Source organism: Nothobranchius furzeri, chromosome 6 (genome assembly GCF_043380555.1).
Source record: "Nothobranchius furzeri strain GRZ-AD chromosome 6, NfurGRZ-RIMD1, whole genome shotgun sequence".
Classification (NCBI taxonomy): Eukaryota; Metazoa; Chordata; class Actinopteri; order Cyprinodontiformes; family Nothobranchiidae; genus Nothobranchius; species Nothobranchius furzeri.
Genome location: NC_091746.1, coordinates 63,642,162 through 63,786,340, shown reverse-complemented (window position 1 = coordinate 63,786,340; position 144,179 = coordinate 63,642,162). Strand labels below are relative to the sequence as shown.

Here is a 144,179-nt window from a genome sequence, read left to right as displayed (position 1 = left end):
TTCATTTTTCGAAGCCTCATGTATGAGAATGTGTTGTAAAGATCAGCACCAGATTCTAGATGACGAGGGAAGAAGAGTCATACACAGAAAACTGATAAATACATTTCACATAATTTCAGGTGGCGCTGGCCTTGGAAGGAGGAGCACTTCAGGTCCTGGTGGACCTAGCATTGGAAGAGCGACGCGATTGGCAAGCTATCACGGCTGCACTGAACAGACGCTTTGGGAAGCAAGCCTCAGGAGAGCAAAGCCGAGAACAACTGAGCGGCAGACGATGCGGCCACGGAGAAAGCTTGGGAGCTGCAACTGTTTGCTCGGCAGGGCTATCCTGATTTCCTGGCTGCCGCCAGAGAGGAGTTAAGCCTGCACGCATTCCTAGGAGGGCTAACACCGGAACCATTACATCAACACGTCAGATTGTCCTTCCCCATCACCTTGTCTGAAGCGCTTAGGAGAGCTGAACAAGTGGAGGTGATGCCTGTTGGACATGTGTGGGCAATCGCCGCTGGCGAGAGCAGCTGAACAAGAGGAGGCGCTGGAGGAGAGGAGAGAAGAGAAGTCAACCAGGCCCGACGGAGCAGACCCCGAGACAGAGACCAGCCACCGGCCTCTGCTAACGCTGTGAGAAACCGGGACATCAAGCCAGAGACTGCCCAGCCCCAAGTCCTCGGCCCAGGTCCAGACCGCGGAGGCCACAAGCTGCGGGAAACGCCAGCGGGGTGGGACAGTAAGAGGACTCCCACCTCGCGCAACGTCATCCCTTGGAGTTAACCGCTGCGGGCCTCTTCATGGGCTATATGTGGATTGTGTTGTCGGAGGACAACAATGCCGAGCCTTGGTGGATACGGGGTCCTCTATCTGTCTGGTTTGGAAGGGATTCCTGCCAGAGACTGAGGGTTCCCTCCCGGTAGGCTGGAGTCCCACCAAAACTGCATTGCTGACCGTGACTGGTAAAAAGACCACAATGACGGGAAAGGGACTGTTATCGGTGGTTGTCGGAACTCATCGAGCTGAGCAGGGGTTCTAGATCGCTGCCATTCGAGATGATTGCATCATCAGGCTGGATTTCTTAAAGCGCTGGGGCACATGTGTTGATGTCTGAGGACCCTCATGAGAAGCGACGAGGAGCCAGAGTCGCCCAGTCGCTCGAAGACGACTGCGAAAGCCTGGAGGTTGGACAGAAGCCGGTTCCTGCTACTGTGGCCCCGTCACCTCAGGCCATGCTTGCTATGGAGGCGTTGGAACAACACAGTGGGGAACACCTCAGCTCGGAGCAACGAGAGCAGTTGGGCCAATTACTGCGAGAGTTTGGAGACATCTTTGCTGCTCGAGAAGAGGATTGCACCCGGACCAGCTTGGTCCAACACTGCATCAACACAGGAGACGCCGCTCCTTTACGGCTCCGCCCTCATCGCCTGCCATTAGCCAAACGCCGAGCAGCAGAAGAATTAATCAGACATGGCAGCTAGCGGGGTCATTGAGCCATCAGAGAGCCCCTGGACTGCGCCCGTTGTCATGGTGAAGAAGAAGGGGGGTGGATGGGGACCCTGTGTGGATTACCGGAGGCTTACTGCTTTGACTCGCAAAGACTCATACCCCCTGCCCTGCATTGACGACGCATTAGATCATGTAGCTGGATCGTGCTGGTTCAGCTCCTTGGATCTACGCAGTGGATATTGGCAGGTGGAGCTGGCACCGGAGGCTAAACCCAAAACGGCGTTCACGATTGGACAGGGACTGTGGCAGTTTTGAGTGATGCCGTTTGGGTTATGCAATGGCCCAGCTACTTTTGAAAGACTGATGGAACAAGTTCTGCAGGAGATTCCTCGCAGCCGCTGTGTGGTTTATCTGGATAATTTGCTCCTGCATGCTAAAGACATTGAGCATGCTGTTCACAACCTGATTGAGGATTTTGTCACCATTCACCAGGCTGGGCTGCGATTAAATCCTGCTAAGTGCACGCTGCTCACTCGCCAGATGCATTTTCTCGGCCATGTCGTCATGGAGTAGAAATAAATAAATAAAATGTAGAGCACAAAAAGTCTCAATGCCCCCCCCCCCCCCTCCCCCCCCCCAATGGTCAGCGAATTGTCCACTCCCAACCCCATGACCCCGTCTCACTCTTTGAAATGTTCAAAAGTTGGCAGCCAGACCTGGCAACCCTTCGGGCTTGCAGATTGTAAACCGTAACTAAGTCCATCTTTAGCTTTTCTGAAGAGAAAATCGGCCCAGCGTAACTTTCCACCCAACATGATTGAGACTTTAGATTGTTTTGTGATTATTTCACTGTAGAACTTGTACATAATGTGCCTTTAAATCCACATGTTTGTTTATTTTCACAACACGTCGTCGTTTCTAACAATGAGTGAAGTTGAAACTAAACATATACGCTTGTGTTGAACCAAGTCTATCGTGTTTAGCTATGAATTTCCTGGCCCCCACAGAGCTTTCTCACTCCATCTCATCAAACCACGACATGTTTCCACAGTGGCATGCTGTTTGTTTCCATTTGCAGATGCTTTAGTGGGTTGAATGATTCAGGCAAGCCAAATACTGCCTCTTCAGTGAATAAAGAAGGTAACTAGAAAATAATAGTTCTTAAAAAAATAACCTAGACTGAATCTCAAAAACAGTCCTATAAACATGAAGATGTGATCGGAATAAAAAAAGAGCAGGATGCAACAGAGTAAGTAATTAGATTATTAATAGAGCAACTCTAACATGTGTATTAAACAGTGTTTACTACAGAAACAACACATTAGTGCTAATCTTCTCACTGATGCAGTGCTTTTTTTCTTTCATTCAGTTACTTCCGGCCACATGTCACGTATGAATCCTCTGACAGCTTTGAACATGAAAAACTCACAGAACTGAAACCAACCGGCTGTGAGCAGTGAGACAATGAACACGGTGCTTTTTAGAGCTATGAGAGAAAACATGAAGAAGATTTTTGTTTTTGTCTTGATTTCTGGACTCTTCATACAAGGGACACTTCAGAAATCAGGTAATGTATGTTTACCACTGTGGCTCTTACTGTTTTTAGTTAATTTTATTTTAATATAAAACTAATAGTATTTTGAGGCATCCTTAGAGGGACAAATTACCTTTACATATGAAGACCTGCATGAAACATGTGTAGAATATGTACGTACCCACAGAGCTGCACCCATGCAAAATAAAATCAGAGCAATATCATGTTATTACTTGATTATTCTATTATTCCAACAATATTTTCAGGTTATTGTAATTGTAAAATAATATTATGTTATACAAATAATATAATATTGTACAAACATGATGTTTGTGTGTGTGTGTGTGTGTGTGTGTGTATATATATATATATATATATATATATATATAATGTGGAGTTATGTAGGCCTACTTAACCAAAAAAGGTAAAATAACTGAAAACATGTTTTATTTACTCTTTTCTTCAAAATACTGATTACTCTTGGCATTCTGTTGATGAGCTTCAAGACGTAGTCACCTGAAATGGTTTTCCGACAGTCTTGAAGGAGTTCCCAGAGGTGTTTAGCACTTGTCGGCCCCTTTGGTCATGGTCATGAAAATAAAGAAAACACATTGAATGAGAATGTGTGTCCAAACTTTTGGCCTGTACTGTAAATAAATATATATTGTAAGAATGTGAAAATTATGTTGTTAGAACAATAAAATTATCACGTTTTAAACAATCTCTGGCAGCCAAAACTCAAGTCAACACAGAAGTGACAAGAATTGAAGTTCCCGCCTCATCCACTAGGGGCTGGCACCAGAAGGAGCAAGTTCGCACTGATACTCATGTTAAAATACTAACTTCACTGCAGAAGTAAACATGTTTACAGCCTTGTTCAAAAACATCTTAGGTTTAAAGTTGCAATGGCAATTCTGCAAAACAAGCTAGTTTTTAAACACAAACACACTCACGGAAATCTCACCCTCACGCCGCTTAATTTTCCCTGGCCACATCCACCAGAGACCAGAACCTGCGTTGCCCCAGTGAATGATGTGATGTGATGTTTATTTGACATGGACACAGTAATTACATTGGACGAACCAGATGCATTGTTTAGTGTGTTAGCACACGTGCTAATTTGCAACACTTGTCCATAGAACCTTTCTAAAAAGTAGAGTACATTTAAATAAAATACAAAGAAATCAACAATAAATCAAACAGAAAACAGATAAAAATTTCAAACAATTTTCAATAAAAAAGAATCAAAAGAATCAAAAAAGGCTATTTGAGCAGCAATGTAAGAGTTTAAAACTATTCATGTAGACATTGTTGTTTAGACTTTAACCATTTTTTGAGTTCTTTGTTAGAAACTTTTCTGTCCGTTTCTAGTTTTAGGTCAGTAGGTAGCAAGGGCGTAGGTACGAGTTTAATATTGGGGGGGACACATTTTGGAAATCTAACAAATCTGTTGTAGGTCAATACATACCGTAGGTCAACTTCACTGAAAAAAATACATTAAATGATTATTTCTGATTCTAACGCGTCACTGAGTGTTTCATGCAGGCTGAACATGAACATAGTCTCCTACAGCTATCTCCTGCATTAGCTTCTGATGGAAAATCTGATAGACGGTGAAACTCTAGGATTAGAAAAGTCTGACAGATGTGACTCAGGGCGTAAGGCAAAGCCCAGAAAGACAAGAAAATAACTTTTATAGCCCAGTTCACTAACATTCTGTTTTTTTTTTTGATCGGGGACCCATGAGCCAGCCAGAAGGGGAGGAGACTTAGGCTCCTTTTGACACTGTAGACCACAACGTTCTACTAAACAGGTTAAAGGTCCTGGCTGGGATTTCAGGTTCTGCTCTCGACTGGCTCTTTTCTTATCTCACCAACAGAACATTCACAGTGAAGACAGAAACCTTCTCTTCAGACACTGCCTCTCTAACATGCAGGGTCCCACAAGGTTCAGTTCTAGGGCCTCTACTATTCGCATTCTATATTCTTCCCCTAGCTGGCATCATTCAGTCTTTCCCAGACATCTCCTACCACATCTACGCTGATGATATTCAGCTCTATATGTCCTTTATGCCACACCAGTTGGACAGGCTGGCCACCCTTGTACTCTGCCTGACCCAGATCAGTAACTGGCTTTCCAGCAACTTTCTTGTCCTCAATGCTAACAAGACAGAGACCCTGATCGCTGCACCCCCGGAACTTCAGCCAAAAATCGAGCAAGAAATTGCCTCTTTTTGCCCATCAGCCAAGGCCAACATTAGAAACCTGGGAGTTATTTTTGATCCGGTTTTAGGTTTAGACTCACACGTCAAAACCATCTCCCGCTCTTGTTTCTTTCAACTGAGAAACATTTCAAAAGTCCGTAAACTGGTTTCTACTGCAGATCTGGAAAAAATCTTCCATGCCTTTGTGTCATCACGCTTAGACTACTGTAACGCTCTTTTTACTGGTCTCAGCAAAACCTCCGTCTCACGCCTTCAAGCCATCCAAAATGCAGCAGCCAGACTCCTAACCAAATCCAGCAGACGAGCTCACACCACTCCAGTTTTACAGTCCCTCCACTGGCTCCCGGTAAAATATAGAATACAGTTTAAAGTTTTAGTCCTGACCTATAGAGCTCTTAACAACCAGGCTCCAAGCTACCTATCTGAGCTTTTATCCCCACACACCACCTCTCGGAACCTTAGATCCTGATCTTTATCATGTTATCATGTTGTACAGCGCTTTGTGATTTATATCTGTGAAAGGCGCTCTATAAATAAACTTTTACTTACTTTACTTACTTACTTACTCCCCATTAGCCGGATCCAGGTGATTACCGGCCAACGTGGACGTTTTAATTATAAAAAAGCTGTTTATGTGTCAGTAGTATTTTATTTTTATTTAATAATAGGAATGTAGGATATATTTTAATAATATGAATGTAGGATATATTATCTTATTCCTATGGGTAGAGATGTGTAAACAGATTTAATACAAGACTAAAGCTGTGAATATTCAGTCTGAATTGATCTGACTCATCAGATATTTTAAACTACATCAGCCAACAATGCTGACCAACAATCAGAAAAATCTGTTTGTTTCTGACAGAATGAAAAAAGAAATAATTCACTCACAACAACAGCTGGAACTACATTAATTTTCAGACGGACAAAAGAATCAAACAGTGGCCAAAATTGCAGTCTAAATGCACCAGAAAGCAGAGTTTAACACTTATTTTTCTAATATTTCTAAGGAAGTGTATACAGAATGTAATTTATTCTTAAACCGTACTGCCCAGCCCTACTTGTAATGGGATTACATATATTTAACTGTGTTCACTTATGATTACATTCAAATCTTCCTCTCATCAGTTACCTAAAACCATCTCATTCTTCACTGTAGCACCTACCTGCACCTCAGCAGGTCTGGTGCTCCCTGTCTCAATCTCAGCAGGTCTGGCGCTCCCTGTCTCACCCTCAGCAGGTCTGGCGCTGCCTGTCTCACTCTCAGCAGGTCTGGCTCTCCCTGTCTCACTCTCAGCAGGTCTGGCTCTCCCTGTCTCGCCCTCAACTGGTTCCTGCTGAACTTCATCTGATCTCTAATATAAAAACAGTGGACATGAATAAGGAGTAAAAATACTGTTGGAGGACTAGTGCAACTGTTAGATTGTTAGTAGGTCGATGGACTGTATCAGGGAGGGAGGTAAAGGGTGTCTTCCTGGGGTGTCGGTAAGAACACAGGTTCAGGCTTTATTTCAACTTGACCTCTTTATTCTCACGTGAAAAGTAGTAGCAACAGCAATGCACAGGGGCACGCAGAACAATGATGCAGGGCTGAGCAATGAGTATTCAACTCATTAACATTAACAGGGATATTGGTAGGTGAGTGTGTGGTCTAAAGGAAAGAATAATACAGGAAGAACAGATTAACATAAAATATATTCTGACCCATTTGTTCAAATACAACAACATAGTAGGAGAAAAACCCTCTAAACAGAAAATAATATCAGCAGGTCCAGATTACCTTGGTCTAACAACCCAGTCTACATGGCCACACAAGCTAAAAACCCCCTGGGTAAACTGCCAGGCAGACATGTTACAAGGAGGACATCTAGTGGCCAGTTGAGGGATTTACCAACACTCAAATATTCTGAGATTCTAAACCAAATTACCCACTTTTACAGCTATAAACCACCTCACATCCAACACTGCAACCTACACACATGCATAAAATAGGCAACAGGGACCTACACTCATACAATAAGGCAGTGCAGATTCATGACAGAACTATCAAGCATAACAATGACATAGGAACATTCCAGAACACCACGAGGTAAACAAACTTATTCCTAACACATTATGTAAGCAGGTCCAGTAAACAAAGGATTACTTACTTAGCAGTCATTCACGCACACAAAACTGACTTAACCTGGGAACTAGCTAAGTAAAACTCTCCTCCACTCTGCTATCTAATGTGCTTCTCCACCTGCTCTGCTCGGTGGTCTCCTCTGTACTGTTGCCAGCTCTGCTCTGAGAGAGTAAGAGCTGAGAGCGCAAGTGTGCCACCTTGTGGCCTTTCCAACACAGCCGCCCCCAAATTTGGGATAAATTTGCTCCCTGGAAAGGCCAACGTACAGCAGTGGGTTAGTCTCTAAGTCAATCTTTAATCCGGAACCTCAGGTAGCACGACTAGGCGGGCGATGGGTCTTGTGTAGGTACGGTCTTGGATCTGCACTTCGGCGCTCCTTACTTTACCGTCGGCACCAGGGAAAACCTTGGACACTTTGCCGATTTGCCAGGCAGATCGGGGAAGCTGGGTGTCGACTATCATGACAACGGTACCTGCTTCGATGTTTGGTGCCGAACCCTGCCACTTCCCTCGGGTCTGATGGCCGAGCAGGCAGTATTTTATAAAGGATGACCAGAATCGCTCAGCCAGTACCTGCACATGTCGCCATCGTCTCTTGCTTAAAAGCTCAGATGCGGGGTAAACAACTTGTGGAAGAGAGGTGTCTGGCCGCCCCATCAAGAAACAATTTGGGGTCACCGGGTCAAGATCTGACAGGTCTGATGAAACGTATCCAAGGGGTTTGGAGTTCAAGATGGCTTCTATTTCGACAAGGACAGTGGTCAGAACTTCTTCCGTAACAGTCTCTGCTCCCAGGGAAGCGCGTAGTGCTACCTTAACGGATCGGATCTCCCTTTCCCAGACTCCTCCGAAATGCGGGGCAGCAGGGGGGTTGTAGTTGAAGTGGATTTGCTTTTTAGCTAAAATGTCTTGCAGCTGTGGGTTAAGCTGGTTAAAGCTGGTCTCCAGTTCCTTCTGTCCCCCATGGAAGTTGGTGCCATGGTCCGAATACAGTTCGAGTGGAGTGCCACGGCGGGCAATAAACCTTCTCAAGGCCATAAGGAATGCATCACTGTCAATGGATGTGAGCACCTCCAAATGAACGGCTCTGGTGGTGAGGCACTTGAATATCAAGCCCCATCGTTTCTCAGTACGACGCCCAATCTTGATGGTGAGGGGGCCAAAGCAGTCCATTCATGTGGAGTGAAACGCCGGTTTAAATAACTGCAGTCGGGCTGGAGGCAGGTCTACCATTTTCTGGCTGGCGGGTTTGGCTTTAAGCTTACAGCATTCTAAGCATTGGCGTTGGTGTTTCTTTATGGCCTCACAGCCTCTGAGGATCCACACCTTCCTACGTAGCTCTGCATAGACTCTTTCAGGCCCAGGATGATGCAGTCTGTCATCATAGTCCTTGATCAATAGCTGGAAACTCTGGTGCTTGGGGTCCAAGACAATGGGGTGCACCACCTCTGGACTGAGAGCTCTGCTACGTCGCAGACAACCTCCTACCCGGATAAGCTGACTGGAATCCTCAAACTCTGGGGACAGGCACAGCAGCCTGCTGTTGCACTGAAGGGATTTACCAGTCTGTAAAAGAAGGTAGTCTTCAGGAAAGCTGTCCATCTGAGCCTGCCTAAAGACTTGACGCTCTGCTTCACGGTAGGTCTCAGCAGGGGGTTGACCCGTCTGGTTGGAGTCTTTGTGAATCTGTTCTGCTGTAGCTTCAACTTGCGCTTTCCAGCTGCGATACTCTTTCCTATCCGCCAATGAAGGGGAGATAGTAAGGCCAAAAAAGGCACTCTTCTTTCGTTCATTGTCATCAGGAGGCACAGGTGCACATGGGTTCAAAGGCCATTCACTGCTGGGCTGCAGCAGGAAAGGAGGTCCCTGGAACCAACGGTTTGGTCCAAATAGGTCCTTCAACTTCTGGCCTCGAGTTAGGTCATCTGCAGGATTCTGTTGGGATCCTACATACCGCCATGCCTCCGCCTTGGTGAGTTCCTGAATCTCGGCCACCCGTGTGCCGACAAACACCTTGAAATGGCAGGACTCAGAACGTAACCAGTGGAGAACTGTAGTAGAGTCTGACCAGCATATCACCTCTTGTATGGACAAGGTGAGCTCGTTGCTTAGTAGCTTTGCCAGTTGTGCTCCGGTAAGAGCAGCACACAGCTCCAGTCTGGGTATGGATTGCTGCCTCCGTGGTGCCACACGGGATCTTGCTAGTAAGAATGAAATGTTAACATGTCCATCGGGTCCCACAGAGCAGAGGTAGGCTACAGACCCATATGCTCTCTCTGAGGCATCCGAGAATATGTGTACCTCATGGGTCACTTGGGGGTCATCCATGAATGCAGGGGTGTAGCACCTTGGGATGGTTATTTGTGGCAGGTGTTGAAGGTCTGCTTCCCACTCTTTCCATGCCTGCAGTAGATGATCCGGCAAGGCAGGGTCATCCCAACCCCTGGTCTTGTCCCACAACTGCTGTACTATTACCTTCGCTCAGGTGGTAAAGGGTAGGAGGGCACCTAGCGGGTCGTATTGCGTCGCCAATACGCGATAGATGGTCCTCATGGTAAGGACGCTGTAGGAGACGGGTCTGTGCTTGAAGCCAAGGTGATCAGTGCTGCAGTTCCAACTTAATCCTAGAGTAGACTCCTGCGCTTCTGCTTTGTCCTGTGAAAGCCATAGCTCAAGGTTAGGGGATCTGGCTTCAGGTGGTAGGTAACAGCTTTCCCTACTGGGGGTCACCTCTGCAGGGAGTTTTGCTACAATCCCGCTTTCCAGGAGTTTATGGACTTCGGCCGTGTATGCCATTGCTTTAACAGGGTCTTTGGCCAGGCGTCTTTCGGTACCTCTGAGGAGTGGCATCACTGCTTCTTTGGGAGCTTGGAACTGGGGGAAGCCCTTTCTCCTAAGCAGTGGAGTGGCATAGCGGAGCACCCCACTCACCTCCTGCCTGATGGTCTTTGCCTCTAGGAGGGCAATGGCTTCCTGATCCTCCCTTGACTTGGTCGCCTGCTTCTCGCAACGGTAAGGTAGTTGGTCGAGTTGCCACAGCCTCTCAACGTTCCTCTTCAGCTCCACCTCGGCAGGACTGAGAGAGATGTGGAGACATTGTGGTGATTGCATCTGGGTCTGGAGGTGGCGGGCAGGACCCTGGAGCACCCATCCTAGGCGGGTCTTGATGGCAGCTGGGCCATCTGGTGCTGCCAGCCGGACCGGAGCGGTGGGAGTGATCAGATGGGTATGATCAGCACCAATCAGGAGAAGAGGACGGACATGTTTGAAAGGCTGAATAGGGATATCTCTCAGGTGCTTGATTCTCTGAATGACGGAGGCAGGGTAGGAATGCTCAGCAAGCCCCAGGCTCTGAGCAGTGAAGGCTGAGGTAATCCGGAACCTCTTCTGTGGCTGCTTGGCAGGGGATATCTGAAATGAAACTGAGGAGCCATTAATGGTATTTACATCCTGGTGGATGGTCCTTAAGGCTAGACTTTCTCTAGAGCCTTGGATTCCGAGCTCAGCTGCGGCTGGTGAGAGCAGTATAGTGCGCTCAGACCCGTCATCGAGGATGGCATAAGTGCTGAGGCTTTTACCTTGGTGGTGGATTACTACACCAACAACCTTGAGAAGCACCCTTCCGTCATCTGTGGGTTTGTCCAGGTACAGGGTCTTCGTAATGGAACTCAACAGACAGGAATCCTGGTTTGCAGGTTTAGCAGTGACTTCATGAAGGACCTGCAGATGCTTGCCTTTGCAGAGGTTGCATGCTTTCTTAAGGGTACACTGCGCGGCCTGGTGTGAACGTGCGCAGCGCCAGCAGCAATGGTTAGTACGAATCCAGTCCACCATCTGGTCTTTGTTAAAGGCCTTGAATATAGTACACTGGCTCAGGTAATGTTCATCATTGTTGCAATACGGACAGAAAACCTTAGAGGTCGCTTTCAGCTTTGATGACTGGGGTGTCCTAGATGGTAACGGCTCATGAGATTGTACCTCTGAGGTGTTGTTAGCTCCATGCAACACTGTGGCAGGACGGGTTGCTGATGACTTATTCTCTCGCCATTGGTTTGGATTAGGTATGTGTCGTGTACTTTTGATGCTGGACTGAGGATCTGAGCTTTGGCACCACGCCTCATACTGGAGCCAATCTGCCAGTTCTTGCAGGGTATAAACTGTACCAGCCCGACGTCCTAGCTGCCGGCGAAATGCTGCTCTCATTTCTGCAGGCAGCTTACCCAACAGCCGTTCGACATGTGACCCACACCTTAGCTCGGTCTGACCCTCTCTACCCAAGGTCCGTAGCATTCCCACAAGAGACTGAATCTGGAGAGTGAACCGCTTGAATGCTTCGGCATCACCTCTTCTGATGTCTGGTGAATCCATCACTTTGGCTATTCTTTGGAGGGCTAGGCGATGAGGCTGTCCATACCTCTCATTCAAAGCAGCCATTGTGTCACTGTAGGGGTAGGGTGAGTGGAGGAAAGAATCAGCTACAAGATGAGCCTCTTCTAGCTTTAAATGGTCGACTAGGACCTGATATCTGAATAGCTCGGTAGCATCAGGGGGTAGGAGGTTTTCCAAAGCTATTCGCATGCGGGTGAACTCACTTGGATCTTTACTGCGAAAGTCCGGGATTGTCGGTTGCGGGCCTCCGTAGGTCTTTTCCTGGGCCAATGGAGTAGCTAGCGGGTGTGAGGACTGTGGGTTTTGCCAGGACAGGTGAGGCTGGGAGTAGACAGGTGTAGGTTGTTCATACCAAGACCATTGTGACCAATGTTGAGTAGGCCTACCTGAATGTAGGCTCGGTGGATACAGTGTATTTGTGTAGGGGCTGCTCATCTGATCCCTTGGGCCAGCACTATTGCATGATTGCTGGCCAGCATTGGATGCCTTTGATCTACTGGGTGAGATGGCGGCGACCTGGTCCTTCACTACCTGCAACTCGTGGAGCATCTTGCTAAGCATGTTATAGACCAGATCCTGGATTGGCTGGTCTGATTGTCTGAATGGGTCCCCAGCTTGTATCGGAGTACCTGTCAATCGGCTGTGGGATGGGAGCCTAGGAGCTGGACCGGAAGGTCTGAAAGGTGACCCCGGTGCCATTACTTCTTCCTTCCTCAGAGGCTGAGGCTGCCCCCGCTCTTGACTGAAATCGACTTGTGGTCTTGGCACGTTATCCTCCCATGGTCGGCAGTAGGGTAAAGTGAGCGGGGGTTGACTAGTATGCGGGATATGATCCGTTAAGGCAGCTCCTAACTGAGAGCCTTGTCTGACGGGACCCTGAGGTCGATGAGTGTTGTCGGGATATGAAGGGAATTCATCTAGAACTTCCCACTGGATGCCTGGACTGGAGCATCTCGAGAGGGATGGTCTGGACATCCCCTCTTCCACTTGCTGCTGTTGAACCTCTTCAGTGCCCCATGCATGCTGTGCTGGTTGACTAGGATGCTGAACACCGCCTGAAAGGTCATAGTCTTGGAGGTAGGCGGGTAGCTGGGACTGACGTCGAGGCCTGACAGTCTGAGTCGTAGCTGAGGTTGGCTGCATACTACTGACTTGTCTCCAGGAAATGCACAGGATCCGGCTCGAAGGACCAGTGTTAGATTGTTAGTAGGTAGATGGACTGTATCAGGGAGGGAGGTAAAGGGTGTCTTCCTGGGGTGTCGGTAAGAACACAGGTTCAGGCTTTATTTCAACTTGACCTCTTTATTCTCACGTGAAAAGTAGTAGCAACAGCAATGCACAGGGGCACGCAGAACAATAATGCAGGGCTGAGCAATGAGTATTCAACTCATTAACATTAACAGGGATATTGGTAGGTGAGTGTGTGGTCTAAAGGAAAGAATAATACAGGAAGAACAGATTAACATAAAATATATTCTGCCCCATTTGTTCAAATACAACAACATAGTAGGAGAAAAACCCTCTAAACAGAAAATAATATCAGCAGGTCCAGATTACCTTGGTCTAACAATCCAGTCTACATGGCCACACAAGCTAAAAAAAAAAACCCCTGGGTAAACTGCCAGGCAGACATGTTACAAGGAGGACATCTAGTGGCCAGTTGAGGGATTTACCAACACTCAAATATTCTGAGATTCTAAACCAAATTACCCACTTTTACAGCTATAAACCACCTCACATCCAACACTGCAACCTACACACATGCATAAAATAGGCAACAGGGACCTACACTCATACAATAAGGCAGTGCAGATTCATGACAGAACTATCAAGCATAACAATGACATAGGAACATTCCAGAACACCACGAGGTAAACAAACTTATTCCTAACACATTATGTAAGCAGGTACAGTAAACAAAGGATTACTTACTTAGCAGTCATTCACACACACAAAACTGACTTAACCTGGGAACTAGCTAAGTAAAACTCTCCTCCACTCTTCTGTCTCATGTGCTTCTCCACCTGCTCTGCTCGGTTGTCTCCTCTGTACTGTTGCCAGCTCTGCTCTGAGAGAGTAAGAGCTGAGTGCGCAAGTGTGCCACCTGGTGGCCTTTCCAACAGCAACATTAAAATCATGGTGGTTATAGTATTATTTAGTCGTGCTCACTTGTTATCATGCTCGAATCTTCCTCTCATCATCAACCATCTAAAATCTCACTCTTCATTGTAGCACCTGCACCTCAGCAGGTCTGGTGCTCCCTGTCTCACCCTCAGCAGGTCTGGCGCTGCCTGTCTCACCTTCTTCATCATTTCCTGCTGAGCTTCCTCTGGTCTCTTATATGAAAAAAGTGACATGAATAAGGTTTAAAAATGAAATGTGATGAGAATGTCACAAACAAGAAACAATCACACTTACAAACTCCATTTCTATGTGGAGATTCTACTTTATTTATTTCGTGTCAAATGGTTTTTGTCTGTTACTGTAAAATTCGCCATTTTTTGTTGACTAGTAGTGTTGTTTAATGTTTAATGCTAACTAGCAAGATGTTTACGCTAGTCAGTCATTTTAGCGTTTGACCAGAAATACAATTATACTCTTGGACTAAATTATTATCAACTCACAATTCCTTTCTTTCTTTTTTTGCCCATGAGAGGAACTCGCTGAGCTGCTGCCGTCTGTCTCTAACACCTGTGTCTGCCCCGGCTCTGACTCCTGCTTTACTCAGCCAGCCTGTCTACTCCCTGAGGGGAGGGGTTGTGTCGGAGAGAAGTCCGCGGTGTCTTTCAAAATAAAAGCTCGCGAGTCAAATATTTCAAAATCAATCTTTTTCTTCTCCATGTTATTGGGGGGGGAAAATGCGCGTTTGTCAAATATTGGAGGGGACACGTCCCACCCGTCCCCCCCGGTTCCTACGCCCTTGGTAGGTAGAGAGTTCCAAAGTTTGGCCCCCTTTACAGAAAGAGCAGACTGACCAAAATAATTCTTGAGAGCACTAAAGAGCACACCAGTGACCATTTTCCAGGTCCAAATGCCTTTTGTTGTCTGTGACTTCCAGTGGTGTTTTTCTTTTTGGGACTTTGGTAGTTTGTCCTAAAGTCAAAGTAGCAGCCGGCTGTCTCTCCTTCTCTTATATTACTGAGCGGCGAACCTCTCACGCCAGAGGTGTTCAGTTAAAAATTCACAAGTGCATTATGAGTGGAGGACCTCCGTTGTCCCAAATGGCAACTCTGTTAGGGGTTTATTTATTTTTTGGAAACTCATCTATTTAGAGTTAATTGAAGTTTTAAATTGTGAATAATTAGGGGAGTGTCCTTTTGATTGACATGAGTCTGACGAGCCTTCAGCACTAGAGCTAGCAGCTGGCTCCAGAGAAGGTCTCAGCCTCAGGGTAAAAGTGTTTTGGTCCTACAGTGTGATGTGTGTGGCCTCAGCAAAAAACTACACACTTCACACAAAAACATTTCCCAGTCAGACGGAAAATCGCAAAAACCTTTTGGGATCAAACGGGATTTCAGAGAAAATAAACGGGAAAGATAACCCAACAAGATTAATGTCCATGATTTATGCTCAGTCCCTCTGTCCTTCGAAACAAACCAGAGTGCTCTTAACACGCCACACACATATCGGGAATATCTGATTAAAATCATTGTTTTCAGCCATTTTGGTATTCAGGCACATCCTTAACATGGTTAGAATGGGAGAATCTGGTCAGGAATTGTCTTTCTGTGTAAATCCGACCTTAGTTGCAGCCTAACAATCAGAGGAAAATTCTGTTCCTTCGGTAATTTCATTAGATTAAATGCAATACCGAAAGACTGAGAACCAAAGGTATTTTAATATAAGTGCATTGAATGTTTGATTACAAACTGAATTTCATCTTCTTGTTTTATTGCAGAGAAAACAGAAGGTATACCCAGATCTTTCATATTACAATTACGTGAAAGGAAAACAGATGACCAAAACCTCATCCAAACTCCAGACTCTACTTCCCCTCCAGATGGGTATTCACTAAACAACATCTCCACAGCATATCTCAATGGACCCTTGAGCATGCGGGTCATCCCCATCACTTATCTAATTGTGGTTACTGTTGGGATTCCAGCCAACATCACCGTCCTCTGCTTGCTCATAACTAAAGTCCGAAAAGTTTCCTCTGCCCTTCTCTACAGCAGCCTGGCTGTCACCGACCTTCTCCTTCTCCTCACCCTCCTCTTCAAGGCTTCCTATCATCTCCACGGAAACAACTGGGTACTCGGAGAGGCTGCCTGCCGAGTGGTCACGGCTTGTTTCTATGGTAACCTCTACTGCTCGGCCCTGACTCTGACCTGCATCACTCTGAAGCGCCACCTGGCTGTGGTGCACCCATTTCAGTACATAACTTTCCCAAAGATAACGGGCACCGCGTGGGCTGCCTCCGCTGTGTGGGGTGTATTTGGAGTCGCCATCCTCCCTGAGTTGCTGGTTCAACAAAGCTACTGGCTTCATCGCCTGAACCGCACCAGCTGCCACGATGTGTTGCCTCTTAAGGACAAGTCCCACAACTTCCTGCTTTACTACCATCTGGTTCTTACAGTCCTCTGTATTCTAGTTCCACTGGTGGTCACGGCTGTGTGCTTCATCCGAATCATTAAAGAACTCACCCGGTCAGACTATGACTGGGCGATGTACATCAAGGCCAATTCCCTTGTGTTTGGCATTTTCCTGGTGTGCTTCCTCCCCGCTGGCGTGCTCCACTTCCTGCACCATGTGCAGCTGTCTTTGAATGGAACAGACAGTCTGTACGTGTACTTTAATGTGGCTGTGTGCTTATGTTGTCTCCATGCCTGTCTGGACCCCTTCCTCTTCTTCTTAATGTCTCAGTCTACTGGTACCAAACTTTACTCTGAGTTCCAAAGGAAACACCTTGAGTGCATCAACCTGATGACTCGAACTTTCACTGTGGTTCATATTCAACGAGAAAGAAACCACTGAATTCATTTTAAAGCAGCAGTGGACTTGACCCTTGCTAGGTACGTACTGTGTTAATATAAGCTCCTGCATGGAACGTTTATGGTGGCCTGACCAAAATCAACAAAATCACAAACAAAACACAAAACAGAAATATGATTTTCATGATGAATTTTGACTTCCCAATTAGATTTTTCTAAACTGTAAATTGAGATGTGTGGAATTTATGTTTCCCGTTTATTTTTAGGACAACTCAAATGGAAAATGTTTGTTGTTTTTCAGTTTTTGTTTTCCTAATTTCAGCTGGTACCCTGGGAAAGACCTGTTTTCTGATTTTTGTTTTAGTTCCAACCAAAAATCTGTTAGCTGGACAGTACAGAGTGTGTGAATGTGCCACGCAGAGGAGCGAAACTGCGTTAGAAGTAAAAATGCAGGTGGGTTTCTTGTGATGCAAACAAAGACCACAATCTTGCTGTGGAGGATGTTTGCATGCATGAAAACCACTCTGGAGCTTCATCTCAAAATAAGGATCTGAATTGATGCGCATTACAACTTTCAAAGAGTTTGTCTGATTTTTGAGGTTTTTATCAAGCGCTAAAAGAGCTATTTATTAATCCGTTTTGACTTACGCCCGGGATCGCTCGTATGTTCTACTGCAATTGAAATGAAAGGTAATGATGGGTGTTTCGACCACGCCAGTCACGCACTTTGAGATGTATTAGCTTGTAAAAGTTCGTAATTAGCGTGATGACAAATCAGACGTCAGCAAGCCACACTATCTCCTCTCCCCTAGTGTAGCTGCTACTTACCACATGGCCAGATTTATGGGTTTTTTCCTCCTGAAGGAAGGATTTGAAGTTTGCTGAACTTTCAGCCCTTTTTCCTCAGTTTTCTCCGTGTCTGGTTCAATAACGTAACTTTCGTGAAGCACATTTGTAGTCTTGGACTTATTTTCACACAAAACCTAAAATAACGTTTCCTCCTGTTCAAAAATAAGCGCGTTCTTGGTATCAAAATGGGTCTTTAAAATTCACGGACATCATACATCCATGGCACAAAACAAGCGGAATTAGAAAATAGCGTTTTAGCCCCATTGACTTGCATTAATTTTGTCGTTCTTCCGGGGACCCTTGGTCCAGAGGTAGATGGGTGGGACTAAGGCTCCCTATATTGAAATCCCTCCACTGGTTGCCATGACCTGCTGGCTCCACTTGATATCATTGATCTCTTTGACCCTTACTCCTTCTTTCCACCAGACGCGAAGTGGCGTGTATCATAATAGCGGCATTTTACATGTGAGTTCATTCCCAACCAGGAGTAATTCTGACGCAAAGTGGGAGCCAAAGTGTTACACACAGCTGATCTTGTGAGGTCACAAATCACAGGAGAATTGCAACACCACACGTGGTTTCAGCAGTCCACACACAATAAAAAGCAAGGAGAAAGACAGCTGCATGCACCCAAAAAGATCTGTGGTTTATTTTCTGTTCTGTTAACATCTGCTACGGGGTTTCAACAGGAAACAAGATACATTAACCTGCATGTGACTTTTATTTTGAAGGTCTTTGGATGTTTTAAAATGCTTTTGTGTTTGACTTCCTGTACAGAATGATCTAAAATGCGCTGTTTGACGTGTTTTGGAAGCGTGGCACGTAAAAATTGTCTTGAAATGTAAAGATTGCATTCTGTCGCTTCTGGGCCAAAACGTTACACTTTGCTGCCGGTGGAAAGGAACTTGTGACTGTAACGGTGGCTAATTGTCGTGTAGTACATTTCGCGGCCATTTCGCAATGCTTTCACATCCGGTGGAAAGAAGGGGTTACTTTCCCTCTGAGGCATTGCATTCACAGAGTGCTGATCTTCTATGTATCACCGAAGTTCAACGGAAGAACTTTGGGTGGATGGGCATGCTTTTGTGCTTGGTCTTGCTTTTAACGAGAACTTTTCTGGATTAAACCATTAATAATTGCTAGTTATAATTTTTTTGGCACTTTGTTTTTAAGATCTTAACTTATTGTTGTATATTTTCTGCTGTTTCTCATTTTTATACCTTGTCTCCTGCTGATGTTGTCAGTTCAACATTTTGTTTAAATGAGCTACATAAATAAAGTTATTATTTTTCTTATTAGTATTATTACAAATGTGCTGTATTGTCATCTTGTTAACAGTTTGTCAACGTTTTGTAACATGTGATAAATTCGTATCCATGTTATCGGCCGCCACTCCCTGATGTGTGCAATCTAAATACTGATCACTCATAATAATAATCTTATCTACACATAAGACAAGAAATAAAAGACATTTCAAACCAACTAAAGGGACTTGTTTAAATTCCAGTTAATGTAGCTCACAGGCTCAGAACATCATCATCACACACTGTGCACGCAGTGCCCCACCAATGTTTGTACTGTTTAAGATTACCGTTGTTGTAGGAACATAACCAACTTTATCGATAACTGCAGCACATAAATATCTGTGTGATTTCCTCTTTGGTGATCTCCTAGAACACATGTGTCAGACACAAGACCCGCGAGAGATTCAAGTGTCTTAAAATAAGTCTATGCTTCAAAGCGCACATGGGCTATAAACTACATTTCCCGTAATGCATGGAGATTGTGTTCCCAGTGCAGTGACTCGCCACTAGGTCGCAGTGTGTCCACTTCCGTGTTTAATTAACCCTCCCACTGTCCTAATGGGTGCGACCCCGCGAGGAAAGTTGACCATAGAGCTCAAGTGACTCTCAGAGAGTAGACGCCATGTTGGCAGGCAACAAAGGTAAACAGAATGAACGGGATCGGCTTGGATTTTACTCCGTCAGAGTTCACTTCACACTTTAAAACCGAAGAAATCGTTTTATATAGTCACAAATTGAATAGACTAAATATCTCCGACCCTTACCGTGCCCCTGGGATACTTTTTAAAACGCCAGAAGCTGTCGGAGCGGACCTGGCCAGGGAACGCCTTGGGATTCCCCTGGAGGAGTTGGCCCAAGTGGCTCGGGAGAGGGAAGTCTGGGCCTCTCGGCTTAGGCTACTGACCCCGCGACCCGACTCCGGACAAGCGGATGAAAATGGATGGATGGACAAATAACACAGATTTACATGTAAGTAGTTTAAATAGAGTGCTGTGCTGTTTGAATGTATAAACTGAACGCCAAGAGAAATCATTAGTCTGATTTTTTTCCGTGAATAAAATAAATATGCCAGGCAGGAGCGTCTCAGGATCTGTCTGAGATGTGTCTCGGTGAGACAGATAATAGCAATCCAAAGTGCTTTTTATGTGTGATCTGACAATTGATCAACCATTACTTACAAATTAAATACAGCTTAGCCGGTTAATTGCTGTGATCATAAAACACGTAAACGGCAGCACGCAGAAATCACGAGGCAACGTTTTATGTGATGTTTACTTGTTGCTATGAGTAATAAGACAGAAAAAGCCACACCAAAATAAGTTTATGTTTATTATGTTTATTTATTTGGCAGACGCTTTTATCCAAAGCGACTTACAATTTATAACCTATAGGGCATGTTGTGTTTTAGATTGCTCGTTACTGAAAAGATTATTTTTTATAGTAACGCGGTTATTTTAAACAGTGTTATTCCCATCACTGCTCTGTTGGGTCTACAGCATGCAGCGACTGAGACAGTGAGAACACTGAGGGTCTCCGCCCACCTGGCCAATCATCATCGTGTTTGTAAGTGCGTTATCGACATCTCTCTCTCCCTGCTGCAGCTGAAGTGTGGCGGTCAGAAAGCCTCACACTGTTGCTCAACGTTCGACAAGCACATAGTAGCGCACAACCTTCCGTCCCCAGTAACGGTAACGGCGTTGCAACAGTGGGAAAAGTAATTAATTAGATTATTCCGTTACCTAAAAAAGAACGCTGTTAGTAATGCCGTTATACTTAAACTTATACTTAAACTCCATTTTAGCGACACACTCAAGTCTCTATGACTCTGTGGCTGCTGCAGCTTTTATCCCCCTCCCCGACACAACTGCATGGTCCAGATGCTCTCCATGTCCAGCAGCACAAACCTGTGTGAGCACCTGTTTCTCACTGATGAACTCCTTCCTCAGCTCAGAGCCCAACCCCACAGATGCAGGTCCAGCTGGAACAGGTGAGCGTCACAGGAAATCAGAGTGGAGAAAACTGGGATTGAATTGTTTTGGTTTTATTAACCTTTTCTGCTCCAAAGCATGAAAGTTAATAGGTGAGATATTGCATTTTCATTTAAGAGAATTACTATTTTTATTTATGTTGTTGGCCTGTGAAAATAAATTAAACCTACATTAAAACAGGAAAGATTACAGATAGAAGAATAGAAATAGAAATAAAATAGAAAATCCCTTTTTTGTCCCTCAGTGGGGAAAGCTTGGTGTCACAGGAGCAATAACGTTCATTACATGAGCAACAAAGGAGAGTAAAAAATAAACCAGAAACATAAAATAGAAACACTTAAAAGATTCAAAAGTTAAAAAATAAGAAGAAATGCTGAATATATGCAGATTTTAAGGAATAAAATATTTTTTTTTAATTTGAGATATAAGTATCGAATACCACTGGTGTGTGCTTTATTTAAAATCGACTTGCTCGCGTGTCATTTGGTTATTCCACATTCAGTGTTACTGCAAAAATAAGTTTGTTTCCAAATGAAAAGGTTCAACTGTTCATATCTGCAGATAAAGGAAAATGTGCACATTTGCCGTCACTTTTAAAAAAATATTGAGTTTGGCCTGCGTCCCAGTTTTTCATTTTGGCCCAGTGTGAGTGTGTGTCTGACACCCCTGACACTAGGTGGTTTAGTTCTCCAGAAAACACAGCATTTTCATGAGCCCTAATCTCTATACTTCTGTCTGAGTAAATAATGTTAATACTTTTAACTCTCCTGATTTTAAAGCATCGTCAACACTGCTTATTTCATTTTCCTTCCAGGTCACTTCACCAACAACTTACAATTTTACAAATGCTGGTTGTCTGGCAACTTTCTGTGTGGCACCAGTGTCAAAGACCTCATATCTGAATGATCTCAGCAGCTACAGGCTGGTAGCACTGACCTTACATCTGACATAGACCAGGCTGGTTCTAAACCATCCTCACCCCCTGGAGAAGATTTCATTGGATCCGCAGCAGATCACTCTCCACCCTGGCGATGGTGTGGATGGTGTTATCATTTACATACACTGAACTCTAACCCATGAGGAGATTACTTGAAAGCTCTGTGAGCAATGTTTTTGTATTTCTCCAGTGATTTTAACAACATCCAACTAGGGACAATCTGAAGGTGTCTGCAAAAGACTACCATACAGTGGAATCTAGAATACCTCACAAAACACAGGGTTGTCTCTCTGATAAGCTGATCTGCAGGATGGGGGCTGCAGACTCTTCCATCAAGTCCTTGGGCTGGAACTTACAAAATTTCTGATGACTCTGCCCATAATCTGCCCTTTTTCTGGTGTCAGCAGAACCTTCTCAGTGCAGGAGAAACAAAGGAAGTGCTGAACTAACTGGAATGCAGCCGCAAATCTGGTGCTTTTTTTATAGGAAGGACCAGTAGCAGATCCTACCTGCTGAGGAGACTGAGATCCTTTGGGGGAGAGCTGTTGATTTCTACCTCAGTGTTGCTCTCTCGGTCAGCCACCTCCTTTAGGTGCATTTTTCAAATAGGAAATGTAGGTGGGGTTATACTGTGGTAGCAGGGTGGGAATCTAAGGTGCAATTTTCAATTTTGTTCTTATAGTTCTCTCTTATTTTCTCGAACTTAATTGAATGTTTCTGATTTACTCGCTTGTACTATGATTCCCACCTGTTTCTCATAAAATTTATGATGATGATGATGATGATGTAGGAGTCGGTAAATAGAGTGTATATTACCTCTACTTATGACCAATAAGCTGTGATACTCTATATCAGTGGTTCCCAAACTTATTTAGCCGTGCACCCCCTTCTATGTCCCGACCATGTCGATGCACCCCCCAGCCCCACATCAGGGCATGGCTATATATATATATATATATATATATATATATATATATATATATATATATATATATATATATATATATATATATATATATATATATATATATATATATATCAGACGTCAAGCTAAACAGACGGGGTTAAAAAAAATATGATCGACCTTTTTCCCCATCACTTTCATTTTTTAAATAGCAATTAATAAACATTCGATACCATTACAATTTCCTTTGATTTAATTTTAAATAAATATTTAGAGTGCCCAGGTAGCACATAAACAATGCAATTTAACGGTTTTCTTAAAGTAGGAACGTTTAACCTGTGCGGCCAGAGCGCTCTCCTTCCTTCTGCTCTGCGTAAACCTGAACTGGTCACCTACTTGTGCGTAAACAAATGTCAATAGGGGAAAATATGGAAACGATATAGCCATGAGGTTCACTTTTCCCTCAGACCGACTTATTGCTGTTTCATGGTGTGGCTGAATCTGTGATCCGCTGCCATGCGGACTGGAATAACAAATGCTGCAGTAACATGAGTTGTCAGGTTCGGAGTCACTGGCTGGAGCGGACCCGACTTTAATACGTCATCCCAAAATAGAAGCTAATATCTTAATTTGACCTGGAATGAAAAATGTTAAAATAACCTCTTAAAAGTTTTTATCACAGAGGAGGCAGCGCTCATTTCTGTCTTCAGTCTGACGGCGCGCTGGAGTCTGCGCGGCGTGCACGCTTATTGAATCTGTGTGTGTGTGTGTGTGTGTGTGTGTGTGTGTGTGTGTGTGTGCGTGCGCACGTGCGGCACAGCTCCATGAAGCTTGGTTTATGCTTGATGCATTCACTTTCCGCTTGGTGATGCAGCTCGCGGATGGAACGCGCTTCACAACTTGCAGCGTTTAAGTCACCACGTCTCGCCCAGCCCAGATGTGCTCACTTGTGCACCCGTGAGCCGTGGTTCCGCTGGAACGCGTCTGATCTCTGACAGACGCACTCTGAACTTCAGATCTTCAGCACGCTTTTAATAGGCTGAATGGGAATATTTTCTTGATTTATTTTGTTACATCCACAATGTTCTGTGTGTGAGGTTTACAATGTCAGAACACTGCATGAGACAGGGTGTTAATTACAATCTGCCAGAATGACTCGCCACCTTCAGATTTCTCCAACACCGTTAAAAATGATCAAATACGGAACATATCGGCGTGCGCAGGCCAGAGTGCTGAAGCTCGGCGCATTATTATTATGAAGCTAGGGCACATGTGGAGGACACACGCGCAAAAATATACTTGTTTTCAATTACATTTATTGTGCCCTCTTACTATTTCTTAGGCCCACCCAAAAATGAGTTTCTGGCTACGCTAATGGTGATATATGACAGACTTCTCTGAGCTCCGCAGCCTTACACTTTTCACCTCGCGCACCCCCTAGCGGCAGCTCGCGCACCCCGGGGGTGCGCGCACCACACTTAGGGAATCCCTGCTCTATATAAATACAGAATATCAACCTGCTTGGTCTTTGGATGTTTAATCAGAATATTCTAGGATTCTTTGTTTATTCAGGGATTGTAAACACTTTGTTTTGATTCAAGGAAAGATTCAGGTTTATAAAAGTAAGAATTTATTTTCCAAACAATTAAAACAATATTTACTGTGATGGAGGAGATGTGATGTATGGTGCCTATGTGTGAATACGATGTTATCAGAACTTTCGTATCGAGAAGAGCTGAGTTCTGGGCGTAAAAGGGAAAGAATTTGGTTTGCATTAAGCTATGGAGTTGATTATTATCAAAAAGGCATCAGACGCTATCTGTGTGTCTACTGTACTTCACCCATTTGGAGACTCCCGTTTGGATCCGAGATGTCAAGGAGCCGATGACCCCAATGCACGTGGTTCATAGAAAAACCCTCGATTGGACCAGGTCAGTCCTGAGTTGCCTACGGGGCACACGATAGATGAAATTGGTTGTGTCTTAAAGCAGCTGTTTCTGAGCAGCTGAAGGAGCAAGTTGCTTTGTTCTGAAGGAACATGTTTGTCTGTGTCAGCTTTACAGCAACCTTGACGGCATGTCAAAGATTGCTCTGGGTTAAAGAGACTTCACTATGGGCGGCCCTTTCCGTAGCTTCCTCTGGAACTAAGTCACGGTGATGTGAGCTCTGTTTTTAAAGATCGTCATATTTTGATTTTCAAACGAATCAGAATTGGACATGTAAAGGAGGTTTGTACCAACAAACCTCAGAAAACACACCTTCTTTCAGATTGCGGATGCTCAGCTCTGATCTGGGGTAAAGAAATCTCTATGTGTCATGACGATTCACTTAACTTTAATTTATCTCTAATGAACCTTGTGTGAGTGTAGATGATGATGGCCTTGTCATATCAAACAGTACTGATCCATATATATATAGATCAATGTAATACTTCATTTCACAGATCAATCAAAACATTTCATTTAGTGTTCACATAACATTGGTTCATCAACCATATTTTTATTTAATGATTAATTAAATTATACGTTTTAAATGTTCACATTATATTTAAGAGATCATTCTTTGATCAAGCAACTCATACGAGCTGAGAGTGTTCACTTTATTCAGAGGTATGAGGAGTCCTGTAGAACGATAAGGGAAACTTGAGGCCTTGAGCAAGGAACATGATGTTGGCAATACGTTATCATGTGTTCAGAGCTGCAGAGAGGCTCTAAACTCCAGCTGATGGGATGCAGGATCCAGCAGATTAAAGGCAGCACATGCAGACTCCTGTCTCCATGTGGACCAGATATTGAAGGGTCAAACAGCACTTAAAAACTGACCATTTCTGGACATTGCAATGATGATGATGATGATGATGACTATAGGACATGTACCATGTTTGGAACGTTGGAACATTCATTTCGGTTGTGGAGAATTTAAAGTTACTTTCATTTGTTGAATTAGCACGTTGCCCTCTGGCCAAATGTGGAAGTCCTCTCCAGAGTTAAATTATTTAAAACAATCTCAAAGCAATCTTTCATATTTAATAAACATGTTTCATGGTCATTTGTTTGTTGTACTTTTGTTCTGAGCTTAGACAACAAACTGCTTTGCTTTTGAACATTTGGTTTCCTTCTAACCTCCATTTTGAAAGTAAAGCACCTTTTTAGATATGAAGCACACTATTCTGCACAGAGAACATCACAATAGAGTAATTTTAGGCCCAATCTCAATACTCGCACTTGCGCCCTTCACTTGTGTGTTCCCAGCCAGGGGTGAGAGCGCATAGGGTGTCCTGATTCTCAAGTGCGAAAGTTGACCACACCCCCATTGCACCCTTAATCTGCACTTCACCTAAGTCCGCAGCGATGCGGAACTTGGGCAAGGGTATTACCCACAAGTCATTGCTGCAGGAAAAAAGGCTCAAGTTCCTTTTCTGAAAATATGTATTTTCTAATGAAAATGGTTAATTTTAGGATGATTAGTCGATGCTCTGAATGTTTTAGACAAAGCAGCAATGAAGTTAAATTTATTTCAAATAATTGCTTTGTTGTTTGTTTGAAAGTTGTTAAAAAAGGTTTTTGAAATAAGTTTCACAGCGACCAGCATCCCGGCATGCATAGCGATCGATGACGCAATGCTCCCTGTCTTAATTCGGCAAATATTTGCACACTTGTGTACTACGCACTTGAAGCCTTACAGCACACTTTCTCCAAGTGCACTTTTCTCAAGACCGCAGGGCGCAGTGTGAGTATTGAGATTGGGCCTTAGAGTGGTGGTGCTGCTGCTGTGCAAAGCAAAACCAATCACATGACATCGGTGATCCAACTTTTCTAGAGAATTAATGCAGTTTAGTAAGACACTGAGTTTAGAGTCCTCAGAAAGCTACAACTAATATATAACTGAATGTCATCTGCATAGCACAGCCCAGAGTGTACTCAAGAGGGAGCATCTGAACCAGAAATAAGAAGGGCCCCAGAAAAAAACCTTGGGGATCACCATAACAATGATCATTTACAATGTTTACAATGTTTTAGATGTAAGTATTACATCTAAAACCCTTCCTGTGTTGCAAGCTGCCTTTACAAAGAACATCAATATTTTAAAAACAGAATATATGGAAACACATCTGTCAGCAGCTGGATGCTGAGCTCCAATAATAAACTACCCATGGGAGCAGGTAAAACAATCAAATCATGTTCTTGTTGAAACAGAAGTCATATTTTCTTTTGTCCTAAGTAGTTTAAGTATGAATGTTTTATTTATGTTCATGACACTTATTTTCTTATCACTTACGCCTTCATGTTTTTGTCTTTCAGTCAGCTCACTTCCAGCAATGTGACTTTTCTTGATCCTCCCACAGCACCACATATAAAAAAGTCACACAACTGAAACCAACCTGTGGTGAGCAGTGAGATTAAATAGCAACACGCTGTTTGGTGCTATGAGAGAAAATATGAAGATAATTTTTGTTTTTGTCTTGATTTTTGGACTCTTCAGCCAAGGGACATTTCAGCAATCAGGTATTATGTTTAACACTGTAATGAAAAACAAAGAAACTATTTATGTGTATTTTCATTCGTTTTATGATTAGTATCAAAGTCACAATTTGAGACATCCTTAGAGAGAAACACATGAACGTGTGAAAACATGTTGTGAATATGTAAAAAATTATGTTGCTGCTTTTTTTACGCATTGGAAACATTTTCTGTATATTTGTATGATGATGTTTTTTTCACGTTTGAACATAATTGAGAAAAAGGGATGAAAAATGAAAAGAGCAAATCATCATGTGACACTTGTGATTGGTACTGTGGAAAGGTTTTTGATAGGTGTGCAAAATTATTATTATTTATTTGGTAACACTTTACAATAGAGATCTCTTTATCAATGTCATTTAGTATATTAATAAGCATTAATAAACTACTAAATAATGTATTAACAACTGATAATTGTTAATTTAAGATTAAGTAATGCATATACTAGACCCCCACCCCCACTCCTTTGTCCCACCTTAAGGACACTTAAAAGTTAATGTCAGGAGAGTTAATAAAGAGGTCCTTTAATTATTAATGCTTAATAATGCACAAAGTAAAGTTAATAAATACACCCTTATTGTAAATTGCTACCTTTTACTTTGATCAATTTACAAAATGCACAGTACTGTATTTCCAATTTGAGTTTGAAACAAAAGCAACATGAATCTTATGTAAAATAATCACGGTTTCACGTGTGACATATACGGAGTCCGTCTGGTGACAATGAGGAAAAAAAACTACTCCTGGCCACGAGATACTTAATGCATGGCCACGAGTTAGCGCTGGTGCCTATCTCCAGCTGTGTCTGGGCATGCAGACGGGCCAACTTAAACACACACACACACACACACACACACACACACACACACACACACACACACACATATATATATATATATATATATATATATATATATATATATATATATATATATATATATATATAAGGAACCCCCCCCCCCCAATGGAAAAAACACAATGGACTGAGTTCAGATGAGCCAGACCAGCTAAGATAAGGAAACGCCATCAGGGGAGCCATCTGCCCCGACAGCAGCAGATCCATTCAAGAGCATGAGTGTACAAAGCAGTAATCAGAGCAAAGGGTGTTTTTCTTTGTTTTGTTTTGGTTTTAAAGAAAATAGGATATAAAACATGTTTTCAGCTATTTTACCTATTTTGTTTAAGTACATAACTCCACACGTGTTCATTCATAGTTTGGATGCCTTCAGTGAGAATCTCCCAATGTAAATGGTCATGCAATAAAGAAAACATAATGAGACAGGTGTGACCAAAACTTTTGTATATTGTAACTCATATATATACATACATACATACATACATACATACATACATACATACATACATACATACATACATACATATATATATATATATATATATATATATATATATATATATGTGTGTGTGTGTGTGTGTGTGTGTGTGTGTGTGTGTGTGTGTGTGTGTGTGTATGTATGTTTGTATGTATATTTACATAGCCTTCAATGCCTTCACAAGTTGATCAGTGACATCATCTGTAAATAAAATTGTTTTTCATTCATTGAAGCAACATGTGTGCATTATTACTTGTTTTGGAAGAGAGTTACATTTTATGCTTTAAGTCAAATCTGACGTTGTGAATAAGCTAGGCTAGTTGTGCTTATTTAGCTAATGTGGTTTCTATGAGGCTTGAATTGCACATGCATCTGGATCAACATGATTAATTTTAATGTTTGGCTTAATGAACTGTGAATTGGAATGTTTATTATGTGAAGTGCCTTGAGACGACTCTTGTCGTGATTTGGCGCTATATAAATAAACTTGAATTGAATTGAATTGAATGTTTTATTTTGGGAGTCATTCAACGGAGGAGTTGGAGGAGTACGTGTTTTATGGATATATGACTACTGCTGGATATTGATGCAACTTTTTTATTAATCAAATTTCTGGTTTTTGACTGCAACTTTTAGTTATCTATGTTAAAATCATCCAACTCAAAGTTTCTTGGATTTTTTTAGAAGCAGTGGCAGCTGGTGAAACTTGTCTCGGAGTAGGTAAAACCTGTGATATAGTTTAAAATAAGTCCACCAAAAACATGTAAAAAGGGAAGAGTATGTGCCTTCGGTGGTGAGGTTCATCCTAAATGTGCATTTAGGAGGTTTATGACATGTTATCCAAAAGATATCCCAACTTTTGACACCAAAAGAAAGAAACAAATATCTCACAGGACTCATCGCTGACGTCGTTAGGTCCGTTTTAGGGGGGCTTCAGCCCCCCTAAAATAATCACAAGCCCCCCTATCATTTTGGTTTATTTATTTTTTTTTCAGTTAACTTTTTTTATTTGTTCACATCTACATGCTGAACACAATCATGACACGTGTAATTGGTACATGAGTTTTTTAGTCTGAAACAGAAATAATAATTAATGAATATAGAACTACACCGTCGCACACAGGAAGTATCAAGAAAGAACTTCCTCCACTTCCTTAAGCCCGCAGCTTTGTTGACAAGTCAGGGGGCGGGTCGATACAGAAAAACCTTTATATCGATGAGCAAACCCTGCTCAGCGCTCATGTAAGTCACTTAACATCACATTAGGGTAAGACAGCAACAGCAGCACACCGTTAATATTTCAAGGTTATAGTTCAGACGAGAGAGGAAAATGTTACCGCACCGACATGCTAACGCTAACTCCGCTAGCATGTTTACATGCCGCAAACCATAATGAAAAGCTTTGATGTCAAGTAAAATGGTCGGAAAACTCCCCTGAAGTGACATGATTAACCACCCAGCCAGTTCATTGAGTGACTTAGTGCCACCAACTTGAGAGTACAGTAATGAGTCTGCACAAACAGAACCTGCTCTGCGCTTGTGTGCAGCAGCTGCAGCCCTCTCTGTGGGATCAATTCTGCACATGCAAATCTCTCCCTGCTCTCCTCAACAAGTAGCCTCTCCACCAGTCAATCACAGACAGCTCTGTTTTATCCAATCAAAGCATGTCCAGGAAATACTGCTTTACAGAAAAACACCCATTTAACAGCTTATTAAACAGCTTTCTGCTGCTGGTTAGCTACCAGTCACCATCCACTGCCTGCAAGATACTTTGTTGTAATTCATGTGTCATGATTAGGGTGACCATATTTGACTTCCAGAAAAGACACATTGCCTATTCCTAAAACTGTTAAATTGCACTCTTTTTAGTTAAAAATGACTTTTAATTTCAACATATAAAGTGTTTCTTCTCTGTTTGGTCAGACATAAATGATCCCTTGGTGTGTAAAAGGAAGTGAACAGTGGAAATGTCCCAGGAAAAGAGGAGGGTTAATCAACCTAATTAAATATAATTATATAAAGTCCTCTTTATCTGAAAAAAGTGCAATTTTCCTGCCAGTATTTCCTGGACATGCTTTGATTGCATAATGGAGAGCTGTCTGATTTGCTGACGGAGAGGCTACATTGCTTTGTAAATTGCAAATTGAGCAACAGCAGGGAGATTTGTGCAGGCAGAGACGGAGTTGAGCATGCAGAGAGAGGGCCGCATATGACTGCAGAGCAGGTTGTGCTCTTGCAGATTGATCACTGCACGCTCCAGTTGGTGGCTCAAAAATCACTCCACACTAAAAACCTGAATCAGAATCTGGCCGAATGTGTATATTATTGACAATTTTTCTATATTATATATATCTTTCTATAATATATATATATAATATATTATAGGTACATATATGTATCTATAATATAGTAAACAGCCAGTTTTATATATGTCACATATATTCAAAAGCTACATCAAAACATATATTAAAACCTATATGTTTATATGAATTCTTTCCATGTGGGTTGTCAATTGCTTAATATTTCCTATGTTTACCTATGGTAAAGAAAGGAGATATTGTACTCATCTAACTTTAACATAAATTTTGGCAGCTCGATGTGATGTTATGGAAAATGCCATCATCATGAGCAACCAAACATAGGCTATATTAGGCTAACAGTTGTCTATATTCTGTCCCATTTATCCACCAATGGCTGTTTCAATTATTGTGAGTGAAAACTGAATGGTATAGTAGCATTTGTCTTGGCATTAGAAATTGAAAATGTTTTTCAATGTGTTGGCTAGATGGATATACGAAGATTTTTTTAAGAGAGTGAGTGAGGAACAGGAGAGAGACCAGATGGTTGATGCTGAGGAGATCTGCATGGACAAGGTCAGTGATCTACAGCGAAAACAGGGGCGAGCGCACCGTTATGAGCATTTACCTGAGCACAAAGTTCTCAAGCAAAATTGAACAGTTTTCTATTTAGGAGTGAACAGGTAAGAGACATTGAGAAAAAATAACTATAATTATCATGTGACCTGCAACCTTATGTCAAGTTGTATCTGTATAGTTGACTTTCTGTATTATAAGTTCTACTACTTGCTGGATATTTTTATATATACTGTTATTTTGTCTTGTAATTGTTAATTACATACTCCTTTATTCCATATCATAGCAGTGTTATTCATATATTAAAACTGTCAACTGCACACTCATTTGGCAGAATAAAAGTTTTACAATTATTCATTTGTTCTTCATTGTCATATTTCAGTAACAGTTATAATTAAACAAGTTGTAAGTAAACAAATTAAATAAATGACTACAACATTTCCCCCTGTTAAGTGCAGTAGACTGAAATGAATAGCTTTATTTGGAAATATAACATATCTCATTTTTAATGGACTTACATAAAATCTTTCTTCAACATAGACCCCACTAATGAACTGATTAAGTGTTATTTTTTATGAAAAGAAGAGAGAAAATGCACAAAAGTAGGAAAGGAAAAGAAAGTGATAAAATAATAGGTTTTGTTAAATGTTCTTCAGATAATGAATTAATTGACAAAGTTTTTGCAGGGTGTGACAAAAAACGTTCGAGGTCAAGCTCCTGGGGCTAAGCCCCCCCTATATCTCAATCCTAGTGACGTCCACGGGACTCATCAAATCCCAGTCATTGCCTCTGCCACGAAGTTTTTTTTAACTACCTGGATTTTAATAGATGGTGGTTATTGTGCACAAAGATAGAACCAGAGATAAAAAGTTGCATTATAATTATCATTTCTAATGAACAGAAGAAATAAGTCGTTACATTGTAAGCAATGGCGCTACCTGCTGGTTTGAATTAGTGTTTGAACAAAGTCCCAGAGAGCTGTTCAAATGAAACTCTTTATTCAGCATGAGGACTCCACCTTTACACTGCATTCACTTGAATCTTTTCTTACCAAAATAAATAATATGGCAGATAATTGCTTTTACACACACTTTCACATTCTGTTGGACAGCATCGGTGTTCCAATCTGAGAGGTTTTTATTTTATTCCTGCTACATTTAATTCTCATTAACAACACTTATAAATCAGATGCGACCACCTCTGCTGGGCAACAGTTTAGAGCACATACAGCCATCTCAGCACTAGCATGCCCTTTCACAATGTGGTCCACAACAAGTCCGACAACACACAAGGATGATACATTCACTGTTAACGCAGGATTGGTGGCTGTTCAGCCCCACGGAGGAACAGCAGAGACACAGGAATGGAGAAAAGCACACAACGTGGGACTTCAGTAACAAACATGCAGGGAGAACCAGTTTGATGATCCGGTTTGTTCAGCACAAGCTGCATCGGGGGAACTATAGACAGACAGTAAAGCATCCAATGCAGGATCGTTTATTTATTTATTTATTTATTTTAAATATCTCATAAAAGAAATCGCTGCAGTTATGAGTCTCAAATAATATCAGTTATTAAAAAAACATGTAGTTACCTTTTTAATTCAACAAAAACGTAAATCCCTAATGTGTTTGAAATGAAAATCTGATTGTAGCAGCACGATTTCTAAAAAGAAGAGGTTAGAAAACGTGTGCTGCATTCAGCCACGCTGAGTTTCAGCAACACACCAGAGGTGAAAGCATTTTTCCAGAAGATTTATCACGTCTAAAAGGTGATTTGATATTCTGGTCAGTTCTCACAAAGCTAGACTTACAGCCCGGAAATCCAGACCAACTGTGGCAGCAGCTAAAAGACGCTAATCCCGTTCCACAGGTCTGCCATTAGCCCAAACATTTCTCTGTCTGGCAAATCACAGCACGCTACATTTAGGTGGGCTTAACACTAGCACTGCAACAGAGAAAAACTACAAAGATGGCGCCATCTTGGGAATGGTGCATGTTTGAAACAGTTTTCGCAGCAACCTATGATGATTTAGACTTCAGCTTTCCTTTGAGACGTGCTTAAGCAGTGTAACAGTATGTATGTACTACCGTTACGTATTAAGAATACCAATTATGAGTCACTGTATTCCGTTTGTTAGAATACAGTGACTTTCGTATTACCATTGGAGTACTTGTGTGTTTTCCACTTTCTACCTGAAAGAAGAATGAATAAATTTAGGCTATGTAGTGTAGAATGTCTAGCCCGGTCACGGTCCATGAACAGTCGTGGGGCGGGATCTACGGTTGTCTTTCAAACTGTCTCTGCATGCTATTGGCTAACAAACAACGTACTCACCAATACAGATGTCAGCCAACGAGGACGTTTGCCATATTTTGTCAAAGAAGACACAATTACATCCTTAAGTACCTCCACCTGCTCTTTAGTCAAAGAAAACCCCAAGTCAAACTAGTCCAAAGGTGATTCAGCCTTTTTAAATGAGCCATCGCCATCTTTGTATCAGTGGCATCCCGCTGTGATTGGACCGCTATGGATGTCAGTCAACAGGGCAGTCCGCCTTTACATCGCAAAAGAACTACGTAAAACATAAAAAACATAAAATATTACTTATCGTTTCTAAACAAACACGCTGCGACTGGCCAGGATTCATTTTGAACCCGATGATAAGTTTTGTTTTTACATTTGAGCTTATTTATTTTCTGGTGGTACAAAACGTAAGTTTTAAGTGGATGTGTCGTTGATCGTTCTCATTTGCATAATCATTATTTAAATAGTTTTTTTTTACAAAATTATTAAGAAGAAATCTCCGTGAACAAAGTTGAATGGCATGTCCTGTATTCTTTCATGTACTGCTGCTAACATGTTTCCCAACATCACTGTTGCTAGGCAACACAGAGGAAGGGAGGGAATACATTTGAAGGCTGGAAAGTCCAAATTCACAGCCTCTCAGTTGAGGAATACCCAAAGCTACGTAACCCGGGTAGACTTGGTCTTTACAAGGATGCTACCTAGGCGTTTGGACACATTGTCTCTCTGGAAATTTAAGTTTAAATTAGCTTAAAGTAATGAGCTTGTACTTTGTGTTGGGAGTTATATCATATTAGATAACACAGATGAGCTATTGTTACGACTTGAAGAAAGTTTCTGGTTCAATTCCCTTTAAAGCCAAAACGTTTGCTTCTTCTTTGTCTAGAATCAGGATAAACTTGTACCTCTGGTGTGTGAAAACTTAAAAACTTTACACATTAAATCAAAAGTGTCTGAAACGCGGGCGAGCTGACCCTATACACATGGCTTTTATTTTCTATTTGTCACATGAACAAAATAGTTCTTATATTTCAATCTGTTAGATCACTCACTCACTCACTCACTCACTCACTCACTCACTCACAAGAGATAAGGGACTAAAAAGCAGAAAAGAGCAGCAACGTTTCCAGCAAAGGTTAGGAAGAAGAAAGGGACTTGATGCAGAGAGAGGCACGACTTTTGAAAAAGGCCTTAGAGTTTCCGAGGGAGCAGCAGCGAGGCAGGAGCAGATAAACGAAGACACCGAGACACACCATGAGGAAACAACACGACAGATAAAGAAAAACACTTAAAGGAGCATATTTCAATACCAACAGAAGGTTCCAGTGGTACAAATTCTTCTGCACTGATGAGTTAGCAAGAGAGCAAAGCCCTTCATGGAGACCTCGATTTCACAAGATAGATACAGACACGAGAGAGAAGAGGAAGCATTCAGACAAAAATCCTCAAAATTCTTCACTGTAAAAAGCAGAAAATGTAAACTTTTTTTCTTCTTACATTAGAAATGTAGCTGCTGAAGATGCCAGTTTTCACTAAAATACTTTATTATTACTGTTTATCCCCCCTATGGCCTTGTCCTTCTTGCAAATGGCAGCAAAAGGCTTAAAGATCAACAACCTTCCAAACGGATCACATACTGGAAAAGATGTCAAACCAGTCTGAATTCAGAAAATAGTGGCACGCTAATTTAAGGAGCACTAGATGATTTTTCTGCACTCAATGAGATATGACCACAGTTCTGCAGTGGAGCTTTCAGCCTGCTGTTATGGAGGAGGTGGAGGAGGAGGAGGAGGACGACGACGAGGAAGAGGCGGCACACAGGAAACTGATAAAGAGGCAAGAATGAAGGGAATGCAGCATGCTAAGGGACATGATGCAAGCCCCCCCCCCCCCCCCCCCCCCCCCACACACACCCCAGATCAAAAACAAAAAGAGGTCAAAGTTCATGAGTGAGTGCAAATAAATTAAACCACTATTAGTGTTTCTGATCAATTTTCTGGACTTTTTCATGTAGAATGAAATGATGAATTTATTATTTATAAATTACAATTTTGCGCATCCTAAAGCTCGGACTGTATAGTTTTTTATTGCTAATGGTCACCGCTTAGGTCATCCTCTAGATTATTTACAGCTCGCAGTAGACACAATGACACAACCATCAACAGTGTCCAGAAATTAGAAACTCATCTCCTTCTACCTCAAATAGTGAATTATTGAAATGTTTAGACCAGTAAAGCTGGACTATACAGACCATAGATGATGGAACAACATTAGACAGATCTGATTGTCACTGGGACGTGCATATCAATACACTGAAATATCACAGTACTTTTTTATGATACCGAATTGAAATTTAAAAGCATTCTATCAAATTTTCATTAAGAAATTACTGCAAATATTTACTATACTTCTTATGTGTAGCGCAATAATGCAATTCAACCTCCAACCACTAGCTGGCACCAGTTTTTACTGCTTTCATTCTGACAAAAAGAAATCACACAAAAGGGCTTGTGATCGTGACGTCATCACCGACGCAGTCGCCCCGTTGGAGGCGTGTGAGTCTCTACTTGTTGCTTGTTACTATTGTAAACAGCGTGCTCAGTCTTGTTCTTGCAGCTGAAATGATCGGTTACATTAAACAACTTTAGTAAATCGTTGCTGTGTTGTCGGGTAACACGTGTGATCACAAGCCCTATAACACTAGATGTGTCTTGGATACGTTTGGCCTGAGTTTTTAATTAAATTCAGTCTAAGTAAAATGCAAATATCATCTAGCTTTTAGTATCCCCTGTGATTGTATCTTGCCAAGACACACTCCTTCTCTGCCACATGTGCTTCAATATATGAAAATAAAAACAAAAGGAAGAAAAAAAGAGAAAGGCACAGGAACATCAGATCTGCACTCAGGTATTTAGAGCAGAAAACTACCTAAAGTGTAAAGGACCCCATTAGCTGGTTGTGCTGCCATTTTTTATGCCTCACTAACTAAAAGATGTCCAGCACAGGAAGCACAAGCTGCCATAAAGCCAACATTGATCATTTCATATAGAAATTATGATAGAGGTTAGCTTTAGAGGTGCTGTTCTTCCTTCAGTCAAGCATCGTTGAAAAAACATCTATCCTCATTTATGGACAGAAGACCAAAAGGAGAATAAAATGCTCCCCAAATGTCCTTAACTAGTCAAAAAAATGGACTCAGATTTTCTCTCTTGCCTGGTGAGAGTCTGTTTGACCAAACATGGGGCAAAACCAGAACTTTGTTCCTTCAGAAACTCACAGTAATTGCCACAGACATGCATGCGTAGACGCCCCATGGACTGGCACTGCCTACTGCCGTTCGGCCGCCATTTTAGATGGGTCTCCATTTGACCCCCGTGCATTCATTTCCACTGAGGAAGGGGCTTACCCAACTAAAAAGCACATTTCATCAAGCTTTTTCTCTAAATCAGACGCAATGTATGGCATAATTAAATTATAAATATGATTAAACAAAATGAATAGAAATACATTTAAATATAAAATCCTGTAAAGTATGCTGGAAAAGTCACGAGTAATCCCACGTGATCTGATTTCAGTACGCTGGTTGTTGTAACCGTACGCTGCATGGAAACGGGCAGAGTTGCTCACTCTGCATTGACTTTGGAGAGTGAGTGGACCCATCCAATATGGCGGCGACGCTGTTACGCTCTCCAGCGCCCAGATCACAGCCTAGACCAAGGGTGGGGAACCCTGGTCCATTGAGGGCCGCTATCCAGCATATTTTAGTTTCAACCCTGCTTCAACACACCTGATTTCAATCAGCAGGTGATTAACAGGCTTCTGCAGAGCCTGATGAGCTGCTGAACAGGTAAATCAATCACTGAATCAGAAGTGTTGGAGCAGAGACATGCAGGATACCGGCCCTCGAGGAGCAGGGTTCCCCACGCCTGGCCTAGACTGACATGTTAATAGCAGTAAAATGGAGGCCGGTGGGCCAGAGCTAAGTTACTTACTGCTATGCTAAAGCATGTCAAACTGACTGAAAGGTTGTTGGAAGTTTAAGCCTTTTGCAGCTTTGGTGCAAGCTTTTGAAGACTGCATGAGTGAAGCAGCCTAGAGTCGAACTGAGCTGTTGACTTACAGAGTTTTATCCCCACTGATGATCATTTCTTATGGATTCCTGCAACAGCACCAACAGTTTAGTTAGGAAACGGGCAGCTGAAGCACGTTAACCTGATATTCCTGATGACTCTCCTCCATACATCTACAGCTCAGGTAAACTGCTCTTGTTCTTTACCAGGTGTTTTAGTCCAACCTGAAAGAATACCTACAGCGTGTTTATGGCTATATTTATCAACAATAAAATCATCTATATGACTAAAAGGATAGCTTTTACTGTTTTTGTGGTACTGCAATAATTTATGGTTCATTAATGAGAAGATATTCAGCAGGCTGAGTAAAAACCTAGTAAATAACAGTCTGTCCTAAGCTGGCGTCTACATGAGGACATTGGCACGAGTGTCAGGTAGCCGGAGCCCCACCAGTCCACCGCCAACGAGCACGGCCGATGCCAGCAGAATGGGAATAGCCTTGGTGATGCCAACCAGCGAGCCGAAGATCAGGTTGCCCAGCACTGCTGCCAGCTTACATATGGCATTGCAGAAGCCAAATCCCGTCCCTCTGAACACAAAGACACAAAGAAGACAGTCAGAAATGGACAGAGTGTGTGTCTTATACTTCTAACTGATCAACCCATGGAAAATTTGATTTAGGTTCTTTGCTCTCTTTATTTCACCCAGTCAGGCTTCTGGATTGAATTAGAATCTGATAATTAGGACAGATAATTTCTGGATATGAAGTACGATTTACCGGTCAATCTACGTTCCTCCCCCATCTATGGCCATGAGCGCTGGGTAGTGACTGATTGTGGGTACAAGCGTCCGTAATTACTTTTCTGGGTGTCTGGGCTTTCCCTTAGAGATAGGATGAAAGGCTTTGGGAGGGGCTTGGAGTAGATCCGTTGCTCCTCCACATCGAAAGCGGCCAGCTGAGGTGGCTGGGACATCTGTTTAGGATTCCTCCTGCATGTATCCCTGATGAGATTTTCCAGGCATGTCTACTTGGGATGAGACCTAAAGAAAGGGCCCAGGACACGATGGAGGGACTATGTGTCTCATCAGGCCATGGAACGCCTTGGGATTTCCTCTGAGTTGGCCCAAGTGGCTGGGGAGTGGGAAGTCTGGGCCTCTTTGTTTAGGCTGCTGCCCCCGTGACCTGACTTTGAATACGTTAATGAAAATTGATGGATGGATGGACGAAGTACCACCAGCTGAACTGTTGTCAAACTGTAAAACCAGGGTTTCACCCATGAGTTTGACCAACTAGGCAGCTTTATTCATTTAACCCATTTCACGCACAGTGGTGGTTCCCTGTGTTTTGGAGAACAGAGAATGATGTAAATCTTATTTTGTAAAGACAACAGTACAGAAGACGGTTCCTTTTCCTAATATATATGTTTTCTCTTATAACAGCTTTACTTATTCAGGTACTGGTACTGTATATTCTGCATATCCTGACCAGACCATGATGCCCCATACACTCTGCACCTCAGACAGTACATCTCCCCCACACCAGGAGTTGGCAATCAACTCTTTTTGAGAGCAATGACCTTGAATTCATCCCAGCTGGTTAAAGCTCCAAATCAGTGCCTTTTTAAGAGGATTGGGATTCTGTGGGTCCAACAGGGCCCAACTCAAACCTTGTGGGAGAGGGTGCTTTGGAGGTTTCGTTGAATTGGAGCGGGCATCAAAGAAAAAAAGTGGGCCCCGAATAACTGAAAAAGGGGAGAGTATAGCTGTTTGCTAACAAAATAAGGGTTGAAAATATGAAACGAAAGCACAGAAAGGAAAATTTAACACAAGGAAAACTATAAAATCATTACGAACAGTCAGACTTACTGAATAGTGCATAAATCTTTTGAAAGAGATAGAGTAGACGCAGAGCCGTGCAGAGACCTTTCAAGGGGAGGGTGCTCAAAGGTAAAAAGGGAAATATATGGAGCAAGATTTTTAAACAGATTTATTATCCAACAAGTTTCTGAACGTTCAGATAAAATGAGACCCAGGGGTTCAAACAAAATAATGTAAACTAGGAAAAATATGTCATTTAGTGTCATTAATTGAAGGTATTGCTATTTCATTAATCCATCCATCCATCCATCTTCTGAACCCGCTTGGTCCACGTAGGATCACGGGGGGGCTGGTGCCTATCTCCAGCAGTCAACGGGCAATCAGGCAGGGTATACCCTGGACAGAGAGCCAGTCCATCGCAGGGCAACACAGAGACACACAGGACAAACAACCATGCACACACACAACTAAGGACAATTTAGACAGACCAATCAACCTAACAGTCATGTTTTTGGACGGTGGGAGGAAGCTGGAGTACCTGGAGAGAACTCACGCATGCACAGGGAGAACATGCAAACTCCATGCAGAAAGATTCCAGGCCGGGAAGCGAACCCAGGACCTTCTTTCTACAAGGCAACAGCTCTAACCACTGCGCCACTGCGCAGCCTGCTATTTCATTAATAACTAACTTATTTTTAGGGACCACATTTTATTGCCCCTGATCCATGTCCGAGTTATTAGCTTTTGAGTATTATCCAAAGTCTGTCCGTAAAAGTTGTGAACAAAAGAAATGAGAAAGGAGAACATCCAACCCCAACCAGTGTTCTGCCTCCAAAAGTGAGCATCAGGGTTGATGCTCCTCAACTCTCTCACCTCCGGTCTGTCGGGTACAGCTCGGCCGTGACCACATCCAGTGAGTTCCAGGCTGAGATACTGAGGCCGTTGTAGAGACAGAGCATGAAGATCATCATGGACTCGCTGGTGCCGAACCAAAGGAAGAAGCAGCTGATGCCTGATAGCACCATGGAGCCTCCTGCAGGACAGCATGGGGATAACCGTTTACACATCAGAGGTCACTGCAGATGCAAAGACCAACATCACAAGACTTTGAGACATTTCACAAAAGGACAAGCTACTGATATTCTAGATCAAAAGTCAGAGAATATCCTCTTCTCCAGAGAATGTCCTACCTAACATGCTAAGACGTCCAATCTTGTCCATGAGTAGAGCTGAGATGATGTTACCGGGCAGCACAGCCAGCGTCCCCAGGAAGTTGACAAAGTAGACCCAATAGGCACTGTAGTCATCATCAAAAGTCATCTGACATCCTGTCTTGTTGTGATGGAAGGAGCTGTTGATCACCTTTGAACTTTTCAACTTGTTGTCATCGATATCTGTAACGGGACAGACAAGGACGCTCCGCCTGTTCACAACTTCACGTAAACCTTTTGTGGTTTTTGGTCCAGCTGAAGCTGACACTGAACAACTAATAAAACCTCAAATGAATGAATATAAATAAGGGAATAAAAGTATATGATTAATTGAAAAGAAGGGAATTATTTAACTATGTTTAGTGACAGCAGTTGCTCAAGAGGTAGAGCAGGTTGTCCAGTAATCAGAAGGTTGCAGGTTCAATCCTAGCTCAAACCAGGGAATGCTGTTGTTGTGGCCTTAAGCAAGACACTTAACCCGCCTTGCCCACTGGTGGTGGTCAGAAGGACCGGTGGCGCCTGCCTGTGTCCGGCAGCCTCACCTCTGTCAGTGCGCCCCAGGGCAACTGTGGCTACATTGTAGCTCATCACCACCAGTGTGTGAATGTGTGAGTGAATGATTGTATTGTGAAGATTGTAGAACCTTAAGAAGGTGCTATACAAATACAGGCCATTTACCATGTTTAGAAACAAACAAATAAATAAAGGTTGTAATTATTAATTTTAACATGTATCTTTTTTTTCATATTTATTTATTTATTTATTTACTGTCTGTTCTGGAAGGAAGAGTGTGCCTTACTGGACACACTGCTGGTAATAGAGACTTTATTTCCCACAGGGTTTCACCACCAAGCCCAACATGGCCTCAATGTCTCCACGTTCCAGCGCTTCCCTGGGAGCTACCGGAGAAACTGTTTTTCCACTTGGAGCTCCCATGGGTGCTGATTCAGCACCACTTTCCTCAGATCATTTCACGCCTCTGCTGCTTTTGTTCTGCATCACATTTCAGCTCCCAAAATCAGTCTAGAGTATGGCTGAAATTCACTCATTTAGATGAAGATGATGATGGTGATGATGGTGATGGTGGTGATAATGAAGATAATGATGATGATGGTGATGATGAAGATGATGTTATGATGATGGTGATGATGATGTTGACGGTTATGATGATGATGGTGATGAGGGTGATGATGATGATGGTGGTGATAATGAAGATAATGATGGTGATGGTGATGATGAGGATGATGATGATGGTGATGATGATGATGATGATCATGATGATCATGATGCTGGTGATGATGATGATGATGATGGTGATGATGATGATGATGATGATGATGATGATGATGATGATGAAGATAATGATGGAGATGGTGGTGATAATGAAGATAATCATGATGCTGGTGATGATGAGGATCATGATGCTGGTGATGATGAGGATCATGATGCTGGTGATGATGAGGATCATGATGCTGGTGATGATGAGGATCATGATGGTGATGATGATGATGTTGATGATGATGATGATGATGATGATGATGATGATGATGATGATCATGATGCTGGTGATGATGAGGATCATGATGATGATGATGGTGATGATAATAATGAAGATAATGATGGAGATGGTGGTGATAATGAAGATAATGAGGGTGATGATGATGATGATGATTATGATGATGATGATGATGATGATGATGATGGTGATAATAATGAAGATAATGATGGTGATGATGATGATGATGATCATGATGATGATGATGGTGATGGTGATGATGATCATGATGATGATGGTGATGATGATGTTGATGATGATGATGATCATGATGCTGGTGATGATGATGACGATGATGATGGTGATGATGATCATGATGCTGGTGATGATGATGATGATGATGAAGATAATGATGGAGATGGTGGTGATAATGAAGATAATGATAGTGATGATGATAAGGGTGATGATGATGATGATGATGATGATGATGATGATGAAGTAAAAATATTTCATATTTCTTTCAAATGTGAATATTCTTAAAAATGATCAACATTTTCTTGTTTTGAGTGAACAATCTACCAACAGGGTAAGCAACAGCCGATTGGCTAGAACTCTTAAAACTAGTTCCAGGGGAATCCTAAGGCCAAACTAATTTCAAGAGCTCTAGCCAAACAGCCGTTGCTTACTCTGCTGGCAGATTATTTTTAATCATAATTAAGAATATTCACCGTTTTTAGGTAATGCTATTTTTCTAGAAATGTTTTTTTTTTCTTTTTAGACAAAGACAAAGTGCCTAAAATTGTTTTTTAGAAACATTCTTGGAAGTAATTTTGCAGTGTAGCTATGTTATAACATTGTTAAGAGGCTTTAACGTACACTTCAGCACCTGTTGTGTACTTTTGCAAGCTGCATAGCAGACGATGCATTATTTAACAAGTTTCACATGTTGTGACAGAATCAATTCATGTTTTGAAGTCAAGAATGGTACTCTTATTGTGAAGGGTCTAAAGATTTTCAGCACATCTCAAGAGTTTAAACCAATCAGCCTCTTCTTTCACAAGTTCTAGGGTTTAACCATGAAAACCTGTCATTTAAAAACTGTAATTTCCTTATTTAAGATGAAAATCAGCTTTTAAGTCATGCTCATTTATAAAGTGTTAAGCAAAGGTTTACCACACATCCATTTTCTGTGTGTGAGAACATTTCACACCAACAGACTCACCAGTGTTGTAAAAGAAAGAGTCCACGAAGGTACAGTTTTTGAAAATGGATCCTACTGAGGAGACATCTTCAAAGTAGCAGTTGACAAAAGAAGAGTCGATGAAAGTGACCACCTTGAACTTCATACCAATAAACCTGGAAAGAGATGGGGGGGGGGGGGGGGTTGTAAAGAAGGACAAACCGGTAAAGCAGGATTCATCTGAGACTCGTAATTTACTCTGACACCAGAAATGCTGATGCTGACTTGTTTCCTTTTAAAAGATGTAAGTGTCGGTTCTGTATCACCCAAATGCAGAGTCACTATTTTCACTGAAGTAGAAATAAATTGCTTCTGTGTATTCAGACTGTCACATTTCTGCCTTTTATTCTACCCTACAGGGGAGGTAAATACCTGAAACTTACAGTGAAAGTAAAACAATGGCAAAGACATGGAAAAGATTTAAACTTTAATAACTTTTAAAAATTGTTGTCATTTGTAATATTTGTTCTGTTTTGAGTTCAAACTTGGGATTTATTTATTATTTTTTTCTAAACTGTGCTTATGTTGTTATATTTTCTGAATCGGATGAAACCAACAGCGGTAAAACCAAAGACAATTGGATCATCCTTGCTTCATGTTGTCTTTTGTGGTGGTTGGGGAACCTAAATCATGCCCATCTCCTTCCTGATCATGGGTCCTGCTGTCCAAAACGATGAATGGGAGTCTACGAGCTGCTAAAAGTTAGTTTCTGATGATGTTTGATATGTGTCATGTATTTAACATATGATGCCAGTGAATTTAAAGATCCATTTTGATGCCAAGAAGGCGCCTTTTTTAGAAGGCAACAATTTTTTTTGGTTTTGTGTGAAAACTACTTTTGTCGGGATGTGCTCCTGCAGCATCTTGTGTCTATTGTCTCATCTCTGCTCTGGTATTGTTCCCTCATCACCGTCAGAGATGAGCCCGATGAGGGTGGTGTCGTCCGCAAACTTGATCAGTTTAACAGAGTCATGGCTCGAGGTGCAGCAGTTTGTGTACAGGGAGAAGAGCAGAGGAGAAAGTACACAGCCCTGTGGAGATCCTGTGCTAATTGTCTTAGTGGTGGAAACATTCTTCCCCAGCCGCACGCACTGCCTACGGTCCGTCAGGAAGTCAGTGATCCACCTGCAGGTGGAGTTGGGTACGTTGAGCATGGAGAGCTTGTCCTGGAGCAGAGCAGGGAGGATGGTGTTGAACGCAGAGCTGAAGTCCACAAACAGGATCCTAGCGTAGGTTCCCGGGGATTCCAGGTGCTGCAGGATGAAGTGGAGGGCCAGGTTGATGGCGTCGTCTACAGACCTATTAGCTCTGTATGCGAACTGCAAAGGGTCCAGGAGGGGGGAGGTGAAGGACTTGAGATGAGGGAGGACCAGGCGCTCAAAAGACTTCGTGACTACAGACGTCAGCGCCACAGGCCTGTAATCATTCAGTCCAGTGATACGGGGTTTCTTAGGGACAGGGACAATGGTGGACAGCTTAAAGCAGGCTGGAACATGGCAGGACTCCAAGGAGATGTTAAAGATGTCCGTGAAGATTGGACACAATACCTATGCGCAGTGTCTCAGGGTAGCGGGGGAGACACCGTCCGGGCCCGGGGATTTCCGTGGGTTTTGCTTACGGAAAAGCCTAAGCACATCCTCTTCTGTCGGTGGTCAGCGGGGACTGTACTATTCACAGTGGTGAAGGTGGTGGGGGAGGCATGTGACACCAGAGTGGCTGAAGAAGCCTGTGCAGTAGGGGGTGTGGGGGATGGGCAGCGCTGGACTGACCATAGGGCATAGCGGGCAACTGCCCGCTGGGCCGACCCTTTCATCTTTTATGGGCCGGTGTCTTTTTTTTTTTTTTTTCTGGCCTCTAGTTGTTGCGGACAACTTGCCCGCGCCGCCCCACGCGACGCCTCGTAAAAGTTGGTGGATTGGCCAATTGGTAATAATACACTCTGGGCTGGACCAATAGCCAGAGGTCTGATGCACCCGCCAGTTGTTTGTGAATCTCAGTAAACAGACAGACGAGCTTTACAAAATGGAGAACAAAAAACGGAAAGGAGGAGCGGAGAAAATTCGACTAAAAAAGAAACTGGCCCTTCAGGCTGATGCTGGCACATGTGTTAAAATCTCACAGTTGTTTGGTAGTGAAGGTTCAAGTAAAATCAATTTAGGAAGTGATGGAGCCTCAGCCCAGCGACAGGTTGGAGAAGAAAAGAGGGAGGAGGAGAAACCCGAGCCGGTGTTGTGCCATAAATTGACTCGCTGCCAAAAAATGATTAGCCACCGCGGGATCGCGCACGGTTAGGTAATTGCATTTCTAGACAAAATTCCCCAGGATTTCGCCCTAAAACTCAGCATATCTAGCAATATGGACATTCAGAAAGCAAAGATAACCTCTTCTGGTACTTAAACAGATGTTTATCGCGGATATTAGTGTGGCAGTGTTTGTGGCACCCTGCGCGGAAGCACGAGGACGTGCTTGTGGAAAGAGGGAGGAAGATGTGGCAGTGTGAGCATCCTGTCACAATGTCCCGATTGATCATGCGCCCTGGCTACTGGGCTAAGGAGATGTCTCTTTGGCTGACTGGTTAGCGCGTATGACTCTCACCCGGTAGTCTGGGGATCGAATCCCGCCCGGGCACTCCTTTATGCACCTGCCACATTAGTTTTTCCAGTTCGGAAGTTGTTTTAAGTGTTGCTATTTGTCTTAAACGTTCACAATGAGGATATATTAATCCTTTTTGCAATATTTGCGATTGAAAGATGGTTTGTGCCACAAACTTTGTGGTAAGAACTGGCTTTCTTTATGTTACAGCCTTGATACTAAAAAAATAAATAAACAATGTAAAATGGCACCCTGTATTGAATGTAAACGTTGTATAAATGGAAATAAACAATTCTCCAGCGATTTAATTTTTCCCCCTTCCTTTCTTTAGTCCACTTGACATGGAGCCACAGTTAACTAGTTTGGGGCACATTTTTACTTGAAAAAAAGTATTTAAAATGATCAAGCTTTGGCTTTAATGACACTGTGTAGGTTGCTAGCTATACGTTACGTTGCTCTATTTAAAAGTAACAAGATAAAAGCACTTCAGCACATAAAATTAAGATTGTCACTTGCCAAATAGACTACACCCTCCCGTTTACCTATAAGAAATGCCTCAAAATATCTTTAAATTCTTTATTGATGATTTAATTGTAGACAACTAAAATGGCATTTTACTTGCCAAAAAGTGAATCGCTAAGATTTTCATGGAGGCTAAAATTGACCAAATAAGGGTTTTATGTATTATCTGTTGATGTTACTGTACTCATACTGCCTACTGTATCATCAAAAACACCCCAAAAATGGCAAAAAAAGAAAAAAAAGAAGATAATTTCCCTTGCCAAAAATTGATTACAGTGTCCTGGTCACGTGTAAAGGGTTACATTTACCTAAATATTACCTTATTTATTATCTCTTGATGTTATTAGTGCCATCACAGGATGCTGGGTGTCTTTCACATTCATAAACACCTAAAAAATGGCAACAAATGATCATTTCCCTTGCCAAAAATTGATTACAGTGTCCTGGTCATGTGTAAAGGGTTAAATTGACCTAAATATTACCTTATTTATTATCTCTTGATGTTATTAGTGCCATCACAGGATGCTGGGTGTCTTCCACATTCATAAACACCTAAAAAATGGCAACAAATGATAATTTCCCTTGCCAAAAATTGATCACAGAGTCCTGGTCACCCATAAAGGCTTAAATTGGCATAAATATTACTTCATTTATTATGATGCTGGGTGTGTTCCACAATCATATTCGAATAAACATGAAAATATTCCGTCCGAATATCTGTTTCTTGTTATAAATATAACAGCTAGAAGGATTTACAGTTAAAATAGGAGAAACACGTGACTCCCCAGGAAGGGTCGTAACACCACTTGCCTCATGCACATAAGTGAACAAATCAAAGCAGCATGGAGACACTCCGTCTCCAACCACCTCTCAGGCAGCAGCCTGCACTCCCAAGTTCTACGCGTCACCAGAACATAAACAACCGCAACACAATAAAAGCAGTGTTATACAAAATGGAAGGCCTGTAGTGTTTATTCTCTTACAGTAACAACTTATCAATTTTTTGGAGGAATTTATTTGAGAATTTTTTGGTTTTTATTAATTGTGCAATAGAAAAGTAATCGCTAGATTAATCATCTAAATAGTCATTAGAATAGTCGACTATTCAATAAAATAATCGTCAGAATAATCATTTTAAAAATAATCAGTTACCCCCAACCCTACTTTTTAGAATACCAGGATAGGAAGGATGGTGAAGGTTTACGTTTATTAGATTGATACATAAATACTACCAATAAGAAAGTGTACGTTGGTGTGTGTCAGAAACAGCGTAAGGCTTAATGTCTTTTCCAAAAAAAACATGGGCCGGTCTCCAGTCAAAATGCCCGGGCTGAATTTTTGTCCCAGTCCAGCCCTGGGGATGGGTGTTGCATTTCAAACCTTGCATAAAAGGAGTTAAGTTGTTCAGCCAGTTGTAGATCGTCAGCAGCATGTTGGGCCCTAGGCTTGTAGTTGGTGATTTGCCTGAGCCCTCTCCAGACAGAGGCGGTGTCATTGTCAGAGAACTGCTCCTTTAGACGCATACTGTACCGGGATCTAGCCTTTTTCAACTCTTTTGAGAACTGGTACTTGGCACCCTTGTAGCTTTCTCTGTCCTTGGCTCTGTGGGCTGTTTCTTTCTCCCTCCTCAGCTGTCTCAGTTTGGGTGTGAACCAGGGCTTATCCTTGTTAAAAGTGACCCTGGTTTTTGTTGGAATAATGCTGTCCTCACAGAATTTTATGTATGACGTCACAGTGTCTGTATATTCATCCAAGTTGTCTGTGGCAGATCCAAACATGTTCCAGTCTGTTGTGTCCAGACACATGCGAAGCTCCTCCACAGCCTCGCAGGTCCACTTCTTAGAAGTTCTCACTGCAGGTTTGGAGAGCTTCAGCCTCTGCCTATATGAGGGGATGAGGTGAATCATGGCGTGGTCTGAGAAGCCGAGAGCAGCTCACTGCACGGCCCGATAAGCTCCACTGACTGTGGTGTAGCAGTGGTCCAGCGTGTTCTGCTCTCTTGTCGGGCATTTAACAAACTGTTTGTACTTAGGCAATTCCTGGCTCAGATTTCCCTTGTTAAAGTCACCGAGGATAATAACTAGAGAGTCCGGAAAGGTCTGTTCCACACTTAGGATCTGCTTCGCGAGCGCACGTTGAGCCTCGTGCACGTCCGCACCAGGCGGGATGTAAACAGCGGCCAGAATGAATGAAGCGAACTCACGTGGGGAGTAGAATGGCTTACAGTTTATGAAGAGGAATTCCAGAGCAGGAGAGCAGTACTTGGAAATCACAGTCACATCCGAACACCAGGCATTGTTGATGTAGAAGCAGACACCTTTCCTCCGGATAAGACCCGCTGTCTGTCTGCGCGGAGGAGCTGGAATCCCTCCAAATGGAGCGCGCCGTCCGGGGTCTGCTCGCTGAGCCACGTCTCCATGAAGCATAAGACAGAAGAGGAAGAAAAGTCTCTGTTTCGTCTCATCAGCAACGCCAGTTCATCCATCTTGTTGCTAAGTGAGTGGACATTGGAGAGGAAGATCCCAGGTAAGGGCGTCCGTGAGCCGCGTCTTCGTAGATGCACGAGCACTCCCGCACATTTCCCCCTCCTACGGCGTCTCAATTTCTTGATTAAAAAGTGGACCAAATCCGCCACACCCACTAGAAAAACTGGAAGTAGGTCCGTTGGCGTTGATTTTCTGACGTTTAGAAGCTCTTCACGGGTGTAAGAGCACGCTGACACACAATTTGCAGACAAAAACAAACAAAACACGACGCACGTTAGCACCAGGGCCTTCCTCGGCGCCATCTTGGTTGATTAAGAAGCAAGGTATTGATTTTAAGATATGTTTATACTTATTGTACACCTTTGGTAACTCAACCTATGTTGTGACTCTGTGAAAAAGGCTTTTTGAATGAAATTTACTGACTTACATTTAGCACACCGAAGGTTTTTCAGCTCCTGTCTAAAGCTTTACCACCATTAAACATGTTTCATGTGGTTTTAGCAGCATCAGAGATTTGAATCAGCCAAGAAAAGCTCAAGGCTACAAAAATAACAGAATCAGCATGTTCGGACAGGACTGTGTGTGTGTGTGTGTGTGTGTGTGTGTGTGTGTGTGTGTGTGTGTGTGTGTGTGTGTTGTACCTGTCGTTCATAAAGGCTCCATTCCTGTGAATCTGGTTCTCCAGTGTGAAGTTGAAGGTGAAGTCTTCAATGCGTTCATTGTTGTGAATCTTCACTCTGGAGGCGTACTCATCAGCCTGAAGGTGCTTGATCACATCTGGGAACCACACCGACAGACCATAATACCTGCAAGAACGGCAATCTGTTCATATGGGTAGTCATGTGAGGGGTTGGTCATCATGGAAAAATTGTTTTGTTTCTTAATTATGAAAAAATTCCAAAAATGTATGGATTCATTATGGAAATTAAATAAAAACAAACATAAATAGATCTAAAAATATGACTGGTTCTTTTATTGGTCACATTTGGTAAGTTGGGATCTGGTCACCCTAACGCGCGCACACACACAGAGAGAGAGAGAGAGAGAGAAAGAGAGAGAGAGAGAGAGAGAGAGAGAGAGAGAGAGAGAGAGAGAGAGAGAGAGAGAGAGAGAGAGAGAGAGAGAGAGAGAGAGAGAGAGAGAGAGAGAGAGAGAGAGAGATCTGTGCTACAGACAGAAGTTTACTCAACAGCATCCAGCATGAAAATGAACCGGAGGTGAGCTAAACCTGTTAAAAAATTGGTTTATCGGGTTTGATCTGCCCAGGCACCCTGCTGTCTGCCTGCCCCTCCCTTTCATGCCTGTGATGTTCAATAACCCTAACCCATCACAGCAGAGATAATAACAAAGCAGGTCCCTGAGGTCCAGTGATCAAAGCCTACTGGTTGTGCAGCACCAGGCTAAAGACCAAAGGTGACAGATCATTTGCTGCTGTGGCCCCCAGACTCTGGACCTCTCTCCCCCTGAGCCTGAGATCAGTGGACTCAGTGGTCTCCTTTAAAAAGCAGCTGAAGACTCACTTGTTCAAGCTGGCTTTTGTGTGACCTTCATCACCCCTCTCTCTTTATTCTGCTCTCCCCACCTATCCCACCTTCCTCAGGATCCACTGATTTCCCTCTTTCCTATTCACTCTCTCTTTCTTAACATTTAGTTTTTTAATCACAATAGTCTATTTTTTGCTCAGTTTAAACATATTTTTAATCATTTTCTAAATTCTTTTTTTTATTTTTACATATTGTGTTTGTGAAGCGCCTCATGATTTTTATCTTGAGAGGCGCTATAGAAATGATACTTTCTTCTTCTTCTTCTTCTTCTTCTTCTTCTTCTTCTTCTTCTTCTTCTTCTTCTTCTTCTTCTTCTTCTTCTTCTTCTTCTTCTTCTTCTTCTCCTCCTCCTCCTCCTTCAAAGAGCTTTTAGCACACAGCAGCTTGTTGCTCACCCAAACGACAGCGTGAACCAGACAGCAGCCAGCTTCGTAGTGTTGTCTTTCACTGGGTGGTTGAAACATCTCATGAAGGTCAACCAGATCTATGAGGAGAGGAACACTATTAGTGAACTTGAATCATTAAACTGATGTCATAAATAAACAAAATGAAGAGTAAAGCAGCGTCATACCCCTCTGAGCTCAGCCTTGATCTTGAAGAGGACCTTGAGGACGGGGTTGGCTGATTCGTTCTGCATCTCCACCAGCTCATCCAGCTGTTTGGGGACCTTTATCCTGTTCACCTGCAGGGGGCGACACTGATCTGAGACCTGCTGCTGAAGGGCTGCAGCAGTGGCTGGACGAATGAGACACTCACAGTGAAGACTCTCTCAGGCTCCCCTCGAGCTCGCATGTTGGTGTCGTGGATGTGTTTGAGCACCATCCAGGCCTCATCGTGTTTCCCCGTCTAGGAAACAACAACATACACATTATGATTTTATAGGTACGGCAAGTCATTTTGATATTTAGTCAGCAGAACAGGCATTTCAGATATCCACAAAATGGCCAGGTACTTAATGTTACAGCATTTGAAATACTTTTGGATAATGTTACTTGTTTTCTTTTAGTATTTAAACTGTAAAACTGTAAATGTTTATTTGATTCTGAAACTTCTGCAAACTCACCATAGAAAGCAAATTCCACGGTTTAAATGGTAAAATGGTAAATGGCCTGTATTTGATATAGCGCCTTCTAGAGTCCTGGAACCCCCCAAGGCGCTTTACAACACAATCAGTCATTCACCCATTTACACACATTCACACACACATTCACACGCTGGTGCGGATGAGCTACAATGTAGCCACAGCTGCCCTGGGGCGCACTGACAGAGGCGAGGCCATCGGATAAGAGAAATACTCCGGAAAGAAGCTTTAAGCCAGGTAAGTCCAATGTGTGGCCCGGGGCGTCAACCTGATTCTGCCCATAACTGATTTTCAGTAATAGCAGAGTGCTGTGTCTCCAGTTGATGTTCCATTCAATAAAAATATTTTTTCATATTTAAAATGTTAAAAACGAATCCAAGAGTTGGTCCTTTAAAAATCACCTTTTTTTATTTTATCTTAATTTCTTCATAAACTGGACCACAGTGCCTCACATTTGACTAAATCCAGCAAACAGAAGAAAGAGGGACCCAGATCATTTTTCTTGTAATAGACTAAGATGAAAAAAATATATAAATAAATAAATAATTAAAAAATAGACTAAAATGAAAATTTAACCCCCCCCCCCCCCCAAAAAAAAACAGAAAACCATCTATTAAATCTCATTAAGTCTCACGTCTACAAGGTTTCACAGATTGTTTCTGCAAAAATAAATAAATAAAAGTTGTTTTTATGAATTTATTACATGTTAAATGTTTAATTGAGCAGATCCAGAAAAATATCAAAATAATTTGGTTTTATTTGGAAAAATATCTAATTTTTGTGACCTGTGAGTATTTCCCAGCAGTTTGGACATCCGTCTCAAACACACCGATTCAACGCTGTTCTCGTTCTTTACAAGAACATTTAACAGTAAACAGACTCGATGCTCTTTAAACAAAACGTCAGGTCTGCTGCTCGAATAATCCTCTCAGAGTTTTACCTCCAAGAAGAAACGAGGGCTCTCCGGCATAAAGGTGAGTGCTACGACTGCAGAGACACAAGGCAGCGCACAAACCACCACAAACACTCTCCAGCTGTGGAACTGGTAGGCCGATCCCATGCTGAAACTCCAGCCTGCACACCCAAAGTCCCACAGACAGACACAAAAGGTCAGTGGAAATAATGAGGTGCTCCATCAGGTGATCCGTCCAACCTAATAACATGAAAAACACAAGAAAACTAAATGAAACAGCCATAACTAGTCACTTTTACTCAGGCTAGTGAAAGTCTCTGACAGATAAACATACATTTTCAGCTGAAACTAATTAACCTTTAAGTCCACCTTGTCCTCCGTGTCACTGCACATGATCTTCTCTTATCAGTCTTTTCTCTACATTAATTAACAGCAATAAAACGATCAGAATTTCATCTTTCTTTGCATTTTCTTTGAACAATTGTAAAATGATTGTTTGTGATTAAACTGCTGTTAACGAACATGTGTAGATTTTGTTTACTATTAATAATCCAATCTTTGATTTCCACCTTAATCTTGTGTGTGTGTGTGTGTGTGTGTGTGTGTGTGTGTGTGTGTGCTGCTCTATCTGTCATAAACTCACCAAGATTCATGTCCTGAAACCACAAGAAGAGAGTGCAGCTGCAACACACACACTCGCACACACACGCACACACACATACACACACACACACACACACACACACACACACGACTGCACACACACATATGCAGACACACACATACACACACATGTACACACTCGCACACACACACACATGCAGACATGCACACGCACACACACACACGTATGCAGACACACACACGCATGCACACACACACACACACACATGCACACACACACACGTATGCAGACACACACACACTCATGCACACAAACACACACACACACATGTACACACACACGCAGACATGCACACGCACGCACACACACACGCACACACGTATGCAGACACACACATGTACACACGCACACACACATGCAGACATGCACACGCACACACACGCACACACACACGCACACAAGTATGCAGACACACACACGCATGCACACACACACACATGTAGACACGTATGCAGACACACACACACGCACCCACACACATATACACACATGCAAGCACATGCACACACACACATGCTCATTTCTGCACACACGTGCACACACACGTATGCAGACACACACACACTCACATGCACTCATGTGCGCGCACACACACTGTCCTTGGCCACTGTTTATGTCATGACATGGATTATAAGGTGCGTCTGTTGGACAACAGCAGCTCAGGCTCTTTTCCACACATCACCTGTCAAAGCGGTGGTTTCTCGCTGTCTTCCTGCTCGTTTTCTCTATCAGATCTTCTACACCGTTAAACACACTCACACTTATCTGGCCTCTGTCCACCAGTCAATGCTGGGAGCACTGCGGCGGAACGTATCACCCACACGCCGCTGCGTCTTGAAGAAAAAGTGTGTTAAAAACTGGCGTTGGATCAACTGAACTCAGTTATGAGCCACATTTGTCCAACTTTTCAGGCCCCACAGGACACAAACATTTAGGACATGTAGGTGATGCAGTAGAAAAGTGTCTCTACAGATTTCGTCTGTTTGTTCTCATTTTTTAAGATCAGCAAACAAACGTCATACAAAGATACTCAAAGAAAATACACAGTGTTCTTTTCTTAGGGTGATTTCATTTAGTGAATAAAAACTTTGTTCTGCAGGTTGGTCTAGCCACACTCCCTTAGAGCCTCAGCAGGTCTACCATTGGACAGAACAGTTTTATAAACCTGACTGTTTTCTGAATCAAAACGAAGTGTGTACAATCCTTTAATAAATAAATAATCCTAGAATCTTCTGATTAAAGCACAATAAAAACCAAGCAGGGTGATATTCTATATTTAGATAGAGTACCACAGCCTATTGGTCATAAGTAGAGGTAATATATATACTGAGCTCTTAAAGTAGTCAATTTACCAAACCCTACATACAGTATTGTCAACCAGCCACACTTTATTAGAATTGTCCACTTCGTGTTGGTTCTGATTAATTAACTCTTCAAAGCTATTAATTTCTGTGTCTGGTTGGGAAAAAAAAAAAAATTGGGGCAATCTCGTTATTCACCACATGGGGGAGCTACTCTCCTTGCCACCCAAAGTCTGTCTGTCTATATGAGAGCTTCATTTGAGCTAAACTGCAGGTAATTAACTATTTGTTAATATTTGAAGATAAATACATTTATGTGTGTGAGTTTGTGATGTCTTTTGAGTGATTATGCTACATTTATTTGTGTGGTTTTGTCACTGTTGAAAAGCTTGTGTTACAGGAGTCAGGAAACGCTGATCTCCACTTAGCACTTAGCTACCGCTAACCCAGCCTGATCAACTGGTAATATTAGCATTCTAACGCTGCATGACAGATGTTTTTTTCCTACGAGAATTCCGGACATTAATTCTGTTATCATAACGGAACTACCAGGGACGCCTGAAGCTGGTTAACAAGCCAGAAATAAGCGCTTTATTGCCCGTTAGCTTAGTTGGCCAAGAAAGCTAATCAAAGCCCAATAACGGAAGAGCACAGCAAAGCACATGCTGCAAATTACACGCTATACCGATAAATTAGAGCAAGAACCTGAACGGGATACCGCCAGTCGAAGGGCTGATTGCCATGTGTGAATCAAGCCAAAAGAGACACGCTTCACAAAGTTCTAAGCCTGTTAGCTTAGTAAGCTAAATTAGCAAGGCTGACAACGTCCGCAGACAAGAATCCAGGGGCACGCCAACCGCTCGACACATTGTTTGCCTTTGTCATAACTCGTTTTACTGTACAAAACAAGCTCCCCTCATGTTTTAGTAGTTTTTGACTTTTATTGTGAGAAAGCGGTCTCCACCGGCCGTCCACCATTTCGGACGGCATCACCGGGCATAACGGAGTGACGCACACGAACCCTCCCGCACTGTTGCCTAGCACTGTAACACCATCTTGTGGCACCTTTAGTACATTACAGTCTTTTTGTGTGTTTTTTTTTTTTTTGGGGGGGGGGTACATTACATTTAAATTGTTGACAAAACAACATCATCTGAGGATGAGTTGTCCTTTCCCACAGTGGGGAAAGGAATTATTGATGCTGTTTTAACCTGTATAGGTTCTTCAAACCTTGATGCTTGTGGCTACGACGAGTCTTTCGAGCATCTTACACCAGGTGAACTATTACAGAAGCTGCAGGAGCACACAGCCGCCTTACCCGGTGAGGGTGAGAAAGTCAAAGCAGCAACCCGCACAGAGAACCTGGGGTGGTTTGCTCTTCTTCTAGCTCACCTCTGGGATAAGGAAGTTATATACATAACCCTTTTTATCTCAGCCACAAAACTGTACATTTAGCTAAATAACCATGAGTGTATTTATGATGCTGATGAATGGGTGAAAGAGTTAAAGAAACTTCAGTTCATGTACAGCAAACAATGTTGAATAATTTTACTGTTTTATCAGATTTTCCTACCTTTACAAATCCGTTATTTGTTACATCTGTAGAACATTTGATAACTGGACTGTAGTGAAAACTTAATCAACAAGGGGCTGATAAACAGGAACACTCCTGTTGGTCAAAGTCCAGGAACAATATCTCCTTTTAACCCTGAACATAAAACCAAACTCATCTTCCTCTTTTGTTCTATCCTCCTCTTTCATACTCTCTCCTTTTGTTTTGTCTGCTCCTCCTCTCTGCTGCATCCCTTCACCTTTCGATTATCCCTGACACAGGCCACATAAATCAAGTCTGCTCTCCACCTCACTCCACTCGTCCCTCTCTAATCTTTCTCTCCACTCCCTAGTCTCCGTATCAGATTGATTTCATTTTGCTCTTTTTGGCCTGAACCTGACACACACACACACACACACACACACACACACACACACACACACACACACACACACACACACACACACACACACACACACACACACACACACACACACACACACATATATATATTATATTTATTTATGTTTACTTATTTGGGAGACACTTTTATCCAAAGCGACGTACAATTTATTTAACTTGTAGGGCATGTTGTGATCTGTGGGGGAAACCGGAGTACCCGGAGGAAACCCACGCATGCATGGGGAGAACACGCAACTCCACGCAGAAAGGCCACAGCCGAGTTTAGAACCTGCAACCTTCTTGCTGCAAGGCAACAGTGCTAACAACTGTGCCACCATGCAGCCAATTACACGCTATACTGACAAATTACAAGCCAACCTTTTGTTTCCTATTTCCTCTTAAAAGTCTGTGAAATGAACAGAAAAAATATAGATTAGGATTATTATTTTGGGTACTTTCAGGACCAGAGAATGTTGCTACAACACAAATGTAGTGATGTTTAAAAATAACAAAAGAAAATGATCTGTGTGTCTACTAGGGTGGGAAAACCGGTTCTTGTTGAGAACCCGTTCCCATTGGTTCAAATCCTAGGAATCGTTCGCCACTTTTGCAAATGATTCCCCTCATGAATTCCGGTCTGCGCTAATGACATCACCATGCATGTTGCGGAGCTTACAGAAGCAGGAAACATGGCGTCTAAGCACCACAAACGCTCAAAAGTTTTGGTTATATTTTACAAGAAAGCATGACAACCGGGTAACTTGCAATAACTTCAACGTAGATATTTCATCAAGGGAGGAAGTGTTACGAATATACAAAAGCCTTTGGGAAAAAATGCGCTAAAACTTAAAGTTACTGACCCACTCCGGACTAGTGACTATCAATGCAGCTGCAGCGTCCTCTCCTGTTAAGGTAATACCATACCATACCATACCAAGTTTATTTGTATAGCACATTTAAACACGGCATGAGAGCCGACCAAAGTGCTGAACAAAAACACACAATAAAAACAATCAGAAATAAAAACTAAAACCATTAAAATCGAGTAATCCAACTCGAAAAGAAAAGGAGAAAGAGAATAAGTTAGACTGAATTAAAAGCCAACGAATAAAGGCGAGTTTTTAAATGAGACTTAAAAAGGGAAAGAGAGGAAGAGAGTCTGATCAGGAGGGGCAAGTGGTGCCAGAGCTTCGGTGCACAAACCGAAAAGGCGCGCTCCCCGCGGGATTTACAGCGGGAGCTAGGGACATGTAGGAGGTGCTGGTCGACTGATCGGGGGGATCTTGTAGGGACATGAGGGTGAATGAGCTCAGACAAGTAGCCAGGTGCTAAGTTATTGAGGGATTTAAACACAAAAACCAGGATCTTAAACTCTATCCGGAGATGGATGGGGAGCCAATGGAGATTTGCTTAAACCGGTGTGATGTGTTCTTGCTGCCTGGTGCTAGTCAAGAGTCAAGCTGCTGCGTTCTGCACAAACTGAAGTCGAGCGAGAGTGGCGGAGGAGATACCATATAGCACTGAATTAGAGTAGTCGAGACGGGAAGTAATGAAGGCATGGACAACTGAATGGAGATGACGCCTTTTTAGAATGGGCTTCACTTTAGAGGGACGCCTCAGGTGGTAAAAACAGGTCTTAACTACCTGGTTGGCATGAATGTCCATTTTTAGTTTAGCATACATCACAACCCCTAAGTTTGTGACACGGTTTTTCAACCCACTTGTGATAAAAGGAAGGGTCAGTTGGGGACTTTGAGAAGTCTTAGGGCTGAAAATGATGGCCTCTGTCTTGGCGTCGTTCAGCAAAAGAAAGTTTTCTGACAGCCAGCTTTTCACATCATTGCAGCATTCAACAAGGGGCTGTAAGGAGTCATTAGGCTTCACAGAGGAATATAATTGGCAATCGTCTGCATATAAATGGTAGTCAATGTGGTGTTTTTTAAAAATGTCACCCAGGGGCAAAATATATAAATTAAATAAAAGGGGTCCAAGAATAGAGCCCTGAGGAACACCACAAGTCAAAGCTGCAGTGGGGGAGGCAGCTAGCCTGGCAAGCCAGACTAAATAAATGAATTATTTAGTCTGGCCACGCTCCATTGACGGCTCTCAGTTGTGGGGCGGGTTCTACCGTTGTCTTTCAAATGATCTCCGCATTCCACTGGACAATGAATGTGACATTCTCTTGTTTCACTCTGTTGCATCATCCCACCCACCAGGCATATAGAGTGCCCTGATTGGCCCACAAAGCGGATAAAGCTCTGTGATTTGTTCACTAAGCAGATAGAGCACTATGATTGGCCCACCATTATGGACCAATCACAGCTTTTTGTGTGTTTGAAACCCCTCTAGAGAGCTGTGATTGGCTAGCCAGAGTCCTGGTAGGAGCTGCTGAAGTTCCAATGGAGCATGCCTAGACCAAACTTTGCAAAGCAAGAATTTGGTGTAGTTCACTAGGCTAGGAGGCAGCACTACCCATCATAACATTAAAGCTGCGGTCACAGAAGTAGGACCTAAACCAATCTAAGGCAGTCCCCTGAATGCCGACCAGCTGGTCCAGCCGAGTCAGCAGAATAGCGTGATCAACCATGTGGAAAGCAGCCGATAGATCCAACAAAACCAGCAATACATTAGAACCAGAGTCAAGGGTTAATAAAATGTCATTAAAACACGAAGATGAGCTGACTCAGTGCTATGGAGGGATCGGAAGCCTGACTGGAAGGGATCCATTAAACCATGATCATCAAGATAAGAAATCATTTGGTTAAAAACAGCACGCTCTAGTAGTTTTGATAGAAATGGAAGCTTGGAGATCGGGCAAAAATTACTCATAACAGAGGTGTCAAGGCCAGGCTTCTTCAGAACGGGTTGAACTACTGCATGTTTAAAAATGTAATAACTATCATGTTAGCGTCATTTACCTTACTTACACACCTCCACACTAGCAGACTCCAGGGACAGAGGTCTGACCTGTGGTGAGATTTTTCCCACGCTGCAAAAGCTACAGCAACACTGCACCAAACAAGAAGACGACTCTGCCTTCACAGGGAGCATAAAGGAGAACATTTGGAAAGGCCTTCCCAACCGATACAGGTGCAACTGATTATTTATCTGACAGTTAGAAAGCAGGAGCCGTGCACTGTTGGTTCTTTGCCACCTGTTTAACCCTTTGGAGGCAGGCGTTGCAGATTTGCAACTGTTAAAACCTTCCTACCTGGTTACTCCACACAACTCAGAAGTACCCCTGAAGGACGTAGTTGTTCGTCCTTTTATCAGAACTTATTTACAGCCTGAGAGGGTTAACTACTCTGGAATTGATAAAGAATTGGATCGATAGACACAACTGACAATGTCATTGATATTGATAAGAACGTATCGGTTCCCACACCTAGTGTCTACTTTCTGTTCTTTTTTCTGACGCTGCTCCCGGAGCCTCCACCAAAACCCCCACCTGGTATCTGCTCAACATCTCCCAGAAGACTCCAGGTACCCAGATTATCTCTGCAGGTTAGAGATTATGTTGCCTTTGCTACATGATGTTTTTGTGTTCACACTGAAAAGGTTTCCTGGAGATTTATTCTTGGCTGATGGGACACACACCACTGACCTTCTTTGTCTACGGAAAAGTACATGTTTGGTTATTTATTCATCCATTCATCCATCTATTTTCATCTGCTTATCCGGAGTCGGGCCGCGGGGGCAGTAGCCTAAGTCGAGAGGCCCAAACTTCCCTCTCCCCAGCCACTTGGGCCAGCTCCTCCGGGGGAAGCCCAAGGCGTTCCCTGGCCAGGTGAGAGACATAGTCCCTCCAACGTGTCCTGGGTCTACCTTAAGGCCTCCTCCTGGTTGGACGTGCCCAGAAAACCTCACCAGGGAGGCATCCTAACCAGATGCCCAAACCACCTTAACTGGCTCCTCTCGATGTGGAGGAGCAGGGGGTCTACTCCGAGCCCCTCCCGGATGACCGAGCTTCTCACCCTATCTCTAAGGGAGAGCCCAGCCACTCTTCAGAGAAAACTCATTTCGGCCGCTTGTATCCGCAATCTCGTTCTTTCGGTCACTACCCAAAGCTCATGACCATAGGTGAGGGTAGGAACGTAGATCGACCATTAAATCGAGAGCTTAACTGTTACGGCCGCAGCCGTTTTGAAGCCCAGAGGTGTGCTCCGCGCCGTTCCCTGTGCAGCAGCGCAGCACCACGGACAGCTACGCTCTGGGATGTTGTCCTTACTCCAGCACCATGGAGAGCGCCGGAGCGGCAGGCACAAGCAGCTGGGACTTTTTATCTCATCAGCCGGCCCTTCAAAAGCGGCCAGCTGGAGCTCATCAGGGGAGAGAAATGTTTGGAGTTGCAGAGGCAACGTTTGTTCTCTCCCCGTTGGCAGTTAACAGGTTGTTGTTGGCTTTTTGTAAAGAAAAAGCTTTAGAACCTTTTGTGTTTTGGGATAGTTGCAGTTAAGCGGTAATTTTGGTTTTGGTGTGTCTGCTAGACCATCTTGTGGTTTAAATTACCAGGTGGGGATTATTCCCCTTTTGAAGTCTCAGTTTCCTGAGCTATTTTTGTTGTTTGGGTAACCTAAGTTAATTCAGCATTTGGTTTTGTCTGTTAGACAAACCTTGGTTAATTTAAGGGTGGGATTTTCCCCTTTTGCTGTTTCATTCCCTTTTTAAATAAAGGAGATTAATTTTAAGAGTGGTTGGTCCTCTGGACATTTTTAGTTATTCGTTTAAACTCAGTTTGGTAAGGGTTTTTGGCCCTTCTTTTGGTACTTTCTTTTTGTAATAAAATCCTTGAAAGGAAACTTTGAGTTTGGTCTTGCTTGGACAAGCCTTTTTCTCCCCAACGAGGGTCACTTTTTGTTAGACTGGTCCATCTTATGTTTATTCCCCTCACCTTCCTAGCTGAGCCCATAGAGGGGTGTAACATAAATGGGGGCTCGTCCGGGATTTCACTGATTTATAGCTGTTTTATTACACGGTTATAGCCTGTTTTAGATCAGTTAAGCCCGTGCCAAACGTTTGGACTAGTTTTAACATTTGCTCTTTGTTGGTTTTGTGAAGACACAAAACCCACGCTGTTTTGTGTTGTGTCATTTTGTTTTGTGCTTAAACATGGCTCAGTTTTGTGTGGAGACATTTATGGAGGCTCCATCCCGTGAGGTGCTGGAGCGTTGCCGCAAGGCTGACCTTCTGCAGATAGCTGTCAACCTTGCTCTTGACATCCCAAACCCTGTGCTGAAAAAAGACTTGAAATTGCTCATTGTGGAGCATTTGGAGGACATGGGGATTTTAAAGACTGAGAATGAGTCTGGTGCAAAGACGGAACCAGAAGGATCTCCTGCAGATCCTGATGAATGTGACGATCCTGAAGTCCCTGCTGCTGCGGAGGATCATGAGGGTGAGACGATGGAGACAGGAAAAACTCCTCTAACCGTACGAAAGTCTGTTCCGACCTCCCCAGGTTCGCCGACGGAAGGATCTCGAGACGCACGACTGCAGGTGCGGCTGGCACGTCTGGACATGGAAAGAGAGGAGAGAGCCCAGGCTAAAAGACTCCAGATGGAACTGGAGGTTCGGAGGATGGAGATTGAAGCTGACACAGCTGTGAGAATAAGGAAATTGGAACTGGAAGCCCAGCTTTCCAACCCTGGACTTCATATCACGCCCACCAAAGCTCCGCAACCCGCCACAACCCCGGCCTTTGACATTAGTAAGTGCATTTCCTTAATGCCTACATTTAGAGAGACCGAGGTTGACAGCTATTTTGTAGCTTTTGAAAGAATTGCGGAGACGTTGCAGTGGCCGCGCGGGGTGTGGTCTCTGCTGCTCCAGTGCAAGCTGAGCGGCAGAGCTTTAGAAGTTCTGTCTGCGCTCCCTGTCACAGATAGTCTGGACTATGACCGAGTAAAAACTGTTATACTGCAAGCGTATGAGTTAATCCCTGAAGCTTATCGTCAAAAATTCAGACAAGCTAAGAAAAATGCTGGACAAACACATGTGGAATTTGCACGTGAAATAAGCATGCTGTTTGATAAATGGTGTGCGTCCACAAAAATTAAAACTTTGAGTGACCTCCGAGAGCTTATCCTTTTGGAGGATTTTAAACGTAAGCTGCCTGAGAGACTGGTAACCTACTTAAACGAACAAAAAGTCAGCACTTTATCAGCTGCGTCCCTTTTAGCGGACGAATTCACACTCACTCACAGAGAGATTGTGAGGAGAGATGAGAGAAAAGACGTTCAGCCCGTTTTGATGAAGAAATCCATAAAAATAAGCTCTCAAAACGGAAATCCTGAAACCCGTACCTGTTACTATTGTCACAGAACGGGACACGTTCTTAAGGATTGTTTTATGTTGCAGAAAAAGAACGGGAAGCCCACTGCAGCTCCTAAGGAAGTTGCATTCCTTAAAAAGTCGCCTGTGGTTAACCCCTTGTGCGCCGCCGGGGAGCCTGATGCTTGTTTTGCACCCTTTATTCTTTCGGGGGAGATCTCGTTGACTCCTGGTGATGCAGACAAGCAAAACGTTCGCATTTTGAGAGACACAGGTGCGCCTCAAACGTTAATACTGAGCAGCGCACTCCCATTTTCAGCCAGTAGTTCACGCGGGTACGCTGTTTTGTTACAGGGAATTGAAATGAAATCCCTGCCTGCCCAGGTGCACCGCGTTCACCTGGAATGCCAGCTCGTTAGCGGCTGCTTTGATGTTGCCATTTGTGACCATTTACCGGTAAACGGGGTTGATGTGTTGTTGGGGAATGATGTTGCTGGAGGTAAAGTGCTACCTCTTCTAGAAGTAGTTCCTCAACCTCAAGCCGAACATGTAAATTGTGCTGCTGATTCACATTTTTACCCAGCTTGTGCTGTCACCCGTTCGCAAACGCAGAATAATGCGGACATCCAGTTAAGTGACTCAGTGCTGATGAGACTCCTCAGTGATGACTCCGAACAGACAGCCCATGATGGACTTGGATTTGTTCCGTCATCAGACGCAGAAGAGCAGAGAGAAAAGGCTGATGCTGATCCTCAGCAAGGAGAACCTTTTCCACTTACGGCAGAAACCCTTTCTGCTGCACAGAAGAGTGATATTACTCTGAAACCTTATTTTGAACAGGTGACCACTTCAGATAAAACAGACAAAACTACAACACATTATTTATTAGATAATGATGTGCTGGTGCGTTGTTGGCCTCAGCCCGCGGCTGAGGGCATGGAATGGGGGTTGGTGAAGCAAATAATTGTTCCATCCTCTTACAGAGAACATGTGGTCTCCTTGGCACACGAGAGTGACTGGTCTGGCCATTTGGGTGTCAACAAAACTTATAAACTGTTGTTGCAGCATTTCTTTTGGCCAGGGATGAAGAAAGAGGTGTCTCTCTTCTGTCGGCGTTGTCATGTCTGTCAGATGACAGGAAAGCCGAACCAGCCCATTCCTCCTGCCCCGTTACAGCCCATTCCTGTAGTGAGTACGCCTTTTGACCATGTCATCTTAGACTGTGTGGGACCTTTACCTCCTTCTAGAACAGGAAAACGATTTTTGTTAACCCTTATGTGTTCAGCTACAAGGTTTCCGGAGGCCATACCGCTGAACTCCATCACCACCAGGTCTATAATCAGAGCTCTAACCCATTTCTTCTCCATCTTTGGGTTACCAAAGGTAATACAGACCGACCAAGGGACAAACTTCAAATCTAAACTGTTCAAACAGGTAACAAAAACCTTAGGAATCACACATGTCATGTCATCCGCGTATCATCCTCAGAGTCAGGGCGCTTTGGAAAGATGGCACCAAACTTTAAAGGCAATGCTGACAAAGTATTGCTTAAGTAAAAGCAAAACGTGGGAAGAAGGATTGCCTTTTGTGTTGTTTGCTGCTCGTGAGGCTGTGCAGGATTCTCTTGGTTTTAGTCCTGCCCAGCTTGTGTTTGGACACACTCCTCGTGGTCCCCTGAAAGCTCTAAAAGAGAGATTTCTTTTTTCTGATCCGCCTGACAGAAAAGTGCGGGAGTATGTCCAACTCTTCCAGAAAAGATTAAAGGAAGCAAACTCTATTGCTAAAACTCACTTGGACAAAGCTAAACTGAAGATGAAGGTTCAGTATGATAAGACGGCAACCAGACGTAACTTTGCAGTTGGAGACAAGGTACTGGTTCTAACTCCTTTGTCCAATTCGGCTCTCAGCACCAAATTTGAGGGACCATTTGAGATCCTGAGTAAGCTCGGGGACACAAATTATGTGCTACACACACCTGCCAGGAGACAGAAAAGCAGGGTTTGTCATGTTAACATGTTGAAGCGCTATGAGGATGGTTCCCCTCTGTCTAAACCTGTAACAACTTGTGTTTTAGTACCAGATGCTGCTAACAAACCTATGGTACCACAGGAAGCTGGTGAAGTCGGAGAAGACTTCCCCTCTAGTTGTAGTCCTCGGTTAAATAACTCCGAGGCACTTAAGGAACTGGAAGGACAGATAACACATTTGTCACCTGAAATGGCTGGAGACTTGGTGAAGTTAATTCACTCTAGGAAGAGTCTGTTTGTTGATGTGCCCACTCAGACCACTGTGTTAGCACATCATGTTGAGGTGAGTGAAGCCAAGCCCATTAGACAGCATCCGTACCGTGCTAGTCCCGAGAAAAGACTGATTATGAAAGAAGAAACGGAGTACTTATTGAAAAATGGCTTTGCTATTCCCAGCAGGAGCCCCTGGAGTTCACCCTGTCTGGTGGAGAGGAAACCAGATGGAACCGCTCGGTTTATAACCGATTACAGGAAGTTAAATGCGGTTACCATCTCAGACTCATATCCTCTACCCCGTATAGATGATTGCGTTGACAGTGTGGGACCTTCCAAGTTTGTGACTAAGTTGGACCTGTTAAAGGGATATTGGCAGGTACCTTTAACAGAAGAAGCTTCTCTTATGTCAGCTTTTGTTACCCCAGATGCCTTTTTACAGTACACTGTGTTACCCTTTGGCATGAAAAATGCACCTGCCACCTTCCAAAGGTTAATTAACACTGTTACTTCTGGCCTCTCACATTGTAGTGCTTACCTCGACGATATTGTTGTTTATACAGACACCTGGGAAGAACACCTCAACACTCTCACTCAGTTATTTGATCGTCTGGTGCAGGCCAACCTGACCCTGAACTTGGCCAAATGTGACTTTGTTAAGGCTACCGTCACTTACTTAGGTAAAGAAGTTGGGCAGGGGAAAGTAAAGGTCCTGCATGAAAAGGTGAAGGCTATGATGTCATTTCCTCCTCCCTCTACTCGCCGAGAACTGAGACGGTTCCTGGGCATGGTTGGATACTATAGGGGGTTTTGTCGAAACTTTTCTGCCGTTGTTCTTCCTCTCACAGATCAGCTAAGTCCCAAAAGGAAGTTTGAATGGACTTCGGAGTGCCAGGCCTCTTTTGAGGCTGCCAAGCTGCTGCTGTGCTCTGCTCCTGTCCTGGCTGCACCCGATCTGACCAGGCCGTTCAAGCTGGAAGTTGATGCCAGCGCTATAGCCGCTGGAAGTGTGCTGATCCAGGAAGATTCAGCTGGTATTGATCATCCGGTCTGTTATTTTTCTAAGAAGTTCAACCGACACCAACTGCACTATTCCACCATTGAAAAGGAAACGTTGGCTCTACTCCTTTCATTGCAGCATTTCCACGTTTACGTGGGTTCCAGTTGTTCTCCTACAATAGTGTATACAGACCATAACCCTTTGACTTTCCTCAGTAGGATGTATAACCAGAACCAGCGGCTCATGCGGTGGGCGCTCATCCTACAGGAATATGCCATCGAGGTTCGACACAAGAAGGGGACTAACAACATCATTGCTGATGGGTTGTCCAGAAGTTTTGGTAACCTGTAGCGTCCAATAACCACTACATATCACAGATGCATACAATTTGTTTTAACTCCTCCTTCCAGGGCCCCTTGTAGGCACAAGGGCTTCACCCTCTTTAGGGTGTTGCCGTTTGTTGTTTTCTCTAGGGTTGCGGCAAGAGGCTAGTGTTGTCTGTATCCTGCAGACATCTCGGGAGCACCCCAGGGTGATGGGGGACGGGCTTGCCAATGGGCCACCCCTCGTCGTCGCTGGTTTGTATGTGTACACCCACACATGTGCTTAATCTGCCCGCCTTAACCCGCATGAAGAGCAAGGGTTGAGTTAGAGAAGCTCCCCCATAGGTAGTTAGCGGGATGCCCTGGTTGTGTGTAAATGGAGGATACTGTTGAGTTTTAAATGCATCTTGCGTTTTAAGAAAAAAGATGGTGGTGTCTTAGGTATGGTTTTAGATTCTTTATCTCACCCCCTCCTTTTTTCTTTTAAGGGTGGGGATGTTACGGCCGCAGCCGTTTTGAAGCCCAGAGGTGTGCTCCGCGCCGTTCCCTGTGCAGCAGCGCAGCACCACGGACAGCTACGCTCTGGGATGTTGTCCTTACTCCAGCACCATGGAGAGCGCCGGAGCGGCAGGCACAAGCAGCTGGGACTTTTTATCTCATCAGCCAGCCCTTCAAAAGCGGCCAGCTGGAGCTCATCAGGGGAGAGAAATGTTTGGAGTTGCAGAGGCAACGTTTGTTCTCTCCCCGTTGGCAGTTAACAGGTTGTTGTTGGCTTTTTGTAAAGAAAAAGCTTTAGAACCTTTTGTGTTTTGGGATAGTTGCAGTTAAGCGGTAATTTTGGTTTTGGTGTGTCTGCTAGACCATCTTGTGGTTTAAATTACCAGGTGGGGATTATTCCCCTTTTGAAGTCTCAGTTTCCTGAGCTATTTTTGTTGTTTGGGTAACCTAAGTTAATTCAGCATTTGGTTTTGTCTGTTAGACAAACCTTGGTTAATTTAAGGGTGGGATTTTCCCCTTTTGCTGTTTCATTCCCTTTTTAAATAAAGGAGATTAATTTTAAGAGTGGTTGGTCCTCTGGACATTTTTAGTTATTCGTTTAAACTCAGTTTGGTAAGGGTTTTTGGCCCTTCTTTTGGTACTTTCTTTTTGTAATAAAATCCTTGAAAGGAAACTTTGAGTTTGGTCTTGCTTGGACAAGCCTTTTTCTCCCCAACGAGGGTCACTTTTTGTTAGACTGGTCCATCTTATGTTTATTCCCCTCACCTTCCTAGCTGAGCCCATAGAGGGGTGTAACATTCACCTTCTGACTCAGCTCTCTCTTCACCACGACAGACCGGTACAACGCCCGCATCACTGCAGATGCAGCACCAATCCGCCCATCGATCTCACGCTCCAGTTTTCCCTCACTCGTGAACAAGACCCCGAGATGCTTAAACTCTTCCACTTGGTTATTTATTTCGTATATTTTCTGTGCTATGTGTGCTTGGACTCTGTGGATGTGTTGGGTTAGGGTTTGTCTTGTTGTGGGAAACGATTGTGTTAAATGTTTTTGTTATTATGAACTGAAACATATTTGGACTCATGGATGTGGAATGAGCTACAACTGGAGGGTCAATGAGCTCCTTCCCTGCCAAAATTTAAATCACACCTAAAACAGTTTTATTTGTTGGTTTTTAGTTTGGGCTTTTTGTTTTAATGCATCTAATATTATTTTGTTTTTACCTGTTTTATTATTTCGTATGTACATGGGCGTGTCCAGAGAATTTTCAGAAAGGGGCACAAGGGGTACCAACAGTAACCTGGGGGAACCCACAACTGGCAAGAATTAAAGCCCTGACTAACCTCTCGTCCGTATTTAAACTAAACAAAGAGTTATTTTAGACAGTCATCCATGGTAAACATGCATTTGTTCTGCTTCTACAAACTCTTTTCCAGTGAAGTAAATAAAAGAGTTATTTTTGCAGCAGCGGAAACACTTCCTTTATGTGTTTAAACATAAAAGCACCTATGTGCAGCTTCCATCTAAGTGGTAAGCTTTTGTTAATCATTATCTAAGACAATTTGCTTTGGCTAAAGGCACACGTTTATTATATTAAAAACGGAATATTCTCTGAAATTGTAAAGTCAAAGTGTGTATGTACACACACTCTTTTTCTCTACCTTATGCTTACAAGAAATCACTGGAAAAGTGACACCAAACAACCGAGCAGTCAAGGACAGTTCGTCATCCAGCAGCATGCAGGTTGATTCAAACTGGTTCAAACTGGTGTTCCTGCTAAGGTCACTAGATGTCATCCAAGAGGGCTGAGTTAGAAAGCTCTGAGTGCTTCAGCAGGCTTCGTTGAGCCATAGTCCAACTATATCAATAAAACCTTATTGTTGTGCTGATGGATTGATTTCCTGCATTTTGCCTGCGTTGTCGAGTGTTTTCTGTTCTGAATGGGAGTGCGATCCAGGTGTGCACATCGTCAGCATATACTCAGTCTGCAGTTACAAATGTTCATGCAGCACACAGCTGCCCAAAAACGGTCCTCGGGGTACGGGGTACCTCCACAGATTGATTGTATTGCAGCTGAGCCCTCATGCATGTCAAACAGAAAAAAATCACATGGTACCAGATATAGTTAAATATTGACAGATTGAGTCTTAATGGAATAAGAGCAAAGCTATTCAAGGAAATCGACATTTTCAGATGAAGTGTGCTTCAGTTTAAGATCAAACAGCTGCTATGTTAATCAGCTGAGAGTTGCTACTCACCATAGTGGGGGATGATGGCCCAGGCCATGGCTGATGCGTAAATCCCACCAATCATCCAGAACATGCACAGCCAGCTCAAATGTTCTCCTCGCTTCTCCCGGGCCAATACCTCCGCAAAGTATGAGAACACAATCGGCACCGCTCCACCAATCCTGTGAAGTCAGTTTGTGGTCATTCCCTAATTTTACTTCAGGAGCATTCTGTGGTTGCATGACCTGCGTGAGATGTCCTTGCATAGCGCCTTTCAGGGTCAGAGGAGTCCAAAGCGCTTTACACTACAGCGTATCAATAATCCATTCACACACACATTCACATGCTGATGGTGATGATGAGCTACAGCGTAGCTACAGCTGACCTGAAGTGCATTGACAAAACCGAGGCTACCAAGCACAGGCACCAGCAGGCAAGGTGGGTGATGTGTCTTGCCCAAAGACACAACAGCAGTTTCTCTGCTGGGCGTTAGGACTGATCCAACAACCCTCCGATTGCTGGACAACCCCTCTCCTTCCTGAGCTATCTGCTGCCCCTGCAGGACCAGAGTACCATTCTTCAGCACCATTTTGTGCAAACGTCCCATTTGTCACAGTATCTTTCTGGGATTTGGAGATTTAGGTTGGAAACTGATGTTTCCAGAAGTACTAGCATGTCAGGGGGAATGGCCACAGTGACTTAAACAGTTGGCTGATCAGACTCACTTCATTTCTGTTGTTAAAGCATCACTGTATAAGCTCTGTGGATTTCCCCTGAGAGGCTGAGTTTGATCCACATGAATCAGAATAAAATCACAGAAGCTGTCAACTTCCTGAGTCTTCATTCTTCTCATGTTCTGCGTATTTGTTGAGGAAAAACCAGTTATTCAAAAATAAACATTTGTGAACATGCAGTCTTCAGGGGTTGGAGAACCTACAGCTCTGGAGCCACACGTGGCTCAAAATATCTGCTTAGAAAAGATTAAAAAATCATATTTTTATATCTACATATAATTTTAAAAAATCCAGGATTAAACAGCTTGTAAGTTTTTCATTGAATGATTTTGATTAAGCTGCAATAGCAAATGTACAGAACAAGCTAGCTTAAACATGGTCACGGAGCACCCACCCCTCCCATCGTCTATCATCCCGGAACTGCACGTTGTCCGAGGAAACGAGCTAGCACTAAACACCAGTTGCCCTTTTCTAGGTCCAAACTTCTTTAGTTGTCCGTGACTTCAAATGGTGATTTTCTTTTTGGGACTTTGGTCGGTTGTCCTAAAGTCGAAGTGGTAGCAGCCGGCTGTTTCTCCTTCTCTGAAATTATTCTCACGCCAGTGCTGTTCTGTTGCTCAACACACATAATGAGACTAGTGACCAATCATTGGTTTTGGTCTTAACCGTGTTCATGGCGGAGGTTTTTAGACATGCGAGAGAACCAATTAATTATTTCTTTTAACTCCACAATATATTTAAAGCTATACTGTGTTAGAATATTGTCAGGAGGCAGCTATATGTTTGGATCTAGTTATATTTTTACATCATTTTCCACTACTAAAAAACTTCCAACATCCAAACTTTTTTGGTGAATTTTTCTCTTTCCTTTATTTTAAATGAATACTAGGAACAAAATGGTGTTTTTCCAAAAGGGCAATAAACCTCCTGTAGAAGAAGTTTACGAAAGAGAAATAAAGATTTCTGTGTTTAATCTCAGAAAAACGTCAGAATCCTTACTTTAATTCTTAGAAAATTAGATATTTTTCAGTGATCCTAATTCTCTTTCATAGATGTTGATCAAGTATTATTTTTTCAAAAGCTCGTGTAACAAATGTGGCTCTAAAAAGTTTTATTTATGTGAAAATAGCTCTTTGGATTGCAAGAGGTGCAACCCCCTGGTATAGAGCTCCGGGAGTTGACGTCACTTCTCCCGGCATACAACAGTTCAAATCGAACAGCGCCATCTTGGCAGGCAGTAGCCCGCAGCTAGGCTATTTGTTATTGTCAGAAAACTCAATCAAACGGGAAATATGGTAGATTCCTGTTGTGCCCCAGGATGCCAGAACAGACGTGGACAAGATAAGGGAAGAGCCTTCTACAGGATTCCCCAAGATCCGGAGCGCCGCAAACGTTGGATCATTGCAATGAAACGCGCTAGTGACCGGGCTAAAATGAAACTGTGGCAGCCCGAGAGTAAAGGTTTTCGCTTATGCAGCGACCACTTCATATCAGGTACTTAAACCAACGTTTCCTCAACTGTATATGGTATTTATTTTAAATGCTTTTATTACGATTCTTAGTGGGCTTCCTAAACTTATTTTGGCGAGGCTTTTTCTGACTCATAGCAACGAGTAAACGTCACGTAAAATGTTGCCTCATGACAACAAACCCTGATTGAGTCCATTTGTATCCCTCCAGGATTTTATATGTTCTTAGAGATGCTCCGGATTAGGACGAGGGAAAATTAACAAGGAAATTATAAATGTCAGGGTATCTCAAATCCGGTAAGAGGTCCTCTCCGACAGCTTCTGGCGTTTTAAAAAGTATCCCAGGGGCATGGTAAGGGTCAGAGATGTTTAGTCTATTTAATTTCTGACTATATAAAACAATTTCTTCAGTTTTAAAGCGTGAAGTAAACTCCGACGGAGTAAAATCCAAGCCGATCCCGTTCATTTTGTTTATCTTTGTTGCCTGCCAACATGGCGTCTACTCTCTGAGAGTCACGTGACGTTCGGAGCTCTATAGATCATGTGAAACAGTTTTCCCACTCTCTTTCTTTCATGGCAGAACTAATGTATTTTCCATAAATCTGGTCATTTAGAGAACTATTTAAGACATAATATAATATTTAATAGTTACTCCACTAACTAAAATATTCTCACTTCCTCTGTAAGTTTATTTATGGAACAAACAATACTTCACGGTGGCTGAAACAGTCTCTGATCCTGCTCCCTCTGGTGTTTAACTGTTCCTCATTAACAATCTGTTCTTCTCTTTGTGTTTAAGTAAAATCATCATAGAAGCATAATCTGTGCTCTTTGTCCAGATGGACTCAAATGGCTTTTTTCTCCTCCCTGTTTTTCTGAGGCGGTTTATGGGATTAAAGTTAATGAGGTAAGAAAAAGCTTGATGAGACAAGCAGGAGTAAAACTGGAAGCAACTCTCAGAGCTACGTCGAGTTTAGGAAAGTTCAGGATTCTTTCTGGAATCTAAATCTTGCATCAGTTTGGCTCGCGCACGAGGAAAAAAAGGCTGATTTTATTGTGAGAAGATGCTGTCAAACAGCTGAGGTGGGAGGTGAGGTCATTCATCACAAGTGTGGAAGCCAGGCAGACAACACTAGCGTCAAAGTGTGCAGATGTTCGTTTATAGGGACAGCAGTGGCTCAGGAGGTGGAGCGGGTTGTCTAGTTATCAGGAGGTTGCAGGTTTGATCCTGGCTCTGATCAGAGAATGCTGCTGTTGTGTTCTTGGCCAAGACACTTAACCCACCTTCCTTTCTGGGGGTGGTTGTAGGGATCGGTGGCGCCAGTGTTCAGCAGGCCTCGCCTCTGTCAATGGGCCTCAGGGCAGCTGTGGCTACGTCATAGCTCATGCCCACCAGTGTGTGAATGTGTGTGTGAATGGGTGAATGACTGATTGTGTTGTTAAGCACCTAAAAAGGCCATTGTGTTTGGTTCGTTTCTGCAAATGTTTCTGTATCGCTTTGTTTTTCCTCCACTTCCAGCTCAAGAGGACGAGCTGATGCCAGGCAGCTAGAAACCTTTTGTCTTGTGGCTTTAAATGAGGAACGGCAGGACAGGAGGTCAATGAAAAGGACAGATCAGCCTGCAGAAAGGGAGCAGGAATCCTCCAGGGGACTTGATTCTCATTTACAATGAACTGAAAAGAATGAACAGTAGGAAAATAATGAAATGTAAAGGTTAGGTGAACTCACCCAAAGCCAGACACCATGCGGCAGAAGAGGAACATGCTGTAGCCTTGGACGAAGGAAGAGAGGAAGGCAAAGAAGCCGTTGACAGACATGGAGATCAGCAGGCACTGCTTACGGCCCACCTTGTCTGACAGGCCACCCCAAAAAAATGCTCCAAACATCATCCCCAGGTACACAATGCTACCTGGAGAGGGGGGTGCAGGGAAGACAGGGAGAAATAAAAGAAGAGTCAAAAGCTGAGTACTTACGTCCGTCCAATCTAAAGGTATATCTCTTTTAAGCACCTACGCACAAACCTTTTAGCACCTTGCTCTGTCAAACCCTCAAGGTCTTTTTGCAGAGTTTGTATTTAGTTCTTTATTTTACTAAATAATTTTGTTTAACATATTTGGATGCTGTGGTAGACGATGCTCTCTGGCACGGGCTTTCCAAGGTCTTGCAAAGCCCGTGTAGCTACGTTGGTCCCAGTGATGGTTTCTCGTGCAGCGCTGCCTGAAGGCTCAAAGATAACAGTCAGCCAATAATGTTCGCAGCTGGAGACTTTTAGAAATGTAAACTACATATATTTACATTTACGGAGTGGCTAAATGTTTTAGTGGTTTCTCTGCTCCAACACATTTGATTTAGTGCTTTAATCACCTGTGCAGCAGCTCATCAGGCTCTGCAGAAGCCTGTTAATCACCTGCTGATTGAAATTGGGTGTGTTGAAACAGAGATCAAACTAAAACGTGTTGGACACCGGCCCTCCAGGCCCAGAATAGAATACTCTTGTTCTAGAGAGTCGACATGTGTGCTTGGAAAATAAGACCAATGCATGGTCACTGCAGATGAGTGAACACAGTGTTTTTGTTTTTAATTGACTCAACTGAAGATGTGTTTGAAGTCTTGCGAGGAACCATCGAGAAAATCCTTATCAACCCTCTCAGGCTCAAAATAAGTTTTGATAAATGGACAAACATCTAAGTCCTTCAGGGGTACTTCTAAGTTAAAAATTGCTCATGAAATACGTATGTGGAGTAACCAGGTAGGGTTAGGTTTTAACGTTGCACAGCTGCAATGCCTGCCTCCAGAGGGTTAAAAGTTCTGGAACACAAATGTCTATAAAGAACGAATTAATCCTTTCACAGGAGGGATCCTACCAATCAAACCATTAAATGGGTGATGATTTTTAACCCTCCCACTGTCCTAATGGGTGTGACCCCGCGAGGAAAGTTGACCATTGAGCAGGATTGATGGTTTATCCCTTGAGGTCCACATGGCAGGGGTGAGGTGGTGTTCAGTCCTCACCCCTGCCACGGGGGCCCAAGGGATGAACCATCAACCCTGCTCAATGATCAACTTTCCTCGTGGGGTCACACCCATTAGAACAGTGGGAGGGTTAAACAAAAGTAATGCGAAGACTCACTAACTCATTGTGTGGCTTTTCCAGGTGTACATTTGAATTTTGTGATTCCGATCGATTCTCAAAACTCTTAAATGGGATGATTGCACCTGAAACTGTTTTCTGCTCTGCTGTGGGTTCCTCGCATTTGAAATTATTTCATTTTAAGGTTCCTTTAGGTGGTTGATCTCTCAATGGTCCAAATGCCTTCAAGGACCCCCCCCCCCCCCATCCTTCCCCCCAGAAAAATCAAAATATGTGTTTAATATAGTCCCTTCTAGGGTTCTACAACCCCCCAAAGTCATTCACACCCACACTGGTGATGATGAGCAGCCCTGGGGACACTGATGGGCATGAGGCTGTCGTACGCAGGCACCACCGGTCCCTCAGACCACCAGCGCAGGCAAGAAGGGTAAAGTAGCTCAACTGCTACAGAAGAGGCGCTAACCTGCAACACTTTGGTTATGGGACTGGCACTTAACTGCCTCCCCAAAGATCAAGTTTTACCTGAACTCACTCCAAAGTTTAAATTTATCTTTTTAAATCACATGTCAGACGTGGCCCGCGAGAGATTAAAGTGTCTTAAAATAAGTGTATGCTGCTTCAAAGCGCGCATTGACTATAAACTACATTTCCCATAATGCATGGCGATTGTGCTCCCAGTGCAGTGACTCACCACTAGGTTGCAGTGTATCCACTTCCATGTTTAAGTAATGCAACAAGTGAAAATAACTCCACACATTATCCCAAAATGCCCAGGAAGAGAGAGATTGATGCAGGAGGAAGGGTGTTTCAACCAAGATGGAACATGTTGATGCTTCAAGGAGAAAAACCGGTATGTCTTTACAGTCATTAGCGTTCATGCAACTAGCATCATCTGCAGCGTTACTTCCTTCGCCTTGGACAAACTGAAAACACTCCTCTTACTCACCGCCACGTTTATTCAGCAATTAGTCGACAGCTCATTAATCTGTTTGCTGACATAGAAAGCGCACCGACCAACTTCCAGACCGAGATGACTTAACTCCAGTTTAGCGACACGCTCAAGTCACTATGACTCTGTGGCTGCTGCAGCTTTTATCCCCCTCCCCGACACAACTGCGTGGTCCAGATGCTCTCCATGTCCAGCAGCACAAACCTGTGTGAGCACCTGTTTCTCACTGATGAACTCCTTCCTCAGCTCAGAGCCCAACCCCACAGATGCAGGTCAGGCTGGAACAGGTGAGCGTCACAGGAAATCAGAGTGAGAAAACTGGGATTGAATTGTTTTGGTTTTATTAACCTTTTCTGCTCCAAAGCATGAAAGTTAATAGGTGAGAAATTGCATTTTCATTTAAGAGAATTACTATTCTTATTTATGTTGTTGGCCTGTGAAAATAAATTAAACCTACTTTAAAACAGGAAAGATTACAGATAGAAGAATAGAAATAGAAATAAAATAGAAAATCCCTTTATTGTCCCTCAGTGGGGAAAGCTTGGTGTCACAGCAGCAATAACGTTCATTACAGGAGCAACAAAGGAGAATAAAAAATAAACCAGAAACATAAAATAGAAACACTTAAAAGATTCAAAAGTTAAAAAATAAGAAGAAATGCTGAATATATGCAGATTTTAAGGAGTAAAATACATATTTTAAATTTGAGACATAAGTAATGAATACCACTGGTGTGTGCTTTATTTAAAATCGACTTGCTCGTGTGTCATTTGGTTATTCCACATTCAGTGTTACTGCAAAAATAAGTTTGTTTCCAAATAAAAAGGTTCAACCGTTCATATCTGCAGATAAAGGAAAATGTGCACATTTGCCGTCACTTTTTAAAAAAATATTGAGTTTGGCCCGTGACTTCGTCCCGGTTTTTCATTTTGGCCCAGTGTGAACTTGAGTTCGACACCCCTGTTTTAAACAATCAGTCAATCAGAAGCCATTCATAAAGATGCATTTTTTAATCGATGGTGAATCAGTTAGCCCACTAAACTTCATGTAAATGTTTATGTCTGCTGACTTGATGAAACCAGCACTATTGCACTCAGCATTTTATTTTTTAATACATTTAATTCTATGAATTCACAGGAGAAACATGGTTTAGTTTCCTCAGCACTTCTGTAAGCATTCTGCCACTCTTCCTTTTGCTGCAGAGCAGCAGGCAGGAAGTTTGACTCACCAGATCATTCCCACTGAACTCGAGTCCGGCTGTGAAACCGTTAACTGAAACAAAGTGTGAAAGAAGCGGCAGAGCTGAAGCATTAGGGATTCTCTGCCGGGTCGTGACTTTGCAGGTTTTTGTCACAGAATCCTATTAAAACTCACTTTGTCCATTAAGATGTCTTCTAAACGCATCGCAGGTCTGTTCAGTCACTCCGAGCTACTGACAGAACTCAGAGTGAGTCTATAAAAATAACACAACGGGGATCGATTCGTTGAACTTGGCTGAAAGCCACTGTGGGAGTTTATTTTACAACACTTCTGTGTTCACGGTTTGGTACACTGCTGCAATAAATAAGTCAATCAGTCCGGAGTCCCTATTTTACAACCAGATATAGGGATATAATCAGGAAGCATACATGCGACCATAGAGTCTATGAGGAAAAAGCAGGAGGCAGAGCTGGAGGCTGCAGAGCTCAAGATGTTGAGGTTCTCTTCGGGAGTGACATGGAGAGGATCTGGACTGAGTCCATGAGAGGGACAGCTCGTTGATGTTTTAGAGGTGAAGTCAGAGAGGCCAGACTGAGATGGCTAGATGTGTCCGGAGGAGAGATAATGATAATGGAGATAGGAGGCTGAGGTTGGAGTTGTGAGGCAAGAGGCTGAAAAGGAAGACCAGCAAGAAGATTTTTGGATGCGGTCAAACATGAACCCATCGAGAAGAAACTTGGGAGTAAATGGTGGAAGAGAAACTTGTAGCAAGCCTCCATCGCCTCACGTTCTGATTGGCTGCAAGTCACATTCAACAGGCAGCATAGGGCCTTGAAATAGGGCCAAGACATTCCAACGTTATGGATATCCTCGACTGGAGCGATCCTAACACTGTTTGGAGCGGACCAGGGGCCTCATTTATCAAGCTTGCTTACGCGCAAAACGGGGTTGGAAAACTGCGTTAGCAACATTCCATGCAAACTTCAGGATTTATGAAAGAAAACTTAGCGAAAAAATGTGCGCAACTTTAAGTTGACTAAGGACCTGGCTTACGCACATTTTGGACATGGAGAGCACCTGCAGTGCTGCTGCTGAGAAGGATAAAATTATGAAATCCTGCAGCATTATCACTTGTACTGCTTCGTTTTCACACAGAACAAGACCCCCACACGTGCACGCGCATTCACACACATGCACGCACACTCACACACACACACAAATGTGTGCGCACACTCACACGCACACACACACGCACACACACACACACACACACACACACACACACACACACACACACACACACACACACACACACAGCCTGAAGCCAGAATACGGAATGTAGAATATCAGCGGGGGACAGATTGAGACAGAATGTCATGCGTCTGTGACAGTGTGTGTCCTGTCACTGTGACCCGACTGATCATGCGCCCTGGCTACTTGGTCAAGGGAGATCTCCGTTTGGGTGACTGGTTAGCACATGTGACTTTCACCTTGGAGACTGGGGATCAAATCCTGATTGGACCATTTTTTTAATATCCGCCACAGATCTCTCTGAAGAATTCACAACATTGACGGCTTCAGCAACGCTGTGCCACTCCGTAGATTTTCTCTTATTTGTTTTGCAAAAGTACTTCCTTTCATTTCTCCACCTCACCCACAAGTACCGCAATTTCTGCTTCTGTGAAATAGCGCTTCCTTGATCTGCCTTGATCTACGGTCGCCATGTCATTGGCGGAGCGCTGCAACAACCGGCTTATGTAAATGCATGAGATCCACAAGGCACTTTGCATTGACTATTTATGGCAGTAAGTGGGCGTGGTGAGGGCGGGATGTGACTAAAATGCAGCTGAGAAACATTCTCGTTAGTCTCCGATTTATGAAGCGGAGATTGCGTGTAGCTGTGTGTGCTCCATGTTTGACAGATCACAAACCTACTTGGCATACGTACATTTTTTTGCTGAGCTTAAGTACGGTTTTAGTAAGGATTCTATGCAATGTTTGATAAATGAGACCCCAGAGCACTCTAAACACAGCACACACTGCAGGAACATCTGATAAGATTATTGCTAGAGCCTTTAAGTCAACTGGACTCATTTTGTTGATTGTTGGAAGAGGATCGAGTCAGAAATCAGCATAATTATCTTTCTGTGTAAACCAGGCCTTCGGGGATATTTCTAACACATTTTAAACTTTTGCCTATGTTTCATGATGTTCTGCTACCGTCAGAGCAGGCATGACTAACTGAAGCACAAGTTTAGATCTGTAATTTGCTTTTTTTCAATGCTGTTGGATGTGAAATCAGATGATAATAATGACAATCGTCACAACAATATAGTACAAAAGATGCTTTAGCATTTGTGCATTGAGCAGCAGGAGCATCTTTAACCAAGCATCTGTCTCTGCAGCCACTTAGAAAAAGGACTGTTGACAGGGGTGAGGGCTGTCAAGCCAGTAAATAGTTCACTTTACTCTGTATGTGTTAATAAAAATGCTAATGCTAGTGGAAGTGGATTGTTTGATGAGGCAGCACAGAAATGAGCTGGCAAAGGAAAAGAAGTGCTCTCTTCTTTTTCCCTTGGTGTGTTTGTGGTGATGGGACTGATACAGCGAATAGAGGGTCTTATCACGCCGCGCAGGTGCGCTGAGAGCGAGTGATTCATTACAGGTGACAGTCACTGGATCTTTGCACTGCCACTGCAGAGGAGGCTCCTGCAGGATATGAAGAAGAGGCTATGAGATAGCTCACACATATCAGACCGAACATCAAAACTGCTGCATTCTGCACAATAAGGGTGACACCTTCGGATTTGTGTAGATACACCCAAATTCATGTTCAGAGAGAAATGCTGTCTGAGAGCGCCACATCATTTGTTTTATGGCTCCTTCCACGCTGGGTTTGTACGTGTAATAAAGAGAGGGAGGGTGATGGGGATGGGGCAGCTGAGATACAGAATGAAGGCTCCTGAGATTGGATTTGTGATTTCAGCAGGGTTCAAACTCAGGTCAGGCTTTACAGGCGTTTATGTAAATTAGTAAAGGGTTGGTTAAAGGCACCCATAGGATGACTGGATTCAATGTGTGATGCAGGAAAACTAACCAAACAGAATTAGTGACTGCTGCAACAATTTCCTGTTTGAAGTCCAAACCTCATTAACTTTACCGCTCAGACTTTTGGAACAAGGTAAATGGTTTCAACTTAAAGAGCAAGTCACCCCCTACCAGAGTATTACTCAACTCCAACTTCCTGTTTGAAAAATGCAACAAATGCTGTTGCCTAGCAGACCGAGAGGGCGGAGCCGCTAACAAATACACACAGACTCACAACGACATTGTGACATCATATGGTACCAGCTAACATTCTAGGGTACTTCTTAGCCAATAGCGATGGCAGATTTAAATTCAAATGCAGTGCAGAGTTTTTACCTGACAACGGCACAACACTGACAGTTTTAGGCAGATTATTTAGATTTTCACAAAAATGCACTAAAGTGCAAAACTTTTGACTACACGTGTCTGTAGCATGATTAGACACACATTTATATAGTTTATCAGAAAAAAAGTTGATTTGGGGGTGACTTGCTCTTTAAGAAGGCAAAACAGCCATGTTTGGTTTCCTGTCCAACTCTTAGTATCAACCAAGAGCCCAATCTCTAAAGTCAATAATAACTTTATTGTTGCTTTATTTACTGTATTTATTATGACTACAACAAAACCAGTCTCTCACTGGGTTGCTGTTCACTCCCTGGAGACACAAAACTCCAACGCTGAATAAGGTACTCATCATGAGGCTTACACACTAGGTGTGTGTCGAGCTCGCCTATGAACCTGGCAACGAGCCAAAACAGAAACAGCAAAGCTTGTTTCATAAGCTCTCCAGGCATCGTGATCAGAAATATATGAATTTGCAAAAACAGATAACTCAGGTTTTACACTTCTTCAAAAATGCACTTTTTCCCAGCAGGCTATTGCAACGGTTTTCTAACTGGTCTTCCCAAAACAGCTGTAAAACAAATGCAGCATATTCAGAATGCTATACTGCTAGAGTCTTAACAGGAACCGAGAGAACCGAGCACATCACTCCTGTTCTTAAATCCTTTCACTGGTTACCAGTAAAATACAGAATCGACTTCAAAATGCTTCTGCCAGTTTGTAAATTCCTCAGTGGCATGTGGCCTAACTACATGTTGGATCTCCTTCCAGTATATACACCCAGCAGGGCTCTCAGATCCTTGGGAATCAGTCAGCTGGTAGAACCCCGGGTCAGAACCAAACATGGTGAAGCTGCTTTTAGTCCCTATGCTGCATACAGATGGGATCAGCTTCCTCAGAGTCTCCTGAGTCACAGAACTCCAAAGTGCTTTACACTAATCCTTCATTCATTCACACACTGGTGATGATGAGCTACAATATAGTCATAGCTTCTACACTGATAGAAGCAAGGCTGCAGAACTTAGACACTGCTGCTCCCTCTGACCACCACCAGCAAGCAAGGAGGGTGAAGCGTCTTGCCCAAGGACATAGTGACTGACATGGATAGAGCTTGGGATTGAACCAGCAACCTGCTGATTATAGTATGAACTCCCTGAGCCACCATCATCCAGAATGAACTCCTAATATTCTAATACTCTAACACAGACCTGGGCATTTTACGGCCCGCGGGCCACATCCGGCCCTTTGGTTGACTTTGACCGGCCCGCGTAAGGTTAATTGGAAATTACAAAATAAATGTATTTTCTCATTTTACCTCATGCATGGGCTAAGGCTGCATTGCTTTTATTTTGAAGTTGTATTTTACGTGCACAATGACGCAATACGTATAGCAACAAGTGCCCGCGGTTGACATGGTGATTGTAGCCTGAGAAATGTCCGCTCATGCAAAAAAAAAAAAAAAAAAAGAAAGATGCCGAATGCAGGATTTTCAACAAAAATTGGACTGCTAAGTATTTTTTTTACTGAAGTCGGAGGTAAAACCGTGTGTTTGGTTTGAGGGGAGGAGATTGCCGTGTTTAAGGACTACAATTTGAGTCGGCATTACGACAAGAAACACTCGGGAAAATACAAGAACTTGTCTGATGCTGAGAGGGCACGGACATCCGAAGCTTTGCTAGCAAAGTTGCTAAAGCAGCAAGGCTTTTTTACTAAGCTTCACACATCCAGGGATGCAGCAACCAGGACCAGCTTTGTGATATCCCACAAAATAGCTAAAAACAGCGAACCGTGACCAGGAGGATCGAGGACATTGCGGGGAACCTGGAGCTTCAGCTGCAACGTGAAGTGGCAAGTTTTGACTTTTTCTCATTAGACGGGAGCTGTGATGTCCGGGACACAGCCCAGCTGCTCGTATTTGTCCGGGGGATAACGGACTTCAAGCTCACAGAGGAGCGGGCAGCAATGCGGTCGATGAGAGGGACAACGACAGGGAGTGATCTTTTTACAGAGGTAAATGCGTGCACGGACACTCTGGGATTGAAATGGGAGAGACTGTCACAGCCGGGCGTACACTGTGTGACTTTTTCACTTTTTTGAGCCGATTTTCCAGTCGTGCGAGAAGCCACGACATCGGGGCGAGTTTTGCGCCGAGCGGTCGTGTAGTGTACAGGGGGTTACGAGAGGCGATTAACACCACGTGACCAGCCGCCGATCAGCAGTCGTGAGGTCGCACTCTGGTGTGTTTAATATTTCGCTCGTCCCTCGTGAGGGTATCGCACTGTTGAAGCGGCGCTGCGAGCAGCTGCAACCCAAAAAGTATCAGAACCACTCACGGCGCATGCGCAATCCTGCATCAACGCTTGTCGCTCGCTATTTCCCTAATAACACACGCTGTTCGTTTTTGTTTCTACACGTTTTTTTACTCACAAAGATTGTCAAGAAAGTGTGTTTGTCGTGTTCATGTCAAATTAAACTGATCACAAAACACAGATTTACTTTCTTTATTTCGTTTTCCTCGTCCAACCCCCATAAATCCCTGTGTGTTCTCCAGCAGCACTCCCGAAGGACAACAGGCAAAACAAGACAAAAAAGTCTGACGTGTTGAGTAAAAACTGCTATTTTTAGCACATTTTTAGGGCCGACATGTTGCTACCAGACGTACAGTGTGAGCAGTCAGGTCGCATGCGAGAACTGGGTCGTACAGTGTGAGCACACGACTCGTGAGATCTGCTCTGCGAGGAAGTCGTACAGTTTGAGCTGAAGCTGAGTGCTGCGAGTGAAAAAGTCGCACAGTGTACGCCCGGCTTTACAGGGAAAAATGTCGGACTTTTGAAACGCATGCAAGATAAAGTGACAGAAATCGATGCAGATCAAAAATAGGTGTTTTTGCATTGTATTATACACCAACATGTGTTGTGCAAGTCAGTGCTAAAAATCAACCATGTTACTGATGTTGTTACTAAAATAATAAACTTCATCAGGGCGCAGGCGATGAATCACAGACAGTTTGTGGCTCTTGCTGAGGACTCCACACAGCTGTCAGATGGCTCAGCCTGGGGAAAGTGCTAAAGAGGGTTTGGGACTTGAAAGCAGAGATTCAGGATCTCTGCGGGATTTCTACTCTTCTCTTAAGGAGGACTTTCCAAACCTGAAGAGACATGCTTAGAAGATGTTGGTTCTCTTCAGCTCTACCTACATTTGTGAACAAACATTTTCAATGATGAAGTTTACAAAATCCAGGTAAAGATCCTCTCTCACTGATGATCATTTGTCAGCTGTGCTTCGCTTCTCCACCTCAGACATTCAACCTGACTTTGATTCACTCGTTAAAGCCCAGCAGAGACTAGATTTCTCTCACTGAATAAGAAAAAAATTGCTTAAAAACACAAAATAAGGTGTTTGGACCACAAATGTAGGCAACTAGCAGTGAACTGGGACACTTTTTTTAAACCTCTTTCTCAAGATCACAGTTCAGTGATTTTATTTTACAGACAATACTGTGTGTCTGTAGAATGCTAAGAACCTCTTTCCAACAATATTTGAAACTCAGAATGTGTTTTGGAGTGAATGTGACTGAAATTGTTAACTAATATAAGTCACAAATGTTTAACAAAAACCAAATGTGCACACTTTGTTTACCATTGCCTTGGTAAATTTGAATAAATCACATTTTTGTAAGCCAACCTCACTTTTTCCTTTTTGCTCATTTATAACATATTTCTACTCTTACCAGCTTGAAAAAACAATGGTATTTACTGCTTTTTATAAAGAAATACCATTAATATTATGCATAATTGACTTCAGCCTTTTGGCCTGCGGCCCTCCACAATATTTTCTATTTCTCATGTGGCCCCATGGAAAAAATAATTGCCCACCCTTGCTCTAACACGAACTTACTCTATCCAAGCCCATCGTCAGTGGCGGAGCTTGATATGTGCAACATGTGCGGCCGAACAGGGCGGCAGTCTGGAGGGGGCGGCATTTAATTTCTTTTTTTTTTTTAAATTTTTTTTTCTTTTAATTTTTTTTTCTTCCATCAACCGATACATCAACAAAACATAGAAATCACATGTTCTTCATAATAATAATAGTGATGAGTGATGATAATAATAATATTTCTGTAATAAAAGCACAACAAAGTCATTGTTTGCGTTTATATTGGGATTTTATTGCGCCCCCTTGTGTCCGCCGCGCCTCTGTAGTGCGCCCTATAGCGCCCTTCATCAGGTGGGGGACGGAGGGATCTCGGAGAGTGATGATGGACCGCTCACAAACATAATGGAGAAGAAGCGGTCGAAGCCATCTGGTGCCCAATTTCAGAAAAAAAGAAAAGAAGAGGAGGAGAAACGAGGAAAAGATGCAGGTATGCATCTCTTTATTATTTAGTTGGTATTTTTCCCGCCTGTCCCCCAACTTATTGATTAACTAACCTCTCTAATCTGTACGTTTTGCATGGTGCTATGATGATCCCTTCAAATGTCTTTTGCTAGCTTCTTACGTTGCATGTATTTAGAACTACTTCCAACCGCTAGCTTTTTCTTTGTCAAATGAGCTTTTATGAAAAGCTAAGAGTGGGAAAACCGAAAGGCTGATAACCAAACGCTATCAAATTAAAATGAGTCGTTGAGAATTTTGCTGAAATACATTGACGGCGGGCGGCAGGTCTCGCGCCGGCGCCATTCGCCTTTCTATTTGGACTCGGGAAATGAGCTACGTATTATTTACCCCACGAAAAATGGAGCGGCAGCGGGCCGCTGGAGGTGCCCTGCTAGTAAGATCCCGTTTATACTGTAAACTGCCATAACATAAAAACTATAATAGCTAGAGCGGTCTTTTTTTAGCTGAAAGTTGAGACTGTCTCGCCTTTCAGCACTGTACAAGTCGATGATGTCATCGTGTTGTGTTGTGTGCTGCACACTGTGGCTATGTTTACTCACAGTGACCTTGAAGCAGCGTGGGAGAGTTGAAGAATTTAACCAGTTAAAATGGATTCATGGATATTTAATCAATAGTTGTGGCTCCTCTGGTCATTTAGTTCTTTGTGTGCCGGAGACATTTGCTGAATAAGGAAATAAAAACTTAAAATGACAAAAAAAATTAGGGAAAAACACTTGATTTGTATTTTATCAATTATTAATGATTAATAGATTGTTGGTGTTTTAACTTTTGGTAAAGGAAAACACACAATTTCCAGGCAGCCCCAGTCTGGAGAAGTGATGGTGACATCAGCCGTTAAAAATAAATAATACTCTGAGGTTTTTATGAATAATTTGTACTTTTACTTGAGTATTTCTCTAACACCAGTACTTTTACTTGTAAATGAGTAATATTTTAGCAATGTAACAGTACTTGCACTTGAGTACAGATTTTCAGAATTCTTTCCACCACTGCTGAAAACTGTAAATGCTCATTGTAACATGTTAATTAAAATGCTGAAGCAACAGACGTGACATGAAGATTGTATTGTTTGTTTTATGCAACATCAGGAGCCCTACACAGATATTTTGGGATGACATCAGCTGCCACTGAGGACCAGCCATCTACCTCCACGGCTCATACCAGTAGGCCAGTATTTGAACTCGAGGAGGGACAGTCTGCTGGCACCACATCTCCCCAGGAAGATACTTTAGGTGGGTTTTGCACTCGTGTATGTGTCCAGCAAACATTTAGCTATAGACATTTAAATAGTATTTTCACAGAATATGGGAATTGTTCCATATAGCAATGTGGTGAGTTATGCTTCCATTTTCTGTCAATAGAAAGACCTACCAGTATATGTGAACTTGATGAGGGACAGCCAGCTGCCACGTCTCCCCAACAAGATACGTCAGGTAAGTTTTGCACAAGTGTGTGTGTGTGTGTGTGTCCTGCAAACATTAGAGAAATTTGAATATCACATATTGTATTTTAATAGAATATGTGAAATGGTCCACATAGTAATGTGTTGAGTTACGCTTCTGTTTTCTGTCAATAGAGAAGCCTGAACTATCAACCAATGAGTCCCATTGAAGGTGATGATGAGCCTCTATCTTCAGACCCAGCCAAGTGGTCATCACCAATAACCGACAAAATACGCACAGAGCTAGTTCGAAGAGGACCTACTAAGTGCCAACTACTTTCATATTTCCCAGGAATGAAGGCGATGGCAGGTGTTGTCATCATCACTATTTCAGTAGAACTTTGACAAGTGGTGAGAAGGTGGCCAGGAGCTGGATGTTGTATTCAGTTAGCAAATGTTGTTATATATAATACACTCCACGCAATTTGAAACAAAGTTGTAGGTGTAATTTTTTTTCTTGTGTGTGTGTGTGTTTGTGTGTGTGTGTGTGTGTGTGTGTGTGGGGGGGGGGGGGGTCACGGGGGATCTCGCACAGGGCGCCATTTAGGCCAGCTCCGCCTCTGCCCATCGTAGACAGAATATATAGCTGATAGTGTGTGTGTGTGTGTATATAATTATTATTATAGTTTCAGCCAACGCTTTAGTTGTCTTGAGCAGTCTCCATGCATGCTGCTTTTTCCTACAGTAATTAGCTCTTATGTGTAAGTGTTATTCTCTCTTGACGCCTCAGTTTCTGCTCTGTTTTTGTTCCTCCCAGCCATGCAAAATCCTGGCTTGGATGAGAGGAGGGCACAGGCAGACACACAGAAATCCTTGCAGTTAAGGTGAGTGCAGATTTTCTCTGCTGGAACATTCAGAACATTAGGAAGGCACTGGAGGACTTCGACAGATGAAGAGATTCCCAGAGGAGCAAGAGTGACTGATAGGTGGGCTGAGGCAGTGGAGGAGAGAAGACAGACAGAGGGTGGTGGTGAGAGAGGAGCAGGAAAACCTCAGGAGCTAAGCACACTCCTCAGACATTAATTACATCAACAGTAAGTGATTTGTTTTTCACCACTGATCACTACTGCACCTGAAAATGTATTAGAAAATAAATGGTTAAAAGACTGACCCAGTTCACCCAGAGACATAGCAGGAATCATTTAATGTGTGTGTGAATGTGTGCTACTCTCAGGAAAGAATACAAAAAAATAACGTCTTACCTAGAATGATGAGCTAGTTTTAGCCAGACCAAGATCACTTCTGCCTCAAAACTCAAATATTAAACATTACATAGGCTTCCCTGGAGGTGCCAAAGCTGTATAAAACTGTATAAATCTGTAAATAACATTGAAAAGTGACACTTTAAAGGTGCATTATGTAGAACTGAAGTAAAAATGACATCCTGTGGTAAAATCTGGTTACATCAACCACTTTAAACAACTCTGTAGCTTTTTGCTGTCATCAAATTTTAGTATTTTAGTTCCGGTCGGAAAGATGGCCTTCCCTTGCTCTGACTGTTAGTCCATTCATTCAGTTGAAGATGTTCATTTCTTTCACACATTTTTTAATGTTTGTGTGTCCCAAGGCAATATAAAAGAAAAATAGAACATGTTTAGAAGCTTATTTGCATAAAATCCCTCTCACAAAAAGTGATTTCTGCTGTTTTATACTTGACAGTTTCCACACCTTCCAGTTGGGCCGTTTCACGGCTCTGTCACTGTCGGCTATGCCCACCCCTTTTCTTCTCACGGCTGCTAAACGCTGATACCTGGGAGGGGCTCAGGTTAGAGCTGCTGCTCCTCCAGCCCTGAGCGGTGAGACAGCATTTTACACAAATTTCCCCATTTGCGATGTCACAAATTTAGCCATTTTAAAATGGCTTATTTTAGGCACATAATTTCTAAATTAAACACTAACAGAAAACGACTGGACAAGATTTTTCACTTTTGGAGGGTTTATAAAGGCAGTAGAGTCCCACATGGCAACAGAAAAGAATAGAAAGGGGGGTTTCGCATACAATCTATCTGATTTATCACGGCTGACCTTTCAACAGTAGAAAAACATAAATAGATGTTGGGATTCAGAGACGAATAAAGACTTTTTTTACATGTGCATTTACACATAAAAAGAATTTTCCTGAGGCCTAGAACGAGTTCTGTCCAAATCAAGAGGAGTCGGGAGGTGATCGGGGCATTTCTCCAGCAGAGAGGTGGATACGTGGACATGGACGAGATGCAGGACAGAATAATTCTCTGGGCCATGTACAAAATACTTGAGCAGTGTTGAGTTGTGTGTTCAAAAAGTCTGATCTGACAGCAGGCATGACAAGAAAAAGACCGTAAGCAGTAGGGATGTGTATTTTTGAAATTCTGGCGATACGATACATATCACGATACAGGGGAAATGATACGATATATCACGATATATTGCGATACATTCAGTCAGACGTTACAAGCAATTTTTTTACTGAACTTATTGTAAGAATGTTCAATAAACAGTTCAAACTGATACGTAACATGTTTAACATGAGGTATCTGAACCATGATGGAGGGATTTACATTTCAGTAGTGGAAACAAACTCGTTGCACACTGCTGCCAACTAGCGATTGGTGATTGAATTGCGCAAAACGAAAAGAAAATACACAAATGTTTGCATGTAAATTCTTTCAGGAATTAGATACACAGCTTTTGAATATCAATGTAATAATCGCAGGAAAAAATATCACGATATATTGCCATATCGATATTTCCAATACACTGCTTTTGAATATCGATATAATATTGCTGGGGAAAATATCACGATATATTGTCATATCGATATTTTCTTACATCCCTAGTAAGCAGATGTTACATTTGTATTTCATACCGTTTTTGAGTCATTTTAGGTACTTCTTTGCCTTTTATTCTTAAAGGAAATTCATGATCTGACTTCCTTTTCTCTCTTTGCACCTCGAGACAATTTCAGATAGAAATTTTCACTTCTTTGGCAGAAAAGTAAATATGTACATAATTTTTGGGGAGGGAGACTGTAACAATCAATTATTCCCTTGCAGCATTGCATTGATTGCAACATTGCATGATTTATGCAAACCGACCACAAAATCATCACATCAGTAGGACAGAAGATTTTAATTTAGATCATATCTCTGAGATGGTCACTCTCCGCTACACCTACATAATGACTTCAGCCAAGCAAGCACAAAACCCCAAATGATAACAGATGCAGGAAAACACCCACAGACACATTCAAGTTGTATGTGGAGAAGAGAAAAAAAGAAGGCGAGCACGCTGAGAGGAAGAGCATAAAAGCAGCCTTTTCCTTCTCCGTCTTTTTCTCCAGGGAGGTACGTGAGCCAGTCTACCATGGCTAAACTGCAGCAAGGCACAATACTGCAGAGATTAACCCTAGTCCATATCTCCAGATCACCGGCACGCCTACGAGACACCGAGAGGCTTCGAGAGTGTGTAATAAAAGGATTAGAGCGTGAGAATAGCCTGAAAGGACAGACAATGGAGGGCAGAGAAAACACTGGAACATCACAGAAGCCACACCATTTAGATGACATTACCAAGAACAGAAGATTATCTAGAGCAGATACGGTTAAACATTATGCTAATGAAGACATTGGTTCTTATTTAAGACATTGTTTGACTGAAATTTACATGAAATTTAATTGGATTCATCAGAAATGAGAGCGTGAACAATTTTTTACAAGTTTCCAAATCTGATCCTCTTCAGCACTTGATCAGATGATCTGATGAGTGTAAAAAGATGCATTTATTTTGGCTTATTATCAGATTATTTAAGCAACTGATGCAGACCTGAATGCCTGAATGCTTTTGAGTTTGCATTGAAGTATTGTTCACCTGCCTTCAGAGGCCACTCAGCTGATAATTAGGCACTTGTGTCCAGGTTTTGTCAGGAACACTTCATATGAAGTGGACATTTCAATACTTCATTCAGGGCAGCAGGTGCAGCCGGAGGCTGCGGTGCATCAACTGCAAAGCTATAATTTTAAAAAGCACTTATATTTAGCAGTATTTAGCATTTTTGAACAACTTTTCAGAGACATGTTATTATTTAATTATCTTTTTGGTCTTAATAACCAACCTGGCATGACCTGGCACCTCGTCATCGGTCTGACCTGCTCACCCCTTACGTGTCTACGCGCACGTTAAGGTCAGCTGATCTGTTGGTGCTCTGCACTCCTCAGATGTGCTACAAATCTAGGGGTGAACGAGCATTTGTCCATGCTGCCCCCAAGCTGTGGAACTCACTTCCCATTATTGTTTTAATGTGTTTCTTATCGTTTTTATCTGTTATTATTGTTCAGTATTTTTGATCCTCATTGTTTTTGCCTTTATTCGGTTTTAATTGACTCTGCCTGTGCAGCACTTTGGGCGGCTCCCATCCTGTATTTTACAGTTTATAGAAATAAACTGGAATGGTGGGGTAGATGGTATATTTAAATCTCTCTAAATACATGATTAAAAATATTTAAATGCATCCTGAATGTATTCACAGAGCATCACTTTTTCCATGTGCTGTGATGTTACAGCCTCATTCCAAAATGGATTACGTTCACTTTTCCTTTTCGTTTCTACAAAGTCTCGAGCCAAATGTCGAGAAATATAATAATAAATGTTTTTATCTATTATTTAACAATCAAAGCTCCAATCAGCTTTTCTTTTCAAATCCAGCACAAGACCAACAGAAAGACAAATTACACAAATAGTCACAGATCCTCTCAGATACTCAGTTTAGAATCGCTACAGCTGCATTTGCATTTGCTGGTTTGGTCCTCTCAGCCGTTCTGTCCCTAATGGCTTAATCAGGACTTCGCTAAGATATCAGCACATCACGACCATTTTCGCAATGATCAGTGCCAAAAGGCGCCCAAGGACATGAAAAAAAATCAGTTAATATGTTTTATTCTGTCAAAGTCCGTTTCGAGAGGCTGTGCGATGTAAAACGTGGTGTTCGGTGACCAGAGGACACATCATTTTCTATGACAGTCTGTAGGAGAGCTTAAAGCAGTGTAAATGAAAATGTGGATTTCCACCACATTTTCCACACTGAAAGTTTACAAACAGCTATTTTAAAGCAGCATCCTGGCTTCTTTCATTTTCCTTCTATTCTACTCCACCAGCAACTCTTCCAATATTTTAAAATGCTGGTGTTTTAGTGACGTCTGCTGATGTAATTTCCAACTTAGTTACAACCAATCAGCATGAGTTAACCACAAGTCCCGCCCAGCGACTCTACTGGATCATTTCTGAGTTCACACACCAAAGCAGGTTGCTTGAAATGACCCAGAAAGCGATTTTTTTGAGCCGGCCTGATAAAACGAAGACACTGTTGTGAACATCTGGTAAAATGACTCAGAAGTTCCAGCTGTGGAAACAGGCCTGTGGTTTGACAACACTCTGTTTGAATCTGGTAACCCAGGACGCAGTCTGACTGATAAAACAGAGAAAAGCTGCTATGAACACATTAAAAAACTACTGTTTTGTAAACTTTTCAGAAATGTTCATGCTCAGAAATTAAACCAATTGGGCACCAAAGAGCAATGTGGGGATGAAAAAAAAATTATGAAAGCATTTAATCTTTTTTTATTCAAAACACCACAAGATGTGCACGAGCTTTCAGAAGGGGAAGAAGTGAACGTCGTTTGACGCAAAACGTTCACACACCCGAAGCGGCTGAAACTGGCGAAGGGAGACCAAGCGTTTGTTTCTGACGCGATGGGGCTCCCAACGCGACGGGAGGCGATGCGCTGTGCCAGAGCGTCGCTTTCCAACACCTGCGGTAAAATGGAGATTTTAACGAATTGTGACCTTTACCGTCTCGCTGTTTAACCTTCCCCTCAAAACTTTGTTTCTTGTTGTATCGTTCCTCTCAAACACGGTTAACACACTTAGAACAAGAAACTGGGTTAAGGTTATGGGGGCGAGGGGAAGGTTAGAGGTTAGATGTTAAATGTCGGTGAAATGTCCGTTTTACCGCGGGAGTCGGAAAGCGACGCTCTGGCACAGACGCTTGGTCACCCTTCGTCAGTTCCAGCCGCTTCAGATGTGAGAATGTGTTACGTTTGAAAGGAAAGACTCAAAAGAGCATGCTTGAAACATTTTACTGCAAGTTATGTTGTTTATGAAACTGCAATAAAAATGTGATGAATGCGTACATCGAAGACGTTGACTTTATTTCTGTTCAGGGCATCAGTTTGGGGACCTGCTTGGTTTCACCTAAAGCAAACCCACCAGACTTTATAATGTTCCTTTATAAATATAACATGTCAGTTATGAGCATTTTATTTGCACTCCTAATGGTGAAAACAAACACTTCACTGCTGAACTGCAGATGCTGCATGAAGATTTCTCAATTAGATTCTTTATTCAAGTATTTGATTTTATCATTTCTTCACACAGACAGGACCACTGCTGAAGATGCCCTCATCAACCAGTTAGACAGTCATTGACCTTCTCAGTAGATATGCGATAAAAGCACTAATTGGTTCTGTTGTGTAAGCTTTACTCCTCACAAGTGAGCATGTACACACATCCATTATGCATGCAGTTGGTAAAATGACTCATTCTTTCTATTCTTTGCCACCTTTCTCCCACAGAGCGATGAGTCAGAATCCAGGAGAAACCAGGGTGAATAGTAAAGGTTAGCACTCTCCCTCATCTATGATTAGAACACCACATAATCATGACATCATGGCAGAACTGAAAAACTCTGCAAATGTTAATTTACCTTTATAAGCATGTTTTAGAGTAAGTCTTTGCAGCTGTTTTGGGAGCTCAGCGAGAGAATAATGAGGTGAAATTACACACAAAATCACTTTTTTCCAAGAGTCGGAGTAATGACACCTCCTACTCTCAGATCCATATACCTGGTGCCATGACAACTTGATAGCTGTTTCTACGGCACTGAAATTCTGAGTGAAAGTAACACCTAACATTTTAATTCCTGCTAACAAATCATCATTTTATTCCTTCATCATCAGCAAGATAATTTCTCTAAAATGTGTTGTCTCACCGCCAAAACCTCTAACCTCAATAACATGAAAGATATGAGCAGCAAATTTACCATGAGGAGAAAAATGCCACATTTGGATCTCTGTGGATTTTGTTTTGATTTAAAATACTGCAGGAAAGGGGTGTAGAAGACTATTTTCATATTCGGCCTGCATCATCATCATCTTTATTTCTGTAGCACCTTCCACCACCTTCTCGGAGGCCCAAGTTGCTTTACACCAGCACAGTACAACAAGATAAAAATGGACAAAAGAGAGACAGTGTATAAAAAAATAATTTAAAAAAAGACTAAAATACAAAAAGTAAATAAATAAAACCCCAGGTATGACCTGAAAACTCAGGGGAACTTGCCACCAATAAAACAAAGGAACTCAGGGAAGAAGGCCAATCAATAAAAGTGTGTTTTTAAACAAGACTGGATGAAGGATGCCTGCTTCACAAGCAACGGAAGCCCCACAGGTTTGGGGCCATCACAGAAAACACCTGGTCACCCTGCCAGTTGTATTTAGAGTGTGGGACTTCCAGAAGGTCCCTGTCTGGAGAGCACAGGGCCTACGAGGGGGCTTTTCTATGGAACAGTGCAGAGAGATAGGTTGCGGTGCCCTATAGGGCCTTATACATGGAGCAAGATCTTAAACCTAACCTGATACTTAATTGGTAGCCAGTGAAGTTGGGCCAGCACACGAGTGATGTGCTCTCACCTCCTAGAGCCAGTCAGGAACTGTGCAGCTGAATTTTGATCAAGCGGAAGAAGAGCAAGTTCACCCGAACTCGCACCAGCATTTATAGCAACGCAATAGTCCGGGCGCGACAATACAAATGTATGTAGAACTGATTCCGAATGAGCCCTCAACTGCATTAGCTTAATCTTAGGGATACCTCAGAGCTGGAAAAAACAGGAGCCCACCGCCGTTGATAACTACTGACTAATCACCCGTTGGGCCAATAAAGGGAGGTCAACATCAGGGGTAGGACAAACTCAGAGTGACTGATTACAATCAGAAATAATAAATAAATAATGCTTTTTCAGTGAAGTTGACCTTTGACCGATTAAGCTGTCATGAAATAAATGAATGCTTCATGGCTAAGAGTGAAATTTTGAAGCCAGCTCCTGTCTGATTTCCAAAGAATAGATAGTTATAATCTGTTTTATTAAAGGTTGAGAACAACATTGCATGCCAGAAGAAAACAAGCAGTAGGCGTATCTGTGTGAAGTGTAAAAACTCTTACCGAGCCATCCAGCGCCAGAGTTGGGGACACACATATCTGTCTCGGCACTTGGCAGGACAAAACCCACTACAAACACCTCCACACCATCTGACATGAGTGCCAGGCCAAGTACGAAGAACAGCTGCCACTGGAATCTCCCGTGACCACACTCCTGCATGATCAGCTCATACTGCTGAGCCAATTCCTCCTCGTCTGCCTGTCTCTCATTTTCCAGCTCCTTGCGACTCTTGACGCTGTCAGAAACCGGCTGGCCAAGTGCCACTTGACCATCCTTTGTCTTCCCCTCATTGTAGGCCGGCACACCTTGATACTCTCCCTCGTAGATCTCGTCTTCATCATCATGGCCCTCTGTTGCATCACTGGACGCCCCCTCTTCATCATTGGCGGCGTTATCAGCATAGTGACCATCTGGCTGAGTGTAAGTGTTGTAGTTGTTTTCCTCCTCATCCTCGTTGTGAAAGCGGTTGTAGCTGCGATGGGCTGAATATTCATCTGAGGCTTGATCAACAGCTTTGCTGAAGTTCTTGGCAGCATGCCTTTTGGCTTCCTTTGCAATGTCCTTGGCACCTTTGGCCAAGGAAGCCCTGTTGTTTGGTGCTTTATCCATTTTGGCAACGGGGCAGTTGGCACTGAATGACTTTTACTTCAGCTCTAATACACTTCTATCGCACCAGGTGCTGCAAATTTAAAGTGCCTATTTTCTCTGTTCTTGAACTCCAAGACACAAAGAAATGGAAAGTAGTTTTTCAGGCCTGAAAAGTCAGCCAAATGCCATAAAGATAGAGGCTAACTGATAACGCACATTTCCATTGAATGGGCATAACCAGACAGTGCTAAAGTGGGGACTGTTGATCTTGGATGGTGAAGCTCCTCAGTCTGGTCAGTGGAGGGAATCTTTAGCCTGTGGGGACAAAAAGAGACAAGCAGGTTTAGACTGAATCAAAGCTGTCTGCCACCCATAACAAACCAGAGTGAGTCTCACCAGAAAACTCCAAAAGAGAACTTTTACACCCAATTACCCAAAGCTAAAAGACAGAAGTCAGTAAAGGGGATTTGACTGAGAATTAACTGTGGAGGTCACTGACCTTGTAAATTGAAAGCAAAAACAAAAGTCTTGCATAAAGCTTTATTCTTCACAGTTTCAGGGTTCTGTCACTTTAGGTGTGTTTCCATTACCGAAACTTCAGGGTAAGTTTACAGGAAACTCACGACATGTGCGTGTCTCCACTTGAAAGGGCCAGCCGTACGATTGTTTTCAGGAACCTTCTGAGTGCCTGATCAGGTACTTGGACTGGCTCGGTAAAAGGCCTGGTGCAGTTGGTGGGTGGGAATGCTGCCGACTGACTGAAACTCAGATGTACATGATGTCCACTCGGTAGGAAATAGGAAATGCATACGGGGTGGAGAACCGGCATTTAGGCGTGTGTTTTTCACCAATTGATGACGCAACTCCCAACGCTGTGATCCCAATGTGCTGTCATTTTAGCACATTCCTTACAGAGCCAAACTGTAAATGGAGACAGGACAGCTAAGAGGACTGGGCCTTTGGACCTCCTGGGCACTTTCCCCCTCGCTGCATTTACCCTGAAGTTCCGGTACTGGAACCCCCCCCCCCCCCCCCCATTCAATGCAAATAAGTTGTCGCTGGCCTCGCCCACAGACTCCTTGATTGGTTACAGGTGCGATGAGGAGCTTTGATATGCAGAAGGGCTCAAAGTAGAAAAGCTGTTCCTTGACGTCAATGCCAATGGATGGTTTTTAATCATGTTTGGAGTGTTTATAAAGGCAGACTACATGGCAGGACAACAGGATGTGAAAGGGACGATTCCATAATCTGTCTTCTTTGACAAGCTGTGGCCATCTTGGATCAACTTGACATGTAAAATTAGTCAGTCGTAGGTGTTCATCTAATTATTACTTTCTGTCCAGCCAGCATACATAGGTGGGCCCTATATTGACATGCATGGTCTAACTGTATGGGTCCTAACATGGTTTGTCTGCAGTTTGAATGGTGGCTCCACAGGGTTGACCCAGGACTACCTGGAGGAAATACATCTGTAGGTTGGCCAAGGAATGCCTGGGTGTCCCAGCTAAAGAGCTGGCGGGCGTGGCCAGGGAGAGGATTGCCTGGGAGGCCTTACTTGGGATGCTGCCCCCGTGACCCAGACCTGAATAAGTGGAGAGAGGTGAGGTCAGACTCCACAGGATTTAGCCCACAAATATTTTAACAGGTCAATGTCGTTGTCAGCGTTGTCTCCCTCCGCTTATCCGGGTCGCGGGGGCAGCATCCTAGCTAGGGAGCTCCAGACCGTCCTCTCCCCGGCCACCTCCACCAGCTCCTCCGGCAGGACCCCAAGGCGTTCCCAGACCAGATTGGAGATGTAACCTCTCCAACGTGTCCTGGGTCGATCCAGAGGCCTCCTGCCGGCAGGACATGCCCAAAACACCTCCCCAGGGAGGCGTCCAGGAGGCATTCTGACCCAACACATTCTCACACCCATGGCGTCAAAATAGGACGAATGTGACCAAGCATCAATATATGATGAATCGGGACGCCCCAGCGCGTCAGGATAAGACGATTAGGGACATGGTGGGTCACATGGCTCCGCTGGCGTCACTGTTTGACGCGCGCGGTCATACAGACATTATTCAACTATTTAACCTTCCGCTCACCCCAATCCTAAGCTTAAGGTCCATAAACTGTCATTGCCCACGTGAGCATTGAAGTCCCCCAGCAGGACAATGGAGTCCCCTGATGGAGCACTATCTAGCACTCCAAAAGGGTGGGTACTCTGAACTGATATTTGGCCCATAAGCACAAACAACAGTCAGGACCCGTTCCCCGACCTGAAGGCGCAGGGAAGCTACCCTCTCGTCCCCCGGGGTAAACCCCAACACACAGGTAGAGTGTCTTGGGGCTAACAAAAAGCCAACCCCAGCCCTCCGCCTCTCACCCAGAGCAACTCCAGCAAAGGAGAGTGTCCACCCCCTCTCAAGGACTTGGGTTCTAGAGCCAATGATATGTTTCGAGGTGAGTCCAACTATATCTAGCCGGTACCGCTCAACCTCTGCCACAAGCTCCTGCTCCTTCCCCGCCAGCAAGGTGACGCTCCATGTCCCAAAAACCAGTTTCCATGTCCGGGGATCGGACGGCCAAGGCTCCCGCCTCGGTCTGCCACCCGATCCACACTGCACCGGACCCTTCATGTTCCTCCTGCGGGTGGTGGGTCCACAGTTAATGAGCCCATGTATCCGGTTCGGGCTGGGCCCTGCCGGGGCCAATGGGCGAAAGTCTGGCCACCAGGCAGTCGCTCATGGGCCCCAACCCCAGGCCTGGCTCCAGGGTGGGACCGCGGTAACCCTCTGGGCTGGGTACTCCGACTCTTTGATTGTACATCCATGAAAGATCCTCTGAACCGTTCTTTGTCTCACCCTTCACCTAAGACCAATTTGTCATGGGAGACCCTACCAGGGGCACAAAGTGCCCCAGACAACCTAACTCCTAGGATCATTAGGGCACTCAAACTCCTCCACCACGATAAGGTGGCGGTTCAAGGAGGAGAGGCCAATGTATGGGTCAAACCATCCGGGTCGCTCTGAAAACCCATGTAAGGCCCACTGAAATATTTGTGGGCAAACCCCTGTGGGGCCACCAAGGAACCTGCAGACAAACCTTGTTGGGACCCAAACTTGTGTCCCAACAAGGTTTGTCTACAGGGTTTGCCCATATATATCCACATAAGGCCCACCTATGCATGCTGGCTGGGGCTGACAGTTTAATGGAATTAACCTGCATCTGTATGTCGTCTATAGTGTCCGCTTGTGTTGAAGCCTGTTTCCCAGGAGAACCATCGATAAGCTCATCTATTGGCTCTGCTGATACTTGCTAACGTGTGATTGGCCGTTCCTGGCACCTGTGTACTTGACAGTTCTGCATTCCTGACATTGCATAAAAGAGCCTCTAGGCTGTAGTTTGATATGTGTACTTCCAACATCTAAAGTCAAAACTGTGTCCATGCGCAGGCATAATGGTTATCTCTGACCTTCACTAGAAATTAATACATGTATAAAATAAATACATGCACACACATGCAAAAACATTGTGAGGTCAAAATTAATTATAGTTTATTTCATCCAAGTTATAATGTGATGTAAACAGGTAATTATATTAAATCTGCACACACTGCATTTACTGCATTGCTAAGTTTGTAAGTGGTAGTGGTCATTATGATTTTATGACTTTATGATTTGTTTTTAATCTATGTGAATCACGTTGTGATTCTCTGTCTGTGAAGAAGAAGAAGAAGAAGAAGAAGAAGAAGAAGAAGAAGAAGAAGAAGAAGAAGAAGAAGAAGAAGAAGAAAGTATCATTTGTATAGCGCCTCTCAAGATAAAAATCATGAGGCGCTTCACAAAAACAAAAAATGTAAAAATACGAAAAATAATTTAGAAAATGGTTAAAAATATATTTAAAAAGAGCAAAAAAACTGACAATTGTGATTTATAAAAAATATGTTAAGAAAGTGAGAGAGTGAATAGGGAAGAGGGAAATCAGTGGATCCTGATGAAGGTGAGATAGGTGGGGAGAGCAGAATAAAGAGAGAGTGGTGAAGAAGATCATACAAAAGCCAGCTTGAACAAGTGAGTCTTCAGCTGCTTTTTAAAGGAGACCACTGAGTCCACTGATCTCAGGCTCAGGGGGAGAGAGGTCCAGAGTCTGGGGGCCACAGCAGCAAATGATCGGTCACCTTTGGTCTTTAACCTGGTGCTGCACAACCAGTAGGCTGGACCTCAGGGACCTGCTGGGGGTGTAGGGACTAAGAAGATCACCAATGTAAGATGGTGCTTGTCCATGTAAGGCCCTATAGACCAGAACCAGGATCTTGAAATGAACCCTGAAGTTGACTGGCAGCCAGTGAAGCTGGAGGAGAAGTGGGGTGATGTGAGTGTGTTTGGAGGACTTGGTCAGAAGCCGAGCACAGGCATTCTGAACCACCTGTAGATGGTTCAGGGAGGTTCTGCTCAGACACGTGAAAAGAGAGTTACAGTAGTCTAAGTGTGAGGAGATGAAGGTGTGGATAACTGTCTCAGGTTCAGAGTGAGACAGAATGGGACTCAGCTTAGCAATGTTCCTGAGATGGAAGAAGGAAGAGCGAACAAGAGAACTGACATGAGAATCCAGGGTGAGAGCTGGGTCAAAGGTCACGCCAAGATTCCTGACGGAAGTGCTATAAAAATAAAATGTACTTACAGTGGGTACAGATAGTACTCAGACCCCCATCAGTTTTTCATGCTTTGTTATAGTGCAGCTATTTGCTAAAATCAATTAAATTCATTTTTCCCTTATTAATGTACACAGAAGATGTTTCGCTTCTCATTGTAGTCACTTTACTGAGTTGAGTGTACATGTTTTATTAGTAATAATTATTTTTTTGTGTGGTTGAATATTTGTGATCTCATAGGCTTAAATTATGATCCAAACACCAAAATGTTTATAGTAGAGTCACAAAAGATTAATTTATAACCAGACAGCTCACTAAAAATAACTGGGAAATGAGAAGTATGTCAGTGTTTTCTGTCAGAAAAGCTTGCAGCTGAAGAACAGAACTTCAGCTAATTACACCTTGTGTGTTTGAGTTGTTGTTGGAGCGTTTCCAGGGCTGCAGCACTCTGAAAATTACACATTAAACTGTGAATTGTGCCCAGATGACTAATGAGCCCATTTTACATTTATTCAGTGGTTTCCTGTTGGGAGAAAATCCAATCACAGATAGTTAAGAACCAAATCTCAAAGATGAATCACCCACAATGCGACGTGTCCTCGAATCAAGTTCCATTTTTGGTTCTTTTTAAAACACAGGAAAGGTCTTTCTTTACCATGCTAACATTTCGTTTGCCGATCGCAAAACATCCTCAGAGCTGATGCTGATGGTGGTGTCACTTCCTACTCCATTTTTCCGCGGGCAGCAGGGTAAACGGAGTAGGAAGTGTCGCCACCATCAGCGTCAGCTTTGAGGATGTTTTGCAATCGGCAAACGAAATGTTAGCATGGTAAAGAAAGACCTTTCCTGTGTTTTAAAAATAACCAAAAATTGAATTAGAAACTAATCACAGTAAGAACACACCAAAGATCTGGAATCAAATTGTTTTTCACCAGTGAACTCTAAATAAATACAAGAAAAGCAGATCTGGAGTTGGGGTTCAACAGCCAACTGTCTACAGTCGTCTTACTGTCATGGCTGAAAACTGTCCATCTGGATTAAATAAGAACCTATCAGGAGGTTGGAGACCATAACTCCCTTCATCAGACATTCAACACATTTATTTACAATCTGGAGAAAGGATTCCTCACAATTCACACTCTCTCTGACTTTAAAACTGGTATCCAACTGGCCTGTGACTGGTCGTGACAAAATCTCAACATTTGTCTCTAAATATTTATGAAGGTTCTCACTTTCCTTGCATGAGTTGCAGGATCTTGTTGTTTAAATTTCAATACTTGCAGACAAATTGAGACATACTTATGACACTGGGACTAAAATGGAATGAGATCATTTTCTCTGCCGTCACATATAATTTGAAAATCTATCAAATGCATCAAATGATGCATAAATAGATAAAACCTCTTTCCAACAAGTCAACCGTCCCACTTCTTTGTGACACGTTCAAATATAAAACGACTTAACTCGAACCCATTGACTTGTACAACTACTGACTCGATCATCAGTTGTAGCAACTTTTATTTGCTCAATCACCCGAATATATTTTCAAACAAATGGGTGAGAATTTCTTTTAAACTGCTTTGGTTGTATAGCCATGGTGCTTTATTAATCACTTCTGTAACTTGAGTTTAGAGACTAGATCTAATTTGCCATTTCTTTTGTTGGGTTTTAGCTCAGACTTCTTGTTTGCAAATGTCAGCTCTCTTAATCCTAAACATGGAGTGTTGCCGGACAACGATGAGAGGACGATAAATGCTTATGGTCCATTTTTAATGTTTGGCAGGAATAAATTCTCATTGAAGCACCACAAAACTCTCTACAAACATCTGCTTACACTTAAAACTTGTTTAAAACGTTGAAGTGGACATTTGGTTAAATTCTGGAACTGCTTGCATGTGTTTTTCTGTTACATGCAATGCACATTTGTGTCAGCATGAATGAGTGACTGTCCTTAGGGGTTGTCTCTACCACGACACTAGCATGACCTCCCAGGAAACTTGTCAACCCACCAGGCTGAGCGCTGACCGCTCTCAAACAGCTGTTGGAGGAAAGCGAGCTGGCCTTGGGCCTTTTAACTCTAGAGCCGCCCCGGGCTGCTTTATTACTGACAGAATTGACATGAACGTAATAAACTGCATCAGCACACAGCTGCTCTTTTAAGTCAATTGCATTGTGCACATATTCCAAAACCATATAATACACAAAACAAATGGAGACAAGATGGAAAAATATTGTTTGTTAATATCGGCCCAGTTTTATTTCTCAAACCGATACCGATATGTTAAAAAATGACTAACATCGTCCGATACCGATATGGATGCCGATATATTGTTCATCCCTAATTTTCACCAACAGCCATGAAATAAGGAGGGCTGGAAATAAATACTGATGGTCCATCTCTTCTGGAAGAGGGCTAAATAGTTTGTCACTCAGCCCCGTGACTTGTTAGGACCATCGGGCTGTGTCCACATTCTTAGCCCTAGTTGGCTCCCAGTGTGACCCTTTCTGGGCTGCCTCTGCCCAGGGGTGGACTGGGACCAAAATTTGGCCCTGGCATTTTTATGAACCGTTGGCCCTCGGCAGGGGAGGTTGCTGCTCGCGACTCGTCTATCCCGCCAAATGTGGGGGAGGGAAGGGGTGTTGTGTGTGCTGCTCGCGGACTTGTCTCTATAACCGCATGTGAGACGGGGGCTTGGTTTGGGACAGCCCAAGCTGGGCAAGTGGCCCACTTGGCTGAGCGGCCCACCGGGACAGGGCCAGAATGCCAGATAGGCCAGTCCACCCCTGCCCCTGCCTCTGATGTTTGAAGTGTTTGTAGATAGGATCTCATGGCACACTTGTGGAAAAGAGAGTATCAGATTTGGTAACCTCAGGGTGTCTTCTCTGTCTTTTGTGAAACTTGTGTTTCTGTTTCGTGTGCACTGGAGGAGTTTGCAGCCAATCGTGACACAGCTACGGTCCAGTTCATATGGGAAGAAAATTTTGCTGTTTTTTGTCCCCATTCTCCCCTTCACACAATCTTATGGATGTGACTGATGTCATTATTGCTCACAAAATAATTTGATCAAATATTCCAGCCGTGTGTGGCGTGTTAAGCGTGCTCTGGTCTGCTTGGACAAACACTGGGACTGCTTCCGCTTTGAATCGGGGTTTTAAAACATGTTTTCTTGTCTTTTCTTGCTATCGAGGTCCAACAAGTGTACTGCCTTTTTGAATTTGACATGTAGCCAATCAGAAGAAGGAGAATTACATTGATATGTTATCTCCACTAATAGCACAAGCCTGAATGTGTTCAAGGTTGTTGAGTTGCTACCTTTTCAACGTGCTTGATATGCAACTGGCCAATCATATTCCAAAAAGAAAAGCATTAAACGGTTTGTCAACGAACGAGACCTTCACGGTCTCATAACAAGGTTCTGAGCCGGATCAAAGGTGGAGTGCCCTCAACAGGTCTGGAGTGTAAGCAGCATGTAACATAATAGATGTGTTTCACGGAGCAGCCATAGCCAAATGGGTGGTGCATTTGTTTGCCAATCCATAGGTCGATGGTTCAAATCCCACCCTAGTAGGGACCGAGGCTTCCTTGGACAAGATGCCAATCCCCTCCCAATTTGCCCTTAAATAAAAAAATATAGATGTGTTTTACCCGTGAGCTCCCTTCCAACCAGGAGCCTTTCAGATGTGAAACTGCAGCGGGAGCTTTCTACTCAGTGGGTCTCGCGAGGTTACGACAAAACGGGAGAATTTCAACACCCAGCATGACTTTGGCAATTCATACAATAACAATATGGCAGCATGTATAGAGAAATGTCTGTGGTTTATTTTTGGTTTCGTGTGCCTCGGCTACAGAGATTTCACAGGAAAAAAACTTGTGTTTTTTAATTTAACCACTGGAAATCTTCTAACTTTTATTTAGAAAGTTTCCAGATGCTTTACAATGGTTTGGTGTCTGACTTCCTTTCCATCCCAATCTAATGGAGTTTAACGCGGTCTGGAGGTGTAGTGCATAAAAAATAAACTCGAAGCTTCTGGGATGCTTAGAAAATATTATGTTTCCAGGCCAGTGAAAAAGTGCCCAACCACTAGAACGGTGGCTAATTGTGCAGCACTAGGAATTGGTCCTAGAAATACGAGACAATGTGACCACATAGTGACATGCAACATTACTTACACTGCTTCTCCAAAGCCCCTGCCTCTACGGAAAGCAGCACACACCTGGGTTAAGTTCCTGCATGAACCTTGACAGGTCGATGTATGACGTTTCAGCTCACCTATGTTTAGAGAGATTAGATAAAATATCAGCTGGGATCTACCACTTAAACATTAACGCTCCAGGGACACCAGTGCAACATAAAGCAGCCCAGGATGTTGTGGTGCAATGCAGCAGGAAAAGTGTAAGTTTGTGTGCAGCCAGATGATGGGACACAATCTGCCTGAGGGCATGAAAGCATCTGTGCACCAAGACAAAGAGAAGCGTCTGGGCACTCAGCAGTTTTGTTACCACTTCAAATGTACCCACACACGTTTATGCACCTGCACCAAAGTAAAGTAGAGATTAAACCACTTTTTTTTTTATCTTGTATTGGAGCTCACCTTAAAGGTTCTAGTATAATCTGTTTGGTCTTTCTGGTTTACTTATGGGACATCAGTGGGCAATTCCCATCCCATAACTGGAAGGTTGCGAGATCAAGTCCTACTCACTCTGTCGCAGTCATTGTGTCCTTGGGCAAGACACTTGCCTGCCAGTGGTGGTCTGAGGGACCGGTGGCGCCCCAGGGCAGCTGAGACTATGTTGTAGCTCATCACCACCAGACAAATGGTAAATGTGTGTGAATGACTGGTTGTGTTGTAAGGAGCCTTGGAGGTTCTAGAGCTCTAGAATGGTCTGTAACTGGTAAGCAGCTTGTATTTGTATAGTGCCTTCTTAGAGTTCTACATCCCCCCAAGGCGCTTCACAACACAATCACCGATTCACACACACATTCACACGCTGGTGATGATGAGCTACAATGTAGCCACAGCTGCCCTTGGGTGCGCTAACAGAGCGGAGGCCTGACATACACTTGCACCACCGGTCCCTCCGACCACCACCAGCTGGCAAGGTGGGTTAAGTGTCTTGGCCAAGGTCACAACAGCAGCTTTCTCTGGCGGAAGCCAGGATCGAACCTGCAACCTTCCGATTAATGGACAACCCGCTCAAACTCCTGAGCTACTGCTGCCTAGAAGGCGCTGCACAAATAAAAGCAACTTCCTATTCCTCCTATTCTTGTATTTTGTTGTTGTTTCTAATATTTTTGTAACGCCAAAAACTTTTGTCATTCAGATTTTATTCTACTAACATTATTTCAGTTTTTCTCTCAAAGTTTAGAAATTCTTCTTGACATATTTTCAATCTGACCAGTGAAACTAAAAATTCTTTTTGCACGCCTTTTTACCTTTTTAACAGCCTCATAGGTGTCTAAGGTTGTTTGAATTTATCCATTTAAAAAATAATAAAAAATAATTTATGTTTTTCATACAAACTTTTACAATGCTACTAATTTTAGCTGCAGAATTGAGCGTGTCCTTTTTTACTCACAATAAAAACATCTGATTATCCAGGTCACTCACACACCCAAGGCGTCAAAATATGACGCGTGTGACCAAGCCTCAGTATATGACGAATCGGGGCGCCCCAGCATGTCAGGAGACAACGATCAGGGACACTCTAGGTCACGTGGCTCCACTGTTTGACGCGCGCGGTCACACGGACATTATTCCACTTTTCAACCTTCCCCTCACCCCAATCCTAACCTTAAGGCCCATAAACTGTGACCTTAAGGTTAGGATTGGGGTGAGGGGAAGGTTAAGCAGTTCACAAGTAGTTCTAATGTCCATCTCACCACCAGCGTCGGATACCTGGGACGCCACGTGACACAGCGTGTCCCTGATCTTCGTCTTCTGACGCGCTGGGGCGTCCCGATTCGTCATATATTGAGGCTTGGTTACACGCGTCATATTTTGTCGCCTTGGGTGTGAGAATGTGTTGGATTATCCGCCCTTTGGTAGATTATTTTGAAACCTTTCAGAAAATATAATTTTTAAGTGGCACAGCTAATTGTGATTCAGGTGACTGATGAACATCATCATTTGCTTCCAGACTATTTGTCCCAAATGGATGAAAAAAAAAGAAAACAAGTCAACCTGCGGCTGTGAGAGAAGTTAAGATGTTGTATAAAGATGAATGATGTCTCACAACAGTCAGTCCAGTCTGGGTTTAATCTTTTCTTTGTAACTGTCAGTATCTCTTCACCCTTTCTACCTCCTCCTCCTCGTCCTCCTCCTCCCGTCTCGTATCTGATCCAAATGCCCCAAAAGTTTCAAAGCCATCGACTCGGCAGCAGAGGAGAATACCAGACATTGGCCTCTTCTGTTGACATTTCTTTATTCACGATAGGCAATTCGTTTTTCGTCTTATGTTAATGACCATTTGTGCTGACATTTGCAAAGTCTTTCAAAGTGGTCTGAGCTACAGTTGGAAGTCCAACCGTATCTTTTTGTGAGCCGACACACATAAAGCCCTCCCCCATGAGACGTGGCTCGTCTTCGTCCTCCGGCTTGGCTCCAGGGGCGCCTCCAGAAAATTTTGATAGGGGTGGCCAGACGGGGCCAAAAAAATTTTTGGGGTGGCATTGCGCCTTTATTCGTTTTATTAAAAATAACACTACGTATCCAAAACACTTAATTAAATATTACAAGCACAAACATTTTAGAAAAATACATTTCAGGTATTTAAAATGTTATCCCAAATTTAATTTAAAAAATTTTTTGTTTAATTCACCTGTTGCTGTGTTAAAAAAAAACCTTTGGAGATAAACGGTGAGCAGCGTATTTTTTTTATTCTGACTATTTCTTCACTCATTAATTGTAATATTTTTATTTTGTTTTACAATTATGTCTTGAATTAACAAGATCAATATATGGTTTCACTGAACATTAATATGATTTATTAACACTGGCTTTTCCTGGGGGTGGGGTGGGGGGTGGGGGTGGGCAGCAATTTTCTGGAGGTGGCCATGGCCACCCCTGGCCACCCCTTGGGGATGCCCTTGCTTGGCTCAGATTGGAGAGTGAAGAGTCAAGTCAAGCCAGTATTGTTTATGACATCCTTTTCTTGTAGCAACACCAAGCCCCCACAATGCAGGTCAAAATTGAGGCAAAGGCGGAAGTGAAATAAATTGCAGTACCACCCTCATCTGCTGGGGGCTGGTGTCAGAAGCGAGCAAATCCTCATTGACTCCCATGTTAAAAAATACCAATTTCACAGCAGAAATAAACATGTTTACAGCCTGGTTCCAAAACATGTTTTTTGTTTAAATTGTCTAGTTTAAACTCATGACAACTCTGAGGGGGTGAATTTTTTTCTCAACCTTCTGTTTAAGTGTATTAAAAGCCTAAAATTCTGTATAATTAATGAGCATCCGACCCACGTGACCGCAGAGCTAGCTCCGGGGAAAGGCCTCAGCCTGAGCCTCGGCCTCGCCTGAAAACTATTCGGTCATTTTCAGTTTCTCAACTTAGACCATTAGTTCTGCCGTTTGTGCATTCTTTTTGGATATTATTTGTGCAACTGTTGGACAAAATGACTTGCTGTGGCATTAATTGCACCAAAAGAGCGTCCAAGGAGTCTCCACTTAATTTTTTTTCGGTAAGTAAAATTATATTTATGTATTTTAGGTCACTGCCGAGATGAGCTTAGATTTTAACATGTACTGTTTAACCATAAAATTTAAATGTAATAGGGTAAAACCCAGTGCATTTAACATAATGCTGCACTAGAAAATGGGTTGAAATATAACGTGTTGGTGGAGCTGGGTTCCCACTATCGGCTTGTGGAGCTCTCAGGAGACCGATGTTTTCCACCCGTTTCTCCCCTCCCCGCAGCTCGGCGCATCTCTGTCTGATCGCGGCTACTGACTGCTGTGCGGGCTGGCGGCTTGTGGAGCTCTGGGATGGAAACCTGTCCACCCGGTTCTCCCCAGCGGCAGCTCTGCACATCTCAGATCGCAGTGGCGCTTGTCTGCTGTGCGGCTGCCGCCTTGTGGAGCTCTCGAAGACCTCTGTGTTCCACCCGGTTTTACCCAGCGGTCAGCCCGGCGTATCTCTGACTCAGAAGCTCTGGTGTTGTCCACAGTTAACTCCGGTTGTAGCTAGGTTGGTACCTCCGTTAGCTTAGCTCTCACCTCCGCGTTAGCTTTGGGTTAGCTTCAGGTTAGCTTGTAGCTAGTTCTACCGGGTGTCGTCAGTTGATCCCAGCCTTACAGACCCCACCCTCAGCTCCTCCTCTCTTCCCTTTTGTGGAATTGTCTGGGCTTGAAGGTGGTGGCCACCTCCCATTTCTCTTCCAAAATGTGTTATTGGGTCTATTGAAACCTATTGTCCATATATGTATGTCGATGAGCAACACACACACTTTCAACTGTGATGTTGTGATTGAGGTTGTTATGAGAGCGCCCTTAATGGTGTGATTTCAGCAATCAGCAAAATCCCTGTGAGCTCTGAATCAGCAGTCCACAGAGAAGAGAAATGATTTCCTTGCAGTCGTGCAGTCACGGCCTGCTGACGCCATCCAGATACAGTCATTAATCACTCTAAAACACACGTGCAGAGCTACACATTCTGTAAATGCACGCATGCACACACACACACACATACACACACACACACACACACTGGGAAGCTATACTCGCTCTATACAAAGTCAAATTGGGAAATGATCAGGATGACGAGCGCTCTCTAAGAAAAAATGTAAAAAAGTCTAATCTAAATTCTGTTTTCAAGCAATAAAAAAGCATGAAACTCTGATCTGATTATTGCAACGTACTGGTTGACAGAATGTTAATGTAAGTGGTGTATACGAAACCCTTCAGGCTCTCTGGAGCACTAACATATGGCTGCAGTGAACGTGTACTCATGCATATCATGTGACTAAAGCTACATGCCTAGCTATACAGATGCTACACGAGTCAGGTTTGGGGTTTTCCACAAATAACTCAGAGGCTCCACATATGTTCCACGTATGCAGCTTTGGTGAAACAACGTTGGCTCATGCAAAAACTCAGCTTGAATGAATAAAAAGAGAAAACGAAAAAAGTATGTAGCTTTGTGTTTTGACATAAGCAAAAGCAGATGGATTTCAAGTGTTATGCATTGATCATTTAACACGCTATACGTTACAGATAGGCCAACCGAATGGGACATTTTTTTCCTATATCTAATTTTACTACCGTTGAAATCAGATTTTGTTTCAGTCCAAAGCCAGCCCTCTTTGACATCTTGTTACCAATCTGAAACATGTCTGACGTTTTTCAAGACCACCTCAGTATGAACCATGTTGCGTTTGATCATTGTCCTGTAGTGGACGTCACGTTTCTTCCCCATGGAGGCTTGATGCAGTAAGATCAAATATAAACAAACTTCCACTCGGTCATAATTTGGAACATGAATTTGAAGAAACCTGAAAGTGTGGTTCTGAGAACTTAACTTCTCAACCAAAGACTGGAGCTAGACTCGACTGATGTAGAAAAACAGAAACTTTGTGTAAACCGTTGCTTTGTTTTACTTTAGAGATGTTCATGAAATATCAAAATACCAATAAATACAAATATATTGGCAACAGTTGTCCATCTACATCAAAGTAAATGAAAACTACTCATGCAGCCATACTCATTAGGACACTTTATAACCAAAAATAGCCTTGACATTTTTCCTCCGTCCATCTGTCGATTCTCTTCTGCTTATCCGGAGTTGGGTCGCGGGGGCAGCAGCCTAAGCCTAGAGGCCCAGACTTCCTTCTCCTCATCTACTTGGGCCAGCTCTTCCGGGGGAAGCCCAAGGCGTTCCCTGGCCAGTCGAGAGACGTAGTCCCTCCAACGTGCCCTGGGTCTTTCTTTAGGTCTCCTCCCAGTTGGACGTGCCCGGAAAACCGCACCATAGATGCGTCCTGACTAGATGCCGGAGCCACCTCAACTGTCTCCTCTCGACGTGGAGGACCAGTGGATCTACTCCGATGCTCTCCTGGATGATCGAGCTTCTCACCCTATCTCTAAGGGAGAGCCCACCCTGCGAAGAAAACTCATTTTGGCCGCTTGTGTCTGTGATCTCGTTCTTCTAGTCACTACCCAAAGCTCGTGACCATAGGTGAGGGTAGGAACGTATCAACCGGTAAATTGAGAGCCTGGCTTTCTGACTCAGCTCTCTCTTCACCACGACAGACCAGTACAACTGCTCCTAGAAATTCTGTCCATAAAAGTTATGAACAGAATCGGTGACAAAGGACTGCCTTGGCCAGGATCTCCCTAAGGCAAGGGTATTTAATTCCAGTCCAGGAGGGCTGGTATCTAGTGTGTTTTAGTTTTATCTATGCTTCAAAACACCTGATTTCAATCAGCAGGTGATTAACAGGCTTCTGCAGAGCCTGGTGAGCTGCTGCACAGGTGATTCAACCACTGAATCAAGTCTTAAGCTACAGGCACCCCAGTCTGCCAATCTGGCCCCGATAGCCACGCGATATTGCAGAGCCACGTCAACCAACACAGCCCCACAACATCCAAAGCCTTAAGGAACCCCGAGCGGATCTCATAAACCCCTGGAACCTTGCCACCGAGGAGTTTTTTGACCAGCTCAGTGACCTCAGCACCAGAGATTGGAGAGTCCAACTCAAAGTCCCCAGACTCACTGGAAGACGTGGTGGTGGGATTGAGGAGGTCTTTGAAGTATTCCACCTATTTGACATTTTTCATTGATTAAAATGTACCAATTCAAAAGTATCCAGTGGGACTGTTTCAGAAGCTAGAAGTGAGCCAGATCAGAGTTGAGCTGAACACGGCAGGATTTGGAGTCTTATTTCCTAAAATTTGGACACCTCTCCTCTGATTGGATAACCGCAACATAACTCTACCACTGATTCCATTTGCCCTGAAATGTTGATACTTTATCTCCACAAATAACCAGCCTGAAGGAGTTGTGCTGTGTGGTGGAGTTGCCAATGCAAATGGTTAGCTTCTACTAGCGTTCTCTGCTGTTTCCTGGACGCCAAACCAACAACAGCCTTCCCAGTCAAAATGGGTGAGTCCATGAATGTTAAGTGTGACATAGATCTGTCAGGCTTTTCTAATTCTAGAGTTTCATTGTCTATGTGCTATCAGAAGCTAATGCAGGAGATAAATGTAGGAGACTAAACTGGCTGTTAATCAGACATAATAATGAATAATTAAAACATTTTTTAAAGGTTAACCACAAACAAATTCCACTTACTACATTTATTTACTCCTTGATCATTTCATACTCATCATTAACTATTCACCGTATTTACTGAGGTTGGTCTGAATAACACAGTGGACACCCCCCCCCCCCCCCCCCCCCCCCCCCCGCACACACACACGCACACACAAATACACACACACAGCTCCAACATGATGTTGAATTACATTAACAAATTAAATTTAAACTGCTTTTTAAATATCTGAATAAAATTTAATCATAGATCTGAGTTATTGACAGAAAATAATTAAAAAGCTACATCTGAAACGGTAATCGGTTTCCAAAAATATTCTTTTGTTATTTTTTTCTACACAACCAAAGATTATTTTTGTAATTAGAAGTCTTCCTTATGGTCCTTAGCATCTAAAACTGGAGATGTGTTGCTCTCCACATTGAGCCGGCTGAGCACTTTCAGCACTTATCCTCAAGAGACTGGATGAAGAACATGAGTGCCGGTGGAGTGGAGGTTTAGATGAAAAGTAATGAACACACACTACATTAAACATGGGCTTCATGCCTTAGAGCCCACAGAGCCTCTGAGCACAGATGAAGGGCACAAACACACAAATCTATTTATTAACAGATGCTCCAACGCAGAGGGAACTACCAAACATCCCAGCATTTAATGTGGAATCTCCTCCTGACACACATACACACACACACACAAAAAAAACACAGCTGCCTGATTGCTTGAACATGATAATGGCTGTGAGGGCTTACCAACTGTTGGTGCTGTGCCAGATATTATGTGTTAGTTCTTAGCTGTTGAATTGATGTGTTTATGTTTATTCATTTTTGCAGATGTATGTGTGTGTGTGTGTGTGTGCGTGCGTGCATGTGTGTGTGTGTGTGTGTGTGTGCATGCATGCGTGTGTGTGTGTGTGTGTGTGCCTGCCTGCACCTGTGTGCGTGCGTGTGTGTGTCTGTCAGAAAGCTGTATTTAGCTTTTCTGCAGCTTCACACTTTTTCCTGTAACACCTGTACATCATTTTGCAGGTTTTTCTCTCTATCTGCTGTAACACACAAGACCATCATCTTGTACAACAAACCAGTGAGCAATTACAAGTTGACCTAGCTTTTCCTAATCCTGATGTGATAAAATTTCCAACAGTTATAATTGAAAACTGTTGATGTTGTCCCTGCAGAAAAGTTATGACAAATTAATGTTATTTGTTGTACGTAGCTCTCTTAACAACCTTAATGTGAAAAATCACAAGTTAATTCTGAGCTGGCTGACAAGCTAATGGCTAGTCCAATGTGGGGCATGACCAAAGTGAAATGTTGCCATGTAAATATCTGATAGGCCCAATTTATGATTGGAGTGGGTCCAACATTTTATCAAGTCAACCATGGCACTATGAACACACCACACACAGCAGGAATATCTGATAAGATTATCTTTAGAACCACTCTAAGTCAAGCACATCCATAAGATTCTCTGAAGGGGAGGATCTGGTCCAAAACTGGCATAATTATCTTGCTGTGCTAACCAGGCCTTACATCTGCTCTTACAGTGGGAGTCAGATAAACCCAAGCCGTCCTAAAGCCTGTCGAACATGAGAAAAAACTGCTGAGCAAATGACCGCAAATTACTGTTATCTCAGCAGAAATCTCGCTGTGTGCACCTAATTTTCACTGAATTTTCTTCCCCGTGAGACGCTGAGGTGAAAATCAAACTGGTTTGATATTTCTCGCCTCACAGGGGGTAGAAACTCACTGTGTGTACACTATGTGAGCTGTCGGCTGAGCTGAAATATTCTAGTGGCCAATCCAAGCGTGTTCTCTGCTCACATGATTCCAAGATGGCAGCCCACTGTCTGCATGTCAGGAAATAATCAAAACACAGACAGAGCTGGAAGTAGAGGAAATGCTTCAACTTTTTGTGTTGATGAAACATCGCCTCCACCGTCATTTCAAGGTTGTGAAAGTATGGGTATGGCTGCAAAGAAGGGCCAGGCAAGGAGTTTATGTCAGTCTTCTCCAAGGGATGCACCTTGAAGACCCAGAGTGCTTTGGACAGTAGCGCCGACTCTAGATCCTGAATCTTTCGAGAGGGTAGTGGAAACAGTGGGCCCATCGATCTGCAAGGTACCGTTTTTTTTTCTGACATGACAGGGCTGCATCTGAATACATCTTAGAATCACGTGAGCGGAGAATGCGCGTTGATTGGCCACTAGAATATTTCAGCTCAGCCCACATGGTGAGTTTCTACCACTAGTGAGACAAAAAATATCAAACCAGTTTGATTTTCACCTCAGTGTCTCGTGAGGCAGGAAACTCCCACAGCGAGGTATCTGCAGAGTTATCGGTTATTCAAGGCAGTTTGATCATCAGATTGCTCTTGTGTGCAGCAGGCTTTATGTCCTCAAACATCTTTTTGTGGGTGTGTACATGCACAAGTCAAATGGGTCGGTAGAGCCTTGCATTGAAGTACATTTGGGAATTTTTCAAGATTCATCTGTTTATTGAGTTTTTCTATTAATGAATTCTGATCCGGAACACAGGTTTGTTTCTTCAACTAAGTAAAAAGTGGGAAAATGCCGTCATGTTTGTGTATGAGGAAGGCCTCTCCTCAAACTTCTCTGGTTTAATTTTATCATTTGTGACTTGTAATGTTTAGCCCAGCCTTTCCACTGGATGTGGATGCAACACACACATTAATAATAACATAATAAACACATTTTACCCGTGAGAACCCTTCCAACTGGGAGCGTTTCAGATGCAAAGTGGTTCAAAATGAAAGCATTCTATGCAACTGGTCATGCGAAGACACGAAATTCCAGGAGAACTGGAACGCCACGCATGATTTCTCAAATTCACACAGTAACAAGCAAGGAGAAAGAAGCCAAAGTATATCCAAAAATGTGTGGTTTATTTTCTGTTTACTTTGGCTGCTGAGGTTTCACAGGAAATTACTGACGTTTTTTACTAGTTAAGCAACTGGAAATCTGGACGGGTCTTTTATTTTGAAAGTTTCCAGATGTTTAACACTACTTTTGTGTTTTATTTCCTGTCTGGCCTGATCTGAAATGCAAAGTTGGACGCATTTTCGAAGTGAAGCACTTACAAATAGTGATCCCAAACTTAGGCAGCGTGTCAAAAACATGACGCTTCGCGGCCGGTGGAAAGGCACCCGTCCATATTAACGACGACTAATTGCCACGAAATACATTTTGCAGACATTTTGCGCTGCTTACGTGTCTGGTGGAAGGGAGGGATAAGAGGAGACAGGAAAAAGTTGACAAAGACCAAAGAAAATCTAACTTATTTTGTGAATAACCTTTTTTCTCTAAGTTGTAACCTAATTAGTCTGATTAGTTGTCATAAAATCCTTCCTTCGTTTGTTTCATTGCGACACATTAAATTTCAACGTGTTGAGTCAAACTCTCATCAAGTTGCATGGTATTGTTGCTAAGGCCTGAACAGTGTTGGCTTTAGTCATTCATACATCACCAACAGACCAGAGATGTAAAGCTGATATTCCATGTCTGCTGAGCTGAACCAAACCCAGATGTGTACACGGAGGCTAAAGTGAACAATAATCCCGACTCCATACATATCCACTCACGTAGAACTATTAAACAGTCAGGCACCATGGGGTGAGAGCAGAATGGATCATGTACAGGAAGGAACATCAATCACCATGAAGTCTTTTGGCGCAAGTGGCGTCCCATAATTAGATTTTTGGGGCTATCCTGCTGCCTGCAAATCAATCCTCCCAAGGAGGCGGCGTTGTGGTAAGCTGTAGCTACACCAAATAATGACTGCCCCCCTCTACACACACACACACACACACACACACACACACACACACACACACACACACACACACACACACACTGCTGCGTGATCTCCTGAGCAGCTGATGGGTCTGTTGTTACTTTCAGCCCACTGCAGATTCACTGTGACCGCAGGTGCATCTGGGAGAGCTCGGGGTGGCTTCACCATGCATCGGTTTGACTATTTATTAGAATCAACTGCCAGTTCACTCCCCCACCTCCAGTTTCTGGTATAAAGTTGAAAAATATACTAGAATTATGCTTTTTATCACATTTGTACAGACAAAACTTTGAGAAAAACAGGTCCAACAGCCCCCAGAGTAGCTTCTGATCAAGCATCTGTGACAAGCTAGAAAAGTTCCCCCAACTCTCCCATTAATCAGAGGCAATCACTATTTTTCCATCTTTTCTACAAATGGTGATTAAAAAGTGGGGTGATTAGTAGGCAGGTGGGTCTATTTTTTTCTTTTTTATAGTTATAACAGAGAAAGATGAGGTGCAGTAGAACACAGTGTAAAATGAAGTGATGTCGAACATACAAAAATGAAAGAAAGCGTGTTACTCACAACTGACAGGGAGGAAAAGAGCGCCACACAGAGATGGGTGAGTGTGAGGGGGTGAGTCCCCGATTTTCTCCCCTCTACACGACCACAGAGCTAGGATGCATCGCTCCAAGATTCCCTTGTTCCTCCTCTTGTTCAATGCAGCGGATTTTCTGCTGCAGTCCAAGAAAGCCGAGAGAGGCTGAGGGGGGTGGGAAGCATGAGCGTGATAGGAGGGAGGGAGGGAGGGAGTAGTAGTAGGCAGACTCAGATCAATAACGGCTCTGCATCTGCATAATACGCACCACTATCTGACAAGAGTGCAGTGATGCGGGTTACACACTTCTGTTGGAGGTGTGTGTGTGAGTAACAAGCACCAGGAAGGCTCCGGGGGAGACGTTACGCTACAAACTGGTGGATAGGTCAACAACTTCATCTGAGAACAAGCAGGCTGAGCCTATTTCATATCCCCCGTCAAAAAGTAATTCTCTCATTTAATAGTTTTTTTTAAATAAAATGTTTCAAATTAGTGTTAAAATCTAGTTTAATGAGTTAGTTTTCCAGAACTAATAAATATTAATCAATATTAATCATACATGCTCTGGACCTCTCTTCCCCTGAGATCAGTGGACTCAGTGGTCTCCTTTAAAAAGCAGCTGAAAAGTCACCTGTTCAGGCTTTGGTGTGAACTTCGTCATCACCCTCTCCTCTTTCTGCTCTTATTCCGTCATTCTCGAGATCCACTGATTTGCCTCTTTCTTATGCACTTTCTCTCTCCCTTTCCTTACATTTCCTTTTTTAATCACAATTTTTTTCTCATTTTAAACATATTTTTGATCTTTTTTATTTTAAATCTTTTCTATATTCTAATTTTTTGTTGTTGTTTTTATGAAGTGCCTTGTGATTTATATCTAGAGAGGTGTTATATAAAGATCATTTTCCTTCTTTTTTTCATACAGTGAGATGCGAACATTTGGATTGTCAATCTTCATGATTTTCCTGTATAAATCATTGGTTGCAATAAAAAAAATAAGTTAAATATTTCATATAGAAGACAAATGCAGTAATATTTGCAAAGTGAAAGGAAGTTTATAGGGTTTACAGAGAGTATGCAATAAATGTTTAAATAAAATTAGGCAGGTGCATAAATATTTATGTTCATGTATTTAGCAGATGCTTTTGTCCAATGCAACTTACAAGTGAATTTGGGCACAGTTGTCATTTTATTAATTCCAAACCCTTTAAAACTAATTATTGGAACTCAAAATTGGTTTGGTAAGCTTAGTGACCCTTGACCTTCATACACAGGTGAATCCAATTATGAAAAAGAGTATTTAAGGGGGGGCAATTGTAGGTTTCACTCCTCTGGGAGGCCATCTCAGTCCCCAGACCTGAATATCATTGAAAGGATGCTGTGTGAGTTAAAGAAAGCTGTCCGTGCTCAGAAACCATCAAGCCTGAATTCAGATTCTCATTGGAAGCTACAGGAAGCGGTTAGGGTTAGGGTTATGGTTAGAGGCTGTTATTTCTGCAAAAGGAGGCTCTACTAAATATTGAGTTCATTTCTTTTTTCTTTTTTTTCAAATTTATGCGCCTGCCTAATTTTGTTTTAATCAATTATTACACGCTTTCTGTGAATCCTACAATCTAAGTTTCAATTCTCAAACCACCAAATGGTTCCCGAGTGTGGCTGTGCCTGCAGCTCACTGCTCCTCCGGGTGCATCTTTACAGTATGCTCTAATGGGAAACAGGCTTCAACACAAACGGTTGTTTTCCGCTTGGTCCTAGAGCTCAACCAGTGTCAATTTAATATAGCATAATATCGGTTTTGGATGGTAAAAAGTGCAGGTATAAAAGTTGACACCCTCCACCCCCCCCCCCCCCACCCCACCCCCCAAAAAAACGTCCATGCCCTCAAGTCAGAAAGACTGAGAAATGCTGCTGCTGGTTCCCTCCGACCACCACCAGAACATCTAAAACATTGCATTCACTGTAGCAGATCCATATAAAGGTAATTGTGTTCTCCTACATCTTAACATTTAAAAGTACTTTTTTCTAGTTGCCATTTTAAAACAGCTGATTTTTGACAACTAACTGTAAATATGTTGTTTTAAAAGATTCTTCCACTTCTCTACAGTAACTTTACAAGGTCAAGCACTCCGAGACGGAACATTTACTTTCCAACATTGCCATCTCATTTTTCCATCAGTTCTTACTTAAATCCCTATAAGTATGATTTAAAAAAGAATAAAAACTTCTGCGTATGCATCTATTTACATGAGTGCAGATGTTCTGGGGGCCTGCACACAGTGTTTATTTCATCTGAGAAGAGTCAGCGAATCCCAAAGACATGACTCTGATTGACGTATAAATCTTGGCAGAAACATTAAGCAGTTCCCAAAAACCCATCCTAGGGAATGTGACTGGAGAATGACCATTATGAGCTCCAGGGAATGAGCTCTCATCTCCTCTACTCAGAAAATACCCTTCATGGGAGAAATCTTAACAAGCAAAGGAGGGCTGGAAGGATGTTCAGTCAAAAGGAGATGGAAAGGCTCTAAAGGAATATCAGTTTCCTCATCGCAAAGAGAAGAGACTTGTTTAAAGAGATACTTCATAAATGTTTTATATTTTTGAATCATTTTCTTGAGCCAGTCTGTGCTAAAAGCACCGTTTAAAGGGTTAATGAAAGGCCACCCAGCCCCTATCGACCCCTGTGGCCAGAATATTCCATGCCAGCACTGCAGTCTTCTTCCAGCACGTTTCCTGCATGTTTTAGATCATGAACACAGCTGATTTGTTTAATTTAGTGATGAATCACTCCTGTAGACACTAATGAAGGCAGGGGAGATATGTCAGCTTTTAGATTAAGGTATTTAAAAGACGAACACACAGCGAGAAGATAGATAGTTTTACAAACCAACACTAGGGGGTGCCAAAAGCAAGCCACAACTGCCTAGTTCCCCTTTAAAGACTTAGCCCTTTATTACACCATCAGGTTAAATCACTTAGCTTTGCTTGTGTGTGTATAAAACAGTGTTTCCCAACCCTGGTCCTCAGGGCACACTGTCCTGCATGTTTTCCATGTTGCTCTTTTAAACACCAGCGTGTCCCTGCTGCCACACACCTGACTTAAAGGAATGAGTGATTAACAGGCATCTGCAGCACTTGATGTCCACCTGAGGAGGCGATGTAAATCAGGTGTGCTGAAGCAGAGACATGGAGAACATGCAGGTCAGTGTGTCCTGAGAACCAAGGTTGGGAAACTCTGGTAAAAAGCCTATTTTATTTACAGGACCATTAATAATGCGGGCATTCACTGCTAGAGAAGAGTGTCACATTAGCTTACAACAGGTAAGACAATAACTATTTATAACTTTTCACAGAAACTAACTTAAAACAATTTTAACATGTCCCTTTAAGATCTATTTACGCTAAGGCATGGAAACAAACTGCTAAAGGTTGGCAACAAACTACCGATAATACCAAAACCGTAATTTTCTTACCATAAAATGGCTCTGCCAGAACACGGCTAAGAACAGTTTGCTTCTGTGATACTAGTTTAAAGTGGTCCTAAAATTTAAAACCACCTTCTTGTTGTTGGCTGCCTTTGCCGTCTCTGACTTGCTTCCATATGCAAATGAGTGATATAATGGCCGTGAAGTAACGGTAAGTTTTGCTAAAAGTTATTTTAACACGTCGTAAACAAGACATGCTGCCTTAAATGTGCATGTCCCAAACCACTCGAATGTCAGCAATGTATAAATAAATGTTGGTCGCTGCAATGCTAACCGCAGAACAACACTAGATAAAGCTAGCCTGAGCTAGGGGCTGCATGACTTAATTTTTTTTTAAAGTCGACAGTCAAGTAATGAAAATCGAGTCGACTTTGACTAGTCGATGATGACGTCATACACCTGAACCGGGTTGTTTCGCTGGGGTTTCTGACAATTAAAATTGCGCCCACATTTTCTAAGTTAAACATCTCTTTTGACAACGGTAGTTTCTGCATCTTTACTGTTCCCCTGCTTCAGCCCCCCCCCCCCCCCCCCCCTGCGCAGCGGCCGCAAACTCACTGATGCGCCTGCAGCCTCTCAGAGTTCCTGCTGCTCTAAACATTAAAATAATTATTTCATTTTCTGTTCCTCACTTCTGATTACCTTCAATGGTGTCTGTTTGTTGCAACCAGCAGGTACAAAAACTAACTTGTTTTTATTTAACAATTTTTCTGTCCTGTCTGTTTATTATCTTCCTGCATCTCCTCTCAATCCTAAAGAAAAACTGCTACCTGGGTTCATATACATTCACCTTATGAGTTACCTTTGAACTGCAGTTCTAAAAGATCTACCGACCGCAAAAACAGCGGAGTGCGTGCCGCCTCACCAGTGAGGTAAAATCACCGGAGAACGAAACAAGTGAAGCGCCCCGCTCCACAGCAGCGAAACGCGTCAGACACAAATAAAAGACAGAAAACATAAAAGGAAATGAGCCGACATGAACGATCGCGTGTTGAATTTGTTTTTGAGGTGGCGACACCTGATATGATAATGTTACTGTGGCCGTGCTCAGGACGCAGATGTCTGGAGCGCATCAACAATCAGAGCTTTGAGCTGGTTTAGGTTAGGATGGGGGTGAGGGGAAGGTTAAATTACAAGAGGATAAAGGTCACAATTTGGTCAAATGTCCGTTTTACGGCGGGCGTCAGATACCGACGCTCTGGCACAGTGCGTCGGTATCTGACGCGCAGGGGCTCGTCACCTGCTCTCTTTTCCGAGGACGCCATCTTGTCGGTCATTATCACGTGACAGCGACTAGTCTATGAAAGGCATGAAAAGTCACTACAGAGCAGTGAAGTCGACTAGCTGATACAACCCCTAGCCTGAGCTACTGCTAACATGTTGGATGAGAGGAAAACAGCACAGAAGAATGTTAAAGTGTTCACATTCCAGGATGTCTTGGGAATATTCAGACTTTGAAAGAATGTCAGAAAAAACTCAGCGTTGCCGTTTTTGTCCTGTTCCTCGTTTTGCTGCTAAGTCTGCCACCCAGACATTAGCCAGAAACTAATTTCTTTGTTCATTCGCGATCAGCTGCTCTACAATCTGCCGGATACTCACGCTGTTCTTTGTTCGTTAATGATCTAACATCACTTATAGTTTGTGTTTACAAACTCTACAAATGTTTGTTTATGCGCAAAAACTTCCATCTCGTCTTTTCTGAAAACACTTAAATTACACGAAGCATTTCTAACCTTCTCAAATTGCATCAGTGTCATGTCTTTCTTTGACTGTGCATTCATAATTCTCTACAAGACTCATTTAAACAATGTAGTAGTTTGATATGAAGTTAAAGTGATTTCTAATTACATGCCTTGGTGAGCTCATAATCAGTGCATTGCAAAATTAAGAGGGTTGCTGGCAGTGACCACTTTTGAATTCATCTGCATGCATAGCTCTGTTTTCCCTGTAATTACACTTCTATCATCTTCCAGCTCAAACCTCCCACACTAACATGAAGTCCAAAATGTTACTGAAAGACTGATGTAGCAACAAAGTAATACAGATTTTGGAGCTAGACTTAAGATCCATCCATTTTCATCCACTTATCTGAGATTGGGTCATGGGGCAGTAGCCTAAGCAGAGACCCAGACTTCCCTCTCCCCAGTCACTTGGCCCAGCACCTTTGGGCATCCTAACCAGATGTCCAAGCTACCTCATCTGGCTCCTGTTGATGTGGGGGAGCAGCGGATCTACTCAGAGCCCCTCGTGGATGACCGAGCTTCTCATGCTATCTCTAAGGGAGAGGCAAGACACCCTGATGAGAAAACTCATTTTAGTCGCTTGCTTCCGCCATCTCATTCGTTTCATTTCATTTATTTATAAAGCCCCTTCTGCGACCTAATGCAGACACCCAAGGTGCTGAACTCAACACAATAAAAACATAAAACCATCAGAATAAAATATAACAATCGTAAAACCAGCATAAAATCAATTAAAAGAGGAGAGTAAAAGCAAAAAATAAAATCCTGAAAAAGATTAAGAGGCCGGGGCATCGAAACCGGGTAAAATTTGCTAAGCCTGAAATGCCTTGACAAAAAAATGGGTCTTAAGGCGAGTCTTAAAAACCCCCAATGAGGGTGACTGAGGCACCACCAAAGGCAACTGGTTCCAAAGTGCAGGTGCCAACACAGATAACGCACGGCCCCCCCGTGACCTGCACTTAGTGCGTGGAACGATCAACAGCTCCCTGCCGGCTGAGCGAAGGGCCCGCGAGGGGGCATGCCTATGCAAAAGGTTGCCAAGATATGCTGGAGCAGTTCCTTGTGTCACTATAAGCCTGTGACCATACAAGGGTTGGAATGTAGATCGATCGGTAATTTGAAAGCTTTGCCTTTCATCTCACCACAACAGACTGGTACAACACCCGCATCACTGCAGACGCAGCACCAATCCACCTATCGATCTCCCGCTCCACCTTTCCCTCACTCGTGAACAAGACCCCGAGATAAACTCCTCCACTTGAGGCAGGACCTCGTCCCTGACCTGGAGAAGGCTCAGACTCAGACTTAGTAATTTTTACAAATTGTAGACAATTTTTTTCCAGTTGCAGAAATGTGGGATGTACCAATTGGTTTTGGTTCAATTACTGTTTTCAGTTCAGATAGAAAAGAAATATTTTGATTTCCATCTTGTGTCACCCATACATCCATCTATTTCTTCACCCATAAACACATACATCCACTCATCTGTCCGCTCATTTGCTCATCGATTTTCTGCCACATTTATCCAAGGTTGGGCTGTGGAGGTAAATCCAGAGGGGTGAATAATAAAAGTGACACTCTGGTACTCCTCCTGAGGAATCTCAAAGCTCCGTTCACATGGCAAGAAAGTGCCAATTCTTACCCAATTCACCCCTTCCAACAAACAAAAGAATGCACCTGACTACCACAGTGGCTCTAAAAATAATCTGATCAGACATTCTTGCCATGTGTGTTGTGTCAAGAGCACTCTGGTCTCCTCAGGAGGAAATTGGGAACAGTAAAATCAAAAATAATAAAAATGTCTCATTGTCCTGATCTGTTATCGAGGACAAACAAGCACGCTGCCTGTTGAAGGCGATGGGTAGCCAATCAGAAAGTGAGGTGACATTATTTTACGGCACGCTCCCCCTCCACCATGTTTGCTTAAAAGTCATGTGTGATCTTCAGAGGTTTAGCGAGATTTCTCATTTGTCCAGACACAAACATAATAAGTGTAGTAAGTGCTCCCCACCCTAAAACACCCAAGAGTGCTAACACCAGATATCAACTTAGTGTGTATGACTCGTCTTTGCATGTGATTTGGAATTTTCTGGCGTTGATTGCTAACTGGCAGCAGCTATGAAACTCATTGAACGGCAGTGAGAAAGTAACTTTTTGCGTAGAAAAATGGACTGCAGTAACCAAATTTGACCACAGGATGTCATTCATACTTTATTCTTACCTATTGCAGCTTTAAATCTAAATGCCGAACTAAGACAAATAGAGAATTTGGTGAATTTAAACCAGAACTCTACTCTGCTTCAGGAGTCAGCAGACCGGTAAGCCAGTATTCAGTGTTTCCTGTTGCAGTTTCTTTCATTTGAGAAACATTTTTTTAAAGCTTCACAAGCTCAAGAAGAGGAATGTCATATTTGTCAGTATTTTATATCATTTTACTTACAGCCACATTAGACTAGACCTCATTTAAAAACTATCAGCATTCGTAATTTTGTTTTTTCATGAACAAAAGATGCTGTTTGACACTCGATGACGGTACCAGCCTCAGGTCCATACAGTCTTCACCTGCTCATAAAACTGCATGAAAAAACAGGTGAGGGTTGAGATAACACTGATGTCATTAAGTAGCCAGAAAAATGGCTCCTGTACACAGGGTCAGTGCAAGGTTAATTATGTTCCTTTGCACAAAGGGAGAAGGGTTGCGGGGAAAATGATGATTAAACCCAGCAAGAAAGAGCAGAAAGTCAGAATTAAGAGACAAAGTTTATGGGTTTGATATTGTAAAAATACCAGGAACAAGTTAAGTATCTTTATGATTAAAGTTAGTTTTTCCCCACAGACAACAGCCTAATTGTCATTTGTCTTATAATGTTCCTTGTCAGGTGAGAAACTTGACATTCAGTAGACTTAGCCACTAGCTTAAGAAGGTCCGATAACAACAGCTCCCCTTTGAACTGTGATCTTTGTAAGTGCTGCGTCCTCAAAATCAAGGAGAGCAAAAATTCCTGCCTTCAAACCTTTAGCAAATGCCAAAGAGTTGAGTCATTTTCCATCTTAGATCAAAATGATGCCAGTATTTGAGGTTCTGTTGTTGTTTTTTTTTTGTTTATAATTCCATTTTACATTAGAACTTAAAGACATTTTAGAAAATAGCATCATTCATTAATAAATGATGATGGCACGGCTGCTCGGGGGTCTTCTGTAGTCACTACAGATTTGTATTTTGTCCCTATACTTAAGCAGAAATCTAACATCACTGGGAACCTCCCTATTTTGCCATCATTAGAAGGACCAACCAGCCCCTTTGATGGGAAGTGATGAATAAAAATCTATCTTTGAAGCTGTCTGGTCCACGCAGACACCCTGTGCTAATTATATGCTCCACAAATTACATCTGTGTGTGTGTGTGTGCGTGCGTGCGTGCGTGCGTGTGTGTGTGTGTGTGTTTGTGTGTGTGTGTGTGTGTGTGTGTGTGTGTGTGTGTGTGTGTGTGTGTGTGTGTGTGTGTGTGTGTGTGTGTGTGTGTGTGTGTAGTAATGCTGTCAAGTAAAAGCGTGAGTAGGTGTCATGAGAAACCTAATGTGATTATGCGAAGGGGGAGGGGTGGTGGTATATTAAGGAAGCATCACACAATAACAAAACACAACCGATCACTCTCAGATTATTGAGTTAGCACACACGGTAGTTAGATCAAGCAGGACAACAGCGAGGGCTTATGCAGCTTTTCTTGAAGACGAACGGTTTGAGAAATGTGAAAAGAAAGAAGTGAGGGAGCAAAGTGGCAGAGAGGAGAAGGCAGACCCCTCAGATCTACGATCTGTGAGAAAACTGAAAGAGCCATAAGCTGCTGGAGGTAAAAGAGGTGGATTCTTCTGAGAAACATGATCACCGACTGGTGAGGTGGAGAAGAAAAGCATCTTTTTGTAAAATGTTAGTGTTGAAATAAAAACACTGCTGAAGGAAAGAAAAGAATGTGCAAAGTGATGAGCGGTTGGGTGAAGCTATTATTTCTGCAGGAACTGATTGTGATCAACATCTTTACCTTTTAAATGGTAAATGCATTTGTATAGTGCCTTCCTAAGGTTCTACAGCCCGCCAAGGCACTTCACAACACAATCAGTCATCCACACCTTCACACTCTGGTGATGATGAGCTACAATGTGTCTGTGAAGGTTCTCAGTCATCCAGGTCATTGTAGTCTAAGGAGCTTTGAAAGAAAAGCATCTGGACTTCTTTGAGTTGCTTGAAGACGTTTCACCTCTCATCCGAGAGGCTTCTTCAGTTCTAAGGTCAAATGGTGGAGAGTTCCAGATTCAAACCCAGTGGGAGTTTCCCCCCGAAGAGGGAACAAAAGACCCCCTGATGATCTTCTACATAAACACATGAGCCCAGGTGTGAGGGTGGGTGTGGGTCCTATTCAGCCAGAGTTTCAGGTGAGCTCATTGTGAAGCCTGGCCCCACCCTATCATGTGAATTCCTGAGGTCAGATGGCCCAGGATATGCGTGGGTGTTGAGGCATCTGGGAAGGGATCTCAAAACTGGATTATAGATGGCAGACAGTTGGTGTCGTAAACCACCGCCTCTGTTCAAAGATGGTTGCTCACAGTGGACATAAATGGCTTCCTTTACTCCTCTTTCAAACCATCTGTCCTCTCTGACCAAAATGTGAACGTTGGCATCCTCGAAAGAGTGACCTTTGTCCTTTAGATGCAAATGAACTGCTGAGTCCTGTCCCGTGGAGGTGGCTCTTCTATGTTGTGCCATACGCTTGTGAAGTGGCTGTTTGGTTTCTCCGATGTAGAGGTCTGGTCATTCCTCGCTGCACTGTACAGCATATGAGCTACAATGTAGCCACAGCTGCCCTGGGGCACACTGACAGAGGCGATGGTTTTGCTTTAAAGGTCAGTCTAGCCACGCTTCATTGGAGCTTTGGCATCAACTTTGGACTATCTACACTCACTTGCCACTTTATTGGGTACACTTTGCTTGTACCGGGTTGGACCCCCTTTTGCCTTCAAAATTACCTTAATCCTTCATGGCAAAGATCCAACAAGGTACTGGAAACATTCCTCAGAAAGTTTGGTCCATATTGCCATGATAGCTTAATGCAGTTGCTGCAGATTTGTCGGCTGCACATTCATGATGAGAATCTCTTGTTCCACCCATCGACTAATATACTGGACAATTCGTGTCCATAGGCTCCAATTATAAGTTTTGTGCTAAAATGGGAGGTGGCCACCACCGCCATTTCGACCGTGTCACAGGTTCCGTCAAGCCCAAACAATTCCATAAAAGGGAAAAGAGGTGGAGCTGAGGGTGGGGCTGTAAGGCTGGGATCAAATGATGACACCCGTCGAACTGAAGCGATGTAGCTACAAGCTAACCCAAAGCTAACGCGGAGATGGGAGCTAAGCTAATGGCGGTAGCTACCTAGCTACAACCGGAGTTAACAGTGAACAACACCGGAGCTTTTGAGTCAGAGATATGCCAGGCTGACCACTGGGTAAAACCGGGTGGAACACAGAGATCTCCGGAGAGCTCCACAAGCCGGCAGCCGCGCAGCAGACAGGCGCCGCTGCGATCAGAGATGTGCCGAGCTGCTGAGGGGAGGGGACCATACCGATAGTCGGAACCCAGCTCCACCAACATGTTATATTTTCAAAAATGCAGCGTTATGTTAAATGCACTGGGTTTTACCCTATTACATTTAAATTTCATGGTTAAACAGTACATGTTAAAATCTAAGCTCAGCTAGCGCAAGAGCGGCAGTGACCTAAAATTCATAAATATAATTTTACTTACCGAAAAAATGAAGTGGAGACTCCTTGGACGCTTTATTAGTACATGTTGTGGCAAGGTGGAGAAATGAGGGCCCAGGCAGGATTTGATCCCCAGATTCCCGGGTGAGAGTCATACATGCTAACCAGTCAGCCAAATGGACATCCCTTGGCCATGTAGCCAGGGCACATGATCAATCAGGACACTGTGACAGGACGTTCACACTGCCACACAAGTAATACCACAGCAAATCATTTTGTCCAACAATTGCACAAATAATATCCAAAAAGAATGTGCACACATTATACCTCCACCACCAACCTAAACCGTTGATACAAGGCAGGATGGATCCATGATTTCATGTTGATGTCAAATTCTGAGCCAACCATCAATGTCACAGAAATGGAGACTCATCAGTTCAGGCAACATTTTTCCAATCTTCCATTCCCCAATCCATTTTGGGGAACCTGTGTGAATTGTAGCCTCAGTTTCCTGTTATTAGCTGACAGGAGCGGCACCCGGTGCGGTCTTCTGCTGCTGTAGCCCAACTGCCTCAAGATTCAACATGTTGTGCATTCAGAGATGCTTGGTTGTAACAAGTAGTTTAAGAGTTAATGTTTCCTTTCTATCAGTTCAAACCAGTCTGGTTCTCCTCTGACCTCTGGCATCAACAAGGCATTTTAGCCCACAGAACTGCTGCTCACTGGATGTTTTTCCTTTTTCAGAACATTCTCTGTAAACCCTAGAGATGGTTGTGTGGGACAATCCCAGATGATCAGCAGTTTCTGAACTACTCAGAACAGCCCTTCTGCACCAACAACCATGCCACGTTCAAAATCACATTTAAATCACCTTTTTTCCCCGTTCTGAAGCTCGGCTTGAACTGCAGCGGACTGTGTTGACCACGTGAGCATGCCTAAATGCATTGAGTTGCCACCATGTGATTGGGTGATTAGAAATTAACATTAACGAGCAGTTGGATAGGTGTACCCAGTAAAGTGGCCCGTGGGTGTATTTTTTGTCTTTTCTTTGAGCCAAGAGGAGATAGAAGTACTTAAGTCCTTAAATTAAAAAAAAATGCATTTTCTTCAACAGTGACTGCACCACGTCACGTTGTTTGTTGTCCAATAGCAGGTGGAGATTTTTTAAAGACAACCGTTGACTCCAACCCATGACTGAGCTCTCGTCTATGGGTCGTAGCCAGACTATATATTCACATGTATAATGTAAGTATGATTCTTTTCATAATATCTCATCTCACCTATATGCAGATGATATTCAGCTGTACTGCTCCTTTAAGGATTATGAGTTTTATAAATGTCATGTTGGGTTGAAGTTTTTTGACCCACGACATGCAGAATCAAACAGGCAGAAGGTAAGTAAAATCATTTATTTAAGTTTGATGAGTGATGCAGATGATGATCGGGATTCAGAAGGTTCTGTTGAAGTTCTGAAGTAGAAAACCAGAGTGAGTAGTTGCAGGACAACGGGCACAAAAGGTAATGAGAGTTTGTCTTGCGGTTTCCGGGTAGTTAGGGAGAGTTTGAGAGGAGGACACGTCAAGGCTGGCTGAGTTGGTCGGGTGAGAGGCAGAGAAAATGGCTGGTAGCTGAGCATCGGAGTCGAGCCGTGGAGTCGAAAGATGTGTCTTATCAGCAGCTCAGCAGTAACAGCGGAGGTCGGAAGGGATTTTAAGTGAACGAAATGGCAGGCTTTAGAGAATCTGTCGACAATGGAGAGTATAACAGAGAAACCCTTTGAGGGAGGTAAACCAGTGACAAAATCAAGAGCAATGTGGGACCATGGACGGGATGGAATGGGAAGAGGTCTCAGTAATCCAGCGGGAGATTGATTGGTACATTTATTGCAAGCACAAACCTGACAGGAACTGATGTATTCTTTGATATCTTTAAACATAGAGGGCCACCAGAAGGACCTGCAGACCAGAGCGAGGGTACGACCAACTCCCGGATGGATTGAAAACCTGGCCGTGTGTGCCCAGTGAATGACTGCCCCTCGGACCTGTTGAGGTACATGCATTTTGTGGGGAGGACCATTACCTGGGTCCGGGTCAGTTTGCTGTGACTCCACAACTTTCTTTGAGATGTCCCAGGTAATGGATCCCAGGACACAGGACGGAGGAAGAATGGTTGCAGGTTCCAGGTCTTTGTCGGATGAATACTGGCGGGACAGGGCATCGGGCTTAACGTTCTTGGTTCCGGGTCTGAAAGAGATGATGAAATTGAAACGGGTGGAAAATAGTGACCAACAGTATTGTCTGGAATTGAGTCTCTTGGCTTCTTTTAGGTAGGCAAGGTTCTTATGAGCAGTCCAAATTATGATGGGGTGCTCAGCTCCCTCCAGCCAATGGCGCCATTCCTCCAAGGCCAATTTCACTGCCAGCAACTCCCGGTCACCCACATCATAATTTTGTTCGGCCTGAGAGAGTTTTCTGGAGAAGAAGGCACAGGGATGGAGCTGGTTATCAGAAGGGGATCTCTGGGAGAGGACAGCACCCACCTCGGAATCAGAGGCATCCACTTCAACAGTAAATTGAAGGGAGGAATCGGGGCGAGACAGGATCGGGGCTTGGGAAAAACGAGACTTCAGTTCTAAAAATGCTGTATCTGCCTCAGTAGTCCATACAAACGTTTTTTTAATGGAAGTTAACTGTGTGAGGGGCGACGCAACTTGACTGCAATTACGGATGAATCGTCTGTAGAAGTTAGCAAAACCTAGGAACTGTTTACGTGTAGTTGGGATAGGCCAGTTGCGTACTGCATCGATTTTATCAGGATCTGTCTTCAACCGCCCACTCTCCAAGACGAATCCAAGGAACTTCACTGATGAAGTGTGGAATTCGCATTTCTCGGATTTCACAAAAAGACGGTTTTCCAAAAGACGCTGTAGAACTGCACGGGCATGGTGGCGATGTTCTGAGAGGGTGCTGGAGAATATTAGAATGTCATCAAGGTAGACAGCAACAAACTTGTCAATGTAGTCATTAAGTACAGAGTTTACCAGTGATTGGAAGACAGAGGGGGAGTTGGTGAGGCCGAAGGGCATGACCAGATATTCGTAGTGGCTTAGGGCAGTCTTGAAAGCTGTCTTCCACTCGTCACCCTCCCGGATTCTGACAAGGTGGTAGGCATTACGGAGATCCAGTTTGGTAAAAATGGTGACTTTCTGAACAGGTTCAAAGGCAGAGGATACTTGCTCTTTACTGTGATTTGGTTCAGGCCTCTATAATCTGTGCATGGGCGCAGGCAATCGTCTTTTTTAGAAACAAAAAAAAAAAATCCTGCCCCCAAAGTGGAGGTGGATGGACGAATAATACCAGCAGCTAATGACTCTGAAATGTAAGTGGCCATGCTCTCACGTTCAGGTTTGGATAGACTGTACAACCTGCTGGAAGGTAGTGTGGCTCCTTGAAGAAGATCGATGCAGCAGTCGTAGGGGCGATGGGGTGGTAGAGAAGAAGCTCGGTCCTTGCAAAACACAGCTTGGAGGTCATGGTATTCAGATGGAATCAGAGACAGATCGGGAGGAGTCGGTGAACTGGAAACTGGAACCGGGGCAGAGAGGTTAGCAGACAGAAGACTAGCCAGTCATCTCCTAGAACCACTGGGGATTGGGGAGATGGAAACACAAAAAATGTAATAGTCTCATGATGGTTGCCTGAGACCTGTAATTTAACGGGTGCTGTCTGGTGGGTGATGGTTGTGAGAGAGTTACCATCCAGTGACGACACCCTGATGGGAGTGGAAAGCGGAGTGGTAGGAATATGGAGTTGGTCCACAATAGTCTGATCCAGTAGATTCTTTTCACATCCGGAACCCACCAAGGCCTTAGTGGAAAAACAGTTCTGATTGAAGGAGACTGAGCAGGTTAGAGCACACCGGGATGATTTAACATTCAGACTACCACCCACCAATACACCCGGAATTATTGGCGGGCTCTCCCTTTTGGGCGAACCGGGCAACTAGACAGGAAATGACCGGGTTGTCCACAATATAAGCAAAGCCGGGAGGATAACTGATATTGCTTTTCCTCAGGGGTTAGACTGGCCCGACCTATTTGCATGGGCTCATCAGAAGGGGCAGATACGTGAACTGAACTGGGAGGTGATGTGGGACGGACCGACTAGTTTGGCAGAGCTGGCTGATAACATGGCCGAACCGGGTTTGGGCGATTTCTTAATCTCTTCTCTATGTGTACTGCGAGGCTTATTAGATCTTCTAATGTCTCTGACTCAGGACAAAAAGCGAGCTGATCCTGTATTTTGCCATTAGGGGTTGGGTAAAAGCCCCCTTCAGAGATTCTGGGTCCATACTTGAGGTGGTAGCGAGTGTTCTGAAGTCAATGGTGAAATCTAGCACAGTTTGTTTTCCTTGCTTCAGGTTCCAAATAGTTCTAGATATTTCAGCAGGTGTTTCTGTATGGTCAAAGGTGCTCTTAAACTCATTGAGGAAATTGCGCAGGGTCCCTTTAACCCTTTGGTGCATAATGGTCACTACAGTGGACAGGTACTCAAAATTGTTATTTATTTGTTTTTGCTATTAAGCACAGCTGTTGAAGACTTTATTGTATTTGAGCCCCTCCATTTGGACTTCAGTAAGTCAAGCCAACATATTTCATGTTCAGAATGCACGTGGTCCACTAAGGTGGACCTGTAATAAATTATTTGTAAATTATAACATTTTACAAAAAATATTTGTTGAAATTTGTTTCATTCACACCTAAAGATGAATGAAAAAAATTGTTTAAAAAATCATGGCTGAAGATTTCATAATTCATGCATCAAAGGGTTAAGAAAATTTGGATCACAGCTTTTTGCTTCCGCCCACTGTAAGGCGCGGCCACGGAGCAAACCGATGATGTAAGAGATTTTAATTGGATCGCTACAATACGTCTCTTGGTATGTTTCAAACATTAACATGCATTGCAGGAGAAATTCCCAAACCTGACCGAACTCACCCCGATAGGTGTCCGAAGGGGTGGACTCCGGGACCCGGAAATGCAAACGAGGTGGCGGAGCAGCGTGTACCGGAAGATCTCGAGCGGCTGGTGGAGGACCGGGAGGATTGGATAGAGTGAGCCTCTCATTTAGCTGTTGGATCATGGATTCTAGCTGAAATAACTGTTGGTTGGTAGTGGACTGATAATTGAGCAGGGACTGGATGGAGTTCTCATGTTTGGACAAGGTCGTGGCGAGGGCAGATGGAAGTGATTCGGCAAGTGGGTCAGAATGTTGGCCGGATGATTCTGTCATGTTGGGTTGAAGTTTTTTGACCCACGACATGCAGAATCACACAACAGGCAGAAGGTAAGTAAAATTATTTATTTAAGTTTGATGAGTGATGCAGATGATGATCGGGATTCGGGAGGTTCTGATGAAGTTCTGAAGTAGAAAACCAGAGTGAGTAGTTGCAGGACAACGGGCACAAAAGGTAATGAGAGTTTGTCTTACAGTTTCCTGGTAGTTAGGGAGAGTTTGAGAGGAGGGCACGTCAAGGCTGGCTGAGTTGGTCGGGTGAGAGGCAGAGGAAATGGCTGGGAGCTGAGCACCGGAGTCCAGGGTGTACTGATGGCAGGTGGGGGTTGGAGAGCAGGCGGTCAGGGGCGAGCGACGGGCTGGTGAGCAGGATTCATCCGGTGAGTCTTTTGCTTGATGGTGGAAGTTGGCAGATGAATGGAAGGCACCTGAGGAGGTCGGAGGTAACAGGGCAGATTAACACGATTGAAGCGAGGTAAACAGGAGTTAACACAAGACAGGCAAGGTTCTGGCGAGAATACTACCCAATACTGAGTAATCATCCGGCGCTGATGTGTTGTCCTGACACTTCTTAAATCCCCTGACCACTGATGAGAAGATCAACAGCAGCTGCTCTCCGGACACACCCACCTGCACACAGAGAAACTCAACACAAAACAGGTGTTAGCTCAGCACAGACCATGACAATAAACTGTCTGAATTACTAGAGTGTCTATCAGCGATCACCAGCTGGCTAGAAGATAACTTCCTTCAGTTAAACTCTGAAAAGACTGAATGTCTGATCATTGCCCCTGAGAGCATGGTTCTCCTGATTAATTTAAAACTTGGTCATTTATCTTCTGCCGTCAAGACAAACTTAAGAAAATTGGGTGTTATTTTTGACCAATCAGTGTCTCTTGAAGGCCACTCAGAAACGTTGGTCCTAAACTGTTTTGATCATTTAAGAAATATCTCCAAATTGCGAAGGTTGGTGTCAAAACATGAACTTGAAATGGTTCTCCATGCCTTTATCTCCTCCCGTCTAGATTACTGTAACACACTCTTCACATGTTTTAACAAAAAAGCCCTTGACCGCCTTCAGTTGGTCCAGAACTCTGCAGTGAGGCTTCTAACTGGAACAAACAGAAGAGCTCACATCACTCCTATTCTGACATCTCTGCAGTGGTTACCCGTTAACTTTAGAGTTCATTTTAGAATCCTGACTATAACTTTCAATGCTCTACATGGTCAAGCTCCTCTCTATATTACTGAACTTTTAAAGCCTTATGCTCCAACTCGAGCACTCAGGTCCACCCACCAGAACCTTCTAGAAGTTCCAAAGACCAGATACAAAAGTCGACGTGATCGCTCTTTTCAGATTGTTGCACCCCGACTTTGGAATGATCTTCCTTTATCCTTACGCAGCATTGACAGTCTGGACACTTTTAAAACACAGCTAAAGTCCCTTTTATTTAAAGCTGCTTTTAACCAAACCTTTTATTTTCTTATTTTAACTCAAATTTTTAATCTTTCATCTGTTTATGAACATTTATAATTTTATGACTTTATTTTTTCTAATGTTAATCTATTTCTGTTTTGAGATCATTATGATTTAATGACTTTGTTTTATTTTGTTTTGATCTATGTGAAGTACTTTGTGATTCTATGTCTGTGATAAGTGCTATAGAAATGACATTTACTTACTTACTTACTTACTATAAGATGACTTACCAAGTTAATAAAATGTCTTTTGTGCATCGCTGACAAAGGGCCAAAACATTGTTTAAAAATGGTTAATCTTAATATTTCTTGATGAAAATTGAGAAAACTCTTTTGTTGTTGCTGCGAATAACCTTTATTAGATTAGGTTTGTAGCGACATGAATGGCCTCATTTGTGACCCAAAGGTCACACTTCCCCAGCTGGGTCATGCTGTCCTGGCAGAACTTTTATCCACAGATTATCCATCACAGGAGACATAAAGTCTGCTAAACCATCTTTAATCTGACTGTCTTTCATCTGTCTGCTGTTCCATCCCTAGATGAAAGACACTTCAAGTTTCAAAATAATCATTTTTAATAAACTCTTTTCACTGTTTATTACAAGGTTCATAAATAATCATAATAAATAATCATCATGGTTCAATATAAATGTATTTAATTACTGAAATGAATTATTATTCTTTGGTTAATAATAATTATGATTTATGATAATCAGTCATTTTGATCAGTAACCAGAAGGTCATGTACACTTATACACACCATGCAAGACACTGACTTCAGGTTTAAGGTAACTGCTCTCACATGTCTTTGCTCCATAACCAAAGCTTTCTATCTCTGAGAGAGCATGTCCTGAGGTTTCGTTAAAACCAAACTCCTCAGTTCAAGCTGACAGTTCTGAACCTACCAAAATCTCTCCATGGCACGAGAGTCCCAGAGGATAAGGGTCGACCGCCCAAAGCCTCCATAAGCTGTTTGTCACGCCAATAGAATCGCTCCAAATAAACGCCACCTGCACCAGCTGATGCAAAACTCCTTCAGAGTTAAGACGCAAGCTCAACACCTGTGTGCCGCGGCAACTCTTGGACCAGAAAGTCGGTACCACTCGGGTCTTCCCTACCGGGCCGAGTACCCAGAGGCTGACAACATCCTCCCTTTGACCTCCAGATCCACACAGAGGGTTGCCTGATTGGTGAAGTAGAACACAGATTGCGTCCGATGCTGTTCTCTTTAAGAAATAACTTAGTTCAGCTGCAAAACAATCACCTAGAACGCGTTTTCTCTCTCTGACAGAAACCTTCTGAGATTCCATCCACGCATCCAAACACACGCATTTCATTTTAGTTTTCACCCAGACACAGGTTGCTTTAATACCAAGTTTTAATATCAAAGCATTTATAAATTGTCATTTATAAATTGTCTTTTAAATTGTCATCTTTAAATTGTTAGTAATAAATTCTGAACTTTTTAAACTGACTCTTCTTTGAAATGAAACACAGGGTGGTGTATATTTGGTTATTGAACAAGCAAAGATTCCTTTAAGTCTTCTGATTTAATAAATAAACTTTTGCTATTAATTTAAATCTCTTAAATATTAATCTTTGGATTAAATATAGACCAAGCCAGTTGGTGTATGAACTTCTATCGATTACATAAATATCCGTGGATATCTATGTAAATATAAGCTTCATATGCTAATTTGTTTGATCTTTCTCAGAATCTAACAAAGCTGATAGCAAATGGCGTTAATTCTAGTATGTAGATTGTCTACGCTACAGGTTTAACAATTTTTGACGTACCTCTCAGCAACATCACTCCACCTGTCATTTATGACGGTTTCTTCAGTCTCATGCCAAGATTACTTAGCAAAATGCTAATGACACTTAATGTCAGGTAGGATCGCACTCTGTCGCTCATAATTCCCTCTTAAACATTAACTACAGTCGGGGAAAAATGCACAAGCCTTTCTTGGGCTCAGAGTTTGAATTATAGATACTTTCAAGGCAAATGGAAGAAACCACATGACTCCAGTCTCTCTCATGTACACAGGAGGTGGGTATGGCTTCCCATATTCTGATAATTAGTCATCTTCCATTAGGATGGAGGATAATAGATGGATAGTGACAGTGATGCTAATTGCTTTTTTCCTCCTCGTCAGCAAGAGGTTTGACAAAGTGATGGCAGGGCAGGTAGGAAGAAAGGAGAGAAGTTTTACTTTTCATACTATTCTCCTCTAGAATTAAATCACACCTCTAGCTGTGCTGTTGTCTCCTTTAGTGTTTTAGCTTTGTCTACAGTTTTTTTAGAATAAATGACTGATCTGCAACAAAAGTTTAATGTCTGCAGTTTAACTTTAGAATTAAGTTCACCTAAAGGTGTTTTTTTTAAATTCATGGAATAACCAGTCAACCTTTGGAGGGATTTAGATTGCGATGATTCAGAATTATCTTCACATGCAAAAATCAGTATTAAATCTCAACAGATGTCTGATCTCATTAGTTTCTTTGGTTCAAAGTGGTGTTTCCCCAAAGTGTGTAAAACTATGTTGTTGTCACGGTCTGCCTCCATCTGCTGTGAGTTTTTGGTCAGCGCTGTGTTTACAGGTGGGCGTGGCACTAATCACAGCTGCATGGAGTTCCACTAATCGGAGCCACAAGGATTTAAGGAGCGATGTGACTCAACTCCAGCGCCGGTCGATACTCTCATATGGGTAGCTTCTAGCCTTGTAAACTGTCCTGGTCCTGGTCCTGGTCCTGGTCCTGGTCCTGGTCCTGGTCCTGGTCCTGGTCCTGGTCCTGGTCCTGGTCCTGGTCCTGGTCCTGGTCCTGCGTTCTGAGCTAATGAGTTTGTTTGTCCTGTTCCAGCTTCCTGTTCTGAACCACCTACCTGGTCTGGAGTTGTTTTTCGTCTCACTGCTCAAGGATCCTCGGGTCTCCGATCTCCTCGCCCGCCTGCCTGTCCACGCTCAGCACCATCCTCACCACTCCAACCTCTCCCAGTCCGCCGCCGCACAACTTCTGGTCTCTGACCGTAAGAACTCTCAGTCACTCAGTCAGTTTCTCCTGGTTCTCTGGTTCCGGTCACGCTTACCTCTCCTCTTATCTTTTATAGATTCCGGTCCCGTCCCGTTCCTGTGTTTCAGACGCAGCGCCTTTAGTTCTAGTTTTGTTCCCTTATTTCTGTTTTAAGAAATAAAACACTTGTATTTTTTTCTTACCTTGCTCTGTTGTGATTCTTCATGTCCTGGGTGAAAGCTCTTACCCACAACATGACAGTTGTTTGGCACAAAAGAACAGAAGGTGTCAGCCAGCGTCTTTTCACACGACTCCAGAGTCAGAGACTTTCTGTGATTGAGAAGGTTAAGAATCTTTTGCATTCACCGATAACCTGGCATTCATTTGGACTCAGTCACATGGATTTCATCGAACTTATGTTGGTCCCATGAGGTTGTTCTCCCAAAGTCAATGAGCCATCAGGTTTCTCCGAAACATCTGAAGGGTGTATTCATGCCAGAAATTGAATAGATACGTGGTCTATGTGCACAAGTAGGAGCTACACGACTCAGACCAGGGCTGCATTTCAGCATGGACACAACAGCCTAGGAAGGCACACTTTACTCATATTTACTATATGCAATCTGCCTAGTGAAAATACTCCCAAACCTTGCATTTCTGGTGAAAAACAATACCATGTTTGTCTGTTTCGTTCTAATGCACCAAATAAATAATTCTGACCTATTTAATATGTGTAGGTCTCTGTTCTCTGAAAATGAATGTTATCGTTGATCTTGGTCCCCAAAATGCTAAAATGCTGCAGAGACATTGCAGTAGGAGTTCTGCATTTATCTGCAGGTACACGAGGAGGGAGAAGTAGAGCATGGAGGAAGCGTGTACAAGATGCATCAAAGACAGGAGGATAAGGCATGGAAGAAACACTTTCAGCTCACTCTTGTGTCACCACCTCTTCACTGGAAGATCATAGCTTACTTTGCATCACACTGAGCATATCTCTTTCAAAAATAAATTTAAAAATGCAGATGAACAGTGAAAGGAATCAAAGGTTCCCGCAAGACGGCTCTCCCTCCCGCTCATGCATGTTTCAGACATCAATGAACTATGTATGAGTCATAGCTGGGGAGTCCTCGTGTGCTCGCCTCAGCACTTTCATCACCGTTGAGCTGACAGGCTGAAACCATAAATGAAACAAGTTCTGCTTAGTGTCTTTTTTAACAAGCAGCTGTTATTTGCTATAGAAGAAGAAGAAGAAGAAAGTATCATTTCTATAACACCTCTCAAGATAAAAATCACGAGGCGCCAATGAGCAATATGCATGACACATTGCAGCATGATTAACGTAAATGTTTAAGTTGTGGAACAATTGTTTCAATAACATGTGCAACCGTCTCCAGTAGGAATGAATGCTTGTAAGTCATACTCTGGGGAAACAAAAGCCTCAATGTGCCTGTTTCAGGAACTAAAAGCTGAGCTTCATATGGCAAAATTTAGATTCTGATTATTGCCTGATATTTGGACATCTCACCTCTTTTTGGCCTCTCCCATTGGGGTAAAAAATCCCTGGGATTGCTGACAAATAACAAGAACATCAGATTCCCTTTCATCACTGACAACAAGCGAAGAGGTAATTGTGTAAAACAACATTTAATATTGGTCAATGTTTTGCAACCATTTGTTGCAAATCAGTAAATGTGTTCTGTCCTCACGAGCTTCCATAGAAGGAAACATGGCATCTTAGACCCACTCCCATGTATTTTAGAACAGATTTTATGGTTATCTGTTATGAAACTGTCAACATTTTTCAACAACTTGGCATCTTTTAATTGATGTACAACAACATTGCTATGGATATTTCCAGAGATTAACCTGCTTTTGTTGTTTTTATGTCAAAAATGAGAAACATTTGAATTACATTAAATGCATCGGATCTTTCAGCATTTATAATTAATCAGTGAAAGGGTGATTATAATTCTGTCATCTTCTCAAGAGCATGCTGGTTGAGTAGAAAATGCAATGAGAGAAAAAAATCCAGAAGAAAAACAACAAATGAGCACACATACACCATTTGTCAAACCATGACTAATGTTGATCCTAAATGACTTCCCTCTCGTTTAATTCAAATCAAATCAAATCAAAGATACTTTATTAATCCCAGAGGGAAATTAGAGTTTCAGTACACAATTCAGAGATCAGCCATACATGGGCAAGACACATGGCAAGAATTGGTGACTGTGGTCATTCGCAACCCTGAGTCACGCTACCTTAATAGAGATAAGAGGGGTTGCATGAGAGTTGGTTCAGGTGGAGGGAAAAAAAGGCACTTCAGAGTTACCCTCCCACCAGGAGGCAGCTTTGCTCTGCAAAAAAAAAATAAAACACCTCAAATATATATATGCAACAGTCTTCAGACAACACAACATAAGTGTCCACTAGGTGGGGTGGTGGGTTGGGACTATACCCACATCAGTTCCTGCAGCCACGATAAGCAGCGCATGTCACCTCAGTGTGGATGGGGGAGGAGCATTGAGGGTTGGAGGGTTGCAGTGACCCTGGAACGTTTCAGCGGCCTTCCTGCAGTCCTGCCCAGGCTGGGAAAGGAGACAGAGTTGAGTTGCCATAGCGACAGCACATTCCACATATCTTCTGAGGGGGGAGTTTTCATTGGAGCCTTGCAGGCTCAAGGGTGCCAGATTCCAATTAGAAATTGTTTTGGGGCCAGACAGAGATAATTTTCTCTCTGTCTTACAGTTTGTTGGTCCTCAACCTCATAAAATCCCAATAATGGACATGAATCTATCCCTATCCGTGCTGATTCGTCCACTCTATCCTTGATGGCATCCATCTTTTGTGCCAATGAATGAATCTCTGCCAAAGTCCCAAGCTTACGATTCATCTCGACAATTATGTGAGTCTGTGAATTCACAGCGCGGTGCAAACCATCTCTGAGCTCCAGGATCAGGCCAGTATTCCTCGACAGCTCGTTAATTTTCCGGTAAGCCAGGTAGCCTCCAAGGCCAATGAGCAGGAAACCTGACACCAACACCACGAATATCCACACGTCTTCAGAGTCCTCCACAGACAGCTGAGATAACCAAATCAAGTTCCAATGTGTCCAGGAGTCCATGATGTGTCCAACTGGGTCTGTCCCGGCGGGACATCCGGGAGCCCCCTCTCCCGTTCTTATTGTTAAAAAAATTTTATCAATCACGTTGAGAGACCAACTGACGAGATCCATTAAAGTGAATTTCAGTTTCCAGTTTCCAGAAAAATGCAGAAGCAGCCGTGCACCCAGCACACACAGACATAGAAAGGCCTTGAGGATAAGATATGGAGGAGAGGAGGAAAAAAGCATCTGCACCCTCCATGAGCCGGAAGAAGAAAAAAAAATTCTGGGAATTCTCACCTTATTGTTTTGGTTTAAAAATCCCATCACTGCTGTTGTATTTTCTGTCTATCTACCGTGAATGAAGAAAGCTTTTTAGGTGCTCATTTGTTCAAACGTGTCACCCTACCTGGCATTAGGAGGACAAATGAAATCTATTTGTGTGAACATCCTGTCAGAAAATATTGGAAAAAGGAAAAAATGATGCTGATGCTTTAGTTTTAGAGCAGAAGAGGACAAGTGGATTGAGTGTTTTGGCCCACTAGACCCAGCAGTTAAACATTTTCACACTCAGGCCTACTTTAGTCACACTCTACAGTGTACAAAGGCAGTTATCAGCCAGGTCATAAACAATAATTGGATTTATGGATTAAAGTCTATCCTGGTAACAGTCATTGTGAAACTGTCAACTTGTGGCCCCCAAGCTATTTATCCTGGTCTTCTGTGTCATTTAATTAAGACTGGAACAGAAAGGGTCTCACTGTGGGCTGAGGAAAACCCTAAAATGAATCTAGAATGTTTTTACCTTACCTTTTAATTAAGACACAACTCTGTCAGAGACGAATTTATACAATCTACAGTCTGCAACAAAATGCATCACCTAAGTAAATAAATAAATCACAAGATCTGCTGTTACCTGCAGCTCACAGCCACTTCTCTACAGGACCAGTCCTCGTAAAGGGAGACTAGGTAGTTTTGGCTTGCTTTTAGCACCCCTCGTATCCTTTTGTAGAACTGAAAGCAAAACCTAACTCCTCGCTGTGCGTTTGTCTTTTTAACATCTTGATTAAACAGCTGAAATGTCTCCCCAGCTTTTATTAGTGTCTACAGGAGTGATTCGTCACTAAATTAAATAAATCAGCTGTGTTTATGAGCTGAAGCATGCAGGAAACGTGCTGGAAGCAGGCTGCAGTGCCAGGTATGTCAGCTCAGTTTTTTTTCTAAGTCCCAACAGACTGGTAATTCTGAAGTTGCAAGTGGAAAGTTCTGGCCACAGGGGCCTCTCATTAACCTTGTAAAGGGTCATTTTAGCACACACTTGCCCAAATAAGTTATTTAAAAAAAATTTAAGAGTTGCAAAATATCCGTTTAACGCTATGGTACATAGTTTAAAATGTTTAAAGTAACTTATAAAATGCTTTAATGTGACTATCCGACCCTGTTCTATGAAGTAGGTCATCTTCTATCATTTATATTTCCCCTAGTCCTCACCTCTGGCCTCCACAGCTAAACGAATTCTGCGGGCCTAGATCGTTGACCAACAGAACTGCGTATCCACAAGAGGGCGCTGTCGATCTAAAAGCTCCCAGCATGCACTGGGTTGTGACAGACAGACACATACACACAGAATAGTAGGGATTTATCTTTTGTGTGTTGGAGCTAAGTCATTAGTGTTGCAGTCAACCTTACATTACTTCAGACTGTTGTTCAACTGTCCTTCATACAAGTGTGCTTTTTCAGAAAAGCATAAAGTCTCATTTGTGATTTACAATATTTTTAAAGTGATTGTCATCGAGGCAGAAATTTCTGAGCGTCCTTCTTTCCTGAGCAAGAACGTGGCTTTTTGGAAGAATACAAAATGGGCTTGGGACAGCTATGCTCTTTTTTATGTATAAGGAGTTCTGCTGGGGCGCAAACTCATAAATAAATCCACACTCAAGGATACTTTCATCCTTGAATCTCTGTAAAGTTGTTTTGTGTTTTAATATGAAAAATCTGGGAGCAACTATAGGGAGAAAAGCAAGCCAGAGGAAGTTTAATCACAAAAAAGAACTTGTATGCTTTTATTGCAGTTGATGAATCAGTTTAAACAAAAATAGAAGGATCGATTTAAACACGAGCAGGAGTTTTTCTAGTTGGCTGTTTAGTGTCGAGATTAGATTAAAAAAAACACATATGAGCTTTGCCCAGCTGTCGTGTTATTTATGCTGCCCTGGTTGTCAGCCAGCATGCATTTGCACAAATATGGCAACAATTCTTGTCACGACTCGGCTATTAAACAAAACTAAAAACATAAGTTATAAATACAGCACTAAACTGCATCAGATATCAGCAGCTGTGTTGATTAAACTTTAAATAAGACTTGCTTCTAGTTGTTCCATGACAGAATTTAAAACTGAATGAGGTCATGTCAGAATTATTCGGGTCTCAGGGAATAATTACAGCAATCTTGGGCATGGGCGTAACTGTCTTTGTGTGTGTGTGTGTGTGTGTGTGTGTGTGTGTGTGTGTGTGTGTGTGTGTGTGTGTGTGTGTGTGTGTGTGTGTGCACGGTGCAAGTATCAGAATTGAGCCGAATTCATCATTCCTTCTGAAACTTGTCCGGAGTTTAACAAATCAATCAGCCAACCGGCCGATCTATCCATGCTGTCTACCAACAGTAAGTCAGCTCTTTCTTCCTTAAGCCGGGCGGACACTGTGCAACTTTTTCACTCGTAGCACTCAGCTTCAGCTCAAACTGTACGACTTCCTCGCAGGGCAGATCTCAAGAGCCATGCGCTCACACTGTACGTCTGGTAGCAACACGTCGGACCTAAAAATATGCTAAAAATAGCAGTTTTTACTCAACACGTCAGACTTTTTTGTCTTGTTTTGCCTGTTGTCCTTCGGGAGTGCTGCAGGAGGACACACAGGGATTTATGGGGGTTGGATGAGGAAAACGAAATAAAGAAAGTAAATCTGTGTTTTGTGATCAGTTTAATTTGACATGAACACGACAAACACGCTTTCTTTACAATCTTTGTGAGTGAAAAAAACGTGTAGAAACAAAAACGAACAACATGTGTTATTAGGGAAATAGCGGGCGAGCGGTGTTGATGCAGGATTGCGCATGCGCCGTGAGCGGTTCTGATACTTTTTGGGTCGCAGCTGCTCGCAGTGCCGCTTGAACAGTGTGATACCCTCACGAGGGACGAGCAAAATATCAAGCACGCCAGAAGTCCGTGTGACCTCACGATTGCTGATCGGTAGCTGGTCACATGGTGTTAATCGCCTCTCGTAACCCCCTGTACACTACACGACCGCTCGGCGCAAAACTCGCCCCGGTCTCGTGGATTCTCGCACGAGTGGAAAATCGGCTCAAAAAAGTGAAAAAGTCGCACAGTGTACGCCCGGCTTTACCGGTACCATAGTATGAACTCGGTCCGGTCGAGGCGTGTACCGCTGTTCCAAGTTTACATGTCAGCCCAACCCAACGATAGTGACTCCGTGTTTGGGTCATACCTACATGCAACAGCCAAACTCCCGCTCAGCTCAGGTCCTCCCAGATCTAGCCTGACAGTGGCTACCCTGCTTAGACCCCTTCCTCCCCGTCACATTTTCACCACTGTGAGTTTTCTGAATCATGTGACCTCTGCTCCTAAATTTAAATTCATAAAAATCAAAATGAATTTGTGAACAAACTTTCTCATCACCATTCAGAATGCACAATAATCCTCCCACTTCTCAATTTAATGACCAAACATTCACTTAAAGAGCGCATAAACTATTGCTCATTTATCAAAGATTACATCTAGTGGAAATGCTCATGACTGTCAATCATTGTTTGGTTTTTGGATAATCAATGGCCTGAACTCAATAAACAGCTTCGTCCATCAATATAAACAGAATGCTGAGGTTTGCACAGTTCAGCAGAGAAGAGTTTTGCTCTCTTGTCTCACTGCCTACACTGATCTCTGCAGGTTTATGACACTAATGGGCTATAATTTTACAAAACCAGGTACAGTTTGCCCTTTTATTCAACATAGAAATTCATCTATTCATGCTGTTGGGAAAAAGGCACAAGTGTTCTCAAAGATGAAATGGGTCTTTTGTAAAAAATATAAAAGAAATGCGTTTGTGTCCTGGAAGCTAAAGTGGTTTTCTCTCAGTTCTGCTAGATTGTTCCCTCTGAGTGTTCGATCTTGCGAATATTTTCCACTTAATCTTTCTCATTATAAAAATAAAATACTTCAAATAACATCATCCGTTCTTTATGGATAGATATCATGGCTGATGTTTATCCTCCTTGTTAGTGTGTGAACACACGCCTGCTCCAGACCAGAAAACTTCCAAACATCCCGCACACAAGAGCTTTTTAACAAATTTTAATCCGTGTCTTCGATAAGCAGCCTTCTGGCTGCTTCCCACTTTCTTGATTTCTAGAATGAATTGAAATTTTCTCTCTGGTTTGCAGGTTTCTCTGGCTGTGTGTGGCCATGCAGACTCGGGGGAGTGTGAGTGGCCCTACAGCTTCATGTGTACAACCTAGACCTATTGTTTCACTTCAGCCCGACATTGCTGCAGGCCTGCTGTTTGTGTGGTCCCACGCATGAGGGGAGACAATCTCACTCATGCAGATGACGACTGTAATTCGGCAAAGAGAAAATGCTGAGCGGGCAAAATCTTGGGAAGGTCAAAGCGTTCCCATGTCACTGACAAATGAGCTGTATTTCAGGCTGTCGTTCCGCTCTGCTGTCTTTAAAAACGTGGGCCGAGAGGTCAGGACACGCCCACATTCACAGGCACACATGGAATCAGTGCTTCACCCACACATACTGAGTCAGTGCAATCTGACGATGGAGGCCTGAAACTAATGACAACTAAATTCTTTTATGGTCTTCACATAAACATTTGTTGGCAGGTTTTGTTTTTCTTAGCATAGAGTTTCTAAGCCCCCTTCAGACAGGCCATGAAAAACGGAAATGTTCCGGACTCTGTCCGTAAGACCTTTGTGTCTGAATACAAACATCCGGATAACGTGTTCCGGAATTTAACCGACGAAGCCCTAACAGGTCCGGACTTGTTACGGACAAGGTGGCTGCTTCAGACTGGTGAGGTAGAGTTCCGGACAAGGGAGAGGGGGAGGAGGAGGGGACCGGGGGACGCTTTGCGCACCTAGATAGCTTGCTCCTGTAGCATTCGGCGAACCACAGCAGCTCGCCTCCTACGGTACCGCCTAGACGCGCGACGGAGCGCTTCACACCGCTTCAGTGATTCCTTTAACCATTGAGCTTCATCATCCAGGTCTCTTATGCGTCTTCGTGTGCGCAGAATTATGCTTAAGCGCCTCATGATTTT

At 43.1% G+C, this 144,179-nt stretch overlaps 4 protein-coding genes and 1 long non-coding RNA gene across 9 annotated transcripts; 4 read left to right on the top strand and 1 right to left on the bottom strand.

Annotated features, from left to right (window-relative positions):
- Nucleotides 1–2,777: 2,777 nt before the first annotated feature.
- On the top strand, nucleotides 2,778–20,755 carry LOC107374830 (proteinase-activated receptor 3). Its single transcript, XM_054744527.2, has 2 exons — nucleotides 2,778–3,004; nucleotides 15,608–20,755. The coding sequence occupies exons 1-2, from the start codon at nucleotides 2,902–2,904 to the stop codon at nucleotides 16,681–16,683; spliced, it is 1,179 nt and encodes a 392-aa protein (XP_054600502.2). The 5' UTR covers nucleotides 2,778–2,901; the 3' UTR covers nucleotides 16,684–20,755.
- A 7,834-nt stretch (nucleotides 20,756–28,589) lies between these two features.
- On the top strand, nucleotides 28,590–42,850 carry LOC139070350 (uncharacterized). Of its 2 annotated transcripts, XM_070552433.1 has the most exons (3): nucleotides 28,590–29,718; nucleotides 31,262–31,349; nucleotides 41,594–42,850. In XM_070552433.1, exons 1-3 carry the CDS (start codon nucleotides 29,570–29,572, stop codon nucleotides 41,780–41,782), a joined length of 426 nt encoding a protein of 141 aa, XP_070408534.1. In that variant the 5' UTR covers nucleotides 28,590–29,569; the 3' UTR covers nucleotides 41,783–42,850. The 2 variants fall into 2 exon arrangements, with proteins under 2 accessions (XP_070408534.1, XP_070408533.1); XM_070552432.1 differs by lacking the exon at nucleotides 28,590–29,718 and having other exon boundaries at nucleotides 30,914–31,349.
- On the bottom strand, nucleotides 37,327–115,154 carry LOC107374829 (synaptic vesicle glycoprotein 2C). Of its 2 annotated transcripts, XM_070552431.1 has the most exons (14): nucleotides 114,962–115,154; nucleotides 103,487–103,586; nucleotides 94,094–94,994; nucleotides 73,061–73,241; nucleotides 69,159–69,310; nucleotides 52,656–52,789; nucleotides 51,391–51,480; nucleotides 51,206–51,316; nucleotides 51,030–51,118; nucleotides 49,732–49,896; nucleotides 43,473–43,606; nucleotides 40,735–40,938; nucleotides 40,418–40,577; nucleotides 37,327–38,315 (listed from the first exon to the last, which is right to left on the bottom strand). In XM_070552431.1, exons 3-14 carry the CDS (start codon nucleotides 94,698–94,700, stop codon nucleotides 38,132–38,134), a joined length of 2,211 nt encoding a protein of 736 aa, XP_070408532.1. In that variant the 5' UTR covers nucleotides 94,701–94,994; nucleotides 103,487–103,586; nucleotides 114,962–115,154; the 3' UTR covers nucleotides 37,327–38,131. The 2 variants fall into 2 exon arrangements, with proteins under 2 accessions (XP_070408532.1, XP_015798594.1); XM_015943108.3 differs by lacking the exon at nucleotides 103,487–103,586.
- Nucleotides 54,819–67,578, top strand: LOC139070349 (uncharacterized). Of its 3 annotated transcripts, none has more exons than XM_070552429.1 (3): nucleotides 54,819–54,888; nucleotides 59,511–60,072; nucleotides 62,027–67,578. In XM_070552429.1, exon 3 carries the CDS (start codon nucleotides 62,086–62,088, stop codon nucleotides 66,427–66,429), a length of 4,344 nt encoding a protein of 1,447 aa, XP_070408530.1. In that variant the 5' UTR covers nucleotides 54,819–54,888; nucleotides 59,511–60,072; nucleotides 62,027–62,085; the 3' UTR covers nucleotides 66,430–67,578. The 3 variants fall into 3 exon arrangements, with proteins under 3 accessions (XP_070408530.1, XP_070408531.1, XP_070408529.1); XM_070552430.1 differs by having other exon boundaries at nucleotides 54,844–54,888; nucleotides 59,514–60,072; XM_070552428.1 differs by having other exon boundaries at nucleotides 54,864–60,072.
- Nucleotides 115,155–135,207: 20,053 nt separating the features above from the next.
- On the top strand, nucleotides 135,208–135,939 carry LOC139070422 (uncharacterized). The gene is made up of 3 exons (XR_011520938.1): nucleotides 135,208–135,435; nucleotides 135,590–135,755; nucleotides 135,837–135,939. It is a non-coding gene; the product is annotated as an uncharacterized lncRNA (long non-coding RNA).
- Nucleotides 135,940–144,179: the final 8,240 nt, after the last annotated feature.

Bases quoted from the DNA above. Each gene is read 5' to 3' on its own strand.
- LOC139070350 (XM_070552432.1), top strand. From the start codon at position 31,324: ATGCTGAGGAGATCTGCATGGACAAG. The intron at 31,350-41,593 runs GTCAGTGATCTA...TATTTCCCACAG, and splicing joins AGGAGATCTGCATGGACAAG to GGTTTCACCACCAAGCCCAA.
- LOC107374829 (XM_070552431.1), bottom strand. From the start codon at position 94,700: ATGGATAAAGCACCAAACAACAGGGCTTCCTTGGCCAAAGGTGCCAAG. The intron at 40,578-40,734 runs GTAGGACATTCT...GCTGTCCTGCAG, and splicing joins TGGACGTCTTAGCATGTTAG to GAGGCTCCATGGTGCTATCA. The intron at 38,316-40,417 runs GTGAGAGAGTTG...CTTTGTGTTCAG, and splicing joins CTGTACCCGACAGACCGGAG to AGGGACGGGATTTGGCTTCT.
- LOC107374830 (XM_054744527.2), top strand. From the start codon at position 2,902: ATGAACACGGTGCTTTTTAGAGCTATGAGAGAAAACATGAAGAAGATT. The intron at 3,005-15,607 runs GTAATGTATGTT...GTTTTATTGCAG, and splicing joins AGGGACACTTCAGAAATCAG to AGAAAACAGAAGGTATACCC.
- LOC139070349 (XM_070552429.1), top strand. From the start codon at position 62,086: ATGGAAAGAGAGGAGAGAGCCCAGGCTAAAAGACTCCAGATGGAACTG.